Source organism: Saccoglossus kowalevskii, chromosome 18 (genome assembly GCF_978046115.1).
Source record: "Saccoglossus kowalevskii chromosome 18, keSacKowa6.1, whole genome shotgun sequence".
Classification (NCBI taxonomy): domain Eukaryota; kingdom Metazoa; phylum Hemichordata; class Enteropneusta; family Harrimaniidae; genus Saccoglossus; species Saccoglossus kowalevskii.
In genome coordinates this window covers 9,019,863-9,136,049 of record NC_140658.1, presented here as the reverse complement: position 1 = coordinate 9,136,049, position 116,187 = coordinate 9,019,863, and the positions used below count along the sequence as shown (strand labels likewise).

General features: G+C 35.5%; 5 protein-coding genes across 5 annotated transcripts; 3 read left to right on the top strand and 2 right to left on the bottom strand.

The window, feature by feature from the left end:
• The first annotated feature begins 20,607 nt into the window (after positions 1-20,607).
• LOC146731531 (uncharacterized) lies at positions 20,608-31,446 on the top strand. The gene is made up of 7 exons (XM_085493325.1): positions 20,608-20,652; positions 20,816-20,914; positions 21,158-21,256; positions 24,554-24,652; positions 24,897-24,995; positions 28,769-28,844; positions 31,285-31,446. The coding sequence occupies exons 1-7, from the start codon at positions 20,608-20,610 to the stop codon at positions 31,329-31,331; spliced, it is 564 nt and encodes a 187-aa protein (XP_085349451.1). The 3' UTR covers positions 31,332-31,446.
• An 11,749-nt stretch (positions 31,447-43,195) lies between these two features.
• LOC102805613 (uncharacterized) lies at positions 43,196-54,304 on the bottom strand. The gene is made up of 9 exons (XM_085493365.1): positions 53,956-54,304; positions 53,042-53,203; positions 51,952-52,066; positions 51,689-51,862; positions 49,347-49,430; positions 46,366-46,473; positions 45,771-45,904; positions 45,118-45,210; positions 43,196-44,431 (listed from the first exon to the last, which is right to left on the bottom strand). The coding sequence occupies exons 1-9, from the start codon at positions 54,046-54,048 to the stop codon at positions 44,300-44,302; spliced, it is 1,095 nt and encodes a 364-aa protein (XP_085349491.1). The 5' UTR covers positions 54,049-54,304; the 3' UTR covers positions 43,196-44,299.
• Positions 54,305-54,514: 210 nt separating this feature from the next.
• On the top strand, positions 54,515-90,101 carry LOC102801772 (uncharacterized). The gene is made up of 25 exons (XM_085493338.1): positions 54,515-54,614; positions 55,472-55,580; positions 57,605-57,668; positions 59,511-59,563; positions 60,341-60,433; positions 61,731-61,829; positions 62,236-62,322; positions 62,774-62,939; positions 67,058-67,096; positions 68,164-68,334; positions 69,757-69,837; positions 70,662-70,760; positions 71,145-71,266; positions 71,838-72,078; positions 75,360-77,227; positions 77,634-77,774; positions 79,944-80,039; positions 80,324-80,392; positions 81,194-81,979; positions 83,154-83,366; positions 84,605-84,673; positions 84,907-85,006; positions 86,940-87,121; positions 88,479-88,639; positions 89,979-90,101. The coding sequence occupies exons 2-25, from the start codon at positions 55,482-55,484 to the stop codon at positions 90,073-90,075; spliced, it is 5,196 nt and encodes a 1,731-aa protein (XP_085349464.1). The 5' UTR covers positions 54,515-54,614; positions 55,472-55,481; the 3' UTR covers positions 90,076-90,101.
• A 4,079-nt stretch (positions 90,102-94,180) lies between these two features.
• LOC100375309 (glucose dehydrogenase [FAD, quinone]-like) lies at positions 94,181-113,460 on the bottom strand. The gene is made up of 16 exons (XM_002731972.4): positions 113,364-113,460; positions 101,969-102,165; positions 101,206-101,271; positions 100,673-100,818; positions 100,427-100,527; positions 100,288-100,334; positions 99,729-99,857; positions 99,391-99,507; positions 98,831-98,923; positions 98,489-98,542; positions 97,870-97,926; positions 97,667-97,761; positions 96,779-96,971; positions 95,558-95,610; positions 95,296-95,466; positions 94,181-95,043 (listed from the first exon to the last, which is right to left on the bottom strand). The coding sequence occupies exons 2-16, from the start codon at positions 102,161-102,163 to the stop codon at positions 94,899-94,901; spliced, it is 1,662 nt and encodes a 553-aa protein (XP_002732018.1). The 5' UTR covers positions 102,164-102,165; positions 113,364-113,460; the 3' UTR covers positions 94,181-94,898.
• LOC146731530 (uncharacterized) lies at positions 110,261-111,647 on the top strand. The gene is made up of 2 exons (XM_085493324.1): positions 110,261-110,519; positions 111,304-111,647. The coding sequence occupies exons 1-2, from the start codon at positions 110,261-110,263 to the stop codon at positions 111,645-111,647; spliced, it is 603 nt and encodes a 200-aa protein (XP_085349450.1).
• Positions 113,461-116,187: the final 2,727 nt, after the last annotated feature.

The window sequence follows — 116,187 nt, the reverse complement described above, 5'->3', positions numbered from 1 at the left end:
ACTACACTCCATGGAAACAATACACAGTAGCAATGGCTGGTTTCATCACTAAACTAGAGATAAGTGTTCATATAACACTACACCTCATGTAAACAATACACAGTAGCAATGGCTGGTTTCATCACTAAACTAGAGATAAGTGTTCATATAACACTACACCTCATGTAAACAATACACAGTAGCAATGGCTGGTTTCATCACTAAACTAGAGATAAGTGTTCATATAACACTACACCTCATGTAGACAATACACAGTAGCAATGGCTGGTTTCATCACTAAACTAGAGATAGGTGTTCATATAACACTACACCTCATGTAAACAATACACAGTAGCAATGGCTGGTTTCATCACTAAACTAGAGATAAGTGTTCATATAACACTACACCTCATGTAAACAATACACAGTAGCAATGGCTGGTTTCATCACTAAACTAGAGATAAGTGTTTATATAACACTACACCTCATGTAAACAATACACAGAAGCAATGGCTGGTTTCATCACTAAACTAGAGATAGGTGTTCATATAACACTACACCTCATGTAAACAATACATGGTAGCAGTGGCTGGTTTCATCACTAAACTAGAGATAAGTGTTCATATAACACTACACCTCATGTAAACAATACACAGTAGCAATGGCTGGTTTCATCACTAAACTAGAGATAAGTGTTCATATAACACTACACCTCATGTAAACAATACACAGTAGCAATGGCTGGTTTCATCACTAAACTAGAGATAAGTGTTCATATAACACTACACCTCATGTAAACAATACACAGTAGCAATGGCTGGTTTCATCACTAAACTAGAGATAAGTGTTCATATAACACTACACCTCATGTAAACAATACACAGTAGCAATGGCTGGTTTCATCACTAAACTAGAGATAGGTGTTCATTTAACACTACACCTCATGTAAACAATACACAGTAGCAATGGCTGGTTTCATCACTAAACTAGAGATAGGTGTTCATATAACACTACACCTCATGTAAACAATACAGAGTAGCAGTGGCTGGTTTCATCACTAAACTAGAGATAAGTGTTCATATAACACTACACCTCATGTAAACAATACACAGTAGCAGTGGCTGGTTTCATCACTAAACTAGAGATAAGTGTTTATATAACACTACACCTCATGTAAACAATACACAGTAGCAATGGCTGGTTTCATCACTAAACTAGAGATAGGTGTTCATATAACACTACACCTCATGTAAACAATACACAGTAGCAATGGCTGGTTTCATCACTAAACTAGAGATAAGTGTTCATATAACACTACACCTCATGTAAACAATACACAGTAGCAATGGCTGGTTTCATCACTAAACTAGAGATAAGTGTTCATATAACACTACACCTCATGTAAACAATACACAGTAGCAATGGCTGGTTTCATCACTAAACTAGAGATAGATGTTCATATAACACTACACCTCATGTAAACAATACATGTTAGCAGTGGCTGGTTTCATCACTAAACTAGAGATAAGTGTTCATAAAACACTATACCTCATGTAAACAATACACAGTAGCAGTGGGTGGTTTCATCACTAAACTAGAGATAAGTGTTTATATATCACTATACCTCATGTAAACAATACACAGTAGCAGTGGGTGGTTTCATCACTAAACTAGAGATAAGTGTTTATATAACACTATACCTCATGTAAACAATACACGTTAGCAGTGGCTGGTTTCATCACTAAACTAGAGATAAGTGTTAATATAACACTACACCTCACGTAAAAAATACATGTTAGCAGTGGCTGGTGTCATCACTAAACTAGAGATAAGTGTTTATATAACACTACACCTCATGTAAACAATACATGTTAGCAGTGGCTGGTTTCATCACTAAACTAGAGATAAGTGTTTATATAACACTATACCTCATGTAAACAATACATGTTAGCAGTGGCTGGTTTCATCACTAAACTAGAGACAAGTGTTTATATGACACTACACCTTATGTAAACAATACATGTTAGCAGTGGCTGGTGTCATCACTAAACTAGAGATAAGTGTTTATATAACACTACACCTCATGTAAACAATACACAGTAGCAGTGGCTGGTTTCATCACTAAACTAGAGATAAGTGTTCATATAACACTACACCTCATGTAAACAATACATGTTAGCAGTGGCTGGTTTCATCACTAAACTAGAGATAAGTGTTAATATAACACTACACCTCACGTAAAAAATACATGTTAGCAGTGGCTGGTGTCATCACTAAACTAGAGATAAGTGTTTATATAACACTACACCTCATGTAAACAATACACAGTAGCAGTGGCTGGTTTCATCACTAAACTAGAGATAAGTGTTCATATAACACTACACCTCATGTAAACAATACATGTTAGCAGTGGCTGGTTTCATCACTAAACTAGAGATAAGTGTTAATATAACACTACACCTCACGTAAAAAATACATGTTAGCAGTGGCTGGTGTCATCACTAAACTAGAGATAAGTGTTTATATAACACTACACCTCATGTAAACAATACACAGTAGCAATGGCTGGTTTCATCACTAAACTAGAGATAAGTGTTCATATAACACTACACCTCATGTAAACAATACACAGTAGCAATGGCTGGTTTCATCACTAAACTAGAGATAGATGTTCATATAACACTACACCTCATGTAAACAATACATGTTAGCAGTGGCTGGTTTCATCACTAAACTAGAGATAAGTGTTCATAAAACACTATACCTCATGTAAACAATACACAGTAGCAGTGGGTGGTTTCATCACTAAACTAGAGATAAGTGTTTATATATCACTATACCTCATGTAAACAATACACAGTAGCAGTGGGTGGTTTCATCACTAAACTAGAGATAAGTGTTTATATAACACTATACCTCATGTAAACAATACACGTTAGCAGTGGCTGGTTTCATCACTAAACTAGAGATAAGTGTTAATATAACACTACACCTCACGTAAAAAATACATGTTAGCAGTGGCTGGTGTCATCACTAAACTAGAGATAAGTGTTTATATAACACTACACCTCATGTAAACAATACATGTTAGCAGTGGCTGGTTTCATCACTAAACTAGAGATAAGTGTTTATATAACACTATACCTCATGTAAACAATACATGTTAGCAGTGGCTGGTTTCATCACTAAACTAGAGACAAGTGTTTATATGACACTACACCTTATGTAAACAATACATGTTAGCAGTGGCTGGTGTCATCACTAAACTAGAGATAAGTGTTTATATAACACTACACCTCATGTAAACAATACACAGTAGCAGTGGCTGGTTTCATCACTAAACTAGAGATAAGTGTTCATATAACACTACACCTCATGTAAACAATACATGTTAGCAGTGGCTGGTTTCATCACTAAACTAGAGATAAGTGTTAATATAACACTACACCTCACGTAAAAAATACATGTTAGCAGTGGCTGGTGTCATCACTAAACTAGAGATAAGTGTTTATATAACACTACACCTCATGTAAACAATACACAGTAGCAGTGGCTGGTTTCATCACTAAACTAGAGATAAGTGTTCATATAACACTACACCTCATGTAAACAATACATGTTAGCAGTGGCTGGTTTCATCACTAAACTAGAGATAAGTGTTAATATAACACTACACCTCACGTAAAAAATACATGTTAGCAGTGGCTGGTGTCATCACTAAACTAGAGATAAGTGTTTATATAACACTACACCTCATGTAAACAATACACAGTAGCAGTGGCTGGTTTCATCACTAAACTAGAGATAAGTGTTCATATAACACTACACCTCATGTAAACAATACATGTTAGCAGTGGCTGGTTTCATCACTAAACTAGAGATAAGTGTTAATATAACACTACACCTCACGTAAAAAATACATGTTAGCAGTGGCTGGTGTCATCACTAAACTAGAGATAAGTGTTTATATAACACTACACCTCATGTAAACAATACACAGTAGCAGTGGCTGGTTTCATCACTAAACTAGAGATAAGTGTTTATATAACACTACACCTCATGTAAACAATACATGTTAGCAGTGGCTGGTTTCATCACTAAACTAGAGATAAGTGTTAATATAACACTACACCTCACGTAAAAAATACATGTTAGCAGTGGCTGGTGTCATCACTAAACTAGAGATAAGTGTTTATATAACACTACACCTCATGTAAACAATACATGTTAGCAGTGGCTGGTTTCATCACTAAACTAGAGATAAGTGTTTATATAACACTACACCTCATGTAAACAATACACAGTAGCAGTGGCTGGTTTCATCACTAAACTAGAGATAAGTGTTTATATAACACTACACCTCATGTAAACAATACATGTTAGCAGTGGCTGGTTTCATCACTAAACTAGAGATAAGTGTTTATATAACACTACACCTCATGTAAACAATACACAGTAGCAGTGGCTGGTTTCATCACTAAACTAGAGATAAGTGTTCATATAACACTACACCTCATGTAAACAATACACAGTAGCAATGGCTGGTTTCATCACTAAACTAGAGATAAGTGTTCATATAACACTACACCTCATGTAAACAATACACAGTAGCAATGGCTGGTTTCATCACTAAACTAGAGATAGGTGTTCATATAACACTACACCTCATGTAAACAATACACAGTAGCAATGGCTGGTTTCATCACTAAACTAGAGATAAGTGTTCATATAACACTACACCTCATGTAAACAATACACAGTAGCAATGGCTGGTTTCATCACTAAACTAGAGATAGGTGTTCATATAACACTACACCTCATGTAAACAATACACAGTAGCAGTGGGTGGTTTCATCACTAAACTAGAGATAGGTGTTTATATATCACTATACCTCATGTAAACAATACACAGTAGCAGTGGGTGGTTTCATCACTAAACTAGAGATAAGTGTTTATATAACACTATACCTCATGTAAACAATACACGTTAGCAGTGGCTGGTTTCATCACTAAACTAGAGATAAGTGTTAATATAACACTACACCTCACGTAAAAAATACATGTTAGCAGTGGCTGGTGTCATCACTAAACTAGAGATAAGTGTTTATATAACACTACACCTCATGTAAACAATACATGTTAGCAGTGGCTGGTTTCATCACTAAACTAGAGATAAGTGTTTATATAACACTATACCTCATGTAAACAATACATGTTAGCAGTGGCTGGTTTCATCACTAAACTAGAGACAAGTGTTTATATGACACTACACCTTATGTAAACAATACATGTTAGCAGTGGCTGGTGTCATCACTAAACTAGAGATAAGTGTTTATATAACACTACACCTCATGTAAACAATACACAGTAGCAGTGGCTGGTTTCATCACTAAACTAGAGATAAGTGTTCATATAACACTACACCTCATGTAAACAATACATGTTAGCAGTGGCTGGTTTCATCACTAAACTAGAGATAAGTGTTAATATAACACTACACCTCACGTAAAAAATACATGTTAGCAGTGGCTGGTGTCATCACTAAACTAGAGATAAGTGTTTATATAACACTACACCTCATGTAAACAATACACAGTAGCAGTGGCTGGTTTCATCACTAAACTAGAGATAAGTGTTCATATAACACTACACCTCATGTAAACAATACATGTTAGCAGTGGCTGGTTTCATCACTAAACTAGAGATAAGTGTTAATATAACACTACACCTCACGTAAAAAATACATGTTAGCAGTGGCTGGTGTCATCACTAAACTAGAGATAAGTGTTTATATAACACTACACCTCATGTAAACAATACACAGTAGCAATGGCTGGTTTCATCACTAAACTAGAGATAAGTGTTCATATAACACTACACCTCATGTAAACAATACACAGTAGCAATGGCTGGTTTCATCACTAAACTAGAGATAGATGTTCATATAACACTACACCTCATGTAAACAATACATGTTAGCAGTGGCTGGTTTCATCACTAAACTAGAGATAAGTGTTCATAAAACACTATACCTCATGTAAACAATACACAGTAGCAGTGGGTGGTTTCATCACTAAACTAGAGATAAGTGTTTATATATCACTATACCTCATGTAAACAATACACAGTAGCAGTGGGTGGTTTCATCACTAAACTAGAGATAAGTGTTTATATAACACTATACCTCATGTAAACAATACACGTTAGCAGTGGCTGGTTTCATCACTAAACTAGAGATAAGTGTTAATATAACACTACACCTCACGTAAAAAATACATGTTAGCAGTGGCTGGTGTCATCACTAAACTAGAGATAAGTGTTTATATAACACTACACCTCATGTAAACAATACATGTTAGCAGTGGCTGGTTTCATCACTAAACTAGAGATAAGTGTTTATATAACACTATACCTCATGTAAACAATACATGTTAGCAGTGGCTGGTTTCATCACTAAACTAGAGACAAGTGTTTATATGACACTACACCTTATGTAAACAATACATGTTAGCAGTGGCTGGTGTCATCACTAAACTAGAGATAAGTGTTTATATAACACTACACCTCATGTAAACAATACACAGTAGCAGTGGCTGGTTTCATCACTAAACTAGAGATAAGTGTTCATATAACACTACACCTCATGTAAACAATACATGTTAGCAGTGGCTGGTTTCATCACTAAACTAGAGATAAGTGTTAATATAACACTACACCTCACGTAAAAAATACATGTTAGCAGTGGCTGGTGTCATCACTAAACTAGAGATAAGTGTTTATATAACACTACACCTCATGTAAACAATACACAGTAGCAGTGGCTGGTTTCATCACTAAACTAGAGATAAGTGTTCATATAACACTACACCTCATGTAAACAATACATGTTAGCAGTGGCTGGTTTCATCACTAAACTAGAGATAAGTGTTAATATAACACTACACCTCACGTAAAAAATACATGTTAGCAGTGGCTGGTGTCATCACTAAACTAGAGATAAGTGTTTATATAACACTACACCTCATGTAAACAATACATGTTAGCAGTGGCTGGTTTCATCACTAAACTAGAGATAAGTGTTTATATAACACTACACCTCATGTAAACAATACACAGTAGCAGTGGGTGGTTTCATCACTAAACTAGAGATAAGTGTTTATATAACACTATACCTCATGTAAACAATACACGTTAGCAGTGGCTGGTTTCATCACTAAACTAGAGATAAGTGTTAATATAACACTACACCTCACGTAAAAAATACATGTTAGCAGTGGCTGGTGTCATCACTAAACTAGAGATAAGTGTTTATATAACACTACACCTCATGTAAACAATACATGTTAGCAGTGGCTGGTTTCATCACTAAACTAGAGATAAGTGTTTATATAACACTATACCTCATGTAAACAATACATGTTAGCAGTGGCTGGTTTCATCACTAAACTAGAGACAAGTGTTTATATGACACTACACCTTATGTAAACAATACATGTTAGCAGTGGCTGGTGTCATCACTAAACTAGAGATAAGTGTTTATATAACACTACACCTCATGTAAACAATACACAGTAGCAGTGGCTGGTTTCATCACTAAACTAGAGATAAGTGTTCATATAACACTACACCTCATGTAAACAATACATGTTAGCAGTGGCTGGTTTCATCACTAAACTAGAGATAAGTGTTAATATAACACTACACCTCACGTAAAAAATACATGTTAGCAGTGGCTGGTGTCATCACTAAACTAGAGATAAGTGTTTATATAACACTACACCTCATGTAAACAATACATGTTAGCAGTGGCTGGTTTCATCACTAAACTAGAGATAAGTGTTTATATAACACTATACCTCATGTAAACAATACATGTTAGCAGTGGCTGGTTTCATCACTAAACTAGAGACAAGTGTTTATATGACACTACACCTTATGTAAACAATACATGTTAGCAGTGGCTGGTGTCATCACTAAACTAGAGATAAGTGTTTATATAACACTACACCTCATGTAAACAATACACAGTAGCAGTGGCTGGTTTCATCACTAAACTAGAGATAAGTGTTCATATAACACTACACCTCATGTAAACAATACATGTTAGCAGTGGCTGGTTTCATCACTAAACTAGAGATAAGTGTTAATATAACACTACACCTCACGTAAAAAATACATGTTAGCAGTGGCTGGTGTCATCACTAAACTAGAGATAAGTGTTTATATAACACTACACCTCATGTAAACAATACACAGTAGCAGTGGCTGGTTTCATCACTAAACTAGAGATAAGTGTTTATATAACACTACACCTCATGTAAACAATACATGTTAGCAGTGGCTGGTTTCATCACTAAACTAGAGATAAGTGTTAATATAACACTACACCTCACGTAAAAAATACATGTTAGCAGTGGCTGGTGTCATCACTAAACTAGAGATAAGTGTTTATATAACACTACACCTCATGTAAACAATACATGTTAGCAGTGGCTGGTTTCATCACTAAACTAGAGATAAGTGTTTATATAACACTACACCTCATGTAAACAATACACAGTAGCAGTGGCTGGTTTCATCACTAAACTAGAGATAAGTGTTTATATAACACTACACCTCATGTAAACAATACATGTTAGCAGTGGCTGGTTTCATCACTAAACTAGAGATAAGTGTTTATATAACACTACACCTCATGTAAACAATACACAGTAGCAGTGGCTGGTTTCATCACTAAACTAGAGATAAGTGTTCATATAACACTACACCTCATGTAAACAATACACAGTAGCAATGGCTGGTTTCATCACTAAACTAGAGATAAGTGTTCATATAACACTACACCTCATGTAAACAATACACAGTAGCAATGGCTGGTTTCATCACTAAACTAGAGATAGGTGTTCATATAACACTACACCTCATGTAAACAATACACAGTAGCAATGGCTGGTTTCATCACTAAACTAGAGATAAGTGTTCATATAACACTACACCTCATGTAAACAATACACAGTAGCAATGGCTGGTTTCATCACTAAACTAGAGATAGGTGTTCATATAACACTACACCTCATGTAAACAATACACAGTAGCAGTGGGTGGTTTCATCACTAAACTAGAGATAGGTGTTCATATAACACTACACCTCATGTAAACAATACACAGTAGCAATGGCTGGTTTCATCACTAAACTAGAGATAAGTGTTCATATAACACTACACCTCATGTAAACAATACACAGTAGCAATGGCTGGTTTCATCACTAAACTAGAGATAAGTGTTCATATAACACTACACCTCATGTAAACAATACACAGTAGCAATGGCTGGTTTCATCACTAAACTAGAGATAGGTGTTCATATAACACTACACCTCATGTAAACAATACACAGTAGCAATGGCTGGTTTCATCACTAAACTAGAGATAAGTGTTCATATAACACTACACCTCATGTAAACAATACACAGTAGCAATGGCTGGTTTCATCACTAAACTAGAGATAGGTGTTCATATAACACTACACCTCATGTAAACAATACACAGTAGCAGTGGGTGGTTTCATCACTAAACTAGAGATAGGTGTTCATATAACACTACACCTCATGTAAACAATACACAGTAGCAATGGCTGGTTTCATCACTAAACTAGAGATAAGTGTTCATATAACACTACACCTCATGTAAACAATACACAGTAGCAATGGCTGGTTTCATCACTAAACTAGAGATAAGTGTTCATATAACTCTACACCTCATGTAAACAATACATGTTAGCAGTGGCTGGTTTCATCACTAAACTAGAGATAAGTGTTCATATAACACTACACCTCATGTGAACAATACACAATAGCAGTGGCTGGTTTCATCACTAAACTAGAGCTAAGTGTTCATATAACACTACACCTCATGTAAACAATACACAGTAGCAATGGCTGGTTTCATCACTAAACTAGAGATAAGTGTTCATATAACTCTACACCTCATGCAAACAATACACAGTAGTAGTGGCTGGTTTCATCACTAAACTAGAGATAAGTGTTCATATAACACTACACCTCATGTAAACAATACACAGTAGCAATGGCTGGTTTCATCACTAAACTAGAGATAAGTGTTCATATAACACTACACCTCATGTGAACAATACACAATAGCAGTGGCTGGTTTCATCACTAAACTAGAGCTAAGTGTTCATATAACACTACACCTCATGTAAACAATACACAGTAGCAATGGCTGGTTTCATCACTAAACTAGAGATAAGTGTTCATATAACTCTACACCTCATGCAAACAATACACAGTAGTAGTGGCTGGTTTCATCACTAAACTAGAGATAAGTGTTCATATAACACTACACCTCATGTAAACAATACACATTAGCAGTGGCTGGTTTCATCACTAAACTAGAGATAAGTGTTCATATAACACTACACCTCATGTAAACAATACACAGTAGCAATGGGTGGTTTCATCACTAAACTAGAGATAAGTGTTCATATAACACTACACCTCATGTAAACAATACACAGTAGCAATGGCTGGTTTCATCACTGAACTAGAGATAAGTGTTTATATAACACTACACCGCATGTAAACAATACACAGTAGCAGTGGGTGGTTGCATCACTAAACTAGAGATAAGTGTTTATATAACACTATACCTCATGTAAACAATACATGTTAGCAGTGGCTGGTTTCATCACTAAACTAGAGATAAGTGTTTATATAACACTATACCTCATGTAAACTACATGTTAGCAGTGGCTGGTTTCATCACTAAACTAGAGATAAGTGTTAATATAACACTACACCTCACGTAAAAAATACATGTTAGCAGTGGCTGGTGTCATAACTAAAGTAGAGATGAATGTTCATATAACACTACACCTCATGTAAACAATACACAGTAGCAGTGGCTGGTTTCATCACTAAATTAGAGATAAGTGTTCATATAACACTACACCTCATGTGTACAATACACAGTAGCAGTGGCTGGTTTCACACTAAACCAGAGATAAGTGTACATATAACACTACACTCCATAGAAACAATACACTGTAGCAGTGGCTGGTTTCATCACTAAATTAGAGGTAAGTGTTCATATAACACTACACCTCATGTAAACAATACACAGTAGCAATGGCTGGTTTCATCACTGAACTAGAGATAAGTGTTTATATAACACTACACCGCATGTAAACAATACACAGTAGCAGTGGGTGGTTTCATCACTAAACTAGAGATAAGTGTTCATAAAACTACACACCTCATGTAAACAATACATGTTAGCAGTGGCTGGTTTCATCACTGAACTGGAGATAAGTGTTTATATAACACTACACCGCATGTAAACAATACATGTTAGCAGTGGCTGGTTTCATCACTAAACTAGAGATAAGTGTTTATATAACACTACACCTCATGTAAACAATACACAGTAGCAGTGGCGGGTTTCATCACTGAACCAGATATAAGGGATCATATAACACTACACTCCATGGAATCAATACATGGTAGCAGTGGCTGGTTTCACCACTGAACCAGATATGAGGGATCATATAACACTACACTCCATTGAAACAATACATGGTAGCAGTGGCTGGTTTCATCACTAAACTAGAGATAAGTGTTCATATAACACTACACCTCATGTAAACAATACACGGTAGCAGTGGCTGGTTTCATCACAAAACTAGAGATAAGTGTTTACATAACACTACACCTCATGTAAACAATACACAGTAGCAGTGGCTGGTTTCATGACTAAACTAGAGATAAGTGTTCATATAACACTACACCTCATGTGAACAATACACAGTAGCAGAGGCGGGTTTCATCACTAAACTAGAGATAAATGTTCATATAACTACACCTCGTGTAAACAATACACAATAGCAGTGGCTGGTTTCATCACTAAAGTAGAGATAAATGTTCATATAACACTACACCTCATGTAAACAATACACAGTAGCAGTGGCTGGTTTCATCACTAAAGTAGAGATAAGTGTTCATATAACACTACACCTCATGTGTACAATACACAGTAGCAGTGGCTGGTTTCATCACTAAACTAGAGATAAGTGTTTATATAACACTACACCGCATGTAAACAATACAAAGTAGCAATGGCTGGTTTCATCACTGAACTAGAGATAAGTGTTTATATAACACTACACCGCATGTAAACAATACAAAGTAGCAATGGCTGGTTTCATCACTGAACTAGAGATAAGTGTTTATATAACACTACACCGCATGTAAACAATACACAGTAGCAGTGGGTGGTTTCATCACTAAACTAGAGATAAGTGTTCATAAAACTACACACCTCATGTAAACAATACATGTTAGCAGTGGCTGGTTTCATCACTGAACTAGAGATAAGTGTTTATATAACACTACATCGCATGTAAACAATACATGTTAGCAGTGGCTGGTTGCATCACTAAACTAGAGATAAGTGTTTATATAACACTATACCTCATGTAAACAATACATGTTAGCAGTGGCTGGTTTCATCACTAAACTAGAGATAAGTGTTTATATAACACTATACCTCATGTAAACAATACATGTTAGCAGTGGCTGGTTTCATCACTAAACTAGAGATAAGTGTTAATATAACACTACACCTCATGTGTACAATACACAGTAGCAGTAGCTGGTTTCATCACTAAACCAGAGATAAGTGTACATATAACACTACACTCCATAGAAACAATACACTGTAGCAGTGGCTGGTTTCATCACTAAATTAGAGGTAAGTGTTCATATAACACTACACCTCATGTAAACAATACACAGTAGCAATGGCTGGTTTCATCACTGAACTAGAGATAAGTGTTTATATAACACTACACCGCATGTAAACACTACACAGTAGCAGTGGGTGGTTTCATCACTAAACTAGAGATAAGTGTTTATATAACACTACACCTCATGTAAACAATACACAGTAGCAGTGGCGGGTTTCATCACTGAACCAGATATAAGGGATCATATAACACTACACTCCATGGAATCAATACATGGTAGCAGTGGCTGGTTTCACCACTGAACCAGATATGAGGGATCATATAACACTACACTCCATTGAAACAATACATGGTAGCAGTGGCTGGTTTCATGACTGAACTAGAGATAAGTGTTCATATAACACTACACCTCATGTGAACAATACACAGTAGCAGTGGCGGGTTTCATCACTAAACTAGAGATAAGTGTTCATATAACACTACACCTCATGTAAACAATACACAGTAGCAGTGGCTGGTTTCATCACTAAACTAGAGATAAGTGTTCATATAACACTACACCTCATGTAAACAATACACGGTAGCAGTGGCTGGTTTCATCACAAAACTAGAGATAAGTGTTTACATAACACTACACCTCATGTAAACAATACACAGTAGCAGTGGCTGGTTTCATGACTAAACTAGAGATAAGTGTTCATATAACACTACACCTCATGTGTACAATACACAGTAGCAGTGGCTGGTTTCATCACTAAATTAGAGATAAGTGTTCATATAACACTACACCTCATGTAAACAATACACAGTAGCAGTGGCTGGTTTCATCACTAAATTAGAGATAAGTGTTCATATAACACTACACCTCATGTAAACAATACACAGTAGCAATTGCTGGTTTCATCACTAAACCAGAGATAAGTGTACATATAACACTACACTCCATAGAAACAATACACTGTAGCAGTGGCTGGTTTCATCACTAAATTAGAGGTAAGTGTTCATATAACACTACACCTCATGTAAACAATACACAGTAGCAATGGCTGGTTTCATCACTGAACTAGAGATAAGTGTTTATATAACACTACACCGCATGTAAACAATACACAGTAGCAGTGGGTGGTTTCATCACTAAACTAGAGATAAGTGTTCATAAAACTACACACCTCATGTAAACAATACATGTTAGCAGTGGCTGGTTTCATCACTGAACTAGAGATAAGTGTTTATATAACACTACACCGCATGTAAACAATACATGTTAGCAGTGGCTGGTTGCATCACTAAACTAGAGATAAGTGTTTATATAACACTATACCTCATGTAAACAATACATGTTAGCAGTGGCTGGTTTCATCACTGAACTAGAGATAAGTGTTTATATAACACTACACCGCATGTAAACAATACACAGTAGCAGTGGTTGGTTTCATCACTAAACTAGAGATAAGTGTTCATATAACACTACACCTCATGTAAACAATACACAGTAGCAATGGCTGGTTTCATCACTAAACTAGAGATAAGTGTTCATATAACACTACACCTCATGTAAACAATACACAGTAGCAATGGCTGGTTTCATCACTAAACTAGAGATAGGTGTTCATATAACACTACACCTCATGTAAACAATACACAGTAGCAGTGGGTGGTTTCATCACTAAACTAGAGATAGGTGTTCATATAACACTACACCTCATGTAAACAATACACAGTAGCAATGGCTGGTTTCATCACTAAACTAGAGATAAGTGTTCATATAACACTACACCTCATGTAAACGATACACAGTAGCAATGGCTGGTTTCATCACTAAACTAGAGATAAGTGTTCATAAAACTACACACCTCATGTAAACAATACATGTTAGCAGTGGCTGGTTTCATCACTGAACTAGAGATAAGTGTTTATATAACACTACACCGCATGTAAACAATACATGTTAGCAGTGGCTGGTTGCATCACTAAACTAGAGATAAGTGTTTATATAACACTATACCTCATGTAAACAATACATGTTAGCAGTGGCTGGTTTCATCACTGAACTAGAGATAAGTGTTTATATAACACTACACCGCATGTAAACAATACACAGTAGCAGTGGTTGGTTTCATCACTAAACTAGAGATAAGTGTTCATATAACACTACACCTCATGTAAACAATACACAGTAGCAATGGCTGGTTTCATCACTAAACTAGAGATAAGTGTTCATATAACACTACACCTCATGTAAACAATACACAGTAGCAATGGCTGGTTTCATCACTAAACTAGAGATAGGTGTTCATATAACACTACACCTCATGTAAACAATACACAGTAGCAGTGGGTGGTTTCATCACTAAACTAGAGATAGGTGTTCATATAACACTACACCTCATGTAAACAATACACAGTAGCAATGGCTGGTTTCATCACTAAACTAGAGATAAGTGTTCATATAACACTACACCTCATGTAAACGATACACAGTAGCAATGGCTGGTTTCATCACTAAACTAGAGATAAGTGTTCATATAACACTACACCTCATGTAAACAATACATGTTAGCAGTGGCTGGTTTCATCACTAAACTAGAGATAAGTGTTCATATAACACTACACCTCATGTGAACAATACACAATAGCAGTGGCTGGTTTCATCACTAAACTAGAGCTAAGTGTTCATATAACACTACACCTCATGTAAACAATACACAGTAGCAATGGCTGGTTTCATCACTAAACTAGAGATAAGTGTTCATATAACTCTACACCTCATGCAAACAATACACAGTAGCAGTGGCTGGTTTCATCACTAAACTAGAGATAAGTGTTCATATAACACTACACCTCATGTAAACAATACACAGTAGCAATGGGTGGTTTCATCACTAAACTAGAGATAAGTGTTCATATAACACTACACCTCATGTAAACAATACACAGTAGCAATGGCTGGTTTCATCACTGAACTAGAGATAAGTGTTTATATAACACTACACCGCATGTAAACAATACACAGTAGCAGTGGGTGGTTGCATCACTAAACTAGAGATAAGTGTTTATATAACACTATACCTCATGTAAACAATACATGTTAGCAGTGGCTGGTTTCATCACTAAACTAGAGATAAGTGTTTATATAACACTATACCTCATGTAAACTGCATGTTAGCAGTGGCTGGTTTCATCACTAAACTAGAGATAAGTGTTAATATAACACTACACCTCACGTAAAAAATACATGTTAGCAGTGGCTGGTGTCATAACTAAAGTAGAGATAAATGTTCATATAACACTACACCTCATGTAAACAATACACAGTAGCAGTGGCTGGTTTCATCACTAAATTAGAGATAAGTGTTCATATAACACTACACCTCATGTGTACAATACACAGTGGCAGTGGCTGGTTTCACACTAAACCAGAGATAAGTGTACATATAACACTACACTCCATAGAAACAATACACTGTAGCAGTGGCTGGTTTCATCACTAAATTAGAGGTAAGTGTTCATATAACACTACACCTCATGTAAACAATACACAGTAGCAATGGCTGGTTTCATCACTGAACTAGAGATAAGTGTTTATATAACACTACACCGCATGTAAACAATACACAGTAGCAGTGGGTGGTTTCATCACTAAACTAGAGATAAGTGTTCATAAAACTACACACCTCATGTAAACAATACATGTTAGCAGTGGCTGGTTTCATCACTGAACTGGAGATAAGTGTTTATATAACACTACACCGCATGTAAACAATACATGTTAGCAGTGGCTGGTTTCATCACTAAACTAGAGATAAGTGTTTATATAACACTACACCTCATGTAAACAATACACAGTAGCAGTGGCGGGTTTCATCACTGAACCAGATATAAGGGATCATATAACACTACACTCCATGGAATCAATACATGGTAGCAGTGGCTGGTTTCACCACTGAACCAGATATGAGGGATCATATAACACTACACTCCATTGAAACAATACATGGTAGCAGTGGCTGGTTTCATGACTGAACTAGAGATAAGTGTTCATATAACACTACACCTCATGTGAACAATACACAGTAGCAGTGGCGGGTTTCATCACTAAACTAGAGATAAGTGTTCATATAACACTACACCTCATGTAAACAATACACAGTAGCAGTGGCTGGTTTCATCACTAAACTAGAGATAAGTGTTCATATAACACTACACCTCATGTAAACAATACACGGTAGCAGTGGCTGGTTTCATCACAAAACTAGAGATAAGTGTTTACATAACACTACACCTCATGTAAACAATACACAGTAGCAGTGGCTGGTTTCATGACAAAACTAGAGATAAGTGTTCATATAACACTACACCTCATGTGAACAATACACAGTAGCAGAGGCGGGTTTCATCACTAAACTAGAGATAAATGTTCATATAACTACACCTCGTGTAAACAATACACAATAGCAGTGGCTGGTTTCATCACTAAAGTAGAGATAAATGTTCATATAACACTACACCTCATGTAAACAATACACAGTAGCAGTGGCTGGTTTCATCACTAAAGTAGAGATAAGTGTTCATATAACACTACACCTCATGTGTACAATACACAGTAGCAGTGGCTGGTTTCATCACTAAACTAGAGATAAGTGTTTATATAACACTACACCGCATGTAAACAATACAAAGTAGCAATGGCTGGTTTCATCACTGAACTAGAGATAAGTGTTTATATAACACTACACCGCATGTAAACAATACAAAGTAGCAATGGCTGGTTTCATCACTGAACTAGAGATAAGTGTTTATATAACACTACACCGCATGTAAACAATACACAGTAGCAGTGGGTGGTTTCATCACTAAACTAGAGATAAGTGTTCATAAAACTACACACCTCATGTAAACAATACATGTTAGCAGTGGCTGGTTGCATCACTAAACTAGGGATATGTATTTATATAACACTATACCTCATGTAAACAATACATGTTAGCAGTGGCTGGTTTCATCACTAAACTAGAGATAAGTGTTTATATAACACTATACCTCATGTAAACAATACATGTTAGCAGTGGCTGGTTTCATCACTAAACTAGAGATAAGTGTTAATATAACACTACACCTCATGTGTACAATACACAGTAGCAGTAGCTGGTTTCATCACTAAACCAGAGATAAGTGTACATATAACACTACACTCCATAGAAACAATACACTGTAGCAGTGGCTGGTTTCATCACTAAATTAGAGGTAAGTGTTCATATAACACTACACCTCATGTAAACAATACACAGTAGCAATGGCTGGTTTCATCACTGAACTAGAGATAAGTGTTTATATAACACTACACCGCATGTAAACACTACACAGTAGCAGTGGGTGGTTTCATCACTAAACTAGAGATAAGTGTTCATAAAACTACACACCTCATGTAAACAATACATGTTAGCAGTGGCTGGTTTCATCACTGAACTGGAGATAAGTGTTTATATAACACTACACCGCATGTAAACAATACATGTTAGCAGTGGCTGGTTTCATCACTAAACTAGAGATAAGTGTTTATATAACACTACACCTCATGTAAACAATACACAGTAGCAGTGGCGGGTTTCATCACTGAACCAGATATAAGGGATCATATAACACTACACTCCATGGAATCAATACATGGTAGCAGTGGCTGGTTTCACCACTGAACCAGATATGAGGGATCATATAACACTACACTCCATTGAAACAATACACAGTAGCAGTGGCTGGTTTCATGACTAAACTAGAGATAAGTGTTCATATAACACTACACCTCATGTAAACAATACACGGTAGCAGTGGCTGGTTTCATCACAAAACTAGAGATAAGTGTTTACATAACACTACACCTCATGTAAACAATACACAGTAGCAGTGGCTGGTTTCATGACTAAACTAGAGATAAGTGTTCATATAACACTACACCTCATGTGTACAATACACAGTAGCAGTGGCTGGTTTCATCACTAAATTAGAGATAAGTGTTCATATAACACTACACCTCATGTAAACAATACACAGTAGCAGTGGCTGGTTTCATCACTAAATTAGAGATAAGTGTTCATATAACACTACACCTCATGTAAACAATACACAGTAGCAGTGGCTGGTTTCATCACTAAATTAGAGATAAGTGTTCATATAACACTACACCTCATGTAAACAATACACAGAAGCAGTGGCTGGTTTCATCACTAAACCAGAGATAAGTGTACATATAACACTACACTCCATAGAAACAATACACTGTAGCAGTGGCTGGTTTCATCACTAAATTAGAGGTAAGTGTTCATATAACACTACACCTCATGTAAACAATACACAGTAGCAATGGCTGGTTTCATCACTGAACTAGAGATAAGTGTTTATATAACACTACATCGCATGTAAACAATACACAGTAGCAGTGGGTGGTTTCATCACTAAACTAGAGATAAGTGTTCATAAAACTACACACCTCATGTAAACAATACATGTTAGCAGTGGCTGGTTTCATCACTGAACTAGAGATAAGTGTTTATATAACACTACACCGCATGTAAACAATACATGTTAGCAGTGGCTGGTTGCATCACTAAACTAGAGATAAGTGTTTATATAACACTATACCTCATGTAAACAATACATGTTAGCAGTGGCTGGTTTCATCACTAAACTAGAGATAAGTGTTTATATAACACTATACCTCATGTAAACAATACATGTTAGCAGTGGCTGGTTTCATCACTAAACTAGAGATAAGTGTTAATATAACACTACACCTCACGTAAAAAATACATGTTAGCAGTGGCTGGTGTCATCACTAAACTAGAGATAAGTGTTTATATAACACTACACCTCATGTAAACAATACATGTTAGCAGTGGCTGGTTTCATCACTAAACCAGAGATAAGTGTTCATATAACACTACACTCCATGGAAACAATACAGTAGCAGTGGCTGGTTTCATCACTAAATTAGAGATAAGTGTTCATATAACACTACACCTCATGTGAACAATACACAATAGCAGTGGCTGGTTTCATCACTAAACTAGAGATAAGTGTTTATATAACACTACACCTCATGTAAACAATACACAGTAGCAATGGCTGGTTTCATCACTAAATTAGAGATAAGTGTTCATATAACACTACACCTCATGTGAACAATACACAATAGCAGTGGCTGGTTTCATCACTAAACTAGAGATAAGTGTTCATATAACACTACACCTCATGTAAACAATACACAGTAGCAATGGCTGGTTTCATCACTAAACTAGAGATAAGTGTTCATATAACACTACACCTCATGTAAACAATACACAGTAGCAGTGGGTGTTTCATCACTAAACTAGAGATAAGTGTTCATATAACACTATATCTCATGTAAACAATACACAGTAGCAGTGGGTGGTTTCATCACTAAACTAGAGATAAGTGTTTATATAACACTACACCTCATGTAAACAATACATGTTAGCAGTGGCTGGTTGCATCACTAAACTAGAGATAAAGCGTCATTTGACACTACACTCCATGGAATCAATACATGGTAGCAGTGGCTGGTTGCATCACTAAACTAGAGATAAGTGTTCATATAACTCTACACCTCATGTAAACAATACACAGTAGCTGTGGCTGGTTTCATCACTAAACTAGAGATAAGTGTTCATATAATACTACACCTCATGTAAACAATACACAGTAGCAGTGGGTGGTTTCGTTTACTAAACTAGAGATAAGGTGTCATTTAACACTACACTTCATGGTAGCAGTGGCTTGTTTCTCCACTGAAGTAGAGATAAGGATTCATTAAACACTACACACTCCATGATACCGCCCAGCCCATACATAATGAGAGTAGATGGATTCATCACTGAGCTAGAGATAAGGAATCACGTAACACTATACACCAAGTAAAAACTTTGTAATCCTATCACTATTATTGATGCATTTTGAATGTGCGTTTCCTATGGATGGAAAATTTGGTGACATCAGACGAAAAAAAATCACTACTGTATATGTTGCTTATTTATTTTATGCTAATTTTATGCCAATTTAGGACAACACTACTGTTTTGCACAGTGCAGCTATTGGAGGTAATGTGACTGTTATTCAAAAATTAGTTGATGCACAATTAGACTTGGAAGCAAAAGACAAGGTAATACTCAATGAGAACAAATTACATTTCCTGTTTTCTGTGCCCAAGTGAAGTGGAGATATATTATCTAGAATGAGTATAATTGTGTTTCATATAACAATATCTCAAACTCTGAAACATGATATAATCACAAAAAACTATACAAAGACACCACCGATGTTATCTTCAGAGAATGCTCATGCTATACTCAGTTGTAGTGGTTACGTTAATAATGAACAATATGACCATTGTTATATTTTATAGGGGGGCCATACACCACTGCATTATGCATGTCAGTATGGTGGTATTGCTGCAGTGGAAAAATGTCTTACTTTGGGAGCTGATATACATGCTAGAACTGAGGTGAGTATCAAAATTGATAAACAGTTCATGTAACAATACACTTATTGTGAAAATTATATAATAATGTTATGCAGGTTTTGGTTAAAAAAATGGGAGCTAAGCTTAGAAAGTCATATAATTGTATATACACCAATTAAACAGTACATGGTGCACTCACACATGGCAAGAATGGCTGGTAGTTTCATCACTAAACTAGACATAAGTGTTTATATAACACTACACCTCATGTAAACAATACACAGTAGCAGTGGCGGGCAATCTGATTAAAATCTGATGTAGTGTACGGGCTTTAATTATTTTGGCTATAAACTTATTTTAATTTTATTTTTTATTACTTTTGTTATTAATGCCATTTTATTTCATTATTTTACTTTGATTTTGATTTTGTGATTTTTTTTAATTCTGCCCTACCTACATCTGATCCGACGCCTATGTAAGTCCCGTTCAAATCTCGCGTAAGTAACAGCCAATCACAGCCCCCCTTTTATACAGGCTGTCGGTTGCTTACTTTTCAGTGTATACGGGCAATCTTTCTGTACATTATATTTTGCCCACTTGAATAAACCATTAATAGAAAATTGCTAGTATATTTTTATTTGCAAAAGAAATTCCACAGCATTTTACAATTTTTGTCATTACATTGAATATTTGTTCACTTCCAACAAATGTGTACACTTCCAGATACATCTTCGCCAGCCAAGGTTCGTTCATTCAGTCATCGCTTCAATTTTACATCACTGAGCATAAGTATCTAGAATGGAAGCAAAAAATAAGTAAATCGTAATGATTAGAACACTGTAAACAGCTATAGTAAACAATGCAAACTGATTTTAAATTGTATAACGGTCACCGGCCCACGGCATCGACGCAGAAAATTGGAGCAAACATATATTTCCTGATCAATTGCGATGTGTTCCAAATAAAAAATATTTTATTCCAGTCCAAATCAGCTCAATTACTTTAATAAAGAGTTATTGTATAATGTACAAAATGTTGATACAATTTGACGAATATTTACAGCTACGGCTTCAATACCGTAGACGATGTTGGCCCGATCTTCAACAAAACATCACCCGTCTCCAGGGCAGGCGACTGGAAAAAGACACTGGTGTTCGGTCGAAACGGTGGAAACAAAATCGTCACTCCCAGAATAACTATGCAAAATAACGATCTAAAGTCGAACCATTCGAGCCACAATATTAACATAAAAATGACTTTCGTTGCATTTGACAATGATAAACTTACCGTAAAGCCGTGTTATTCTCGATCGCTAACGTCGGTATAATCCGCCATTTTATTTGAGTGTTTGCCACCCGACTCCGCCCGGTGACGTCATCATGTGCGCTATAGAAAGAGGTCTGTGATTCGTTGACTAAAATCGTCGATAGTGGGTCTCGTTGAAATCTCGTTACGTAGGCATCGGCTCAGATGTAGGTAGGGCGGAATTAAAAAAATCATCAAAATCAAAGTAAAATAATAAAATAAAATAAAAGGGCATTAATAACAAATATAATGAAAAATAAAATTAAAATAAGTTTATAGCCAAAATAATTAAAGCCCGTACACTACATCAGATTTTAATCAGATTGCAGTGGCGGGTTTCATCACTAAACTAGAGATAAGTGTTCATATAACATTACACTCTATGGAATCAATACATGGTAGCAGTGGCTGGTTTCATCACTAGAGATAAGTGTTTATATAACTACACCACATGTAAACAATACACAGTAGCAGTGGCTGGTTTCATCACTAAACTAGAGATAAGTGTTCATATAACACTACACCTCATGTAAACAATACATGATAGCAGTGGCTGGTTTCATCACTAAACTAGAGATAAGTGTTCATATAACACTACACCTCATGTAAACAATACATGATAGCAGTGGCTGGTTTCATCACTAAACTAGAGATAAGTGTTTATATAACACTACACCTCATGTAAACAATACATGATAGCAGTGGCTGGTTTCATCACTAAACTAGAGATAAGTGTTCATATAACACTACACCTCATGTAAACAATACATGATAGCAGTGACTGGTTTCATCACTAAACTAGAGATAAGTGTTCATATAACACTACACCTTATGCAAACAATACATGTTAGCAGTGGGTGGTTTCATCACTAAACTAGAGATAAGTGTTCATATAACACTACACCTTATGCAAACAATACATGTTAGCAGTGGGTGGTTTCATCACTAAACTAGAGATAAGTGTTCATATAACACTACACCTTATGCAAACAATACATGTTAGCAGTGGCTGGTTTCATCACTAAACTAGAAATAAGTGTTCATATAACACTACACCTCATGTAAACAATACACAGTAGCAGTGGCTGGTTTCATCACTAAACTAGAGATAAGTGTTCATATAACACTACACCTTATGCAAACAATACATGTTAGCAGTGGGTGGTTTCATCACTAAACTAGAGATAAGTGTTCATATAACACTACACCTTATGCAAACAATACATGTTAGCAGTGGCTGGTTTCATCACTAGAGATAAGTGTTTATATAACTACACCACATGTAAACAATACACAGTAGCAGTGGCTGGTTTCATCACTAAACTAGAGATAAGTGTTCATATAACACTACACCTCATGTAAACAATACATGATAGCAGTGGCTGGTTTCATCACTAAACTAGAGATAAGTGTTCATATAACACTACACCTCATGTAAACAATACATGATAGCAGTGGCTGGTTTCATCACTAAACTAGAGATAAGTGTTCATATAACACTACACCTCATGTAAACAATACATGATAGCAGTGGCTGGTTTCATCACTAAACTAGAGATAAGTGTTTATATAACACTACACCTCATGTAAACAATACATGATAGCAGTGGCTGGTTTCATCACTAAACTAGAGATAAGTGTTCATATAACACTACACCTCATGTAAACAATACATGATAGCAGTGACTGGTTTCATCACTAAACTCGAGATAAGTGTTTATATAACACTACACCGCATGTAAACAATACATGGTAGCAGTGGCTGGTTTCATCACTTAACTAAATATATGTGGGCATATAACACTACACACTTCATGTTACTGCCCAGCCCATGTGCGACAGTAGATGGTTTCATCACTGAGCTAGAGATAAGGAATCATGTAACACTATACACCAAGTAAACACTTTGTAATCCTATCACTATCCTTCATGCATTTTGAATGTGCGTTTCCTATGGATGGAAAATTTGGTGACATCAGACGAAAAAAGATCACTACAATACATGTTCCTTATTTATTTTATGCCAATTTTTAGAACAACAGGACTGTTTTGCACAGTGCAGCTATTGGAGGTAATGTGACTGTTATTCAAAAATTAGTTGATGCACAATTAGACTTGGAAGCAAAAGACAAGGTAATACTCAATGAGAACATATTACAATTTCTTTTTTTCTGTGCCTAAGTGAAATGGAAATACATTATCTAGAATGAGTATAATTGTGTTTCAAATAGTAATATCTCAAATCCTGATACAAGATATAATCACAAAAAACTACACAAAGACACCACTGATGTCATCTCCAGAGAATGCTCATACTATACTCAGTTGTAGTAGTTACGCTATTAATGAACAATATGACCATTGTTATATTTTATAGGGGGACCATACACCACTACATTATGCATGTCAGTATGGTGGTATTGCTGCAGTGGAAAAATGTCTTACTTTGGGAGCTGATATACATGCTAAAACTGAGGTGAGTATTAAAATTAGGCAGAGAGTTTTCAAGCCCCATGACCTCAAGATTTTCCTTCACGTCACGAACCAATATTGACAATATTGCCAGTCGGGGGATGACAATCGGTTGTGGATCGCGTCCTGGGATTTTATTCTTGGCGAGGAACCTGATTTGTGTCTTTGACATGACTTGATAGTCCATAAAGGTGGCACACCCGTCCTAGAAGTACAGGGCCCCTAGTTCAGCCCAACGCTTAGAGTGGACAACACAACCAACAAGTCCCAATTGGATGGTTCCCTCGTTCGGGATCTAGGCCTCTGATTAAGCAGTAACCAGTCCCCTAATAGCAGGACAACCGGCTAGCCTCGTCCCCAGAGAATTCTCAATGGTGGGTGACAAAGCTGACCTGCATAACGGCTGCGTAACGGCTGCTTAACACGGCCTGGAAGAACTACCCTGCGAACTGAGGTCATCATTCCGATGATGCAATCATTTCTCGGAGGGACACAGAAGAAACGCTGACTTGGCATCCGGCTAGGTCGCTTAGGAAACGTGCCTGCAATGATCGTACTAAGCCCCCCTCCGTGTCGAACTCCATGCCCGGGAAGACCAACTGTTGTGTTGGCCGAAGAGGGACTTTGCTCGGTTCACTAGGAAGCCCAACTAGTGTAGTAAATTCTGTGTTAGCCATACTGTTAGCCTGGCCAACAGAGGGATGGCCTGCATCTTCCGACCCAGGTAGCGCCCCGATTGGGGGCTGATGCCAGAAGGGTGGAGATTGCAATGGGATCTTGTAACATGTATCACCACCTGGAGAGTCCATGGATCGGTTATGCGCTGCCTCCAAGCCACAATCCACTGGCGCAATCAGTGTGACGAAGATGTGTGGGTTCGGCAGTTCCACATCGGGGGTGATCTCTCCTCCGCTGAGGTAAGATCCCAAGAGGCCAGTGGAAGTCGATAGGTTTAGACTCTGCCTCCCGCCAAACATATGCCCATTTACCTCATTGCAAGCGGAAGCATCAAACTTGCTTCCCCTGCGGGCTGGGTAGATGCCCCCTTCGGGGGAGGGGGGTTCGCCCTTCTTCCCTCCCCCGGAACGCTTGCCTGGCTACTTCTGGCCAGTGGGTACCGACTTTGGTAGGTATGTATTCTCAGCTTGGGGTCCTTTCTGCTCGCCCTTGGCAGAAGCCAAACTGGCTCGTAGGTGTCACCTGTACCAACTGGTCAGTGGGATCCGGAAGCACCAGGACTACTCCTTCCATCCTCAAAAGAAAGAGGGTTGAGGAGGTCCAGCCTGCGTAACTGAGGCGGTGGTGCGCCCAGTGAAAACAGCCAAAACATCATCTCCCTGTACAGAGGCAAACCCTGACACAACCATATATCGCATGATGTAAAACAATATTTAGGAAGTTAGGCATTACATCTACTGTAAGTAGATAATTATTTAGTACAATATCTTACAAACGAAAATATAGATCATAAATTTGTTTCCAAATTAGAAGCCAAAATCTGTGAGAATCTGGTCAGAATCTCAGAGACATTATTTCACCACCCCCCCATCTTCCCCCTGAATTTACCCATTCACGTTTGTCACAATTACACATTGTATACTGTAATTTAATAATCAAAGAAAGCTTAGAAAGAACTCCTATGTGCTGAGAGTATTGGAGACACATTAAATATAATTCAAAATTACTTAGCTGAAAACTAATTATGCAAATCAGAAAATTAATATGAACAAATTTGAGTGTAAAACTAATGAGGTCTGCGCAATGTAACAGAAAATCTATGTTTCCAAGTTTAATTGAAATGTGATTAGAACCAAAAAATTATGAATTATTATGCTTATTAGGGAATTAATATGAACAGATTTTTACCCCAAACTAATTAGGTTTGTACATTGTCCTAGAGCATCTTTGTACTAAGTTTCATTGAAATGGAATAATTAGTACTTTAGATATCAGTGTGAAAGCTTAAAATTGGTTAATTATGCAAATTAGGTAATTAATATATACAGATTTTAACCCACAATTATCCAGGTCTGTCTATTGTCCTACAGCATCCATGTACATTCATTGATATGTGATGTATAGTACCTGAGATATCAGTGTGAAAGTTGGTTAATTATGCAAATTAGGTGATTATATGCACAAATATTTACCGGAAACTAATTGGGTCTGCATAATTCTAGATTCATTGAAATGTGATGATTAGTACTTTAGATATCAGTAGAAAAGCTGAAAATTAATTATGCAAATTAGGTAATTAATATGCACAATTATTTACACTAAAACTAATCAGGTCTCTGCATAGTCTTAAAGGATCTATGTACCAAGTTTCATTGAAATGCGATGATTAGTACTTGAGATACCTGTGGAAAAGCTGAAAATATGGTGATTAATATGCACAAATATTTATCGGAAACAATCAATCTCTGCATAGTCCTTGAGTATGTAAGTACCAAGTTTCATTGAAATGTAATGCTCACTACTTATATCAAATGCTGAAAATTAATTAATTATGCAAATTAGGTAATTAATATGTACTGATATTACCATAAAAACTATCAGGTCTGTGCAGTGTCATATGACATCTACATGTATGTACCATTGAAATGTGACGATTAGTACTTGAGATATCAGTGGAAAAACCGAAAATTGACTAATCATTATGCAAATTAGGTAATTAGTATTCACGGATTATTACCAAAAACTAATCAAAACCTAGCATTAGTTCAGAGCATGTATGTACAAAGTTTCATCAAAATCCAATGAGTGGTTGTTTAGATATCAGTGGAACAGTCATAGAACAGCTAAAAATTAGCTAATTATCATGCAAATTAGGTAATTAACGAGCATGGATTTTTACCAAAACCTAATCAAATCTGCGCATTGGCCCAGAGCATCTATGCACCAAGTTTCATCAAAAACCGATGTATGGTTCTTGAGATAGCAGTGGAACAGTCAGACACACATACAGACACACTAACTGCAAAGACTCCCAATTATGTGCTTCGCACATGGGAGTCAAAAATGACTCAAATTAGAAATAGAACATTTTTTAAAACTTTGATCTGCACTAGACACATTCTGTTCACATATTTGTTGCAACCAACATATCACCCGCCTGGCACAACATCACTCATAGACTAGGTTGTGATGTGAAATGTATCAGACAACTACTGTAACAATATTTGAATAATCATTCCAACGAATAAAGTGGTAAATTATGTCTTAGGATAATGTATTTTTCATATTATAATAAAATATCTTTAAGCTTGATTTCCTATACATGTTTGCTTGCATCATACATATAAGTGGTAGTCTTTTTTTTTAATTTTGTTGTTTAGAATTTTACTGTGGCCTCATTATCATTTTTGGTTTATCATTATGCAATAAATATAATTTAAAACCAGTCAATATTCATTTATTGTATTACATTGCCAATCCCAGCTCTCTCAGCAATCAAACACATTAACACCAGTGAGGATATACACTACATAAGCTCGTTCTTCAAAAGAAGTTGTAATTTACGACTGCACAACGTAGAGGTCAACTAATCTCACAACTGGGTACAAGTTTGAATGTCTGAGCTGAAGTTTCAGCAGGCATTTGAGATACGAATGATTTAGTGTTATTTCAGAACATTATTACGTCATGCTAACTGATAATGGTCATGGCAACTGTAGCATGATGCACTTTTTTTTCATTAAGAACTGCCTTCAATACAGTTACATGTAATATAATTAAGGTGTCATTTCATTAATAAAGTAAATTTATATTTTGTAGATGGGAAAGTCGTGTCTAGATATTGCTATTGAGAATGGTCATGATGGTGTTGGTGATGGTGTTGACTTGACTACGTGTAAGTACTATACATTTACAAATACACCTTTTAATCTGACTACACTCACTCTGCCAATGGAATGTATAACCGGTTTACTACCACCTAATGATTGGACACTACTATAATATATTCATACATTATAATAACAGGCAGGTCATTTGGAAGAGAACAGGTTGAATTTTGGTTAAATGTTTACCATTGTTCCTGATACATACGAGGATATTCACGCACAATTATTGCAATATCACCGAGAGACGACTAGGCTGGAGATAATGTTGGAATAATTGGATTGGTGGAACCAAAATCGTAAATACGCCTATAAAAACAACCCAATGAACTGTCGAACACACAGTTTGGCAGACAGACAAATTTGTTATATAGGACAATGGTGTATTGTATCCAAGTAGTGTTCGATATAAATACACAATTATGGATAACTAGACAAAGTACCATTAAAGTCCTAATAAAAACCACGGTTTATATTAAAATGTATCAATTTAAAAATTGGGATCAAAAAGCTCAAGTTCGAGTGCGGTTTCTATTACGTACATATTGCAATCACTAAATGGGCGTGGTAATTTTTTGCCCACAACACATACACAAAACAAACAACACAATCTCTTGAATAGGCGTCAGGGAAGAGTGAAAGGACTTACTTTGGTTCTAAAATAGGCATTACGAAATGTTGAAAAATTAGTCAATCAAAAAAAACTGACTACATGATAAACAATCAGCCTGTCGGCTGAGATAGCTACACTGTTACCAATGCACATTTGAATTAATTAACAGAAGATATCATTAGTATTTAACAAGAATTCAAAAATATCACTTTTCACCAAAAATGACAAAAATAATCATCAAAATAAGATAATTGAAAATATCACCACGAAATTAACAAATCTGAAAGAGTTCCACATGTAGTACCTATATATGTAATATCAAAGCAATTGGCAGTTTTTAACAAGAAGTTGAAAAAATTCACTTTTTCCCAAAATTAGAGAATTGAAGATATCAACATGAAATGAACAAACCTAAAAGAGGTCTACCCAAGGTACATATACACCAAGTATCAAAGCATTCAGGCTAGTAGATTTCAAGAAGAAGTTGAAAAAATAAAACATTGACACAGACAACGATGGACAGCGAAGGACAATCACTCATATGATAAGCTCCGCTCGACAGCGGAGCTAAAAAATTACTCAGTATATTTAATGTAATATGCATTTATTTTTTTATTTTTCTTGGTAACGAAAAGTATATTTTAACAGAAGTTTCAAATAAAAACAAACACGAATGCACTGCTTTGTAGCAAATGATCACAGAACGGTAGCGCAATCCGGCCGTTCTGCGTTCACAAGTGTTTTCGAAGAGTTGAAATTGGTGATTATTATTCAGTAGTGATTACAATAATGCACGAAAATTAAATCCGTTGAATTGTTATGAAATGCAAGTAAAATTAGTTAGTTTCATCGTAAGCGAATGATTCAGTCACATGTCGATACGATACGATATCCGCCATGTTTTTGAATGCACACGTGACGTGTTTATTGACCAGATAGGTCAAGTCGCTAATTAACCAATCAAAATGCTGGATGGTGCCCACATGTCTGAATTACATAGCTCATTTAAATATGTTAATAACAGTTCAGCGACCTCATGGTGAACGCAACTGCAACACGAGAGAGATTTACCGATAATGTAGTGCGATCTTTTAGCTTTGATTTCCATGGGAAAACAGCATGATAAACAGCAACGGTAGTCCAATAAATGAAATGTAAGGAATTGATTCATCAGTTGTAAGTTATTGCTTGCTACTATTCGCACAATTAAGAAAAAAAATCAAAGGCATTCAAGCATCAGTATAAACATATCTGATAACCATGTTGACTGATTATTGAATGCTATAGATTTTTTTTTTTTGTAAATCATTGAACAATTTTATAATTGCAATCGTCTTTTTAAAAATAGCAATCTGCTTCAGTGCAGGGATTGAAATAGAATTTTTCCCCTGCATGCACAGTGTGCACGTTGAATTTGAAATTTATCTGCACTAACTTGTTGTGAAATGCATGGCCACCAATTTTAAAGTTTTAATAAAATTTACAGGTTCTCGATCTATTCGATCATGTAAGAATTTGTTTTTTTGGGGTTATCTTACAATATTGGTTGAACTTAATTTAGGCTCAGTGAATATAATGAGAAAATGTGTTAATTTCTACATGCACAGCGTGCACATTATATTTTGAGTTTACTTGCACTAGCTAATAATCTATGTGCATAGTGCAGTGTGCACCAGAGTATTTCGACCCCTGCAGTGTGAACCAAAATATATGTCATAGACTATACAAGAGATATGCATTACATTTTTAGGTTAAACGAGCGTCTCCAAATACATATTGATATTTACATTCCAATAAGTTGTATATTTATCAGTCTCCAATATTTTGTTTCACTTTAGGCAAGAGATGTATTGATAGTTGGAAAACAATGGTCGATGGGATATGATGATTTATTAGTGACACTAATGCAGAAAACAATTACATCCCTACTATGCAATCAACATTATCGAGTGTGTTGTACTGCACTGGAAGCAAGTCCAATTGAGGTTGAAGATGCTGAAAACCATAGGGCTGAACTTATATTACCCAAACCACCAACATCAATTCAGAATATGAAACCAAGCCTAGATTGGTTGATGCGACATGAAATCACGTTTCCCCATCTTTGCGATTACAGTGAAATAAAAGTTGTGTTTGGTCACGTGGGGGAAACTGCAGATGTTGCACTGGATATCAGAAACAAATTTTTCCCAAAAGCCAAATTTGTACCAATTATCTACTCTATTGCAGAAGGGTCTCTAATGCCATCATCAAAATTGTTGGAATCTGCAGATCTTATTTTGTGTGTTGGCCAAGGCATGACAAATGTACATAGCAGATACCCATCACTCTCTATTCAACTGAACATGATTCCAAATTGTGGCTTAGAAGTGTCACCTGCAGCTCCTGACATCCAGAGGGGCATTCAAGTTCTATCTGTTCACCAGAATCCAAATTTAAAATCTCTTCATGATTATAAACACATTGCCAGAGCAATTGGAAAAGTGGCTGATGATCGTAGACCTCGTGTGCTACCATGGAAACCACACCCCCCCAAAACAGTCTGGCAATTCAGAGGCACGCCATCTGAAAAAGAGGCTGTGAAGTTCCTACAGAGCCAAGCAACATCTAGTAATGTGAGAATTATCACACCTTCTATGGGTTCTACTGGTGCGATTCTACAAGAAATTTGTAGGTCGCATCTGTTTGTAGATGCTGGGGATACAATTACAACTCTGACAGCCATCGCTGCAGGTGTACCTACTTTGGTGTCAAGCAAATCTAATACAGCAAATATCCTAACTGAGTTCTTTCCACATGTTGTCGAAACCATTATTGTGAATGATGGGGTTGATGCTGTGGCAGTTAGGGAATGGAAACGCCAAATAGATGGTATCTTCAAGGATTATCTTATCTCGTTGGATATTTCACAGAAGATAAAAGCCCAATTAAAGAAACCTGCTGATAAAAACATTGCAGACTCACACAAACGGTTATTAAAATGGTGTCAACAAGTGTTAGGGTCGCGCCGATCGTGACGAGTTACATATATTCACAAACTATCTTAAAAGATTAATGAAATACATGCAGAAATGTTGTAATTTGATCGACAGAATGTGTAAGTGTACAACCCTGGCCAAATATATTCCATTTATACCATTCTTGGTTATCTGGACTATTGTTACGATCATGCGTTTATTTCTGTAACTTCACTTTTTTTTCTCTAACATAGATTTGTAAACATCCACATTATTTTGTCATAAGCAGATTAGTTTTTTTTTCATACAGTATATGTAGATTATTAAATAACACACTTGTTGCTGTCGGGCATTTCTGAAGATAGAGCTTTTTAAGAGGTACTACTCTATGAGGGATTTGGTTGGAGAATAGATTAGTCATTTCATGATAGGCATGACAATGTACTTGAATGGAGTTCCTTGTGTTCATTAAAATAATATCTTTCCACGGGAAACAGGGAGAAGCAGTGTGTGCATTTATTATTCATCAGACTGTCATGGTACAAGTTATTAATTGCACCTAATATCCGTGCCGTTTCAACAGCCACACTCCACCTTTGCTATCAGGACATTTACAAGACGCTGACCGTAAGTGTAGTTGAACAACAAAGCTACTCATCCGATTGACGATACATACTTTAGATGTTGATAATCACTGTTATTAACTGATGTGAGATTTTCTTTGGGGGGGATGTGGATAGCAAGGAACTAAATCTTGAACACATGAAGAATTAATCACAAAAACAGTGTGTATGTATGTTTATTTTTCATTGATTTTCGTATGCTTTTTATTTTACTTTCGTAATGTTCAACAGTATTTTCAAATATCCACCTAATGTCTAATCTATTTCATGATAAACTAACTAAAGGAATTTTTAGTGTTGAAGTGTTTGTTTGACAAGTCTTTCAAAATAGTATTGTCATCCCTTTTTATTGAGATCAAATTACACTTTCTTGCTACCTGATTTATATGTTTGTAGAAAAAAGATCTTCAGAATTTGATTAAAAATATGGCAGTATAATCACCGAATTAGCATTTATATAGACAGCCTTTAGTAAAGGAACTTAATTTATTTATTTCTAGAATCAATTAAAAAAATGCATTGTTCATATGTGCTTCAAAGCAATGGCTAAGAATATAATATACAAGAAATACACTGTAACATTTAACATTCGTTTTTCTAATCATGACATTTAAATGATGTGGTAAACCAATATTCTTGTTAATTTCATTGATATGTTAAACATTGCAGTAGAGTTTCTAATACCGAACTCGACTGCGATAGCGCCCAGGGTCCTCAACTCATAAAATCATGATTTTTTTTTGGGGTGGGCGCTTACTCAAGCATCCCCCTCTGAAAAAAGTGCAAATGACAATTTTAATTCACCGTGTGACAGATTTAGTGGGGTATTATGAAACAGAATGGTCAAATACGCACATTTTATTACAATATTAATTACTTTACCACCCGAATTTACGAGATTAAAAATATTTGAGTCTATTGGAACACAGCCAAAGTCAAAATCTTCATCATTATCGCCACTGACGTATGTGTCGGATCATACGCAAACTCTCAATAAAAAGCTTTCCACCATGATGTATTTGCATTTGACCTGCATTAACGTCCTTTGACCTAATGGGTCAAGTCTGTTATTATCCAATCAAAATGCTGTGTTGTACCGATGCAATTCTTCAGAAATGTCAGAAGACTTTCTGGTAACGCAATGCGGAAGTGAATTATCGATGTCGAAGTACGATTTGTAGGAATTGATTTCGGCAAATAAACAACAAGTTTTTTTTTTTAAATGGTAACTAGCAATTTTTTATTGGTAAACTGAATATGGCATGCAATATTTACTGAATTTTACTTTTATTAACAGGTCATTGTCAAAGCGTAGTTTACCAACAATTACGCACTGACACTGGGCGATAACGTGGTCGAGTACGGTAACTAACTGTAAATGTAATCTGCTCATTAACTATTTTGTCACAAATTCACAAAATAGTCCTGGTTATAGTCAGCACTTTCCTTCGGAAGATTGGGCCAAATTTTGAAGTAAAAAATTGAAAATTTACTCTAATTTTGTCTGTTGGTGAAAAAGTCTGGTTGGGTTGAGAAAATCAGGTGGCGAAATGGTTAAACCCATAATTTATAGTAGTGATCATCTTAATATGATTTATGCATAATTGCATTTATTAATGTATAATTTTTTTGGTAGTCAGATTAATAAAGGTTATAATTTATGGGGAATGTAATGTGTTTCATTATGCTTCATCACCACATAATATACATACACGTCATATTTCAAGTAATGTGTAAGAAAAAGAATTTTGTGAAAAATCTAACCATAGGTAGAACCTGAAATATCTCCGATCTGATACATAGTTCTGTGTACAAAACAATTTATAATAAAAGCAATTTTGGGGAGAATAGCAAATTAAATTGGTTGTGCACCGCGGCCAATGACAAAGCTCTGTGCAGATTATAATCAAGTGTCAACAAGACAGTGGCTTTTACGCCTGACCCGGCTAAGGCAGATGTGAACTACATAATCAGTTTCTTTGTGATTCCACAAGTTAATGTTTCTAAATCCATTAGATTATTAACAACGATGGCATGGAAATACACGATAAAACAACTATATGAACAATGTCAAGTATTTTATTGAAATAAAGTTCCATAACTCCAATGCAATATACTAGTTGTTGTATAAAAAACATTATATGCTTGTATTTTATGTATGTATTTATCACCAATTCAAAAAGTGAGAGTCACCTCTCCATGGTATGAATGCTATAACTCGTTGATCAAATGACTTACATTTATTACCCTAAACAAGAATAATATTTTTAATACAAAGTTACAAAATGGCTAAGGCTTTCTGATTTGGGTCTCTTGAATCATTTGACAGTGTTAGGTATTATTATTATACATTCTTTGTATAGCACTCCAAAGAAAGTTTATGATTCAACTTATTAGTAAACGTGAAACAGGCCAATTCAAATGTCATCTGCGTTTTACATGACTATTTAAAATAAAAGTTAAGGGGTCAAGTACGTTTTATTAATTTACCCTTGCTCATATACTTTGTATTGACGCGTTTTTTTTTTCAGTTATGTGTTTTAATGGTATTTGTAAGGAAAGGACTGGGTCACAAATAAACATAGTTTGGAAAAGCATTGTTTCTAACGGACTACGCAAATATTGGTGACTGCATGTAGAAATAATAATTTTGTAAACCACAATAGTGGCAATGATTTTATGACAAAGACTTGAGAGATGGAAAAAATAGTAATTATAATAGTTAACTTTTTGTTTTGTTTAACTTACTACATCAGTGATTTAAGTATTCAGTCAGATCCTAATTGTATGCATGGCTACCATGGCAGGTTGTACTATACATTGTTGAATATCAAACATTACATGTCGGAATAACAAGTGTTCAGCATGGGAATCAATTAATAGCTGACATTTGTGCTAACTGGTGTACTGCTAACTCCTTACTAAAATCAGGTATGTTGTTATCTTACATTGTCCAGTTCAAAGGAAATCACAAAAAATACAAATTTTGTCACATCTATTCTAAAACCATACAGGTCATCTATGCATACCGATTAACAATAGTGTTATTAAAGCTTTACAATGACTCAACAATGAGTGTTTAATAGCCTGGTAAACTCGTGTGAAACCTACCAAGGCTATATAAAGCCAACTCTTTATTATATAGTCTGGGATCTACTTGCAGTGATGTGTGAAATATACAACGAAGTTTCATTAATCTAGTTTATTATTATACTCTGTCACCGTATCACCACAAGTTACAGCGTGCCATTATTTTGCGTTATTTTATGGGGCTTTTTTTCTACCATATTAGGAAATGCAAATTCCAAATGTGAAATGATTACGCGTGTAAGCATTCTTTACTTAAAAACAACATGGCTGCCACCAGAGTGTGACCGGATTCAACATAAAGAAGTTCGCTGATTCTGTTCTAAACATTTTTTCATTTTGACATTTCCATGGTGTATCCTTGGAAAGAAAAGGTGTATAATAATAAAGTTATTAAGAGAATACCTCAAAGTATGCACTCAGACAGTACTACGCGCATCGACCTTGTCTGCGCATCGTTCGATACTCCAGCTGTACTGTGTTCATGTATCCTCGTAATACCCTCATATTATGATACCCTATGCCATCATCCTAGTACATTTTTGTATTACTAGGATCATTAACTACAGGTTTTTAATTCTCACGATAATGCACTGCGGAATAAGACAATAATGGACAATAAGATACTGACATTTCAACTGATAATGCTAGCGTTATTATGATGACACTGCACTACTGATTCTATTTATACCATTTAGAAATGTATGGAGTTTCCAATTACTATGCTGACATTTCAACTATTATCTAGTAATAATCATTAGCCTGCTTATATTAATATTGAAATCTAGTTTTGTGCATTGATACAGTTTTATCATTATGCTAATAGAGGTGATTTAGTTATAAATGACAAGTGTTTAACCAGTAGAATTGTGTATGTCACAGGCACTTAGTACTGTAAAAGGGTTAATTATTCATTTTCGCAGACTGAAAAATGTGCTAAATTAAAACCCAGTGAATAAGTCAAATTGAGCATGGAACACGTTATCTAAATGATAAAACCGTGAATTTAAAACCCGCTGAATATGCCTGAAATGCTAAATCAGTGAAATTTAAACCCAGTGAAAATTATCCATTTTACAGTACATCAGTTTCAAGTAGATAATGACATGTGATTAAGAATAAAGAGTTACTGTACCTGCATCATGATATCTATACAGCTCGGATATATCTTCTCTTTGCACGTTGGACCAAAGCAGAATCACTCCAATGGTCAAAGGTGGGTAGGTATTTGCAAGCCAACAGAATGCATATTAAGAAAATCCATAATATTTAGAATGACTATCATAATTAGTTCTGTGGTTTTACAAACAACCATTAAGACAAATGCTAGGGGTCAAATTGTTCACCAACAGAAATACCAACATTCATTCCATGAACAAGATTATATCATGGATCTTAAGATGTTCTTTGGATGTACGAATAACAACGGTTAGAGATCTGTTTTCAAGTCAACAGAACATAAAGCAATCAGACAATGGATCGCATGCATATCAGTTCTATGGACTTGCAAATAACAATATTGGCAAGTGGATCCACCAACATATGTTTAGAAGTCATTGGTTACTATACCAAGGAGCTTACAATGTTATGTTGATGTACCCATGGTTAGGGATCTATTTTCAAACCAACATAACCTAAAGCAACCATGTCAAAGATGATACACCATTGGCATGCCTCTTAGTTTTGTTCTGTAGACTTGCAAATAACAGGTTGACTAAAGGATATTCTTGTACATAAGCATGTATGTACAACTAATATGGGGCAAGATAAATGTTAACCTGGGTATATTAATTTATTTGCATGCCAACAGAAGTGAACAAATTAGTCAAAGTGTACTGTACCATTGACATTATGTCAGTTCTGTGGACTTGCAAATTAGTTGCCATTATCTACTTGTAAACCATATGAATGGGCATACCCATTGTTAAAAACTGAAAGAAATGGAAGACAAATACAATAGTTCTTACCTGAAAAGTATTTCAATGATGAAAAGTTTCAAAACACAGCTACATCTCAAAAGTTGAAACATCACCTGCAAAATACTGCAAAAATATTGTGAATTATCATGTGATATTGTAAGACACTGTTTCCTGAAGCATTAATCTAGAACTGAACAGGCTGTCAAATAATACCGGAAAAACAGTCTTCAGAGAAATACAGGCGAAGTATTCTAGCAATGCAACAAAATAATGCCAAATATTTAATAATTAAATGTTATGCCAAAACATTAAGCTTTATACAGTCCAATCAAAACTGGCTAATTCAATTACAAAGAACATGTCACAATGTTCAAGAGTTATTCCTTCTCATGCTGTGTCTCAATAAATTGTTGTTTTTTTTGTTTTTCCAGTGGAGACAATGCTTCAAACTACAATGCTCTCTTTGGAGATACTTTAAATCAAATTACGGGTAGTTATCTGTCTTCTTACTAAGAGCATAGGAATTAAAATACACATTGAAATCAAAGAAAGCTTAGAAAGAACTCCCGTGTGCTGAGAGTTTTGGAGACGCATTAAAAATTAATTCAAAATTACTTATACTTTAATTAATTATGTTAATTAGGTGATTAAGAAGCATAAATATTTACCAAAAACTAATATGGTGCATATTCTTAGGTTCATTGAAATGTGATGGGTACTCTTTAAAAGTTTCATTGAAATCCAATGAGTGGTTTTTAGACATCAGTGCAACAGCCATAGAACAGCTAAAATTAACTAATTATGCAAATTAGGTAATTAATAGGCACAATTATTTATCCCAAAATTAATCAGGTCTCTGCATAGTCCTAGAAAATCTATGTCGCAAGTCTCATTGAAATGTGATGATTAGTAATTGAGATATCAGGTGAAAAGCTGAAAATTAACTAATTATGCTAATAAGGTGATTAATATGCACAAATATTTTACTCAAAAACTAATTAGGTCTCTGCACAGTCCTCAAGTAACTATATACCAAGTTTCATTGAAACGTGATGTGACATTACTACTCGAAATATCAAAAGCTGAAAATTAATTAATTATGCAAATTAGGTAATTAATATGTACTGATATTACCCTAAAAACTATCAGGTCTGTGCAGTGTCATATGACACCTATGTACCATGTTTTATTGAAATGTTATGATTAGTACTTGAGATATCAGTGGAAAAGCCGAAAATTGATTAATCATTATGTAAATTAGGTAATTAATAATATTAACCGATTTTTACTCAAAACTAATCAAATCTGCGCATTAGTTCAGAGCATCCATGTGCCAAGTTTCATTGAAATCCAATGAGTGGTTCTTCAAAAATCAGTGGAACAGTCATAGAACAGCTTAAAATCAGTTAATTATCGTGCAAATTAGGTAATGAATATTCATAGATTTTTACCCAAAACTAATCAAATCTGCGCACTAGTTCAGATCATCCATGTGCCAAATTTCATCAAAATCCAATTAATGGTTCTTCAGATATCAGTGGAACAGTCTTGAAACAGCTAAAAATCAGCTAATTATCATGCAAATTAGGTAATTAATATTCATAAACTTTTACCAAAACATAATCAACTCTGTGCATTATCCCAGAGCATCTATGTACCAAGTTTCACCAAAATTTGATTAGTGGTTCTTGAGATAACGGTGGAACAAAAAAAGTGACATACATACATACATAGACATACAGACAGGGTAACTGCAAAGACTCCCTTTTGTGCTTCGCACACAGGAGTCAAAAACTATAGAACAAATAAAATAATCCCTACCTGAATACACAAGCAGAATGATGAATTATTTCACGATGTAGTCCCATCTCCAATACAGACTCATCACCTGCAAAATACTCATGACCTATTGCAAATTATCATGCGAAACATTGTAATGTGATACATTTTTTTTAAACTAGTAATCTAGAACTGGTGGTCAAATAAAAGCATTGGTATAATTCCATTGTCATTGGGCATTTTGCAATAAGCTACGTTCAATTCAGGCAAACATGCTGATACAATCACTTAATATGATTTAAACGAATTGTACATTCATCCCTAAAATTCACTAGTCAAACTTACATGTAAGATAAACTGTAAAACAAAAATACAAACCGTATTCATGAATGGCAGTAAAATTAATCGAAAAACTTCATCAGTGCTCGATATTGCTTGAAGTTCTTCTGCAGATTTGCACTGAGATAAGCCTTCATTACTTCACCCATCTTAGTATGCAAATAGAAAATTCGTAGCATTATTAGTTGACGAACAATTATTAGGTTTAAATAGTTAATAATTGAATGAAGGAAAGAAACTTCTTTGAAAAAAATACTGTCTGCAAGAAGCAAAGTATATGTGCTTCAGAACCTTGGCAATTAATTGGACAGGGCTGGTAAATCTATTTACTTTATGTACAACTGAAAAGATTAGACTATATGTAACATGAGTAATTGCACACATTGTCCAATGCTATCTGATCGAGATCCTTCTCAATATAGAAGACATCAGCGACACAATATTATAAAATAATATTAGGATTATTAAATTATACTCATAACTGTTGATTGTATTTTGTGAAAATTAAACAAAAGATATTGCATAGATTTGTCAGGCTGGAAACCAATAAATACAATAATACAAACCAGATTACAGCAGAGCATATCCTCCGGATATGTCAATGTTGTACAAATCTCTTCAACTGATGGATTGACATCCCATGTTCACATGCCTGAGAATAGACTACAAAAATCTGAAAAACCGTCAGTGAATATAATTATACATGCATGTATAAATTTATAATATGATGGCAACAGTTGCTTTAACCAGATTTTCATTGCATTGATACTATTATTCAATCCTTCAACTGTCTGAGAATAGTACACGCTGTAACAATTATTAGGTGATAAATAACTACATTTGTGTATAGGTTATTTGAAGACAGTTAATATTGGAAGACAGGATATACAAATGCATGTGATAAATGTAGTCATACATACATACATGCTGCATGAAACAGGCTTGCTCTGAGCCACACCCAGAAATGTGTATGGTTATAAAAACTCATTACAAATCCTATGTAACAGTGATCCTCAAACTATCCAATTAACAAACAGTGAGCAGACAATCAATGGCTACTGAATTTACAACACTAAGTATAGCAGTGTGTTGAGTTTGAAGACTTCTACTTTTCCAGTTCAGAGTATAAGTACATGATTTGATCCTATAACCTATTGCCTTGAGCCACTTGCTGGCGGCCTTTATAAACAAATAACATTGTTTAATAACAAATCATTTCAGGCGAAATAACTGCAGGATATTGAAAGCATACAGTGGTATGCATGTACAATAAATCATGTTTTTTTTTCCAGTATTCAAAACCATCCACTGTGATTCTAAAATTATAAGTTATTTTTTGATGATTAAAAGAGCAATGCAGAGTATTTTAGAAATTATGTACCGGTGAATAGATTCAAAATCATACAACTAGATGAACAGGTTGTGAACAGGACTGGAGTGCAGTTTCCCAACATTCTTGTGTAACGTCATTGCCATACAGTATCATACGGTAGCATCCAAAACTTTATGGACTTGATTAATTAATTTTGTAGTGCAAAGAATTTGGCAATTTTTTTTACTTTGATTTTCATTTTTGATGTACTGACACTGTGCTATCCCAATACTCCAGCTTTGCTTAGCTACCCTTCCCCACATAGTCAAAAGACTTCATCCTGTCCACATTTAAGTGTCGCTTGACTCAGATGACACCCCTGGCATGGCTGTAAGACTTCTTCAACCAAGAAGAAACCACCGACCAGTCAGCTATTATGTTTTAAAGAATACAGTGGGCCATTTTAAACCCAATCTAAAAATACCATGTGCATCAAGGTCAAATAATGTTCAACATATGTACCAAGTACATATGTACGACAGATCAGGTTCCAGAATGGTGAAAACCTGTATTTTTTACCTTAAAATGGCTGCCATTCAGATATCTCTAAATAAATCATGAAGCAAATGCACGTCTGATATAATGGCTGATGTATTTATGAAGATAGACCTCAATCGGTCCAAGCATGTGCGAGTCAAGACGGATACGCACAGAGGTCAATTCCACAACAAGTCATTGTCAATGACACGTCCCCGTTCTATTCATATTTGAGTGACATATACATTCAAAGCAGATCATGACCGAAATGCACCTGCATATGTACAACACATTGTACTAAATCTGAACAAAATCCATCCATGCATGACTGAGATCCGGTTCCGGAATTGTGAAAATACGTGATTATGATGCATTTTCGGCCTTAAAATGGCCATCATTCAGCTATTGTCAAACAAAATAGCCGCCAGTCGGCCATTTCGAACATGATCCGGAAAAAAAAATGACGTGCATCAAGGTCCTATTATGTTTAATATGTATGTATCAAATTTGAACAAAATCCATCGATGCATAACTGAGATCCAGGAGCGGAATGGTGAAAATGTGCGATTTCAATGCATTTTCAGCCTTAAAGCGGCCGCCATTTGGATATCGTTAATGAGATCATGAAACAAATGCACATACATATTTGTGACATGATGTACCTTGCGTGTGTGAAGTTTGAACTCGATCAATCCAAGCATGTCTCAGATACAGATCCAGAACTGAATTTTTTAAAACAAAATGGCCGCCAGTCGGCCATTTCAAACCCGATCCCAAAAAGGTCCTATTATGTTTAATGTATGTACCAAATTTGAACAAAATCCGTCCATGCATAACTGAGATCCGGGTCCGGAATGGTGAAAATGTGCGATTTTGATGGATTTTTCGGCCTTAAAATGGCCGCTATTCGGCGATCGTTAATCGGATCATGAAAAAAATGCATGTGCATATGTCCCATATAATGTGTGATGTATGAGTAAAGTTTGAACTTAATCGGTCCATGTATGTTCGAGATACAGGTGATCATGGACGCACGCATGGACGCACACAGGGCAAAACATAAGTCCCCATTTTCGGACTACGTCCGAACGGGGACTAATAAAATGATGGGTTTATTCTGCATGTAGTGGAAACGCCTTGAATCTCTAATGCACAAGATGTTGTGGCACAACAAAAAATAATACAACAAGAATAGGTACATGTACAGACCATTATTTTTATTCAAAAAGTTCTTACAAAAATATATTTAAAAGAAAAGACTCAACTCTTAAAACATGGCAGTGTTGGAGCTGGTTTCTCATAAAAAAATACTGAAAATACACTAAAATACCAGATGACGTGAACACATTTCACAGGACAAGCCAATGCTGCAATCGTATACATGACAATCTTATTATTTAATAACAGCATCATCCAGTAAGTTTAACATAAAAACACAAATTTTGAAAGTACTTTCATAATAAATTTTCGAATAAACTTTTCTAAAAATCTGAAGACAAATGGCAGGATAACACACCATACTTTATGAACAACAAATGCAAAATTTGAGAATTTTAAAATCACCGATGTTCAGTAAACACAACTTGCACAATCGCTTATTTAAAATAAGATAGCCTAGAGTGACATAAATTACCTCATCGATTGATTTATGTCATGACATTAGTGATTAACCTATCAGCTTCTTGAATGATTGTTGGTACATTACCTAAGGTAATCTGGCTACTACACAAATTTATCATTATTGTCGTCATTGATGTCTAATATGTTTATAGTGACTCGTTTGTATGGATAAATTCAAATTACTATTTTCCTGTTTAAAATATAGTTTTCACCAAAATCAATGCAAAGAAGGATTATAGTTCAATATTGCTTCCTGAATACCTTAGGTTGCACAGTACATTTGGATAGGTTAATAGCCAGCTAATCAGCAAAACAGACAAGTATCGTAAAATACTTTATTTTCGCTTGGAATTAATTTTCGCTGTTTTCGCTGAAGGAAGGATTCAGTGAAAATAAAATCTAGCAAATATACTTTTTTTCCTATATTTTACATTCAACTTGTCAAAAATCAGTGTACATAAATTCCATACAAGACACCCAAAAATTCTTTTCAGCGAAAATTAATTCCAGCTAAAATAAAGTATTCTACAGTAGATTGGAACAATTTTTAAAAGAATAAAACTATGTACATTTCCTGAAAAATGGCAGTGATTTATGTAGAGTCAAACTTGAAATTTGTAACATTTTTTGGGTGCTATTTACCCATAATGTTTACTTCAACTTCATCCAGACTCACCATTCTAGGGCTCCTCCACAGCATCTTCATCTTCCTGTTCACTACCGCAACATGGGTTCCGTGTGTCTTTCTGTTCTTCATGTTCACTGCTACTTGACACAGGGGATGCCTTTTCTTTATCTGTAGTATCTTTACTCTGTAAAATTTACATGTAGACAACACAATACATTTCCAGTTAAATCAATGAATATTAAAGAAATAAATTATCAAAAATGCTACAAAATAAATGTATCAAAATTCTGTGGCAATTGAATTTATACAACATTGTTGTGAAGACCTGAAATTTAATTATGTAAAAAGTTTAATCACATTCATATTTATTACTGAAAATGTAATTGTGGCTCATCTGCATATTAAATAAACTTTTCAATTTCCCAAAAAATATGAGATAGGGTTAGCACAGAAACAAAGTTTTATTTTGTTTGACCTGAAATTAAGTTCTAAATAATTTAGAATGTTTTGGAAGTTGATTTTTAAATTTGTGGCTAACTAGACAGAAGGTGATTACAATCAATCCCGAGAAAAGCAGGAATATAAAATGAAATGTCACTTAACCCATACATATATGATATTACAAACACTTTCGGTCATGTAAGCCTCATGAATCATGTCTAGAATTTTATTTTTGAGCTATTATTTAGAATAACAGAAAGATTTCCAATGTATCAGGCTCTGCATCTCTTTTCAAAGTAGAACTATCCATTACATGTATCTCAATAATTATTGCTCAAATGACTTGATAACGAACATTTTTAAACATCAAAAATAATTTTAAACACTTTAAGCTTATGAAATGTTTCAATCAAAGGTTTGGGCATGTACCTCTATGCTTTCTGTATCACTCTTGTCACCATGGTTACTCCCATATGCACTGTCTGATCTGCAATCTTCATCTAAGGCATATTTAGGAGAAATCTGAAAAAGAAGAAGAGTAATTTCATCATTCCAGAAAAACTTTACAATGACACATGTCTGTCTTAGAAAAACAGAAAAAAACAAAAAATCTAGAATTAGGACATTTTTTTAATGAAGATTGACGAGTATTTCGATGAAAGTATTTATTGCTAGTCTAAAAATCAAGTTTGCAACAGAAACAAAATATTTAGTTTGTCAGCTCTTCTACCCAAAATTCAACCAAATAAAATAAAATAGCAGTACAGTTTACAGAGTAAATGACTGGCAATTGTCTTTTAAAAATAACCTGGAAGCAAAAAATGGCTCTCCTGAACACAGAAAATCAAACAATTTTTTTTTTTTTGGCAAGATGTGCATGTTTTAATAACAACAAAGTCAGTGCGACTTTCATGAAATATTTCCCCCTAGTCATGGTTTACAGTATTACATTCCTCAAAGTGGTGATTGCGATTCTAATTCTAATTCCTATCTTATAATAGTGGCTGCATCAAGAATGCATTAAAATTAACTGCTGGGAACAGAATGACATGAAATAGCAAAACAATGTGAGGAAACAATACCTTTGCCTTCTGATCATAGTCTTCTATCTCCCACGGTGGCGGTGCTTGGTCTTCAAGGCGACGCAACACAAATTTATAAACTCCAAACCCTGACATACCAGTTGTAAACCAGTATTTTTCCACTCGATACAAACCTGAGAAGAAAAGAGATGGATTGTTGATAATAGTATTGGCACAGGAATTTCTGAAAATTTATTACTTGGCTATTTGAAAGTCTAAAAAAATCAAAGTCGACAGCGGAGCTAAAAAAAATGAAGTTTGCTAACCAAACTTGTTATTGAATAATGAACCCAAGTTGTATATTGCTTTCTGACCAATTTTCATTTCGCAATGATCACCAGACAAAGTCCATATTCAAATACATTTGTTAAACAAAAGTTGTCACACATATCAAAAATATGAAATGCTTTTATTATGTCCACATCATTTATTTTTAGGTTGACCTAAATGACGTTTCTTCACATGGTGCATTTGAAAGTACCAGAGTATGTTGACTTCATGTTATCCCTTCAAAGCAGTATTCCACCTTGCTAAGTTAAAACCATTCCATCTGGAGCTGAGACCATACGATTCATTCAAAGACCTGTTTACTCACCGTCATATCTGTATCCCTCCTCAGGTGCGAATGGACTTTGTAATTTATATCCTCTTATGACACGTACTGGGTTTCCAGTTTCCACATTTTGACTGAGAGCCAAGTTACCTATAGATTATGAATGGAGATTTGAAAAAAAGAATAGATAAACAAAATACAAGTTTTGATGTCATGAAGCATATGTACGTTTGTACAACATAACTTTTGTTACATGTCATCACTGCAATACAATCAGTTACTGTAAAATACTTTATTTTAGCTGGAGCAGGAATTTATTTTCGCTGAAAAGACTTTTGGGATGTTCTGAATGGAATTTATTTTCTTTGATTTTTGACAAGTTGAATGTAAATATTATAGGAAACAAGCCATGCATTGCACAATCTCTGTTAGTTATCAAATTTAAGATATAGTTTTGTTTATAGTAATATAGCTGGAATATAACCATATCATGAATATGATTATGATGATTGTTTAACATTAAAATGATTGACATTTGTCTCTTATCGTCAAACAAGTACTTGTCCATATTGGGAGATATTGCTTTGGAACAGCATTAATTAAAACAAAATCAGCCATTTTGAATACATGTATATATATATATATAAAATTTGAACATAATCAGTCAAAGCATGTCAGAGTTATGGCTCTAGAAGCCCAATTATTAAAACAAAATGGCCATCAGTCAGCCATTTTGAATCCGATCGGAAAAATAAAATTGTTTGCATCAAGGTCCCATAATGTCTAATCAATATACTAAGTTTGAACAAAATCTATTTGTAAACAGACGAGAAATGCTTGATTTTGATGAATTTTTAGCACAAAAATGGCCGCCATTCGGCCATCTTGAATCAGATCATGAAACAAATTGATGTGCATATGTATGATATCATGTATGATGTATGTGTGAAGTTTGATTATGATGCGTCCAGGCATTTCTAAGATACAGGTCCGGACGCACACACGCATGGGTCAAAACATAAGTCCCTGTTTTCGGACTGCGTCCTAACGGGGACTAAAAAAAAGGTGTATTCTCTAGATTTTATTTTCACTGAATCATTCCTGCAGTGAAAATAGCAAAAATTAATTTCAAGTGAAAATAAAGTATTTTACAGTACTTAATTCTGGTTAATGTTGGTCTTATACGGTGGTGCTGTTCCCAGTAAGATTACTTACCTCTGTGGTCATCATGCTGTGCGTATTCAATTTTTTTTTAAAACAATATATTTTACATGCATTGTATACATAGCCATGAGTCCCATGTCTAACAGGACGTGGCGCAATGACCACTACAATTTAAGGTACCAACAGTGGTATTAATACATGGTTGATCTGTCATTCCCTAAAAGTTATGAAAGCTGTTAACAGACAACTGTGACAGTAAAGGGGCATGGCTATAACTTATCCAAAAATGATTTATTTTTTTAATTTTAATTTTAATTTAATGTTCTTTTAAGGGCAACAGAAACCAAAAACACAAATGTGTAGAAGGGCATTCTGTGCTCTCGCTGTCGCTCGCAAATGTCGTAAATTACGAAATTTGGACAAGATTTACGAACAAAATAAATATCTATTAGTAAGATTTACGAACACATTTTGTACAAAATACCCTCGCAAATCGCCCTCATTTAATTGTCAAGACTCGACTGTGATCATCACGCGTGTTACGGTTTGAGTGATTGCCATTTTAAAGTTAAACAATGTCCCGTTACTTCTAAGATTGCAACAATTGTTAGATGGTGATCGCGATCAACACGGAACTGCCACTGAATGTATTTTTTCCACTATAAAGTTATTTTGGTGTCATAGCACATGCGTAGTTTAGTCGACATGCGTTTCAAGATACCCCGCGACATTACTCTCAGTATGGGACGGTTTCGTGTCGCCCTTATCAAACACGTGATTTGTTTATTTATTAAAAATGGAGACTACGTCAAAAAGGAGTAGACAACTGCTCGACGAGTATTTTTCACGACGAGATGGACTCAGGAAAAACCGCTAAATCGTGTTCAGAACCAGAAACCCATGGGTGTCCTAACCCTGACAGCACCAAGAAACGGAAAGTTGATCGTACTGCAGCACGATTTCAGAAATAATGGAAGGTTAGCTGCGGTTCCGTAGCTCTTTGGTGCGACATACAATCTAATTTTGCCCTAACAATTTCACTCGGACGTCTTGTTTTTATTTTTGTTGTTGTATGTCGAACATGGGCCGGCCAGTGTCCGTCACGTAAATAATGCGGTCGGCAACATAGGGCTATGATTCCACAGCTAATGGAAGGTGAGACAATGTTAGCGAATCGATCGAAAAATACTATAATTTGTGTAACATTCTTACCGGGCATTCTTAGCATTGAGATTGAGTTACAAGACCGAAAGTTACTTTAGTTACTTTTTCACTTTAATTCAGAAATTTCGATGAAAATAAATAGTCGTTTTATGTCGTCATAAACGTCAACATGCGGGTTTTGCATGATGAGCACAGGAGATTACTTCATAATAATATACAGCTTTTTGATTTTTTTCTGAGAAATTTCCCGTGAACTTAGTGAACTTTTGAATGATGACTATTTTTCCCACTGTTAGCAATGTGAGCTTATTATGAATATGTTTAATTAATACTGAGTTATTCAAATAAAGGTTCTGGTGTCTACATTGCATATTTTGTTGTGATGTTTTGTTGTACCATCATAAATGGTACATTTTGTGAAGCAGACTGCCTAATTTGATGTCATGAAATTACACACAAAATTAGAGCTCAGGTTGCACCAGCAAGCACCATTTTTAGCATGCTGTTCTTGTTTTCGGCGGACGACAGAGGGGACACCTCCCTCTCCTTCTCTCTTCCCCGTTGTGCTCGGTCACGGGAAAATGCTCCGCAGTTTCCAGACAAAGTTTACTAATACTATCACCTAGCAAATTCCAGAGAGAGCCCAGGCATTTCACAGGCACTTTAAACTGCTGTGCTGTTCTTAAGTTAGTTACCTCTAGTTAATGTCTGGTCTTTAGATTGGGGTGCTGTTCTTAAGTTCTTTGGATTAGATTTAGTACCTTTCAAATCCCGTCCTCCTGGAACATAATGAGCAGAATTTTTTAATCCATCATTTTATTATAATGTTAAAGTTGATATATATATGTGTGAACATGTATAGGAAATTGAACAAGTGGCTGTTGATTTACAAGATAAACTGTTGTTTATCCCACAGATCAATGGCTACGAGTGTGAATTACTGACTAAGACTACTAAAACAAAATTGAAAGAATCAGCAAGCAGTTACAGAAGTAGTGTTCATGCACTTAGAGGTCAAATATCTTAGCCTGTGCTTAAAAAAATTATAAGTACAGATTGAATCTGTGACGTTTTTAAGACGTGGTCAAGATCCTTAAAGCATCGGCTAATGAAGTGTGAGCGGACGCATAGATGAGGCTAAGCGCCCAAAACAACATTGTATTCAGTGGTCATTTGCAGGATTTACTATTATACATGTATTCGTAACTATTATTTCTGTATGACATGACAATCAATGCGAGCACATCAAAAAATATTATTCTTGGGGAAAAATGAGCTGACAATGAGACTTTGTACTACATTCTGCAACTTCTGAATTTGCTTTGGTAATGTTTTATAACCGTAGAACTACCGTTAAAGTCCTAATATAAACCGCATACATAATAGTAACCGCACCCCCAATTCCTGCTTCGGGGTTAAAGAATTCTCAACAAAAATTGGAAACTTGAAAAGTATCTATTACTAACCGCACCCCCAATTCAACAAGACCGTGACTGACTTCATTGTTTCAACCAGCTGGTCCAAAACGGCATTGTTCCTAATCCTATTAATTTGTTTCGACAACGTGCCTAAAAATATTCACACCTATTTATTGTTCAGCGGTGATAAGATGTCAGACACGCAATAAAACTGCTTTTGTTCTGGCGGCAACCTCTGTCAATACTCTTTATGAATGCGTCTGTGTTTCGTAAGTTTACGACAATGAGCTGTTATAACCGTAAAAGTATTAAATTCTTCTTCAATGCTCAGTTTATCTTTCGAAAAGAAATAATTTCTTGATTTAAAAAAAAAAATTATGCCGTTTTCCCATGGAAATCAAAGCCAAAAGATCGCACTACATTATTGGTAAATCTCTTCCATGTTGCCATGAGGTCGCTGAACTGTCATTAACATATTTAAATGAGCTATGTAATTTAGACAAGTGGGCACCATCCAGCATTTTGATTGGTTAATTAGCGACTTGACCTATCCGGTCAATAAACATGTCATGTGAGCATTCAAAAACATGGTGGATATCGTATCGACCATTTACATGTGACTGAAATCATTCGCTTATGGTGAAACTAAGTTGAATTTTACTTGCATTTCATAACAATTCAATGGATTTATTTTCGTGCGTTATTGTAATCACTACTAAATAATAATCACCAATTTCAACACTTCGAAAACAAGTAAGTTATTCACTTGTGAACCGCGGCATGGCCGGATTGCGCTTCCGTCCCTTGATCATTTGCTACTAAGCAGTGCATTCGTGTTTGTTTTTATTTGAAACTTCTGTTAGAATACACTTTTCGTTACCAAAAAAATAAAAAAAATAAATGCATATTACATTAAATACACTGAGTATTTTTTTTATCATATGGACAGTTTTTTGATTGAATGTAATTTTTCAACATTTCGTAACGCCTATTTTAGAACCAAAGTAAGGCCTTTCACTCATCCCGATGCCTATTCAAGAGATTGTATGGTATATTGTTTGTTTTGTGCATGTGTTGTGGACAAAAAATGGCCACACCCATTTAGTGATTGCAATATGTACATAATAGAAACCGCACCCCGAACTTGAGCTTTTGATCCCAATTTTTAAATTGATACATTGTAATATTAAACCGCGGTTTATATTAGGACTTCAACAGTACTAGTAACATGTAAGTTAACTTGTCCCTAATTTGCCAACCGCAGATGACCTAAAATTCGCTTTATTCTGTCACCATAAAATGTTAGTAATGTCTAAAAAACAGTATTTTAAATACAGAGAATGACTTGTCAACATTTTGCTCATTGTCATGTTTAAAAAGGTTTTTGCTAAATATTGAACATAAATATCTTGCCCTCACCAATGTAATTAACCCTGAAGTACAAACAACCTCCCAATGTCTACTGTTTACACAAATATATTATGTAAGAGAAAATATTATGCAGTCATTTTTTCATTACACATCTATTATAAATTGATCAGAATATGGTACCTCATAGATTTGCGGAAATGCAACTTAACTTACACTTGAACTATATATGGTCTATAAAAACATCTTACCTTCACCAGTATATGTAAAACTGTCGCCAAGATCAATGTCATCTTCATATCCCCCAGAGAGTGCAATAGAGTAGCATCCATCCTCTCCTCCATGTATCCCAGCAACCGTAGGACGATGTATGCCAGCATAGCAACACTCAAGCCTTGTCTGCCACAGTGTTCCAATTTCAACCCCTGCAAGTAACCAAATTAATAGTCAAATTTTGGACTCATTAAATGCCACAAGAGTCATTCAATACGTACATGTATGTAGGATGCCTCACCCTCAACAAATCCATAAAAGTTTGGCCTGTGTTTTGGTAACTTTGGTCGTCTGTACACATCTTCGTCATCAGCTTGACTTGTCTCTAGTTCCATGTCCTCCAAGCTTGGGGCATCCTAGAAGGAATAAATAGGTGAAATAATTGTAATCTTTTATTTCCCCAGAAAATATGACACTTTCCTCAAAACTATCAAAGTTAATCTAATTGTTCTGTGAAGTATTTTGGTAAAAAATGTTTTCAATATTTTTGCAGGTACATGTATGTGAAATGTATTGGTTCATCAAAAAACAGTAATAGTGCTTAACCATCTTTGCCAGGCCAAGGGTTAAGTTTGTTGGGGATGAATCTCCGCAAACAAGACCTTGGCCTATAGACCACTACATGTATAAATGCATTTTTAGACAGCGTTGTCAGCGCCAGCTGTGATCATCCATTAGCCAATCAGATTTCATGTTACAAAGTGACCCTTTATTATATAATCCATTCAAAGAAAATTACTGCGTTTTGCAACCAAAAAAAAGTATGTAGTCGATGAGCTAACAATAGGCTTTTATGTATAGTATTACTCATGATGAATCTGATTTGCAATACTGAAGTAAACCATGATATTTCTTTGAATGACTGGAAGTAGATAGCTACCAAAATGTCAAAAATGTGGCCGTCAAGTCATAAAATCTAGACACTGGACATCATTTTACTTTTCTGAATCATCATCAAACAAATAAATGAACATATGATGCACGATTTATATATAAGTTTGAAAATGATATGGTGTCAGAACAGCATTTGTGAAAACAAAATGGTCGCAAGTCGACCATTTAGAATTCGGTCTGAAAAATAAAATGATGTACATCATAGTCCTTATGTCGCATTCGGCAATCAGGACGCTGATCATCAAAAAAATATATTACATACATGTATGTGTAACATGGTGTATGATTTATTTGTAAGTTTGAACGTGATTGGTCAAGGTATGAAAGAAATGTTGTTCCAGAACTGATTTGGTTGAAGTCAGCCATTTTTAATTTGATCTTTCACTTGAAAACTGCCTTAATTTTTAATTCTAATTCACTAAATCACATGATCTTACCTGTCCTCGTAACCGACTTGAACGTCTGATACCAGTTTTGTAACTACTTCCTTGGTTCTCTGTTGATCCATTTTCAACCTTGACAGATTTTCTCTGTGTTGGTGTACTTGCAGGTCTCTTTCTCTTTGGGGCTTTCTTGATTACTTTGAAGGTTGTGTTAAACTGCAAAATAAAATTCAAATCCAAGATTAACATGCAGAATTTATTTATGCTATGATTACACTAAAACAAATATCACAATTAAGTAAGGTCACTAAGTTATATTCTTCATTATTTCTGGAAATGAACCATAACTTTAGAACCAACAGACAAAATTTCAGTCAATTTGTATTAATTAATATTAATTAATTTATATTAATATTATTTTCCAGGACAACCACTTATTGAAAGGGGTTTTAATTTTACCTGGTATCATGTTCTGGTGAATGGAAATCAAATGCCCCTTTTTCACATACAACCTAGAGTTAAAAAATCTTTTTTCCCACCAGACTTTCTTGCCCAGATTTTCCTGCATGAATTCTTATATTTCTGGAAAAGAACCCTAATTTTAGAGCCAACAGACAAAATTTGAGTCATTTTTATTTTCTATTCAAAAAATTTGGCTATTTTTGTCCCAATCTTCTGAAAGAAAATGCAGACTATAAACGGGGCTATTTTGTGATGAAAAGAGGGAACTATATTGAATAAGAATACAAAACAAAACAAGCATTTCTGAAACAATCTCTGTCAAAATTACAAAATATAATAACGCAACAACACATTAAGAAAAAATTAACACTATCAAACAAAAATATATTAATTCATGGGGCAAAGTGAAAGAAAAAAAATGAACTGAGGACATACGATACTACATTTAAAACAATCGTATCAAAAATTGTCTGTTTAAAGTCCGAATTCAACATTGTCGTACTCACCGCATTTACAATTCCTAATCCTGCTAAAATTTTACGATTTTCCTCGATATTCTTGAGACGAAGTTTCTCGTAGTCGGAGAGTTCCCCGGGCATGATGATGTTGTTGATGATGTAGATGTCAAAGTTGAAATAAAACTTACTCACAAATTAAATTTTGATCAATGGATTTTGCGACCCGCAATTCAGTGCGATTGTTTATACTACCTTGGTGATATTGTTTTTCGATGACGTCAATCAACTTGAACGTAGTAAAGGTCTAACCCAGCGAAATGTGAGTTCTCAAACCGTCAATGAATGAAATTTAAAGGGAAGAAGATTTATACACGGTCACCTGATCAAATTACGCGGGAGAATCTTAACTTCAAGCGCCACCAACGTTCACCTAAATAATAAATTGAGAAACTCGACTACGGAGCACATATAAATATGTTGACTAATGCAAATCAATATTTTAAAACTTATTTGAATGTTCATTTGAAGATACGGTTTGCGTGTGCAAACAAACTGATAATATTGAAAATGTAATTTAATGAACTAAATGTCAAATGTTAAAGGTCAAAGTATGGCGCTCAACTCGAAAACGAGGCGAAAGTTCAAAAACTTGAAGACTACCGAAACTGTGTACGCTATCCGTGCCTTGAACAAAGTATAGTCGATCGGTGAGTTTACAGACATTGATACGTTTATTGCTGTGTGCATATCTCGACGACAGCAGAGCATGATTAAAAACACTCAATAATTGTGTGAGCAGATCAGAAATTCGTTTAATTTCGTTTGCCGTTTGCTCACAAACCAATCACTCATCAGACCACAGTCCCTCCACACTGTGATCAGACATCACTGCAGTTTAAATTTAAAATCACCATCGGACATGTATTTCAAATGTCAAATGCATGTTGTTTGAATAGTACAGATCACCGCTGTATGACGTGGAGCAAATGATGAATGTACCGTACATACTGATTTGATCGCCAGGCGTGTATTAGTTTGTTGTCTATGTACAGTACTTGTGTGCATGCGTGGAGTGGCGGGGGTCATCATGGTGTTTGCACGGCCGTGATGTTTTGGCTGCAATATCGCTCATGATAAAAATAAAAAATAATAATTACCATGCATTAATAAGCTTATCTAGCTTTTCTTGTGTCAGTCTTTCGTCTTTGTTGTCTTTCTTGAAGTTGTTATTTTCAGATACACATGTATTAGAACTTTATCGACATAGAAGAGCTAAATGTATCGTTGACTCAATTTCGTTGACTTTTTTGTGCAACACTAAATCGCAAATAAAAGTTGATATCACAATATCAAAATTGCAAACCATCATCTTACATGTATAAATTACATGTACCAGTACATGTATATGTGTGTCTGACACGACTCATCTTAAACATGACACTGTGCACCAACTATGAAATGTTACAGATTCACAAGAGCTCACATAAACTTGGTAATGTGAGATGTCTTGCAGCCAGTTTGCACTAACATTTGATTATTTTTATTTGTCTTCTGTATGTAATAGAAAAATACAAATGGATCTAGATGCAACTCAGGTGATTCCATTGGATGATTATGATGATGATGATACAGAAGAAGAAGAAGATGGTGATGAAAACAAAGAAAAAAATCCAGTATGTAAATATTTAATAATTTATTATAATATTATAACATCATATCAAATTGTAAGGTCCCTGTTTGGAAATTGTTTGAAAACAAGAACTTGTAGTTTTACATCTGTTCGTTAGTTAATCTTCACCTGAGCTGATTACGTTTAATGACTGAACGCTGCACACATCATATCATGTACCACACTTTCCCAGTCATAAGCCCAGGGGCCTCAACAAATAAAATCGCGGAAAGTAAACGGTGTGCCATCGGTGTATACCAGATGATCACCATGTTGGTGTAAAATTGAAACCATGTTATCTCCCTTGATAAATTATCCAAATTACGTCTTTCATTCACCATGCTCGGGGAATATTACATTTTTTTGAAGAAAGCAAAATTGCGAAATGAGTCGTCATTGATTTCTAAATTACTTTTACAATGAAGAACCAAACATGTTCACAAAAAGATGCATAATTTAATTACAATACTACACATCGTCTCAATTGGTGGTGTTTAAATGATTAGGGTCTGTGAGGAAACAGTCAAAGGCAAGATCTTTATTATTATCTTAGCTACGGAATGTTTTCGATCAATTGCAAACTCTGATGCAAAGCTGTTTCTGCCATGATGTTTTTTTTCTGAAATTCCAGAATATTGATGATGGCATTTTTTTAACGCAATACGAAAGTGAGTTATCGTAATGTTAAAATACGATGTGTTAGCAATGATTGTGATGACAACAAATTTGTTTGTTTTTTCTGAAAACTTATGATTTGCAATTTATTGTGAGTTAATAACAGAACAGGAAGAGTGCGAACCATGTTGCATTGTTCACCATGCACTGTGAAATTAATATGAGTTTTTTCATAAAAGCATGAAAATATCAACCTTTGACAAGGCCATCACAAAGAGAACTGCCGTACCAATCACGATTTTTATGCAATGAAACACATTTTACATGCATATTCTAATAAATATTAACCCATCATTGACGCCGGGTAATACCACTCTAGTCCTATAGAGTGATGGGGATGCCATCAACTCATTAAATGTCTAAAAATAGAGGGGTGGGCCTAAACCCGGGTGGGGGTGGGGGTGTACAGTATATATGTATCTGTATATTGTATTCAAATGCATCAAAATTCAAAATCAAACATTTCTGCCATTCTAGAACTTTCTTGGTTGTGGATGGATAGGTGGATAATATTAACCATTTGATATACATCTTTGTTAATACTTTGTTAATACAAGTATTGACCATTATGCATGTCATGTTGTTTTTCAGATTGTATTTAAAATGGCCAACTAGTGGCCATCTTGTTTTAAAGAATACTGTTATAGAGCCACACATCTCTGACAGCTGGGTACGCGTACATTGTCACACATTTACGCATGTGTTTGTTTGTTTTACAATCAAATTCAAGATGGTTAAATGTCAGTCATTTTAATTCTAGAAATACGTCGGGAATGTTATAGGAAAGAAATGTGTTAGCTCCATATTTGTTTTTGCAAAGAATTGTGGGATAGAAAATGGAATTATATAGGAAAACAGGAGAGGTTTACACTTGATGTTAGCACAGGGTGTGGAAAAAATACAAGCCCCCCCTCCCACAAATACACCCTCTATAGTTCATTTTTCTATCCCACAATCCTTTGCAAAATCCAATATAGAGTTAACAAATTTCTTCCCTGTAAAGAAAGGAATCTTGCACAAAACTGCTTCACTTTGCAGTATGTCTGTCTTGCATGTACAATATATCAGAAGTCAGTCGTAATAGAATGTCTTGTGTCTACCATCATACCAATAACAAGAGTAATACATGTACATGTAGCACACATTCTCTACTGATGTAATCCACATCACCAACTTGAATAGTCACATTTATATAGATCATTTGCAATTGTGTGAAATTATTTCTTTTCACACATAATGCACCCTTTCTTCAGGGTGTCTGGTGTTCAGCGCGGAAGAAATCGTTATTGTGAAAGGTGAAATAACATAAACACAGTTCTTTCTGAGTCTATTTTTTAATTCTTATATTTGTAGGTTGCATATTTGAAAGTATTTACTCAGAAAGGTGTCAAAGAAAACCTGTACCCTGTATTTGAAGGTAGGTTGTCAACCTCTTGCTTCTTAAGGAGGTTTAAGCCAAATTGCAAATTCAAGATTATGTCATTAAATAACGAAAATAAAAAAAAATTGTTACTTGGTGATATTGCGTGTATTGCATGAAAGACATGGACCAAACGTCTGCCGCAAAAATCAATTGATTTGATTTTGAACTAAAAGTTTGTTTTTCATAGCTCAAAGTCAAAAGGGTGATCTTTAACAGGGAAATATTGCGTTTAGATACCTTTACTTCATAAAAATTGACCATCATCAAATGTGTACAGCACATTATTAAATGTGGAAATATTCCCAAAATACTTTTGCTTTTGTCGAATCCCGTGCGATGTTTTAATGCCACTACGATGTTCTGACCTTTGTTTGTCCTGTTTTTACGTTCAATTTCACATGTAACGCAGGATCTCGCAGTGAACGGGAAATGTTCTATTGAAAGTTTTTCCCATATATGTTCAGTTGGATTTTCTGTCATTTCTGTTGTATTTGTAAATCCATACAGACCATACAAAATAAAATCAGTGGTGCATGCATGGAGTAAAATGGTAGAATGTTCATTATACTTGCATGTAAGGCCAAGAGAAAGAAATTGTGTCTTTCCTATAACCCAACATACCCTATTTTTACGAGTGACCCTGAACTTTTTGAGAAAACTGCCAGACTTTAAATAAATTTGCAAAACTAGGTAATGTAACAACTTTAAAATAAAAGTGATTTATGACACTCTTATAACCCAAAAAAAATTTATAGGAAAATAATCCCTACATACTTGCTTCATTTTTTGGAAAAAATGTTATAGGAACCAGATTTTGTTGGCCTAAACAGCTTGAAAAAATTTCGCACAAGGCTGAAAAACTTCTTTCATACTACTTGATTGTTACTATCATAAATACAGGTATAAGCTGTGTTGCTTGACATATCACCATGTGTTTACACTTTTGGCTAATTATAAGCTGACTAAGGTATTAGTATTTATTATTTAACGTTTCATGTGAAATATAACTAGCTGATCTGGTTTGGTTACCGTCACAATATTCACGTTAAATGTGTGTTCAAAAAGTATACATAGTAGACAAAGCGTGCAATAATTCAGATTTTTATTACAGACTTTCAGACTGAACATTTCTGCCAAATATTAAATATCAGTGACTGTAAACTGCAAATTCACGTCCAACAATATGCTTAAATGTCATGCTTTATTAGCATAAATAAACAAATCATTTTTGAAGCACAGTTTGGTAAATTTGCAGTTTCTTTTTAGCACTAATTTTTTAGAATTCATTTTCGCTTAAAAGACTTTTTGGCTGTTTTGTATGTTATTTATTTTCACTAATTTTTGATGAGTTAAATGCAAAATAAAGGGCAAAAAATTATATTCGCTGTATTTTATTTTCTCTGAATCACTCCTTCAGTACAGCGAAATTTCCAAGCGAAAATAAAGTATTTTACAGTACCTGATATTGCTTGTTTGTATACATGTAGCTGAATTATAGTCCAGGTGTTCATATGGCTGTAATTATCCACTCGCCTTCTCCCCATTACATCTTACTCGTATCAACCAGTTTGACCAACAAGTGATATCAGGTGATAACTTCATATTCTTATATGTATGAATAGTGTCCTTTTATATCTTGGTTTATTGATTAAATGTTTTTAAAGGGGGACCTTCCAAGCCCAGGGATTGCACCGAAGAATCATGGGACACTATTGTTTATGTTGTTTACAATGTTAATTTATCTTTTGTTATCCATTGTAATTTTAATACAAAAAGTAAATTTGTTGTGAGATTAGGCTTAACTGGAAGTGCCCTTTTAACTTTTTTATATTTCAGGAGAAAATGTGATTGGAAGGCAAGATAATGTGAATATCAGTATTCCTATTAAGGTATTCAAAATTTCAAATCAAATTTAAATTTTTATAATACATACTAACTTGTACATGTAGTTTGAAAACAATTTGATTTGCTAATCTAAACCAGGGTTTGAAATACGCGGCTGTGCACTGCATGGCATTTTTCAGCCTCTGCATGTAGACCTGAAATATGATGTGTATGTAGGACATTTTAAAGTTATTATAATTTATTATAATTGTAAATGAATTTGCACATGTGTTGAAGTATGGGGTGTGTTTCAATTGGATATACATGTATAAGAAATATATAAATATAGACAAATATTTGGTGCATATTATGCTGAACTTGGTGCAGGTAATTCTCAACACCAACATGCACACTGTGCATGCAACTGCAAGTGAAAATGTCTATTTCAATTCCTCTCAAAACCAAACTAACACATACCATTTCTAACTCAACTGAGATGTGTACTACTGTTAGCTATATCCAGTTACAGTTGCTGGTATACTACAGAGTCTCTAATCAAAACAGTGATCTCTACCCACTCCTCATGAAACATCTTGGAGGATCTACCATCTTGGATGGCTTTTTTGTTTACATTTTGTTTATGTCCTTTAATACCTATTTCCCATTGACTGATTTTGTTTGAGGTTTTCACTGAGATTAGATAAAAATGGTCCGTGGCACATGAAAGTTGACTGACATTGTAACCATTTATGCCTCATCAGTAGAGTCATAACAATTGTTCTACAAATTATTGGCTGCAACATTTTATTTCGGAGAACACTGATTCTATCACTTCATTTCAGGCCTTATCAAAGCAACATGCGTGTATTGAAGTACGAGGTGATCTACATCTCTTGTATGACATGGAAAGTAGAAACAAAACAAGGAGAAATAAGGTAAATGAGTATGTAAATTTCATTAGTGAAATTGTTTGATTCTAAAGAGGGTTTGAACAACTGCAATATGATGTAGGTACATGTAGATGCATCCATCATGTTCACATTGGTGATATTGTCTCTAACTACATGTAATCAACTTCAGTATGTGGTCAAGTCACATTCAAGAAACTTTCCTCAGTTGGGTTTTTTCCAATCAATTAAAGTTTGCCTTTCTGAAATTCTGATTGGTTGTTCTGTGAGAATTGAACTGACTGTAATTAAAGATGATGTACACTGATGACTTTAATTATTAAAAAGTTAATTAAAAATTACATACCACATGGTTCTCCAGGGCTAGATATTTAGGGTTTTCATGTTGCCCCGAACAACTATATTTAGTGTTGAAAAACTGATTGCCCATTGAGTCATCGATATATATATATTATATAATTTATAAACAAATATATTTTTGCTGAAGAAAAAACACTCTGAAATAGATTTTTCATGAGAATGTCAGTAAAAATGATTTTGTACAATTTCAAGTGGATAACTTCATTATCAGGGTAACAACCATTTTCCAAAACTGGTTGTACCACATCCACTATTTATTTTTTTTCAATTTCAAACCCTGTCAGTATTCAGTCACATTTTCCACTAGTTATCTTAAAATTGTCCTAGTTTTTATCAAAATTACAGTGTTGTGATAATGACCAAAATATCATATAGTAATAATAAATATGAGCTTATTACGAGGATACCTCAAAGTATGCACGAAGACAGTACAGCTTGACTGACTCGCAGCAGAGGTTGATGTGCGGCGTACTGTCTGAGTGGATACTTTGAGGTATTCTCGTAATAACCTTATTATTATACATCTTTTCCTTCCAAGGATACACCATGGGAATGCCGAAGTTTAGAGCAGAATCAGCGAACTTCTTTGTGTGGACTCCGGTCAAACCCTGGTGGCAGCCATGTTTGTTTTTTTTATTAGAGGACGCTTATGCGCATAATCATTCCATATTTGGAATTCGCATTTTCTTATATGGTAGGATGAAAATACCCCGTGTAAAATGCAGCAAAATTATGGCACGCTGTAACTTATGGCGTTACGGTGACAGATGTACATGTATAATAATAGATATTATTCCATAAAAAATGGCATTTCGCAAAGTCATAGTAGTTTATCTATATGGCTGTGGTTTGTATTGATCACGCATAGATGAACCCCATCCAAGACTTTATGGCCTCTACATTGCATGTTATTATGCAATAATGCCATGTGATAAAAAGACATTGTGACCTTTGTATATTACAGTTGTATTTAGCACCCAACATCAGATTTGAATTGAAACATGCAGATAGTTTGACGTTTGCGGATGTCACATGTCAGTACATTGTTGCAGATAGTATCAAGGTAATCATATAAGGGGTTTCCTTTAATAATAATATTAATAATAATTTATTTATTCACTGTGCACTTTTTCACAGTAAAAACTGATCAATACATAACATAAGTAGTTCATGAATACAAATTCACATTAAAAAAAAAAAGTACACGACTGTGAATGTTTTTTTTAAGAAGTTATCTCTTAATTAGTTTGAAGGGCGGTGATCGTGTCGTTTTCAAAATGAGACTCATAAAGACATATGCAACATGTGTAAAATATGTTATTTACATGAAATTCACACATGTGCTGTACGCCGACTACCACACTTTTTACATAGCAGAGCATTTCAAAACTGTTGTGCAGCCCCATGTTTTCGCTTTGGTATCCTCAAATCGAATCAATTATTAATACAATTTGTTCTCATTTCTGCAGAAGCATGCTACCAATGGATCAGAGACTGGATCTGAAACAGGATCAGAATCAATGTTTTATTCACTTGAAGATAAAGATAAACAGAAGGTACATACAGTATGGCATTCACTCACTTGTCACACACATTCGTGCTTTCAAAATGTTTGCAATGCACATTTTGATCAGGCATTTAATAGCAGCACACTGGAGCTAAAATGGACTGGCTCAGCTGTGGTTATTATGTTTTCGATTATTATTTCTTCAACCTGTACTCTGCCATCCCCATGTACTTTTACATTGAATTGACCAGATAAGCGTTATATAGAAATTACCCTGTAGACATGGGCAATCATTAAGGTTTTTTTGCTGAGTAAATTAAGATCGCCACTGGGATGGCAATGCAAATATGTAATACAGGCATGATGGGGAAAACATGCATAACCAGAATGCGATCAATATGTGTAAATTTCCCTGTATTAACGATTGGGTTTTTTATTTTCAACCTTTGCATTATTGACACAATGTGTGACTATATTGTGTTGCTTTGGATTCTCAATAGCGTGAAGAAGATGTTGAGAAAGTTGGAAGTGGTATGAGTAGTGATCTGATAGAATCCACACAGAAATATGAGGAAGTTGGTGAAACATTTCAGTTTAAAACTCCCAAGCATGCTGAGGCAACCATCTGCTATGCCGAAGATTCAGATGAAGATCGAATGAAAAATAGTAAGTTTGGACTCGTTATTTTGACATGGTGATAGTTACATTGTCAGTATACTAATACATTGTAATGGTGATAGTTACATTGTCTGTATACTAATACACTGTAATGGTGATAGTTACATTGTCTGTATACTAATACACTGTAATGGTGATAGTTACATTGTCAGTATACTAATACACTGTAAGGGTGATAGTTACATTGTCAGTATACTAATACACTGTAATGATGATAGTTACATTGTCTGTATACTAATACACTGTAATGGTGATAGTTACATTGTCAGTATACTAATACACTGTAATGGTGATAGTTACATTGTCTGTATACTAATACACTGTAATGGTGATAGTTACATTGTCAGTATACTAATACACTGTAATGGTGATAGTTACATTGTCAGTATACTAATACACTGTAATGGTGATAGTTACATTGTCAGTATACTAATACACTGTAATGGTGATAGTTACATTGTCAGTATACTAATACACTGTAATGGTGATAGTTACATTGTCTGTATACTAATACACTGTAATGGTGATAGTTACATTGTCAGTATACTAATACACTGTAATGGTGATAGTTACATTGTCAGTATACTAATACACTGTAATGGTGATAGTTACATTTTCTGTATACTAATACACTGTAATGGTGATAGTTACATTGTCTGTATACTAATACACTGTAATGGTGATAGTTACATTGTCTGTATACTAATACACTGTACTGGTGATAGTTACATTGTCAGTATACTAATACACTGTAATGATGATAGTTACATTGTCAGTATACTAATACACTGTAATGGTGATAGTTACATTGTCTGTATACTAATACACTGTAATGGTGATAGTTACATTGTCAGTATACTAATACACTGTAATGGTGATAGTTACATTGTCTATATACTAATACACTGTAATGGTAATAGTTACATTGTCTGTATACTAATACACTGTAATGGTGATAGTTACATTGTCTGTATACTAATACACTGTAATGGTGATAGTTACATTGTCTGTATACTAATACACTGTAATGGTGATAGTTACATTGTCAGTATACTAATACACTGTAATGGTGATAGTTACATTGTATACTAATACACTGTAATGGTGATAGATACATTGTCAGTATACTAATACACTGTAATGGTGATAGTTACATTGTCTGTATACTAATACACTGTAATGGTGATAGTTACATTGTCAGTATACTAATACACTGTAATGGTGATAGTTACATTGTATACTAATACACTGTAATGGTGATAGTTACATTGTCTGTATATTAATACACTGTAATGGTGATAGTTACATTGTCAGTATACTAATACACTGTAATGGTGATAGTTACATTGTCATTATACTAATACACTGTAATGGTGATAGTTACATTGTCTGTATACTAATACACTGTAATGGTGATAGTTACATTGTCTGTATACTAATACACTGTAATGGTGATAGTTACATTGTCTGTATACTAATACACTGTAATGGTGATAGTTACATTGTCAGTATACTACCGTATTTGTCTTCAATTAGGCGCCACTTTGTTACACTTTCATGTCATGGTGGCGCTTATTTGTGGTTAAATTTGAGCAACTTTGTTTCAAATGGCGCTTATTTCAAGCACTTCAAGTTCTAGTACCGGTAACTGTGTTACAAGCCATTGTTTTTGCTCCATTCTGGTGATAGATTATTGACAATATTTTACATTACAGTCTGACGCTTAGTCACTGTAGCCTTTATTTTAAATACTGAGTAAATGACCCGTTTTCAGACAGTTTAGAAAGTTATACAAAAAATATCATTCTTTAGAAAACATTCACAGTTTGTCATACAATCAACAGAAAAATAAAACAAACACAAATTCAACGCTTAGTAGTCAATGATCACGGTAGCAAAATCCGGTCATGCTGCATTCCACGGTTACGATTATTACTCAGTAGTAGTTATAATAACGTACAAAAAATAAAATGCAAGTAAAATTCAACTTAATTTCATCAGAAGCGAATGATTCTGGTCGCATGTAAACGCTCGGCGCGATTCGATGTCTGCCATGCTTCCTGTCTAGGACTTGACCTGGAACGCGTTTTTTGACCTGATAGGTCAAGTCGTTAATTAATCAATCAAAATGCTGGATGATGCCAACGTGATCAAATTACCATAGCTCATTTAAATAATGTATGAACGCAATGCGGAAGTGATTTGCCGATGTTTGCGATATTTTGGCTTTGATTCTGGTGGGAAAAACGGCATGATCTTTTTTTCAAATCAAGAAATTAGTTATTTTTGGAAAGTAAACTGAGCATTTAAAGAATAATTTAACACTGTTTACTGTGACAACAGCGCATTTGAAACAGAACATTTTCGCGTTGTTTTAATTTCGTTTTTATGGACTTACTGCGAAATTAAAAACCACGCTAATATTTTCTACAGTAGACTAAAAAGACATGTTTCAAAAGATTATAGACCGATTTCTTAAAAATTGTTAGAAACAAAACCAATTTTTTTTTACATAAAAGCCATTCGTACAGTAACAGCGAGGGACTTCCGCGATCGCGTCCATCGCTACGAACCGGTAACCGGTAATCGATCCGCCGGCGCCCAATTCACGATCATTACGTGCCAAAATTTCAACTTTGTCTGGCGCTTAATTGAGGTGTAAAATACAAAGTTTTTGTGGCACTGGCGCCTAATTGAAGGTGGCGCTTAACTGAAGACAAATACGGTAATACACTGTAATGGTGATAGTTACATTGTATACTAATACACTGTAATGGTGATAGATACATTGTCAGTATACTAATACACTGTAATGGTGACAGTTACATTGTTTGTATACTTAATACACTGTAATGGTGATAGTTACATTGTCTGTATATTAATACACTGTAATGGTGATAGTTACATTGTCAGTATACTAATACACTGTAATGGTGATAGTTACATTGTCTGTATACTAATACACTGTAATGGTGAAAGTTACATTGTCAGTATACTAATACACGTACTGTAATGGTGATAGTTACATTGTCTGTATACTAATACACTGTAATGGTGATAGTTACATTGTCTGTATACTAATACACTGTAATGGTGATAGTTACATTGTCTGTATACGAATACACTGTAATGGTGATAGTTACATTGTCTGTATACTGATACACTGTAATGGTGATAGTTACATTGTCTGTATACTAATACACTGTAATGGTGATAGTTACATTGTCAGTATACTAATACACTGTAATGGTGATAGTTACATTGTCTATATACTAATACACTGTAATGGTGATAGTTACATTGTCTATATACTAATACACTGTAATGGTGATAGTTACATTGTCTATATACTAATACACTGTAATGGTGATAGTTACATTGTCTGTATACTAATACACTGTAATGGTGATAGTTACATTGTCAGTATACTAATACACTGTAATGGTGATAGTTACATTGTCTATATACTAATACACTGTAATGGTGATAGTTACATTGTCTGTATACTAATACATTCAGCCCTTGGTAAGAGTTCATCAGAGATCATAAAATACTGTATAACATGACTTATCTATTCTGTTAAAGCGAAATAAATTTGTGCAATTCATCTGCTCACTGTCTTTAGATACTAGTACTTGTGGTGAATGCTGTTATTTAATATAGTCTATTATTATACATCTGTCACTGTAACGCCATACGTTACAGCGTGCCGTAATTTTGCGGTATTTTACAGGGTATTTTCATCCTACCATATTAGGAAATGCTAATTCCAAATATGGAATGATTATACGCGTAAGCGTCTTCTAATAATAAAAACAAACATGGCTGCCACAAGGGATTGACCTGACTCCATACAAAGAAGTTTGCTGATTTCGGCATTCCCATGATGTATTCTTGGTAGGAAAAGATGTATAATAATAAGGTCATTACGAAGATACCTCAAAGTATGCACTCAGACAGTAGGCTGTCGCATCGACCTCCGCCGCGCGCCGGTTGATACTGCTGCTCTACTGTCTTCGTGCATACTTTGAGGTATCTTCGTATTAACCTTATATTATTTATTACTTATCTCATATCATAATTATTATTTTTTTTTAATAATGTAGGTGACAATGACCCAAACTCTCCAGAACAGAAAGAAAATAGTAAGTAAAGTTATTTTCTCATTAATTCCTGATGTGCCTACAAATGAAGACTTCATCTCAACATTGCCAAGTGCATCATACAATATATTTTACATACATGTATGTTTCATGGGATCCGTGTTGAACGGTGTGTACTGTATTTGCCGTTAGTATACTAAGTGTGCCTCTTATGAAACTGTATATACACCAATACATGCTGTTTTGATAATAGACATTCCTTTGTCATTTATGTAAGTGTAGTACTATTAACCCTTATCTGGTCAAGTCAATGCAAAAGTACATAGGGTTGGCAGATTAAGGATTAAACAATGCTGTGATTTTTTCAGGCCTTAGAAATAAACTAATGTTTCTGGTCAGTGTTCACACGGCCATAAATAGTGTTGGCCACTCCTTTTTCTCACTTTTTTTGTCACTCCATAGCACACTCGGTTGACAAACGAAAATATGTATCTTGTCCAATATTTTAGCAAAAAATCACCTCACTGCCCCATTTTTCAAAACAAATTCACCAGAAACATATTTTTTTGCAAGGTCTAACACTAACCCAGGGGTTTTTCTAGGAAAAAAACTGCAAGAGGGAGCACTGCAATTTAGCGGCGCCACCAAGTGGGTAAATAGGGTTCTCCCTACCAGGGTGGTGTGGAGTTTTTGATAATTCTAAGTTAAAATGGGGCATTCTATGGCTTTCTTGGAGCCAAAGTTACAATCAGTCAGGTCACAGTTTAAGACTGTGAAGACATGTGATCCCTGGTAAATCAGAATTTTATGGTTGCTAGAGGATCTGCTCCCCAGGGTAAGGGGGCGCATGGCCATGGCATGAGGGCGCTGCACCCGTTCCCTTATTTAAAAAAATCCTGCTAACCTATAAGGTTATTACAAGATATTGCAGAAAAAACAATAACTTTATTGTATACTGGACTCATTTTGACCACAGACATACCTCTATCATTTAGTAAGCGCATAAACTACTGAGGGAGTATATTTAGCAATAATATAAAGTTTGTGTTTTTTTTGTTCTTGAGATTAACAGAATTAATACAAATTTTCAACTTTTTATTCATCCCTAGTTTCTAGTACAGTCATCATGGAATCTGATGCAGACTCTGATAGAGATGAAGATGAGGCAGGTCAAGGTTCAACAGCTGAGAGTAGAAATACCAAACAACCAGACATTGTAGATTATGCCAATGCTGCTACACAAGCCTATGATGCCATCCCAGATTCTGATTCAGAAGAAGGTATTAGACTATAATATTAATTTCCAGGACAACCACTCATTGAAAGGGGTTTTAATTTTACCTCATATCATATTCTGGTGAATGGAAATAAAATGCCCCTTTTTCACATACAACCTAGAGTTGAAAAATCATTTTTCAACCAGAATTCTTGCCCACATTTTCCTGCATGGTTTTCTTATATTTCTGGAAATGAACCCTAATTTTAGAGCTAACAGACAAAATTTGAGTAAATTTCTATTTTTTGCACAAAAAAATTTGGTTATTTTTGACCCAATCTCCTGAAAGAAAGTGCAGACTATAAACAGGACTATTTTGTGAATTTGTGATAAAAAGAGGGAATTGGTAGTGAAAAGCTTAATTGTGCTGGTGATGAAAAGTATACAGCAAGTTTGAAATGAAAATCAACATGAACACATTGCTGAGTTAGTACAGTCCACCAAAACTGTGAATAGCTTCCTTGGGTTGAGGTGATAATTACTTTCATTATTACAGTCCTGATTTTAATATCATACAAACAATCAATTTGTTTATGAGATGCAAATAAAATTCAAAAGCAAAATCCACCATAAGATTATTTTATGTACAAGTTGACTTGAAACTGTGTCCTTTGACTTAATAGGTCATGTCGGTTATTAACCAATCAAATTGCTGTGTTCTGTGAAAAGCGACATGATTTAAAAAAACATAAACAAAAACTGTGCATTGATAAAGTATTTAGCACTTTTCTTGGTTATAACAGCTTATTGCTGAAACTAAATTCATCCATACATTCACGCTAGTCACAATAAATATTCTTGAATAGTCATTAGTCAATAGTCATCAATGATGAAAAACATAAATTTCGGCTCTCATTTAGGAACCGTGAATAATTGAAATGTTCTGAAAACGATACCTCAATTAGAATAATTTTAATTGCTTTGCAAACACTGGAGCTATATCAACCAACAGGTTTCTTATCTATATGATTATTTTTCAAAACAAAATATCTATCAGGTAAATTAACGATTAATGTATGACCCTTAAAGCACAGGAGTCGTCGCGCTGCGCATGTGTGACATTTGTGTTGATAAACATTGATTTTCCCACAGTCCAATGTGCTCTTCAAATGGAAATCACAAGTATGAGGTTTAGCCTGGGTGCGATATGCACTGATTACCGCCGGTGACTCCTTGGTACCTTCGAATAACATGTAAATTATCTAATTAAAGCTTGGAAACGTCTCAGTTCATACTCATTGATCTGCGCAACAGTCAAAGTCGCCATATTTGTTTATATGAGACCCATATATATCGCACATGCCTAGCGCGACGACTACCGCGCTTTAAATAATGATAGTATAATGAATGCACGAAAATAATGTGCATAAGTTGTACTGTATGATATTCTAATTTGTCGATTTCATTTTTTTTTTTATATACGTAGAAAGTGAAGGTATGTCTATATTCTGTGCTGACACACAAGTATATGGAGTGGCTGGGGACAATCCTAAAAAGACCAGACAAGGTATGTATACAAATATATCAACAACTGCATCCTAAAAATATATTGATCAAGAAAAATTCTAAATTTGTATTAAGATTTCAAAATGTTGCTAGTTTAAAGGGTGGTGGTCGTTGTCACACGCAACGTAATATTACCGTAATTGGTATAGTACAGGTGTGATGGTTCAAATACCAAAATGGCAACAGTAACAGAAAGACTTCTCTGGCGGCGATGATAAAATACGAACACGGAGCCAACAGATGAGGTTTCAACTGGTACTGGTATTATTATACTCTGCAAACATCAAGTACAATAACGCGGTAAAACTCCACTACTCCAATGACTAGATACTTAAACTCCAATACCATTCAACGAGATCTCCGATCTGATCTCAGTGCTGAACAACTCCCCTATATATACCCACACTGTCTATAAATAGACCATTACATCAGCATACATAATGAGTCTGGAACTTACTACAAATTTCTAGAATGTTCCATTACCTTCTATTGCCTCCTACAGTGTTCTATTACCTATTAACCAGTTTCTAAAAATTCCACCCAGACACAGTACGGTTCTAGAACATTCTCAGTCACACGGAAGTGGTAAACAAGTCGTATGCGACAGTCGTGGTCGCACCTCGTATGTTTGAATTTCAAGTGTTCAACAATGTTTTTTGTATATGTCACTATGAGTCCCATATCTTACACTGCACAACAACACCACCCTTTATAATGTTCAATTAAGGAGCTTATTATGGAATCCACGCTTTTAACAAAACAACCACTTACCTGAGAACGCCGAACATTAAATTATTTCAAGTAAATTATCATATCATTTTTAAGCTGAAGATGCCATATATTGTGCAGCAACGCAGGCATATGGAGTAGGAGAAGATGATGATACTGATGTCAGTGATGAAGATGAGAATAATGGCAAAACAGGTAAGGGATCATTTTGGGTTTATCCTACGTTTTAACGAGAATCATTCCCAGCTGTAACGTACAGGGCCAATCATGTTTCTTGCTATTTTTTACTCCCATATTGATGTTTTGACTGGTACATGTATGTGTGTACATACGTTCTTTGGGTAATTTACCATCCAGATTAGTTTTGGGTTGCAATATGTGTATATTAATTACTCGATTTGCATAATAATTTGCAAATTTTACACTTCCGAAATTTATCTCAGGAACTACTCGACTTTTAATGTGGCTTGACTCAAATCATGGATGCAGCTGTACATTCCTACTGTGTTTATATTACAATTAAAACTTACAGGGACTATGTCATTAATCATAGCTGTTATATTTTACATGACAACCAAGCACCAACATTAAAGTTAAATCTTGATGAAGAAACTGATGATGAAGGGCCTGAAACAAATCTTACAGATGAAGCAACATTGGCATATAACCTTCCACATGACAAAGAGGAAGCCACCACACTGGTAAGATTTTCAAATACTGTGCGCCATTATCATGTGAGTGATAAATGTCACATGCATGTTGTTGTTTTTTATGCTAGGTGACTGTTCCGGACATCAAATGTCACTGTTGTCTCTTTTGACTTTTTTTTGTATTTCCAAATTGCAAGTGCTTGATACATAGTGCATATTTTGCCACAGAAGTCATATTCATGTTTGGACTACATGACAATTTAATGCATTACCCTGGTGTCAACCAGGCTCGTACGAACACAAGCACCTGTGGACCTTAACCAAGGTTCCCCCAAAATCGCATTCGTTAGGGGAATTGGCCTTCCCATTGAGTCTTGGCACACTCACCTAGGGTAGGAGTTGACTCTATTTGGTGTTCAGCCTAAGGTATGATTTGAACTGAGGTCCACCGATCTTGAGTCTGGTGCGACAAATCACTATGCCACCAGTGACTGGCTGTCAATTATTCTTCTTGCATTGCACATGGTAACTACTACTGGTATGTGTCGTAGGTTGTCTCTCATGTTATGATGAACACCAGAATATGTGGTGACTGACATTGTTAACATCTCGCCTTTCTTAGGCTGAAGCAGCGACACAGGTCTATGATGCTACAGATGTTGGCATCGATAGTGAACCAAGCACTGACTGTGATGAGAACGTCTATGAGGCTGCTACTCAGGCATATGGACTTCAAGATTATGATGGCGGGGGTAGCAGCACCGATGACGGTGGTGGTGGTCATGATAAAGCTGATAGAGACTGTGATGGTGATATGGAGCCTACTCAGGCTGAGGAACTCGAACAGACCCAACCTCTGGGTGGTAAGCAATCTTTCAAATATGTCACATGACCATGGTGTATATTATTGGTATGAATGGATGAATGAAGTTTATTTCACTATAAAACATATATACAGATAATTATATACATATGAAGTTGATGTATAAACAAATGAGTAAATAAAATAAAGTAAATAAGTCTATAATTTGAATTTTTAAATATATATATTTTTAGATATTTATATAAATTGTTTATAATGAGGATCACGTAAATAGTTCCCTAGAACTAGTCTAGTCCATGACCCTTTGTAAAGAATGAACAAAATAAACAGTAAATAATAATAATAAGTTATATACAAGTACATAGTCAGGGATTGCGTTAACGCGGAATTCCGCGTCCGGGAAGCATAGTTTTTCTGTGGGACGCACGAATTTTTCAACTGGTGAGTCCCTGGGACGCATCCGGTGAGCACACGTCTCGGTCGTATTATGGTAGGTCTAAAGGCATTGTGTGCGTTTGCGATGCCATTGTCCCGCATACAAAGTTCATAGAGCTTGTAAATTGACCTAAAATACTGTGCCATTGTCTTCAAAAACACCTATTAGCATCTACATTTCACAATGGAAAGTGTGAAGTCCCGTCTGAACATGGAACTATAAGTTCCATGGTCTGAAGTACGGCGAGACAGTCAATACTGAGACAAGTAGAAAGCACTGTGACTTGCTAATTTAACCGCCTAAAACTTACAATGTCACCCAGGGTAATTTTTCTCCAAAAAATCACTTTAACGAACCTGGTACGTGAAATACACTTTTTTCCTAATTTTATTGGTAACGAAATTATATTCTAAACAAAGTAAAAACGATCACAACTGCCGAGCAACAAATTATCACGGTTGCGCAATCCAGTCATGCTGCGTTTCACAATTGTTGATTATTACTCAGTAGTGATTATAATAACGTTCAAACAAAAATTTGTTGAATTGTTATGAAATGCAAATAAAATTCAACTTCGTTTCGTCGTAAGCAAATAATTCCGGTCGCAAATTAACGCTCGATGCTGTAGAGTATCCGCCATGTTCCTTGTCTTGCATGGTTGACCTAATAGGTCAAATCTCTAATTATTACCAATAAAAATGCTGGATGACGTCAACGTGTTCAAATTACCATAGCTCATTTAAATATGTTAATGTATTTGAACGCAACGCGGAAGAGATTTGCCGATGTTGTAGTACGATCATTTGGCTTGGATTTTTACGGGAAAGCGGCAAGATTTTTTTTTTTCAAATCAAAAAATAGTTGTTTTCAAAAGATAAACTGAGCATTTGAAGACTAATTTACAGTGACAACAACTCGAACCGAAACAAAGTTTGCGCACTCACGCTAGTCACAAAAAACATACTCTTGAATAAAAACTTAAACTCTATTTTAGGCGTCAGGAAAGATTGAAATGTCCGAAAAATGACGCCAAAATATTTAAATAACAAATATTAAATAAAATCTGCCGAAAAATCGCCGATTTCTTGGTCCCATTTTATTTTTTTTAAAAACCCAAACTGCTCAGAGGCGAATTTACTGCAGAATCTGGTACTAGTATGTACAAATTTTGGGTGTATTGTTTTCTGGGGACAATATTAATCGAAACAATGAACTATTTAATTATATAACACAAGTGACTATGGGAGATAAACAAATCACTTTTCTAGAAGCCATGGATCGATTCGTTATTTGCCAGATCGCCTCCCCGGCAGGTTCCATGTTGCCATGCCTTTTCTTGTCAGAATCGTATTAAGTCTAAGTTAAGTCTGACACCATCTCATTTATCTTGGCTTATGAAGAACTTGAAGGTAAACCCAGTAATGATTTAAAATTTTTACAAGCAGCATTACATTTTAATAACAGTAAAAATAGAAGAAAACCATGTAAATAATGCAGATTGCTGACATGTAAAGGCTGGAATGAACATGTAAATAAAGTACAATATAAATGTGATTAATGCCTGTTTATGTTTATTGTGTAATAGTTCGTGCAAAAAACTATTTTAGAAAAATACAGTGCGGTAGCGGCAGGGACCCCACATATGTTTAAGGGACCCACACATTTTATAAGGGGTGACCCCAGGGATTCCACATTATCGAACACTAATGCAACCCCTGATAGTTTTATAAATAATGAAATAGACTCAAAATCTTATTAAAATCATTTTATACATGTACTTCTGGTGCTTCTGGTGTCATGGGCTGAAATGTCTACTAACCCACAGTTAAAAGATAAAACTAGCCCATCAATACACTTGAATGTATTAACCTGCTCTATAAACATACCTATCAACTCATAATATAGTTCTTCATTTTGTGCACTGTTATGAATTCTTAGTAAAAACAGAACTGACATAATCACATTCTTCAGGGCATGCTCAGATGAGTCAAAGTGTGAAGACAATAACAAATTTACTGTAAAACGTGTATCAGAACCAATGGCTTCTATTTAAATGATTCAATGCAACAGAAGGGATGTGTTCTCTAGTAGAGCATTTTCACATATGAGAAATGGTCAATACTAATGTATTTGGTTCTCAAACAAAATGGGTGCAGCTTCTATTAGGGATGTGAATACTAATCTATATTTTACGGTACTGTAAACTGCTTTACTTTCAAATTGGCTGATATCAATTTTCATGATTTTGTGATTTTGAACTTGTGAGCAAAACGACCCATGTCACATGTTTTCAAGAATTCTTAATAATAAATAATAAAATGTGATGTGACAAAAAATTGTAAAAAAGTAAGTTTTGTGATAATCCATTCAAATTTAGTGTTTTGGGAAGGAGTGGGTGCTTGGCCAAATTTGACCTACATGTATGATATAGAAATTATACAAAAGTAGACATTACTGTTCCATGAATACATACATGTACCCTCATACAATGAAATTTACGTTGCTAAAAAAATTCATGTCTTTCTCTGGCTTGTGAAATGCACTAAATTGAGTCTCCCATGGAATTAAATCGGTTCTAGGTATTTCAACCTAACTGCACTACTTGGCTGTCACTTGTCATTAATTTCCATTCTGTGGCATACCGGTATTTACTGCCTGAGCAACATCGTTGCTGAACTATTTCAGTGCCACAATGTTCATAAATACAATAAATACTTACTAACAGTTTTGTTTACATTGAACAGTTTCAGAAAAATTAATCACATCAAATAAATGCTTATAATATAGTGCTATCACTTGTTCTGTATAAAACTATTAAAGTGGTAGTTTAATTTTCCAGTGAATTATTTTAAAATTTTTATAATAAATATTTTTTGTTATCGTAGGTAAACCTGATGCAGATGGTGATGAGACTATAGCAGCTGGGGAAGAAAATGGTGATGACGAAAAAATCCAAACTTCGCTTAGCAAATCAAGTAAATCACGGTTAAGAGGGAAAGGAAAGAATATTGAATATCCAGCAGAAACATTAATGTTGCATGATCAGACAGAAGCAACTCAAGAAATAGAAGATGATGATCCTGTAGAGATGAAAAGACAGATGGATGTAGACGAGACTGGACAGGATACCCAGGCTACTGGTGAGGAAGTGGCAACAACAAGTAGAGGAATTATAGAACATTTTAAAATGGAAGAAGAGGCAGATCTAGATACTGATGAAGAACAGGTAACAAAAAGAAGTCGAAGAAAAGAACATTTTGAATTGGGGGACGAGGCTGATTTGGATACTGATGAGGAGCCAATAATAAAAGGAAAAAGTGGAAGGAAAAAACAGTTTGAATTGGAAAATGAGTCTGAAGAGGCTACACAGCCAACAGGGGAGGATGTACCCGTTAAAAGGGGAGTAAGGAAAGCTAGAAAGAGTTGTGCAGAAATGGATGATGAAAATGAACAAGCTATGCAATCAACTGAAAAGCAGAAATTGGCAAAAAAGAGAGTAAAGAAAGGGAAAAAAAGCTACATAGAAATAGAGGATGAGGCCGACCAGGCTACACAACCAACTGAAGATCCAGAACCTTTAAAACGTAAAGGGAGAAGAGGACGTAAAGCTCAAGCAGAAGAGACAAAACCGACCACTGAGGTGGGAAAACAGGGGAAAAGGGGTGGGAGAAGAGGAAGGTCTGCTGCAGTGAAAGATGATACTGAAGAGGCTACACAGGTTATCGAAAAAAAGGATCATGTGAAAAGAAGAGAAAGAAAAGGGCGTATCGCCGTTATAGAGGATGATGCTGATCAGACTACTGAAGAGGAGGGGGAAGAAGCTGGGAAGTTAAGTATTGTGATTGGAAAAGCAATGCATGTTGAGAATTATGACCAGCAGAAACTGAAAGTTCAAGATGAGGTTGATTTTGAAACACAGACTGTAGAAGAAGAGGAGGAAGAAGTGAAACCTGCAGATGAAGATCAGGGTGGAGGACGGAAAGCAAAGATAGGAATAGCTGATGAGAAGAATGAAGAAACAAATGATGAAGAATCGAGTATCGTCAAGACAATGACTAAAACAGATGTGGAGGAAATTGAGAATGTTGGAAGAGGGCAGAGACAGGGAAGGAAAAGAAAAGGAGAAATAGTGGAAGAGACGACAAATAAAGAACAAAAAAGAGGATTTATAAAAGCACCTCTTGGAATTGAAGACCAAATGCAAACAACTGGTGATGATAATACAGACAAAACTGAAAAGGGTAAATCTAGCAAAGCAAAAAATTTAGTTGCAGGTAAAACACAAAGTGATGAAACTGATGCTGGTCCAAGCCAGAGGTCTGAAATAGAAGACAATGGAGTTACCAACTTGGAGATTGATACAAGACGCAGTAAAAAACATTCAACAACAGGTGGGAGAAAAAACGCTTCAGCTGAAGAAATCAGTGAAGGGAAAACGCAAGCAACTAAGCAACCAGATGTGTTTCTCCCACCCAACGATGCTGAGGACATTCTTACAGCCTGTACGCAGGTTTATGGGGCAGATGAGGATGCTGCAAAAAGTGCCACTGATGTGTTTACAGATGCGACACAGGTGTACGGAAAAGATGCTGCCGGGGATACAGAAACAGATGAATACACATCTTCTACTCAGGTTTATGGAGCAGACGGACGGGAAGCAGTTGAACGAAAAGATGAATTCACAGATGATACACAGGTGTTTGGTATTGAGCATGATGATACAATACCTATGGTGTCTGACAGTGAAGAGGAGGTAAGTTATAAAATTTTCTCTTTTTTATGCATGTTTAAAACGTGATTATAAATATTTGGGATATAGATCTTATCTAAAAATAAACTAAAGATTGATTTCAGGCTATTGAGTTATCATCAAATCATGTATTCTGATATGCACTTATTTTTCAGTTGTTGCTTTCGACACTTCGTAAACATGGACACACAATATTTTTTCAAATTGTAAATAATATTGTCTATTTTTGTACCCACCAGAAACACACAAAACAGGTTGTTTCTCAACAAATTTAATTTATAAATAAACAATATTGTTATCCTTTATAGGCTTCTTATTTTATTTAAATAAAATCTAATCATTTAAAAAAAAACTACAAGCTAAATTTTTTTACTTGAATGCCAAATATCTATTGATTATCATTTTGCAGGATGTAAATTCTAAACGAGATAGACGACGACCAGTTAAGATACCTTCAATGTTGGCAAAAGTTCCAGCCAGGTCTGCCATGGCATCACCCAAGACGGAAGGATCTCCAAAAAAAATGCAGAAAGTTGAATTCGCTGTGAAGGTGAGGGTGTGGTATTGAGCTTTGAAGTTGCATTTTGTATTGTATGCAGAATGTTATTGTGATCACCATGAAAAATGATAAAATCTGTTGCTATGACAACAGATTCTGAATCTAGCCTGCACTTGACAAAAACAGGGGTTATAGTGTCTAATCACCAAATCATAATTTCATTGTTGTGATCACACAAATACATTTGCATGTGCAAATTCAGGATGTTTATGATGGATTAAAATTTGACTAAAATAAACATTTGTTAGACATAGTGATAAGTGGACAGAATGAAAACATTTATAATGCTGATCATGAGAGACAGATGTTAGTAATATGTTCTCCAAGATCATTAATTATGTAGTACTAACAGTAATTTATTATTCATTATGTATTATGTATTATAATCATTCTTCTCGTACTTTTTCCACCAAACAATTGCCAGTATTTTTCATTTTTATTAATTATTTATATTATGTTATGATGACCTTAATGTTTTTGAGTCTGAAATTTAACTAGTATTTTTCATATGCTGTGCTCTCGCTGTCGCTCGCAAATGTCGTAAATTACGAAATTTGGACAAGATTTACGAACAAAATAAATATCTATTAGTAAGATTTACGAACACATTTTGTACAAAATACCCTCGCAAATCGCCCTCATTTAATTGTCAAGACTCGACTGTGATCATCACGCGTGTTACGGTTTGAGTGATTGCCATTTTAAAGTTAAACAATGTCTCGTTACTTCTATGATTGCAACAATTGTTACATGGTGATCGCGATCAACACGGAACTGCCACTGAATGTATTTTTCCACTCTAAAGTTATTTTGGTGTCATAGCACATGCGTAGTTTAATCGACATGCGTTTCAAGATACCCCGCGACATTACTCTCAGTATGGGATGGTTTCGTGTCACCCTTATCAAACACGTGATTTGTTTATTTATTAAAAATGGAGACTACGTCAAAAAGGAGTAGACAACTGCTCGACGAGTATTTTTCACGACGAGATGGACTCAGGAGAAACCGCTAAATCGTGTTCAGAACCAGAAACCCATGGGTGTCCTAACCCTGACATCACCAAGAAACGGAAAGTTGATCGTACTGCAGCACGATTTCAGAAATAATGGAAGGTTAGCTGCGGTTCCGTAGCTCTTTGGTGCGACATACAATCTAATTTTGCCCTAACAATTTCACTCGGACGTCTTGTTTTTATTTTTGTTGTTGTATGTCGAACATGGGCCGGTCAGTGTCTGTCACGTAAATAATGCGATCGGCAACAAAGGGCTATGATTCCACAGCTAATGGAAGGTGAGACAATGTTAGCGAATCGATCGAAAAATACTATAATTTGTGTAACATTCTTACCGGGCATTCTTAGCATTGAGATCGAGTTACGAGACCGAAAGTTACTTTAGTTACTTTTTCACTTTAATTCAGAAATTTCGATGAAAATAAATAGTCATTTTGTGTCGTCATAAACGTCAACATGCGGGTTTTGCATGATGAGCACGGGAGATTACTTCATAATAATATACAGCTTTTTGATTGGCATAGAGTTTTTTTCTGAAAAATTTCCCGTGAAAATTTATTCACAGGATGATTTGTGTTCTAGGCAGTGAACTTAGTGAACTTTTGAATGATGACTATTTTTCCCACTGTTAACAATGCGAGCTTATTATGAATATGCTTAATTAATACTGAGTTATTCAAATAATAGTTCTTCTGTCTACATTGCATATTTTGTTGTGATGTTTTGTTGTACCATCATAATGGTACATTTTGTGAAGCAGACTGCCTAATTTGATGCCATGAAATTACACACAAAATTAGAGCTCAGGTTGCACCAGCAAGTACCATTTTCAGCATGCTGTTCTTGTTTTCGGCGGACGACAGAGGGGACACCTCCCTCTCCTTCTCTCTTCCTCGTTGTGCTCTGTCACGGGAAAATGCTCCCCAGTTTCCAGACAAAATTTACTAATACTTTTTTTTCTTGATTAGTAAATTTACTATTACCTAGCAAATTCCAGAGAGAGCCCAGATATGGGCTTAAATGGTGGATCACATGTTGTGATTTCATTGAAATCACATTGACCTCCAATGCTGTGTGAGGAAAATAAAGAATTTCTGACACAGTAGATAAGTAACTCTTGTCTTGTAAAATTTTGTTTGTGTCAGAGTGGTAGCAATGTGTCCAGTACATCAACGCAGGAAGTCGGCACACCACAAAGTAGTACTACAGGGAGAAGAGGACGGAAACCAAAGAACCAGAAGGTAGGTACTCAAGGAAGTTTAAGTCAAATTGCAGATTTTATGTCATGTTTGTCATACTTTCAATATTATGGGTTCATATCATACACAATTTGGGTCATTGAACAATTTTTTGAGATACAAGACTCTGGGAATGATCAAAATTGACATTTTTACATTGGTTTCTATGGCGAGATTATTTGAATGGCTCAACATGGCATGTACTGTAAATCATTCAATTTCTGTCAGGAACATTCGCTATTTTCACATTATTTATACTGTAGTGATGATTTCAATTTTAACTGCAGAAATCTACAACCCAAGGTACAAGCCGAAAAACAAGAGGAAAGATACCGCAACACACAGATGAGGAAGAGGTATTTTAAATTGTATTGTCAATTTTTATGTAGTTTTCTGAAGAACGGTCTCACTCACTGCACATGTGTATCATCTTCTGTACAATGTGTGATATTACCATCTAGTCACTTCACTCAAGATCAGAGTTCAAATCCTACCTCTGAACACAAAAAGGAGTCCATTCCCTACCCTGGGTGCGTGTGCTGCAGACTCAATGGAAATGTCAAAACCACTTGCGATTCATTCTCTAACTCATGTGAATTTGGGAGAACATTGGTTAATTTCCGCAGGTACTTGTGTTCAACTAGGCCTGGTTAACCCAAAGTTAGCTCATTGATTTGCCTAATTGCCATTATGATAGAAAAATGATCATACAGGCCTGTCAGGTAGTACCAAAGGAGAATTTAGTCTCTGCAGCCAAATGCTGTATATGTCACTGACACATGCAATTGTAAATAAAAAGGGACAAAAGTCACATTCAATATCTGGAACTGTCTCCTAACACAAAAATATTTTTTTTTTAAAAAGCTATTTTGAAGTACTATTTTTAGCTCACTGTGAGTAGCTCGGTAGGTTATATGTTTGTCTGCAGTGATGAGGTTTCACAATGATTGCCAGTTAAAATCACATATATTCATGTAGTAATAAATGTCTTTTTTTTGTGTGTTGAATTATTACTAGATGCTTTTTTTTGAAGCCAAAGTGTGCAGGTATACAACTTCCTTGACTGTACTTCTTCCATGTACATGTATCTGTAAGAGTTGAGAATTTCCTTTCATTATGCTATATGCATCAGTTGACAGGCTTGTTTTTATTCCCAGAATCTTACACCTGAATTGGAAGAAAATGCAGAAGAACCAAAGCAACAAGTGGAATCTGCCCCTGTCACCAGGGGAAAAAAGTCTGTAACTATGGCAACAAAAGATGAAGAAAAGAAAACCAGTGTTGCAAGAGGTAAAAGGAAAAGTGTACCCGGGAGAGCTGCCGCTGAAAACATTGACAGTCCAGAGGTTGTCGGTGGCAACAGGAGGGGTAAAAGGACTCTGGTAGCAGCTGATGAAGAAGTAGTATTTAAGGTTCCTGCCATTAAAATGACGAGAACATTAACAGATGACAAAACTGCCAAAGAACCTTTGCATGATGAAAAAAAAGCAGTTGGAAGGAGAAGCATCAGAAAGAGTAGTGAAGAAGAGGAGAGTATGAATGATGCAGGTGAACCTAGTACTTCCACTCGGAGGGGAAGGAGCAGAAAATCTGTTGCTATGGCAACCAAAGATGAAGATGATGTAGCTGACAGTGTGCGGACAATTGAAAGTGTTAATAAAAGTGTTAATAAAAGGGCTAAGAGATCATCTGTAAGATCTCGGTCAGAGACTGAGGAGAAGCCTGTGGAGGAGGAAAAAACGACTATGACTGTGAAAACAAGTAGAAGGACAAGGAATGCTAGTAATAATAGTATTAAAGAAGATCCAGAGTCATCAATGTCTAAAGATTGTGAAATTGAGAAAACGAAAGTTGCTGGGAGGAAAGGAAAACAAAAAGCAGCCAAGAAAACTATCCAAAAAACGACTGTATCTGATGATGAGGATTTAAACAATACATCTATTGTGAGTATATTCAATGTTTGTTTTTTTTGCAGTGTTCTATAATACATAAAACCATATCATTGCACATTCATATTTTTTGTAAAATAACAAAATGTATTTTACATGCAGGGACCAATATTAAACATAATGCAGTGTCAAAATCTTCCACAATATTCGCACTATAGACTTAAGACCACTAATTGATTTTATTTAGTTGACAATTATCAGTTAAATATCTTTAATTCAAAAACTCAGAACCAAATAGCTTTTATGTAAGTTCAGTTATCCCCAACAAAATACAAGATTGTTCCGATACTAGCAATGATTATCATACAACTGTGATATTGATGGTGTGCTATTGTTGTCACGGCAGCAATATTTTGTGCTCAATCAAAGTTGATGAAAGACATGGTCTGATCAACATGCACATCAACTTTGGGTCTCTTTTATGCTTTGAGGGCAGTGCACTTTACCAGTATGTAGAAGTTTAGGTCCACTATATAGATTTATATAGGGTATTGTTATGGGGCAGTATAGATGCATATGCAAGCACAATAACTGTGTAAGGAACTGGGAGTTATGGGGAAACCAGGATTGTCAGTCGCTGGCTTATTAGCTGTTGTATATATCCGGGTTTCAAATACGAGGGCAACGTTCAGCACCTTCAATGTGGTGAAACCCATTGACAGTGCTGAACGTGACGCTGCATGTAACGTAAATTTCAATTGACCTCACTGTGATGACGCATGTGTTGTGGAATACGGAAAAAGGGCCCGAAGCATGTGCACTGCGTACACAATATGCTAATAACCTTTAACGAAGTTGTGACATAGACATATCTCATGAATATTATTTGAAACTGAAATTATTAATAGAAAGCATTTAGTATGAAACGCCGGAATCACGTATATTCAGTCTTGATCCCCACTCCGTCTATTGTGGTTATTTGAAGACTGTAAATGCTTTCTATCATACTAAACTATTCACCAAATTTAACAACTGCTTTCTTGTTTTACAATACAATCTAAATGAGCTATGGCAAGCCGAAATAGGTCTTGATTGCATACAGCGCAACAAGTGGCTGTTCCCAGCTCCATGCGTCTCGGAGTTGTCCGAGAAGTGGGGTGGGGCACTTTAGTGGCACTTTAGATATGTATAACAGTCTCTATTTCTAACATTCTTTAATTTTTTCTAGTCATCAGACTCTACAGATACATCAGAGAGAGACGGTAGACGAGGAAAACGTTCCAGAAACACCACTCCTGCACCAAGTACTCCATCAACTGGTAAGAACCTGAAAGTGACAGATAGGAGTGATGTTAGTAGTCCCACATTAAGAAGGAGATCTTCTCTTGATACAAAGCCAAAAGTCATGTTTACAGGAGTAGTGGATAAAGCAGGTGAAAGGGTGAGTACTTACTGACTGATACGTGATATCTCTTCAGCATTTGGTTTTGATGGTCCATAAATAAAATTTGTTTTCAAATAATAGGGATAAAATAAAACTCCAGTTGAAACTAAAGCTTATCATAACAGCTTGCCATTGCTTCCTCTAAGCAAACTATGGCATTGGGGAATTGATGACTTGTTCTAAATATGATCATGAAATATGATGAATCAGGTGCATTCAAAGTGCCACATTTGTCATGCAGTGTGTGTTCAAATTTCATGTAAACAAACATGGCTCACTGACCCGAAGAGTTCAGTAGAACTATTTCAGTGATTCCCACCATAAATTCCTTCTTTGTATTGGTAATGTAACGCTGACTTTGTAATGAATTCATTCATTCATTCAATATATTCAATATACTGTAAAACACTTTGAAATTGCTACATGCCATTTTATCAAATTTGATGCATGAATTAACAACATCTTAATTTACAAATGTAGCTAAAATGCCAACAATCTCATTATGAGAATATACTTTTTTCTAAATTAGCGACATCTAGAATTAGGGAAATTACAGCTAAGCTAAATTAGCTAAAATGACTAGCTAGCTAAAAAAACGTGTTTTACAGAATTTTATGCATCTTGTATGTGTCTCATATTGGACACAACATGGTGAGATGACTGTGCCACTTCACATACATAATGCATGAAATTAATTCTGAAAGGCTTGTTTTTCTTTTGTTTATTCTTATTAAATTACATACAAGTTCTCTTAACATTACATTTGCTTGCATGGTGACTGAAATACAAATTTGATGTATTATATATTGTGCATATAAATAATAGCGTGTACACAGGGATTTCACAAATTTCACAAATAGCAGGCCATCATTGTGTAACAACAGGCCAAAAAAATAAAAAGGCTCTCAGCAGTGCCAAGTACTGCAGCGAGACTGGCATAGGCGGACAAGAGAGCAGAGAGTAGACGGCCAATTTGGGCTTATAGCAGGCCATATGGCCGGCAGCCAGCTCTTAACGAATTCCCTGATATACATGTAACTTGACTATAATTTAAATGGTATGATCTTACTTGTGTACACTCAACTTGTAAGTTATACATGTGAGTTACACGTGGGTTAGTTTCCATACAATCTTTATCAATGGCTGAACTAACTTTATTTGAAGGCTCACTCCTACTGTATATCAGAACTTAATATCATATACCGGGTATATATATATATTTTTTTTTCTTGCAGACTGTTGTAAGTCTTGGTGGAGAATTGGTAGATTCTGTTTATGAATGTACACATCTTGTCACAGATAAGGTGAGTTTGGTGTTTTTATCACTGCCAATAATTTTCATGTAAGATTAAATTTACTTTTTAATGTTGTCAGTTAAAAGCTCTTTCATTGTCAATTTTGGATAACTCTGCCAAAAATGAAATCTGCTTACAGTAATTATGATACCATAGTCATTTTGTGAGTAAATGGTGGAGTAATTCCATTAAATCCTAAATTTATACTATTTTTTGTTTTGCTTTTGTTTTATCAATCTTAGGTGAGAAGAACTGTGAAGTTTTTATGTGGGTTATCACGTGGTATTCTTATCGTCAATTCACAGTGGTTAGAAAGCTCAAGACAAGCACATAGATTTCTTGGTAAGCTTTTTATCATTGCATCTGTAGATTTATAGTAGTTTATGTTGTTTAACTTCAAAGACACATTTGCATAATTACTGCATTCTTACATGCTATCAAATTAGTGTCACCACTTTATCATACTTGCATCGCACTCGTGACCATGCATTTTAGAATTCAATCAAATTTTGTTTTCAGTTCCCTGTTCAGATGCGTTTCAAAAGGTTGATTTGGACAAACTTATTGTTTGGTGTCAACATGTTACCAGTGTTCAGTTGAGGACTTGGTTATAGTATTTGGTTTAGACATGTTTGAAGTGGGAATACCTGTGATTTTGAACTTTTTAGCTCCGCTGTCGACTTTGTCGAGCGGAGCTTATCATATGAGTGATTGTCCGTCGTCGTCCGTGTCAATGTTTTACTTTTTCGACTTCTTCTTGAAAACTACAAGCCTGAATGCTTTGATACTTGGTGTATATGTACCTTGGGTAGACCTCTCTTAGGTTTGTTCATTTCATGTTGATATCTTCAATTCTCTAATTTTGGTGAATATTTTTGTCATTTTTGGTAAAAAGTGATATTTTCAACTTCTTGTTAAAAACCGCAAGTGCAATTGCTTTGATATTACATATATAGGTACTACATGTGGACCTCTCTCAGAATTGTTCATTTTGTAATGATATCTTTAATTCTCTAATTTTGGTGAATATTTTTATCATTTTTGGTAAAAAGTGATATTTTCGACTTCTTGTTAAAAACCGCAAGTCCAATTGCTTTGATATTACATATATAGGTACTACATGTGGACCTTTCTCAGATTTGTTCATTATGTGATGATATCCTCAATTCTCTAATTTTGGTGAATATTTTTGTAATTTTTGGTAAAAAGTGATATTTTCGACTTCTTGTTAAAAACCACAAGTCCGATTGCTTTGATATTACATATATAGGTACTACATGTGGATCTCTCTCAGATTTGTTCATTTTGTGATGATGTCTTCAATTCTCTAATTTTCGTGAATATTTTTGTAATTTTTGGTAAAAAGTGATATTTTCGACTTCTTGTTAAAAACCAATAGTTCAATTGCTTTGATATTACATATTTAGATACTACATGTAGACCTTTCTCAGATTTGTTCATTTCGTGATGATATCTTGGATTCTATAATTTTGGTGAATATTTTTGTCATATTTGGTAAAAAGTGATATTTTCGACTTCTTGTTAAAAACCAAAAGTTCAATTGCTTTGATATTACATATATAGATACTACATGTAGACCTTTCTCAGATTTGTTCATTTCGTGATGATATCTTCAATTCTCTAATTTTGGTGAATATTTTGGTCATTTTTGGTAGAAAGTGATATTTTCGACTTCTTGTTAAAAACTGTTAGTCCGACTGCTTTGATACTATACATATTGTTCATTTTCTGATGATGTCTTCAGTTTTTTAATTGAAATGTGCATTTCTAACAGCGGAGCTATCTCAGCCGATAGGCTGCTTGTTTTGTTAAATATAACCCCATAAAGATGACCAAATCTTATCAAAATATTGTTTCAGAAACAATTGCATGAGCAAAGTTACCCTACACAAGGCTATTGTCACATAACGTACGATGTGAAAAATATGGATCATTTAAATCAGTCATGTGGTGGGGATTATAAAAAAATTATAACACACGATTCACACTATTATGGGAAATGACACAGAAAATCATCAATGAGAGGCAGTCAGAGAGAGGCTTAGCCTTTCAAGATGGCAACTTATTTAACATTTCACTCGAGCCCCCAGTAAGTGTCATATGATACAATAACTGTCACTTGTCAAGCACGCAACCCTGCGGCCATCTTTTTTTCTTTTAAAACTGATTAATGTACATGTATAATGTTGGTATATAACGTTTATGCTATGCTTTCAGTGTCCACTACAAATTACTTTACAATACTGACTTTCAGATGCCACGTCCTATATTGTTAAGGACAATCCAGCCGAGCAGCAGTATGGCTTCCAATTATCCGAGTCTAGAGAGAAAGCACTGAATGGTGGAGTGTTACAAGGCTATAAAATACATGTGACAAGTAAAGTAGCCCCAGGACCACAACAGATGAAGGATATTATCAAATGTGCTGCAGGAGAGGTGGGTTGTTGTGAAAGGCATATTATTTTAATGTTTGTTTTTTTTTGCTTTCAATACCAATGGTAAGACTCGGTCTTGTTACATGGTGACAAACAGCAAACATTATTGCTTTCAGTTTTTGGCAATATAGAGAAGAGTTTTTTGTAAAAAATAGAATACATTTCATTTTCATCATTAACATTTGTGTACAGTTGGGCCACCCACACGTAAGCGCCCAAGCATGCGAGGGGGCGTAAGCTGTACGATCGAGGCAGCAAAAGCCGCATCCAGTTCACAAAGGTTTTATCATATACCTTATATGAAAAAAAGTCTTTAGTTATGTTATTTTTCGCTCGTCTGGCCCAAAAGAAAACCTATTCAATTTAATCTGGGTTTTGATATGGGTCGTTTTACTGGCGCGGATTTATATGGGGGATTCTAAACAATGCAAACGCGTCAACAACTCCAACACAATAGACAAACGAATGTCACCAAATATATCCACAAATTACATTTTAATGGAACAGCAAATGAACGTAAATTTATAACAATATTTTAACGGTAGTGAATACGAACTCATTATAAACTTTCTTTCTCAAGAATGAACATTACAGTCCAGCTAAGTTGGTCATTTACTGACTGTCCGACAACGGGCGTTTTTCTTGGAGCTAATGTAGCCGCAGGTAGAGACACGTTGATTTCACAGTTGTTAAAAACCGTAGTAGGTGAACGAGAAACAATTGCTTGACAAGAAGCAGTTTGGTTTACAGTTTCAGATTCTGGCGTAGCTCAACTAAGAATACCTGAAATGCGCAGATGATCTTCCGTGGAGACAGTATCGTCACAGTCAACTGGCATCGGTGTCGCTGGGTGTATCTAGCGACACCGACACCAATGCCAGCTGACTGCGAGTATCGTAGTACTGTAAACTTGACACGTTTTTGTGATCAGTTATATGTATGATTGGTTGTGGTGGTGGAATGCTGGCTTTTGTCAGGGTAATAATGAGTTAAACTGGTCTTTCGGTACATTTCCCATCCACTGAATAATATCGTCAGCCATTATCGAAGCGCAGACTCAAATTATGCGTGTTGTTTGTTAACAGAAAGTATTTCCAGGAAATAGACTCGTTTACCAAATATGGTAAACGGGGCCCGGGCGTGATATGGAAAATTATTGCATGGCTTGCGCATCGGGATTCCCATAGCGTTACGAGGCCGGGCAATACAAGGTATATGATAATATTGCTGATGGCCACAAAACATATGCTGCTCATAATGGGGAACTGTCTTTGTGCATACTTTACAGTATCCTCGTAATAACCTCATATTATACATATGGTATATTTAACAGAAGCAAAATTTATTTTTCTTTGTAGTATTTGAATACAATGCCGAGGAAGTCAGATGAGAATACAGTCGTGATATCGTGTGATGCGGATAAAACTGCTTGCCAGTCTGCTATCAAGTCTGGTGTGTTGGTTGTCAATGCAGAGTTTATATTAACAGGATTATTGAAACAAGAACTGGATCTCGATACATATCCTTTATAATGCGAATTGTGTGTGTTACCGTAGTTTGAGATTGATATGTTTAGGTTCATTGGTGTGTTAGAACTATTATGGGATGTATCGATCTGATGTAGGATGAGGCTCTTTTGTGTTCAATTTATGGTCACTTGTTTTTGACCACTGGTGTACACACCTCAAATTATTTCTGACCAACTACATAATTATGTAAATCAAGATCAGCAACCAATTAGCACTTGTCTTACATTACAGGTGCTTTCATGCCTATTTTACTAAGCCATGCTTCAATTGGTTGAGCCATCCTGATAATCACAGTCCTAGAATAGTGTTAACCTCCCTCCCTTAACGTACAAGTCCAATGAGAAGCTAAAATACCAATGATTGTAATTGAATGAGTGCACTAAATAAATTGTCAATGAAGAATTTAGCTCAAGAAATGCAAATTAAGAAGCTGTGACATCAAATGAGGGTAAAAACTTGTGTCATACACCATACTGAGCTAAGTTTTCAAAATGTGTCCCTGTTGTCATGAAATTTGTTAAAAAACTAGATACAATGAGCAAAATTGGCCCAAAAAATCCTCAGTGGTTATTCAATCTCATAAGTGGTTTGAGAGCTTGGTTTAAAAATTATATTGTTGATATTATTATTTTATTATGAATTATTAATTTATGCAAAACAAAACAAAATTGTTTATACCATTCACCGTGACAGGGCTTATATATGTACCACTAATTGGAACTCCATAGGCCAGCTAAAAGTCTGACAAAACTGAGGTAAACAAGACATACCTACTGTAGTGGGACTGCATCTGGAGAGATCACGGGGAAAAACGCCAATATTTAGAAATACAATACACAAAGAACAAACTCACGGGTACACAGCCCCTAAGTAGTTAACAAAAGACCACATGTTAATCTCACACATTTATTGAGACATGTATTGAATATGTCAGTTGTCCCACAGAAACTACTACCATTTGTGACAAGTACAACTGGAACTTTTATATGCACTGAGGATAGGAACAGTACACAGGACCAACAGCTTTACATTCCTATCTGAAAAGACACCATACTCTCAAATACGAATGCCGCAAGCCTGGGGCAAATGGGCAGAATGTACTTTTTTTGCACTTCTGAGTGTGCATTTAAGCATGCGAGTCAAACCCACAATCTTGTGTGCCATACATTAGGTTAAATACCCAAATTGGTAAACCAGGAACCGTCTGCATCTTTCATTTTTAAATTTTGAGCAGTGCATTTTACATGCGTTGTATACATTAACAAGTGTTTTAACAAAAAAGAAGTTGCCTTTCTACACAGCATATGTTTCTCCTTAATTCATTACTACTTACAGATTATTTACAAATGAAGGTAGTAGTGGAATTGGAAAAAGAAAATCATCAGAGTCTGCAGCAGACAGTCAGTCTAAACGAAGAAAAAGATGAATTCTGCTGTCAAAGTTGATATCTTGCAGTTTTTATTATCTTTTATAAAACCATGGCCACTGTCTTTTAATTTTTTTTTACTTTAAATTTAAAGAAAGCAAATTTGTTTTTATACTGTCATGGAAATTTGTTTGAAAAGCTCCTGGTGAGTTTGTATATGTGAATGCATTTTTTTCAAGTTCACTTCAAATATATTCATAGTGGCCAATAACCTGAATGTGAGTAGATGACATTGCTTATAATACTGAATTTTGTAATTACATTTCCATGCAGAAACATTTTTTTTTTACAGGAATCTTTTTTCAATAATCAAGGTTTATAGGATGCAAAATTTCAAGCCTTTAATGTCTACCTGGGAAATGCTGCTAATGTTGCATCGTCAATAAACAATTAAACAACAAATTATATTAGCAAAGCATATAGCTACATGTATATCAGCATATAGTTACAATAAGGTTGATCAAAATGAAATGGGTCATAAAACGGTATCATGTTTTTATTGCATTTACACATTCTGAAAGCGAAACCAATGTAGAATGTCTTTGTGGTCAATCTAGGAAAAAAGAAAGTAATGAGATACTGGGCATTTTTTCTGCACTTTTCCACAATTACCTTTTTAACTTTAGATGAAATGAACAATATTAGCTACAAGTCTTAATCAATATTTTTGAAAATAAAAGCTTTTATGAGTTTATTTCATGAAAGGTGATAGACATTGAAATGATTATTTTATCATGGAATGAGATCTGATTGCATTCATCCATAATTTTTCTTCTATTGAAATTTATATCTTAAACATTTGTTGCTCCCATTATCAATTTTCAGAAATTTCAAATATTTCCCTTTTTAGCTTCACATCTATTGACCACTTAAATTTCCATTTGTTTATTCACCATTAAGGGTCTATCTAATCTATGAAAAAAGAGATTGAAGTTTGTTTCATCATCATCATCATATTTAACATATCAATAATAAAAATCTGTGTTTAAAAGCAGTAATGCAACACATTGTATTCCAGTAAGTGTTCCAGTCTTTTTGCATGACCTCCTGAAGGTCACACATCCTGGTACTTGCATGATCCCTAAAGGTCGCCCATCCTGGCATTTCCTGAAGGGGCTAACTTGCTATTTATGAGATTTTATTTAAAAAAAAGTCTACCATGCAACACAATGTATTATGTGTGACCTTTAGGGGTCATGTAAGTACCAGGATGTGTGACCTTTTGGGGTCATGCAAGTACCCAGATGTGTAACCTTTTGGGGTCATGCAAGTACCCAGATGTGTGACCTTTCAGGGTCATGCATAACTCCTATTAGAAGGCCATTTGCAAAAAGTGTTGATTTAGAACTTGAGAATTGTATATTTTGGTATATTTGTGGTCTCTTAGGTACCAATGAAAAAGTAGTGGCACGCGAGAGATGTAGCCATCATCATAGGTGATACATCATTGAGCCTTCGCCGACAGATTCACTCAGACGCAAACTATTTTGTGATCGAGTGAATCTGTCGATCAAGGCACAATAACTGTATGTAATCTAAGCTTGTCTGGCATTGTATCACTAAAAACCAATTTAAGTCATAGCATTTTATAGAGTAGAACAGCAAAATATTTGAATATTATCAAGTATCTTAGTCATCAACAATCAAAAGGTCGGCAATCAGTACCCTATCTACATCTCCCATCCCTCCCATGTGAGGGCATTCTAGTTCTATCACCAATTCTTTATTTACAGTTCCAGTGATCAGTGAATTATTTTTAAAAGGAACTCAGTATCACATTTTTTTTTACAGCTATATCTTTAATAAAAGCAGTGTGACCATTTGCCTGACAAGTTGGCGTAGGTGGCGCCCTGAACTGCTGCGATCCCAGGGTGCCACCTACCCCAACTTGTCAGTCTATGTGACCATCCCCAAGCATTGAAATTCTTCATTTAAATGTTGGTAGTATTGTTCATTGCGACAGTCTCACTGGTCAAGTATATAGATTTAAAATCTGTAACAACTCTCAATTACTTGAATGCAAATTAAACTGCTATGTGTATATTTCAGGTTTACCCTTATATTTGAAACTTGTATTCCATAATGAATATGAAATGTATACACAATGTGAATTTTATTAAAGTTGTTAAAGGATCTTAAGATCCTCTCGTCTTTCCTGTAAATCTGCAATAATGCTCATTAGAGCAACTTGGGTAATTAATGTTAACTTGGATGTCAAATTGTCTTTGGTAATTACAACAATGTCTTTCGCTATGCACTTACTGGATCCCAAGTCACAAAACCATAACTTGCAATGCTGTCAATCATGTATCACATTGTCAACTCTCACTTCACTCTCTCCAATCCAATATTCTTGCACTGACATTGTCTAACCCTGTTTTACTACTTGGTACAACATTTAATGTTTCAAAATGAAATTTGAAAATATACTAAACAAATATTTGCCAATTACATTGTCAACATCATTAATTTAACTTCACAAATCAATTACCAAATTTTGGAAATTATTTTTTACAGATTAGTTTGGTGTTTTACTTTCCACGCATGGGGTTACTTAACTTCATAAATCAGTTACAATTTTTTTTCAACTTTCTTATAGAAATAAATTCATCTAATTCAACTAGTCATTTTCTTAAACCACCAAGTTTTTATTGCATTGATTACATTCAATTGGATTAATATAATCAGACCAAACAGTTTAATTTCAAGTATCTGCAACACCATAAACACGTCTGTATTGAATAAAATAAAAATCACAGTCGTTATTATTACCAGTAAAAAAAATATCAATTTGACAGCATACTGCCCTCAATTGATTCTCTCTGTTTATGCTGTTCTTTTGTTTTTAACCCAACAACTTGTTATCAGAATAGCAAACCCCTGTGCAGTTAAATTAAAAATTGTCCAGGTTAAAAAGACAACGTCTGGTATCAGCTAAATTTTTAGCAGGATATTGGTGGTGTGGTGGGTATAATTTGATGTACATCTGAATGTGACTCACCAGAGTGGGCAGTTTTTATTTGTCAGTTCAAAATGGCTGCCTTCATTGTAAAAAAAAATCCTTGTTTTTCGGACCAGGAAACCTGGTTTTTGTGCTGTATTTTTATATCCTAGGTGATTCAAAACTGATTTTATTGTTGTGATAGTTGTGCGTTACAGTCCCTGTCGTATAAACCAACCAAGACATGAAAGTTTCGCTAATTGTCATGTACTGATTTGCATATTATTTTCGCATTCAAGCCTGTATAAGCACAATGTAAAACTCCATAGTGGATTTTCATCAAATTAGGTACTTGAATAACATTCTGACATGATTATTTTTTTTACCGTATCAGGGGAAAATGGGTAGTTAATTTGCATATAAAATGTTTTATTTCAACCTGTATGTGACAAAAATGTCAAAAATTTGATAAAACTTGGCACATAAGTGCAGAAATGATTAGTTTTTGGTGTATGTATTTGCATATTAAATGGCTAAATTCCGTGATAATTTTCTCATTTCACTAAAAGCAAAATCTCGAACACTTTTGAGACGATTTTAATCAAAATTGAGTACATGTGTACCTTAGGGTAATCTGCAGTCATGAACGGTTTTTGGGCCACGTCTGTGCATATTAAGTACGCAATTTGCTTATTAATTTTTTTTATTCAAGCCTGTGTAATCAAGAGCGGATTCAGATTCCATTAGCTATACGGGTATCTTGTAGACATCATTAAATTGTGTAAGCAAAATCTCAAATATGTCTGTGTGGATTCTGATAAAATGTGGTTGCCAATATAAAACAATTAAATTGACTTGAGATTGACCTGCACATATTCACTGACTTGTACATTCATGTTGGCGGTTCATAATATAGGTTTGTCGTTAATGTGCAGTTTTCATTCATTCAATGTGTAATAGATTGAAGAAGGAGCTTACAAAATAAAATAATGCCATGAGTTTAATTATACCGTTTTAATCCAATCAAAACTTGGCACTATTATCATTGACCTCTGACATCCAAATACATCAATGAAATTATAATGGCGGGTCTCTCTCTCACTCATCATCCTCTGTTATATACTATACACATATACACGACTTTCATCAAAAAATACAGACACGTGAAATAGCGAACAATTTTATTTTATAATCTCAACTGTTATAATTGAGGTTTCCCCAAATACCTACGAGCGAGATTCAATCACTCATGTATATTTCAGGTTTTTGGGAATAGTGTCTGAAGTTGACTTTGGGGCTCAAATGGTTAAAAAAACGGGAGTTGTTCACACTTTAACTTTGATCAAATATTACAGCAAAAATTAGTCAACGAGTTTGCAAATTGGCTGCCCCAATACTTCTGAGACTTGCTGTAACACATGGTGCATTTCAAAGTGACGCATGCGACTCGCAACATCAAGTCAATACAATTTGTATATGAATGATATACCACGAGGGAAACACATTATTAGCATAACATAAAAGACGATATAAAATTACAACATACTAGTAGTTGAGATTGTGTGATTGAAGAATTCAACTAGTGGATATTAAATGCTTGCACTGCATCAGCGACGTGATAAAGAGTCTCAATAGTATTGCTCGATTTTTAAACATTAAATCTTCCCTAATGATAAATTTATTTCCCAATGTGTCCAATCACTATATCGTGGAATACGTTTTTTTTTATTTTATTGTTGGTCATTTTCCCGTTTTAAAGACAGAAATACAGGTATGCGAGACTTACATCTGCGCGAGTTCTAATTAACAGAATAATCACAGTTTTTTAAGCGATTTAAAAAAACACATTGTCATCAAATATTCACACATTTACGTTGGTGAGTTACAATGAGGAGTCAATGTGCTGTTGTTTTATAATATCAGCTCCCTTTTCTGCAATCATTACCACTGGTGCATTAATATTCCCGGATGTCTGATGAGGCATGATAGAACTATCAATGACGCGAAGTCCTTTTAGGCCACGAACCCTAAGAACAAAATCAAATAACGTTACCCGGAGAAAACAATACACGATACTAGTATTTAATGATTTAAGCTGTTTAATACGAAGGTAATCACTAATGTTTGATCAAGTTCTTACACCGATAAATGGGAATATTCGTGGAATGACATTTATTCGAGGACAGGACACGTTGGACACTTTCACAAGATACACAATCTTGGACTTGAACTTTGTACATTTGTATCAGAGACTGTGAATAAAATATATGACAATTTACCTTAGTGTAGGGTCCACTACAGCTGTTGGGTCGCCAGCAGCTCCCATTTTGCAGGTACCAACTGAATGGTATATGTTCATGTTGTTGTGGCGAACTACGTGTTCCCAGTATTCGTCGGAATCCATGGGGTGTGGACAGTTGTGATACTCGCTATAGATTGGACCAGTATAACTACGGGAAAATAAGGATTATTTATAAAATAAAGAACATTGCATTGAAGTTGGTATATAAATATCAATATATTGTATATTTGATTACTTACTTAAATTTTTTGAAAGCTTCCGTTTCTGCCATTTTCTGAACAAATCGACACCCCTGGAAAAAAACAGATGAAGAAATATGATCGTTACATGTAAGCGTGTGTTTGTTTAAAGTTTAGAAATTCTTACGTCGAGTCCATGTAATGTAATTGCATTGGAGTAAAAGCCTAAAAGGACAGTGGTCGTCGCATTAGAACAGGAAAATCTGCTAGCGATTTTATAAACAATAGTGCGATTGTTTTGACATTGTAGACTTTGTGTCGCCGAAATATAATCACCTATCAGCGTGCTTAGGTGATCAACGTTGTAGTCGACTCCGAACGCGTAAATAATTAGTGATACTTCAATCACCTGGCAACATGGAGAATTAGTTGAAGTCGAATTTATGCGCTATTCAAAAGCAAGAACAATCTCCCTTGTCCGTGAAACATTTCGCGGAGGAAAGGCTCAGTGAAGCGGTCATTGTCATATTTCTAGTTCTTCATGGCAACGCAATCTCTTTTCATGAAACTCAGATTTCCTAAAACATCAGTACTTCATCGAAAAACAACTTTTTTTTAAACATTTGAGGGACGTCAAACCAGTGTAATTGTTTAACATTGTAATTTGCTACTGTTTAAACAAAATCTAGTTTCCATTTGTTTTTCAGGTGTCCATTGATTTTTCAGTGACACTTGTGATTCTCTGTGATTGCCCCCGTGTATAGTCGACCTACTTGGAACGTGTTCACAGTCCAGGCATTTTTGTCGTTATAGAGCTTAGGTTAAATTTCTTTCAAATATATGCTCGGTTTAGTTTATTCGTAAAATTCATTATGATGTGGGACTTGATGACTTTGTGGAACCGCGTGTTCTACTGTGTAAACTGTCAGTCGAAGTCTGGTAAATTGTGTATGATTATGACACACCAACTGAGTTTGGTATCTCTTCGAATGATTACACTGTGCGTGTAATAACATGTGTTGGTCGTACTGTCTATTTCGGCGACATAAAGTCTACAGGATTGATTGAAATGTTTTAAAACTGTTATCAATCACACCATTTTTTTTTATAAAAACATACCTCTATTCAAAACGGACACTCAAAGTAAAATGGGTGTATATTGGATGCTTGTATCTTGCTGAATAATTCGAAGTTCACTAAATAAATGTAGGGGGAAATATGTACATAATCTGAATCTAATTCTCATCAAAAAAATAATAAATGAAGAATACTATTTGTTACCTCGACAAGTGTTTTTGCGTCAATAGCTTCAGACATGTATTTTGGGTCAATAATCGGGTGATCGAATGGGTTGGTTGTTCTTAACTTGATTTCTCCAGTGCTTTTTGGATGAGACAACATCGGCATGAACAACACTCCTTTTTTTGCTTCTCGTTCCTCGCGTGACATATCATGTCCCATTGGACGGGAAAACCTGAAATATACATGAGTGATTGAAACTTATTCGTAGGTATTGACGAATATGATGAATGTATAAGTCGTTTTTGACTATATCGATTATTGAAAACGCCAAATATTTCAACACACGGCGGAACGTTTGTAACGACCATGTCTCGGTTATTTTCTCTCCAGCTACGACCAATAATTGTAGATATGTAACGATATGTTGGACAGATTTGACAAGCTGTAACAGGAACACTAATGCAAAGATAAAACCGAGACGAATATGCAGCTAGCAGGGGCGGATCTAGGATTCTGGAATGGGGGGGGGGCGATAAGTTGGCCGAAGGCAAAGTTCGCGAGCGCCGATGGCGTGAAGCCCTGGTTGTTAAAAACATAGGCTCATGGCTAGAAAACTCGTAACGCGTTGATCCACTTTTAGATTTTTTGACCCACAAAATTAGAGAAACATTGATACGGTACATGTACACATCGTATTTGCAAATATCCCAGCTTTCAGAGAATGTATTAGTAAGTTTAATGACGTTTAGAGTTTCCAAATGACAGACCACTGTGAATTCATGTTTCTTTCTTTCTTCTACCGAAGATATAAAACATAAAGACAATAAGAGATACAAGAAAACGCAGAAAACAAACCATGGAACACCCAAAGATAGACGGATAAACAAACGAACGAAGAAACACAAATACAAAAGTATATTAACTTACATTTCACTGACATTGAGATATCGAAATTCATCCGCGCCATAGTTATAGTACGTAGCTACACAGATAAGCTCAATATCCGGCCATTTTATATCTGGCTAAAAATACAAAATACAATGCGTAATACGTATACGCTCAATTAAAGGCTGGATAAGACGCAAATGATACTTTTTAGCAGTAGTCTTACATTCATATAAGATCCTCACCTGTACCCCAGTCTTGATGAAACCATTTACCTCCACGAACACATTTGTTAACCATTCCTGTTGCAGGAAAAGATATATTATTTTAAGGACTATTTAGGATTTACTATATGAAAAGTTATAATACTAGATGAACTAACCGATTGTGTTGTACAATGAATGACAGCTTGAAGAGGTTGATTTATAATGCCTTAAATCTGTTTTCACACGCATCGAATATTTATTGAGCGTTTATATATTCACTTTTATGCATCGCATAAATATCGCATGTACTATTTGTTTACAAGATTGGAAATCATCTTGCTATTTATTGATTCATGTAATAATATACTTTTCAGCTTTCCAGATTTACACCATCACCATTGTAATATATTCACGAAAAACTAAGTTACCAACCGACATACTAAATACGTTTAACTTATTTATCACCTTGTCAACCGTAGTTGATGGTTTTGTTAACTAGCAACTGTCTTGTTATCAGACATAAAATATTTAGGAATTGGAAAATATACCACATTTATGATCTAACCGTTTCTCATTCGTGAATAAGGACTTTAATCGGCTTAAATTAGCATATCAATATTTTAGTTAACATGGACTATGCTGCCAATAGTGCACTCACCTCTGCTACATCCTCATTGGCCAAGAATCGCATTGGTATTACAGCTATATGGTCCTATTTAAGATAGAATAAGATCAGAACCTTCGTAATAAAACAGCATGAAAGGAAAACGTTCTCGTAATTTGGATTTATGGGGGGGGGGTATTGATCTGAAGTTACTAGCGACACTTCTCTACAATAATATCCGATCACTACCCATGCATCGCCGTTAACTATCAGTTATCCACGTTCATCCGAGATCAATTAAATGAGAATATAATCAACACATCACCTAGAAGCTGTAAATATTTCAAGAACATTACTATAATGATTATTTTTCCATTATGAGATATTCTCACATACCTGCAAATTTTGTCCAACTGGTAGATCTGCAACAACAGGAATTTTCATTTCATCTAAATGTTTTCTTGGTCCGATACCAGAAAGCATCAATATCTGAAAAACAAATCGATCATATAATACATTTTAAATACATAAATACATTTTAAAACGATGTGAATGAAAAATGAAGTGACTTTCATGTCAAAAGGCACTGATTCTCCTTGTATCTTTAAAATGTTTTTTTTTTTTTATTGGACAGTCCGGTTGAATGATCTTCTAAATTGTTTTTTAACGAGTTTGAGATTTAGTAATTGAGACTGTGATATGTACTACAGTATGTGTACTATTTCGTTTAACTTTGTATAATGTTTTTATATAAATATGAAATTAATAAATATTGGTGTATACAACAATACACAGATTGGCGCATACTAGTAGTTAATGTAGGAATAAACTTTGTTCGATAAACAAAAGTCGAAAGCAGGATTTACGAGTCCAAGAATAGAAACACAAGACTGGCGCTAATCAACTGAACAATGCAAAAAGACAAAATGTATATTTATGTTACTTTCATTACGAACCTGCGGAGAGGCGATGGCTCCTGCAGATAACACTACTTCTTTGTTTGCGAAAACAAAACTCTCTTTATGATTCTTCATGTATTTCACGCCAACGGCTCGTTTGTTCATAAATTCGATCTGCAAAAACAAATTTAATAATATTTATTTTAATTTATGAAAACACCATTATGTAGATTACGTTTGTATCGGAGTTATCTATTGGTCACGTGACACATGTAGCTTTAGCCATAACTAAAATTATTCCATAGGAATACCCTAAAAGACAAGTACACAAGACAGATTTTAAGAACAGGAACCTCAAAATAATTGAGTATGTTCAGTAATATTTATCAAATTACCTTCAGTACGTGTGCGTTAGTGCGAACTGATAAATTGCTTCTCGTCATCGCGGGACGTAGATGCGAGTTGCCAGTATGGTGGCGCTTTCCATCCTCGCTTACAGTTGCCTGCGTTCTCATAAAGCCAACCTGTAAAATTTAATGAGCATATATTAGCATTTTTGTTTTCTCTGTGAGTTTTACACTTAAAATTCAACGTAAAACCGACGTGCTTGAATAGATTGATTTGAATTTTATAAGTGGTGATTACAGTTTCTGATTTTTCGTGTCAAACATACACACTGAGTTGGGTCATCTGCCCCCCCCCAAAAAAAAAAAAAAACCACAAACATATACATACGTTGTTACACTGTAAAAATGTGTTTCATCTCGCATACTATTTTCACTAATTCATCTGATTCTGCAGTGAAGCACATTCTAGTTCGTCTAATTAAACAGAAATTATTTTCTTACAACAATTATTGTTGCCCTATTTCTGTAATTTAGCCAGATTCTCTGTCACATCTTTCTATTTCAGTGTGATTTACAGTAGTTTAATATATATGTAGAAAATACTTGCCATGTCCCCGTCATTGCAATCTTTTTCTCTATAGCCGAGCTCCTTTACTGTAAAATTAATTATTATATTAGTTGATGTATCTACAAACTGCACAATTGCAAATAATGACCATCAATACCATAACATAATAATTACTCACTTGCACCCATAACTGCATATTTCAATCGAGTGCTAGGATTGACGTCACCCACTGTTTGCGGTCCGCCTTTCCCGTGGACGCCAGAGGCTACATACTCGGGACTGTTGAAAGGGAAAATGACGACACATGGTTATAGTAACGCTATCTGATACATCAATTGTAATATACTTGTCTAAACGCATGTATGTCTCAAGATGAACTATAAACCTCGAAATTCAACTCTGGCCAGTATTATAACCTACTTACTTGGTGTTGTTTTCCGATTTAATAAAATATGGGAGAACATCTTTATACCCCCATCCAGTAGCACCGGATCGTTCCCATGAATCGAAGTCTTCCGGACATCCACGAATGTAAACCATGGCATTTATACTTCCACTTCCCCCAATTACCTGTATGCAATAGTAACACATATACGACAACGGTGATTTCTTAAATTATTGTTCAGACACTAAATCATGATATAATTCCATATCGTTTATTTATAACTCACGTGATACAAACTAATAGACAGCATATTAACAACTAACAATTACATTACATAATAATTACTTGGTGAGAGTAACAAATATGGACACTAGGATATTAAACCACGACATTGCATGATTCATACGTGCAACAGCCCACAGCAGTTTGTAGTGATGTAAATCAGATAAATGACATTGTGGTTAACAGGGATTGACTTTATCTCATGATTACTCAATTTGTCTACTGTTATCTGCCCAACTACCCGACTAATGTTGAGGGAAATCGTTGCTTAGTAATAATCCGCCGGTTACCTTTCCTCTCGGCCAATAAGTTCTACGCTCCTTCATAGCAAGGCATGCATGGTCCTGGGGTTCCGTCTGTTGATTGCAATGATACTGGCGTTAAATATTGAAATGTTGTGAGATATCATTAAACCATAGAAAAATATACTGGACATCAAATATGCGGTAGTCAGAAAGATTGGGTTAAATAGTCCGGTATAATATGACGATAAATTCGCTTGTCAACAGACAGTATAGGCATTTAAACATAAACTGTTATCGTAGCTCTTATCATTGTTATTTGTATTTCGAATTAATTGTTTGACAGGCACCGTTTCCAAAGCACGGATTTCAGCCATGAAAGCAAATCATCGAACATTCGATCTTATTTAACAGTTTGTTTTCTTGAAGACATGTTCTTCATTCGATACAAATCCGAGTGTTGATATATATACATGTATGTCATCTTTCAAGAATGTTTGCGCAAGATGAGTTTTAGTTTTTCTCAACGAATTATGTAGTGCACTAATTCTTTCTCAAAGTATTTGTTGGGAAATGAGATATAATTTAAATCGATGTGGAGTATGAAACGTAAGCGGGCAAGTTTCTTTTTTTGTATGGGCTTGTCCTGAAATAACATTAACAATGATAGCACTCATAGAATTAAGAATAAGTATTTATATCTAAAGTAAATACAAATTAATACGTGTATACACCACAATAATACTGTATATTTTGAACGGACGCAATATACTGCTATATTACCAATTGACAAGAAAAAAGCCTAACATACCATGTAATGCCATATAATATCAGGTTGGCCTTGCAGGATGTGGTGATCCCGTGGTGTATGGATATGTTCATTGGAATCTTCAGGGCCTGCTTCCAGTAACAGCACCGACACTTTAGGGTCTTCAGACAGCCTATTGGCTAGGACACAGCCGGCTGTACCAGCACCGATTATAATAAAATCGAATCGTTCCCCCATGCCTGTAAACGAAGTAGACTGAACGTTAAAACGAACTGAACTGAGCGGTGGACGTGAGCGTAATGAGCGTTAACTCGGATTGACCTGGGATTTCGTTGAAATGATAACAGTCCGTATATGTATAATCTCATTGTTAGTCGAATACACAAGTGTGTACTTGGCCCGTACAGTCGCCACGACAAAGATAAGTACAACATATCAGATTAAACGTCAGCTTTCGGAGTCACACTAAATACAGATAAATCGATTTGACTCCTAGCAACTATTTCGAGCTGCAGTGATCCTCAGTATTTTCAAACAATCACAGTTGCGCTCCTTGTTACATAAAATACAAAACAGGTATGCATTTTCTATTTTATAGAGAGAGGCTTTTACTAACTCAAATAGAAGGTTATGGAACTAAATTTATTAGATTTTTTGAACAATATGTTCGACCACGCATTTGGTAAACATTCTTTTACTATTTTCAACAATGAAATTATTGTTCTTCTTTTTGTTAACTCGTAGACGTTTATTATCTAATTCTGATATGACTGTCTGTTAGTCGTCTATCTTAATCCGATTCATCACACTATACATGTTTGTGTCTGTTCTAATGACATTAGTGATGCACATCTCGTAATTAATTAGTAATTTGGATAATCTTTAAATCGTCTGAATCTGTTACAACTTGTCAGAGTGATAACGTTTTCACGGGCGTGATATTTTTCAAATAAAGTTATGGAGAATACACCTTTCTTATACAATACGCCCTCTGGTGACGAAACGCTGCTATAACATCAGTGGTGATATAAATGCCGTTACCACTACTTGTAGTTCAGTTGCATGATTTTTTTCTAACTTTCAGTTAAAATTTGCATAATGAAACTGTGGTAGATGGACGCTATACGCAAGATCTATATAATAATTAATTATAAATAATTAATTATAAATTATAAATGTTTTCTAGATTGTTATTTTTAATAATGTATCTTCTGTGCCTTTATAGTGCCAATTTGTAAAGGTCATCGCCGAAACGTGGACACTGAGAGTATAGCATATACACTATATACCGACGTTGTACTTGCAAGTGAAAAAAAATGGCCATGGGATTGTGTTCAGAGGGCGCATCTATTGAAATCGAGTCAAGCGAAACTCGGGGATTACGCTACAAGGTGACAACTTACCCGGGGCCATGGGCGAAATGTCATGTAGGTCAAGTTTTTTACTGACGCGATCTTACCGATAATTGTATAATTGTCATTATAGTGCGTGGCGTGCGTCATAATTTTCCACGATTGTAACGAAATGACGGTTACTTGACCGTAAGTTTTCAAATTGCGTGTTACGTGACATTAGCCTTGTGTAGGATCACTTTGCCCATGTAAATGCAATTGTAAGATCATCTGCAAGTGGGTAAAATACGAATAGCTCTGCTATCGTCATGAAGGCTTACTCTACAATCATTAGGGATACTAGTAGTTTAACATTTATTTGCTGAGAATGTTATGTATAATGAATATTGAGTCAATGCAAATCTACTTACAAGATTGTTCCTGATTGGCTTACCAACTCTTACACCTAACATTTAGACCAATCAGAGAGCAGTTTCTTGACATTTTTTTTTCGACGTATAAAATTCTGCATTACCGGTATATACTGTGAATGATGTGTTTGTCCTTTTCTGGGCTTGTTGATGTATGCGTTGGAGCGCAGTTAAGTCGAAGTCGTCATCTGCGCATGCGTCAGATGCCCATAGGGTGTCACTGTTTACAAACAAGAGCCTTTGCGTTTTTAGCGTGTGTTCAAAGTTGTTATCGTCGCTTGGGATTCAATTCCCACGCGTGCGCAGGTGACGACCCTCCCGCTTTAAATTCGGGCACTTACCATATCGTGGTGGAGGTTGATGGTTGTGGAGATGTGTGGTCGATCGAATAGCACACACACTGCAAACAAGGTTATGTTTTAGGCACAGTCACTTGGGGGCTGAAAATCAATAAATACTAATTTAAAAAAAAAAAATCATCCGCTATACGTATATAAATAAACAAGTTGTGAAACACGGCACCTAGTAAATCGACACCCTGTCGGTTTCAAATGTCGATTTCTTACCTTAAAATGCGAAACAAAAATTTTAGAGGGGATCAGGTGTTACGTTAATAACCATTGTTCATAATCGCTAACTTGGTTTTATTCAAAACTGCACAAATCCCGCGTTTTCTGATGATATCCGACGATTTCATTAACGAAAATGGCCAGCAGCCAGAATCAAGGGGGATTCGCACAGAGTTCTGGGTAAATCAAGGAAATACTCGCTGTTACGGCACGCCTGATTGGCTGAAAATGAATATGCGCACTTGATTTACCCAGAACTCTGTGCGAATCCCCCTTGATTCTGGCTGCTGGCCATTTTCGTTCATGAAATCGTCGGATATCATCAGAAAACGCGGGATTTGTGCAGTTTTGAATAAAACCAAGTTAGCGATTATGAACAATGGTTATTAACGTAACACCTGATCCCCTCTAAAATTTTTGTTTCGCATTTTAAGGTAAGAAATCGACATTTGAAACCGACAGGGTGTCGATTTACTAGGTGCCGTGTTTCACAACTTGTTTATTTATATACGTATAGCGGATGATTTTTTTTTTTGAAAATTAGTATTTATTGATTTTCAGCCCCCAAGTGACTGTGGTTTTAGGGTCTGTTGGGTTGAACTCCTACGTAAATGTGTATTTATTCAGTGGTTGTTTGGCGCGCGTTCGAATATCGCTTGGAACCATTTCGGACGACGTGCGGTTCGACGGCCGTGGTGCTATAAGGAAGTGAACTTTGATCATACGACCGGTCACACTTCTCGTAATTATTTGTATAGTTCTATATCAGGGTATTGAACACACAACAAGGTGTATATAAGCAAGCAGTTGATTATAAACACCATACTATAATTATAATGTACGTGTGTGTGTAGAATGATCATGTGTTTTCTACGAGATATATCTTGAAAAGACGCGCATTGAATAGTATAGCTGTTACTGATTCAAAAACGATTAGTATATTATATAAACAGCTCTGTGCCAGCACCGATTATAATGAGGTCAAATCATTCATTCAAACTAAAAACTAACAATGCAGAGCCATAATTATTAACATACTGACCTCTGGTGTATTTTTGATACTAACTCTGATATGTACATATGTATACTCATCAACATGTAAATGCGTGGTTATTCTTTGGAAACGCCTCTGTATTCACCAAATAATCCTGTATGGACAGCAATGTATGTTTGGTCAAAGTGCTAGCCAGGACGTTACCCTGAATAAAGTTGAATCGATTGAGTGGAGCCGCCGCACATGTATGTGCAATATTTATTTAATACTATGTCAAAATAGGTGTTGGTGGCGGCGGCACGAGAGGGGGGGGGGTGGTGCAGAAAGGGGCCTCCTCGAAAAAAATGACGAGGGAGGGCGTTGTTCTCCAAAATCAAGCCGAAACCTTTTTTGTCAGCAAAATTTGTCCCTCAAAATGCAGGAAATAGCGTTACAAAGGGTCTAGAATCTTGGCGCGAAGTTGATTAGCATATTTCGCCCCATGCAAAACTTCGTGCCGCCGTCTCTGGGTATCTAAATTGAACTCTACCCAGGGACTAATTTTGGTCATGCTCAATGGTGATTTACATGTCCTGATTCAAACGTATTCGTTACATTAGGTCTGGTCTTGTTTTCGACGATGTTCTCGTTAGAATATGTTTCCGACGAATATATTTCGAGCCGGAATTAATAGTATTGAATTTGACAACGAGGACTCGAAATTACGTGTATTAAGGGCCAAAACAGCATTTATTTACCATATTTAACGTTTCATGACGCTGTCTAATTTAGCTGAATTTTAGAATTACATTCAAGGACACGCCCAACAGCAATCAATATGAATTCACCGGTAGCGGGCGCCTACTTGAAAATACAAAGGTTGACGAACGGGCATGAGTCGGAAATCATGATGTGTGAATCAGCTTTTTGGAACAACCGTGTCAATAGAACAGTGAAACATTTATGACTGAAAGCCTTGGGATTATGGAAAATATTCGAAATTCAAAGTGACATGACGAAAACAGCTTTCATGTCCCCTGGGTCATGTCCTGTGTCGACAAACGGCAATAATGCGCATGGATAAAAACAAAGGGCAAGTCACGTGCTAAGACCAAATTGCTAACGGGTGAGAGTATCCAATATCCAAGTAAATATTACTGTCAATACTAATCCCCATATACAAGAGGAGCTACAAATGCCTAAAACCAAGGAAACTATTTTCAATGTGAAATGGCACATTCTGTCTGTTTGTTTTGTGCGACTTTTGCCACTAGAGGGCGGCAGCCACAGAAACAGGGGTAAGTTTATCCATTTCTATTCGAGCATTAACCATGTTTTAGAGATTTCATAAACGTATTTTGTGCCAACAAATAATTATCTAGAACTTAGAAAGGCATTCATTGAGCACAGTCTATACTGTGCCAGATCCTGTTTGATCAGATTAAAGCATTCAGAATCAAATATCTTCAACGCTACCTCTACTCTGGCCTTCATCATCCAATTACATTTCAAGGCATTACGGAAACCTAAACTACAATAAACAATTATTCTGTACATTTATTTGAAACATCGCTTACAATTTCAACGTTGCAGTATTCTATAACGAACGTCTTCTCGCCTTCAGCGCATTTACAGTTTAAAAAGCGTCTAATTATAAGCCCACTAAAATTCACGAATCATTGAATGAGTCAATTTATAATAACTTGCAAATTTTAAATCCTTTCATGTGTGAACTATTCACTTGCAGACATCTGAGCAACCAGGGAACTCATTAAATAAATAAATAAATAAATAAATAAATAAATAAATAAATAAATAAATAAATAAATAAATAAATAAATAAATAAATAAATAAATAAATAAATAAATAAAAGAAAGCTATAACCTCGCTTATATATTGTGCAAGTGAAGCTCGGTAATAAGCCGTTGACAACAACTAAATAAAATCAAGTATGTTTATTGAATTCGAATATGTTTTTTTTACCGACCAATGATTTGTCACACACATAAGGAAAGTATAGAGGGAAATATCAACTGCGCCTCAGTGTATTGCATTGTTTGTCTGTCTTGACCTCGCTGACCTCAGCCATTGTAAAAGTAAAAGTATCACGTGATCTGTCATGGCGGCCTCTGTAGTGTCCGAGTCCCAGGCTGAAACGCCATCGCTGGAAAAACGTAGTCTCGACCCTTTTATTGAGCTTTTAAATGATATCGCTGAGAATATTTCTGACGGTATGTAACCGGAATATCACGTGTCTGGTTTCATTACATGTTATCGAAATGTGATTTGTTGCGTATCAACTTCCATTACCAGAAATAACTTCAGATTTGAAACGTCGCTGTGTTGGTATTATTCATGACAGGCCGCTATCTAAAATAACACACCCATTTGACTTATTCAGGAAGTTGCATGAGCAAGGTACCCTGACGAGAACTGACACAACATTGTTAGAATCCTTATTAGACAGTGTTAGTGAACATTCATTGGCTGATCAGCTACGACGTTATTGTAGTGATCTAGTTTACATATGAATGGCATTCCCACCTGAATGAATTGTATGCATAAATTAAGAGCCTATATAAGTAATTGAATAAACTTGAACTGGTGTTCATTTGATATTCAGCCAACTTTGTGCACGTGTGTTTCCTTTATGCTTTGCCACCATGTGCCCGCTCCACGAGGATAGTACACTGGCGACGAGGATCCCAACCCGATGGACCCGTGAGTCAATCTAAAGATACATGTTGTTTGACAACGCTATTTCAATGAATGTCTGATATTTAATGTGAAGTTGAACTTCTAGCTATCATGGCTGCTCAGACTGGTTTCGTTTTTTCACAAATTGGAATCTTTGACGTGCACGGAGATTCTGGTACATTAGCTCCACGATGGAAACGTTGGCTAGCCCGTTTTGAAAATAGTTGTGTGGCCTGGGATATTACAGATGCGGAGCGTAAAAAAGCTATGCTTTTAGACAGAGGTGGCGACGACTTGTTCGAAATTTATGAAACTTTAACGATGCCTACTGAAGAACAGTATGACAACGCTTACAAGAAAATTGTTAAAGCTTTTGAAGATTATTTTTTGTCGAAAAAGAATCCAGAGTATGAATTTTTTCAATTTACAACTGTACTGTACAACATGACGGAGAAACAATTGACAATTTTGTTGCCCGTCTTCGCAAACTGGTTGTAAATTGTGGCTATGGTGACCAAACAATGAGAAACAATGAGATAAAACATCAAACCATACAAGGAGGAAAGAACGGAAAAGTTCGTAGACATGCGCTTTTGGAAGAATTGACCCTAGAGAAAATCATCACTTTCGCCCGAAGTTTATAAGTGTCTGAAAGAGAAGCTCATAGAATAGAATGTGACGTGCAGACTACAAACTCTGTGAATGAAGTTTCCCATTACTCCAAGCCGTTAAAGCAGACTCAAAGTCCCAATTCATCTTCACGGGTGAAAAGACGTAACCGACGTTCTGGTCGTGACAATCATTCAAGGGAAGATCGAAACTTCAAGTCTGGGACTAATCCAAATCGAACATGTTTTAACTGTGGACGTAAGTACCCACATACAAATTTGTGTCCAGCAAAAGACAAAGAATGTCATTATTGTCATGAAATTGGACACTTTATTTCATGTTGTCGCAAATTACGCAATAAGAATCGATCAAGTGGTAAATTTAGATCATGTGTGAATTCGGAAGTTAAACATGCAAGTGAGCGAGATTCTAATACTAGTGCTGAATACTTGTTCCATATTCACATTTGTGAGAATTATGGAGGAAAACTTCCATTTGCTGAGCTGTCTATAAATAACAAATTAATTCGTTTGATGCTCGATTCTGGTGCGACATGTAATATTTTGAATCGTCAAGATTTTGATACTATTAGCGAGTCGGTTACTTTAATGCCAACACACACAAATGTATTTGCATATGGTAAACAAAAGAAGGTTGATATTTTAGGTACTGTTGAAGCCAAATTGAATTTGCAGAATGATGATCAAAACTTGAAATTTATTGTGGTTAATACTGATGATTCGTCCATTTTAGGATATTCTTCAGCAACTCAACTTGGTTTCATACAAGTACATCCTCATTATGAGAGTAATGTTAAAAACACCAAGACACGTACACTATCCACATATATAACTGAAATAACATCTAATTTAAGTATTCCAGATTGTCCTTCCTCTGTCAAAGAAATCATAAATAATCACGCCGATGTATTTAAAGGAGTAGGAAAATTTAACGGTAAGAAAGTAAAGTTACATATCAATCCCGAAATAAATCCTGTCCGCCAGAGTCATCGACGTATTCCATATCACTTGCGAAAAAAGGTAGAGACGGAAATAAATTCTTTGGAAAAGGCCGATATTTTAGAAAGGGTTGAAGGTCCAACCCCCATGGATAAGCCCAATAATGTTGGTTCCAAAAGTTGGCACTGAAAATGTTCGAATATGTGGCGATTACCGAGCCGTCAAAGCCATACAAAGAGAGCGCCACGTAGAGGAAATGCACTGTTCAGGAAATACGTAAGAAATTAAATAGCGCAACTGTATTCAGTAAGTTGGATGCAAATAAGCATTATTTACAGTTTGAGCTTGACGAGGAATCTCGAAATTTGACAATTAGTACACATATAGGTCTGAGGAGATATAAACGTTTGCCATTTGGTATCAATGCAGCCGCTGAGGCATGTCAAAATCAGATGTCCTTGCTGTTGCAAGATATGGCAGGTGTTGAGAGTATATCTGACGATATTATTGTCATGGCCAAGATCAACAAGCGCACGATGCGGCTTTCAGAAAGTGTTTGTCTTGTCTTGCCAGTAATAATCTGACACTAAATTTGTCAAAGTGTAAATTTTCGGTACTAGAGATTACATTTTTTGGATTCTTGTTTAACAAACCTGGTATGCGATGCGATGAAAAAACGCATTAAAGCCATTCGCGAATTGAATTATCCGGAGAATATTTCTGAAGTTAGGTCATTTTTGGGCATTTTAGGACTTGCGTCAATGATGGTACCACAATTCATTACATTGAGTGAACCAATAAGACATCTCACGAAAAAGGGCGTTCCAATCATTTGGGGCGAGTCTCAAATGAATTCCTTCAACTCCATCAAAAATGAATTGTGTTCTGACATATCACTTGGTTATTTTGATGTGAGCAAACGTACAACACTTACCGTCGACGCAAGCCCTGTCGGTGCAATATTAAGGCAAGGCGACACCTTAACTAGCTGTGCCAGCAAATCCCTTTCGGAAACTGAAAAACGTTAGTCAACTCGAAAGAGAAGCGTTAGCCATTTACTTGGAAATGGATCACCATCGTTTGTATCTTGATGGTTCTCCAGAATTCGTTGTTGAAAGTGATCATAAACCGCTTATAAATATCTTTAACTGCAAAGAATTACATAAAATGTCGAGTCGTGTTGAACGATGGGTGACTAAAGCGCAAAGGTTTAAATTCACTGTTGTGTACAGACCCGGAGTTAACAATCCTAGCGATTATATGTCCCGGCACCCTCTACGTCAAACTTGTTCTACTGACAAAGGGTCTGACGAATGTTTCATTCGTACAAGAAAATACAAAACCTCGTGCAATTTGTTGTTTTAAATTTGCTACAAACAACTATCCAACTCTAATGTTTGTTATATATTGTTTGGAAACTAATAATTGGCATAAAATCCCGGTAAGCGTAAACGGTGAGAGGGTTCATATATTTAAACAACTTAAACACGAACTATGCTTTTACGACGGAATTTTACTTAGAGGTTCGCGAATCGTTGTACAGTCTTCACTCAAAACTCAAATGATTTGTACGGCACACAAAGGTCATTTAGGCGTTTCAAAAACGAAAGCGTTGATGCGAGAGAAAGTGTGGTTCCCGGCAATGGACTCGTTAGTTGAAAACGCTGTAGCCAGTTGTCACGCATGCCAATTAAATGTAGACATGAAAGTCCGTGAACCACTAAAACCGACACCATCACAGAAATTAGTGTTGCCACATCTGGCCAATATTTGGTGGTGGTAATTGATGAATATTCTCGATTTCCAGAAGTAGAAATAACAAATTCTACAAGTACGGCGAAAGTTGTACCAAAGCTGGAAAAAATGTTCACGTCCTACGGATACCCGGCAAATTTAAAAAGTAATAATGGGCCTCCATACAATTCCCGGGAGTTTAAACTATATGCTCGACGTTCTGGTTTCAAACACCAGAAAATTATACCAGAGTTTGCAAGAGCTAATGGTTTGGCTGAGAATTTTATGAAAAATCTTGGCAAAGTCATTCGATGTTCTCTTATCCAGAGAAAAGATTGGAAATTTGAAATGCTTAAAATAGTGATGAATTATCGTGCTACCCTCACCCGTCAACTGGCAAAACACCGGCTGAATTAATGTTTGGTCGCAAAATCAAAGTAAAATTACCTGATTTCGAACTGAGAGATTCTGATAAATTTAGTATCGAAAACGAGGAAAGACGAATGCATAATAAAAGCATGCTAAAAAACAAACGTTGTCACGATAATCACAGCAAGCAGAGTTAAATTCACAAAGTTCAAAGAAGGAGAGAGAGTATTAGTCAGAAACACAAGACGAACAAAATATGAACCATGTTATAGGAAAGAAATATTTGAAATTGATAATGTGAAAGGAAGCATGATTTCCGCGACAAATAAACAAGGTAAAAATATAACGCGTGATAAATCGCATTTTAAAACCTACCATGGTTGTGATAATAGTAATATTAATATAAATGAGTTTTATGAAGATCTTGAAATAGAAAGATTTCTGCGAGAAATGGCCGATTGTAAAGCTAATCTTTACGCCTGCGCAGAAAGACATTGCACAATCACCACACGCATTAAGTACGCAACAAAACACAGATTCCACACCACAAGTAGACACACACACTGAAGAAGAACCAATCGTACTTAGGTCTGGGAGAATTAGGAAACCCAATGTTAAACCTGATTATTTATACTATTGAATTCAAATGACTATGTATCATGGAATTGTATTTAAATGTATGTTTTGAATATAAAAATCTATAAATTTAAAATAAATAAATAAAAATTATAAAATGAAATAACAAAAAATACATATGTAATTTGTGTATAACGTTAATGTATCGCATTAAGAAAAATTGAGTACCAAATGTCGTGTATATTTCAGATTTTAAAGTTCTATTCTAAGGTGAAGGGAAATGTAGTGATCTAGTTTACATATGAATGGCATTCCCACCTGAATGAATTGTATGCATAAATTAAGAGCCTATATAAGTAATTGAATAAACATGAACTGGTGGTGTTCATTTGATATTCAGCCAACTGTGTGTACGTGTGTTTCCTTTATGCTTTGCCACCATGTGCCTGCTCCACGAGGATAGTACAGTTAACATACTGCGTGTTGATCTCGAATGTTATGTATCAATACTATTTATTACCAAACACTTCAGCGTGGTATTAAGAGTTTGTTTTCAGGGGTGGGTGATACCAAGGTGGAAAATGGATGCACATATGTGATTAATTCCTGGAATTGCAATATAGAGGGTTCAGGCTGAAATACAATATATAGTGTTTGTAGCTGCCCCAGTAACCAACGCAAAATACTGATGTAACCTTCACTTTATTTATGACGAACAATATTGAGAAGATTGTAACACCGTCAAAACTGTGAAATACAATAGTATACGTTCAGAAAATAATAACATGAACTTGCGTATTCATACTGTAATAAGTACCAGTGCTGCTATGTATATAGATAGGCGATGATATACAGCATAGTGCGCCACCTAGTGGCAAGACTAGACGAATCTATTGTACATGTACACACAAAATATGGTAAAGTTGTACATGAATCTGAGCTCATACGAATAGATTACAAACTGTACATGGAATGTGACTTGCATAATCGTATAGAAAACGACTGAGAATTTTAGATGAGTGTAAACACAACTACATGGGTGTCAACTCAACTACAAGACTGACGGCGACTCGGCATGTAAACTACGCCAACGATAAATCAACTAAATCGATAAGACTGCCAAAATAAATCTAAACATAACAAATGTCTTCTCAAATAATTCCCTAGTACTCCTCAAACGTTACCTACCTCGTTGGCAGCATAAACGATACTTGGGCAGCGAAAAAGACGAAAACTAGATGCAGGAAACGAGCGTTTCACTTCCAGTGAAAGCGAAAAAATGGCGACTGCCCCCATCCTCGTACAGAGCGCGCACAACACCAAACACTGCCGTGAGATAAATAAACGAGTGGAAGCACTAAAGGAATCAGGAACAAGTCTAAACAACAAAACGAAAGGACCTATTAGTATAACCTGTAGTATAATTCGGAAGAAGACGTCTTTCACGTGTACATAGCACGCCGACAAATGAACGAGGCTAAACAAAGCGCGGGAACGCGGCAAAGTTTAGGTTGCTCGGGAAACTGCAGCCACAGTGTTTCCATGTTTCGTCTGATATCTCTGTGGTATTCTGCTGCTGTAAATAACGCACGATTTGTTCCGAAATTCAGTGTGTTGTGTGCATTCCAGGGTTATTTGTTTTTTGCTGAAAACACCCCTCTTTATAAATGGCAGAGTCAAATAGTTTCATTCTCATTGGTAAATCTGCACTGTTGCTTGAATGAGAGCTAATTAAACACATTTTCCAGGCCGGCTAAAGGGTATGCAACAGCCAATTTTAACAGCCTGTCACATGATTTTACTCTGAATGTCAACATGAAAATAGGCTAGTCCATTTTACGCAGGAGTAATTGGGAGTAGAATATGTGAGGGATAGTACCAACAGAGATGTGTATAATGAAAAGTTATTTCTACCCTTCTTTTGTATCGCTGACCATTTCTGTTTTAGTATACTGGTTTGAAAATGTTGAACTTGCATAATTTGCAATGTGTTTTTTACTGAAACTCCCCTATTGATAGTCCCGGGTTTGAAGGAGAACGGCACACCACGTAATTCGTTTGAATACAATGGTGAAGGCAAACATGCTGTGCTACTGCGGTACTCCACTGACAGCGGTCGTCGCTGAGCTGCGCTACAACTTCGCTTGCGATGTTGCTTGTTAGCCGTGGATTAAATTAATCTTGATTACCGGTTAAAATGTTGCTCATTTGGCGTTGGTGATCTTTATTTGGAACTGGGTAACGTCGCAACGTCACCAGCAGAAACCATCTGATACTTTGATGTTGATGGTCACGCCTCAATGGTAATCGCTAATTTTACTGCGTTGGGGGGGGGGGGTCTTCCAAGAGCACTTCAGGGTTTATAAAACTCAGTCAACATACATCAAGTTTTCTCAATCGTAGTATTCCATGTGATGTACACCTAATATGCCAAAAATTTTGCTGAGCGATTTGAACTGGATAAAATTAACAGACAAAAATTTGTTTAAAAAATAAAAATAGTTTGGTTGCCAATGAAAACAAGCTGGTAGGCTGGTGGCGATCCGCTCCGCTCAAAAAACAAGCAATATGTTATCGGCTGTCGCCAATGTAGGACATGAACGTGAAGCTAACGTCGGTTTATAACTAAAACCGGGGCCCCGTATACGAAGTTCACAAAAAAAAAATGCAATCTTTAGAAGACACTTTATTTTATTGCTACAACGTTAAATTTATTATTTGCAACCATTTTGCGACAGTATTTTCTAGATTGGCGGCAGTATTTACATTTATTCAAAGTTCAAAGTTGCGTTGAGATTACTTTGATACAGTGTAACAACGTTCGCGCCGGTGATCTCTTTCCGGTGTGCAACGTAGCCAAAATAGAAGGCATAATCATTTGAACATTACAAGACTGGTAGGAGGTAATAAATTTTGGGCGAAAGTATTAAAAAAAACAGTTTTTGGCTGTTGCTATGGTAGCTGTGGGCCAAGATTGTTTTTCCAATTAGTGACGGTATGACCTGCCTGTCAAGTATGAACAAATTTAGCCAAGCCAAAGAAATCTCAGAGGAGTTAAAAACCGTTGCAGGTGAAAAATTACCCTAACGTTGGGGTCAATTTTTTCGGTAATGAAAATATACATAAAAAACAGTAAATTGTTGCCCACACTCAAGCTGAGTAGAATGAGCTACGTCCATGCTTTCTAATCATAGAAATGTAGGCTGTGATGATACATTTGGATTGAAGGTATTCAACAAATCAGTTTTTGGCTGTTGCCATGGAAACAGATTTTACAAATAGTAACTTTGTGCCCTCACTCAAGCTGAGCAGAATGAGCTATGTCTGAGGTGTTGTATCCTAAATTTGTAGCAGGAGATACATTTAGCGCAAAGCTAACTAAAAATCAGTTTTTTGACTGTTGCTATGACAACTATGGGCGAAATTATTTTCTGATTTTCCCTAATAACTAGGGTGAAGGTGTGACCTACATGCTAAGTTTGAGCGAAACCGGCTAAGCCAAACAAATTTATATGTGAAAACACTGGAAATCACACACAGACACACACAGTGTAAATTGCAAGTGCTTGTATACAAATAAAATTTACACTTTAAGGGCAATCGTAGTGGAGCGGATGGCCAATACATGTTCATTTGCATATTGACCGTGAAAATACCAAAAACATTATTGCATTGGTGATATGCAAATTAGTTTTAATCAAAATAAGTGATTGCCTAGAAGTTCCATTACTGTTGTTCAAATTTCATTTCACTCGGCAAGTATATTCATGTACCCAAGGGTAAAATAGTGTACTTCTAAATATTGTTTATTTCTGCTATGTTTCGAAAAACGTTACTCTTGAAAGGACTACTTTGTTTGCTCTTAGACCTCATTTGCATATAGGGTGTGGTAATACCGATTTTGATTTCAAGGACGAATCAAAATAAACTACAGTACATATGTAATAATGTGGAATACATTCTCAATATAAACATTTTTCCGCTAAAATAAATTCCAGTGAAAATTTCCCTC

Bases quoted from the DNA above. Each gene is read 5' to 3' on its own strand.
- LOC146731531 (XM_085493325.1), top strand. From the start codon at position 20,608: ATGAGAGTAGATGGATTCATCACTGAGCTAGAGATAAGGAATCAC. The intron at 20,653-20,815 runs GTAACACTATAC...ATGCCAATTTAG, and splicing joins AGCTAGAGATAAGGAATCAC to GACAACACTACTGTTTTGCA. The intron at 20,915-21,157 runs GTAATACTCAAT...TATATTTTATAG, and splicing joins ACTTGGAAGCAAAAGACAAG to GGGGGCCATACACCACTGCA.
- LOC102805613 (XM_085493365.1), bottom strand. From the start codon at position 54,048: ATGCCCGGGGAACTCTCCGACTACGAGAAACTTCGTCTCAAGAATATC. The intron at 46,474-49,346 runs GTAACTAACTTA...CATAATCTATAG, and splicing joins AGACCAGACATTAACTAGAG to GTAACTTGGCTCTCAGTCAA. The intron at 44,432-45,117 runs GTACATGCCCAA...TAAATTTTACAG, and splicing joins GTGATACAGAAAGCATAGAG to AGTAAAGATACTACAGATAA.
- LOC102801772 (XM_085493338.1), top strand. From the start codon at position 55,482: ATGGATCTAGATGCAACTCAGGTGATTCCATTGGATGATTATGATGAT. The intron at 55,581-57,604 runs GTATGTAAATAT...TTATATTTGTAG, and splicing joins AAAACAAAGAAAAAAATCCA to GTTGCATATTTGAAAGTATT. The intron at 85,007-86,939 runs GTAAGCTTTTTA...ACTGACTTTCAG, and splicing joins ACAAGCACATAGATTTCTTG to ATGCCACGTCCTATATTGTT.
- LOC100375309 (XM_002731972.4), bottom strand. From the start codon at position 102,163: ATGGGGGAACGATTCGATTTTATTATAATCGGTGCTGGTACAGCCGGC. The intron at 97,762-97,869 runs GTGAGGATCTTA...TTGTATTTTTAG, and splicing joins TCATCAAGACTGGGGTACAG to CCAGATATAAAATGGCCGGA. The intron at 95,611-96,778 runs GTAACAAATAGT...GTTTTTTTCCAG, and splicing joins ACGCAAAAACACTTGTCGAG to GGGTGTCGATTTGTTCAGAA.
- LOC146731530 (XM_085493324.1), top strand. From the start codon at position 110,261: ATGGTACCACAATTCATTACATTGAGTGAACCAATAAGACATCTCACG. The intron at 110,520-111,303 runs GTTAGTCAACTC...CTCGATTTCCAG, and splicing joins CCTTTCGGAAACTGAAAAAC to AAGTAGAAATAACAAATTCT.